Raw genomic sequence first — 144,179 nt, forward strand, 5'->3', positions numbered from 1 at the left:
TACATGTAACAACACACGTAAAGTGGACTTCCAAGTTTTAGCGTCACGTAGACACCACATGTGACATAGCATGCACCAGATGGATGGCAGACACTTGTTCATGTCAATGGTCCACATTTTCTACATCCTATGTCCTACAGTATTGGTAAGAGCTTCCTAGACACTACTTGGTGAATCCCACAGTGAGTCATACACATGCATTGAGGAAGTGGGTACCATGTTGTTTGCACAGAGAGACAAGGGTGAATCTCAAATGTATGATGACACCACAATTGAGGCCATAGAAGTGAGCCCCAACTATCAAGTGGCTGTGGTGGACCAGCATACAAGACAGCACATGCCCATTTATTTTCAGTGATCAATTGCATATAGGTGTCTTGTTCATGTGTGTGGTCCAATGATGATTCTGTATATTTTTGGGGGTGTAATTTGTCACAGTTCGGTCCAGGACTCATCTACTGAGTATCCTTGGTTGATCAATGTGAGTACAGTGGATGTGGACATGTGAACCAACATGTGGATGGTCCCACCCTGTCACTAAAGACGTGTAATGAGACAGTCAACAGGGCAACCTTGGTGTGCTGAGTGAGATAATGTCTCAGGTGTCATGTTCCAGCAGGTGTCATAACAACATTTGTACACAGGTTGGCCTCTGCACTTCCCACTGCATCTGGGAACATCATAGCCTCTGTGCTGATTATTCTCGCAGCTATTCACCACACACGGCCCATCACTATGTTGTGCGCACTGTGATTCTGTGTGTGAACTGTCATGGTCCTGACATTTGTGTATTATTTATCGACATTATCAGAGGTTGCTGGTTGTGCTGAAAGCCCCGTACCCAATCCCTGCCTACGGCCCTGGGACACTGTCACACCTTGTCATTCATGCATAAACGCAACCCAGACAAGGGATGGGCCATGAATTTTGCTTTTCCAAGAGGATGTAACTCAAATGGTACAGTTAAAAGGCAGATGATGCTATACAATGTATTTGTGTATGCATTGAAGAAGCCCATGCCCAATACCCCCTGATGAATGAGAGGTTTGCTAACGCAAGTGTGGTACATATGTAGACACAGGGATACTTTAGTGTGACGCACAGACCGTTGCCGGTCAGGCTGACAGAATGCAAGGTGATTCAGGATCCGGCTACTTGACAAGTTACATGATCAGTGGTCTGACTAAGACTGTTTGGAGGACAAACTAGACAGTTGGCATGTAAAACTGTGTATGTCCTGTGTTTTTGAAGGTGACAAATGAACCCAGTGGCTGTGTTACATGGCTTAATTAGTATCAATGCTTAATGGTGTATTTGACATAATGGCAACTCCTATGCTGTTCCAGGCATCAGCAGGGGCAGTGCTTTTTGAAATGGGTGGTGTGCATGGAGGTGATCACAGGTGTGGGCTGCATCTGTTTCTCACCAGTCCTGTAGGTGAGACTTGCATTCTAAGGGCCAACAGACATTTTCACAGGGGAAGCAATCTACATGTGCTAACAGGGCTTTGAAACTAGAAGACAGTGTATAAATTGACCTGACGTCCTTGCAGTCAGATGTTCTATGACAATGGCATACCATAGGAAAGGGTGTAGCACACTGGTTTGCTAATGTTGGTCTGAGTGTGTAGAGGAGGGAATATCATGGTACACATCTTAGTATTCCAGGGACCTCTTCCAACAGGTGGGTTGTGACCAGGTGCATAGGTGTGTCAGGAGTTAAGAAATGGGCTGACATGTACATGGAATGTCATGTGTGCAATGCTGCTCATATGTGTGGCACTTGTGCTGTCTCTGTTCTGCTTATATGGGACTCTGGTCACAGATATTCCTTGCAAATATTGGATGCAGTTGGACTTACTGCTGTCAAGGGTCTGCTCAGGCATTCCTGTTACTGATGCCAAAGCACATTGACTACCTCATGTATGAGGCTTGTTTTCCCCTTATTGAGTGATGGTGTCTTAGTTGTGTGCCATATGCTGCGTTGGACCTTGATTTCAACATGTATGTGTGAAATAGTTGTGGTCCTCTATTGGCCTTCAAAGGAGAAATGTACATGATATATGTCATTAAGAGTGTGTGTGTATGTGACCATTGTATGTTAGGCATCACATTAGCTCTGGGATGTTCTGTGTCCTACTCAGTATATCAGCAATGCTCCATGAGGCAACACTCTTATTCTGATAAGTAGAGATGAAGGTGTGCAAAAAGGAATAGCCAGACCATGATATGGTGATTAGAATAGGTGTTTATTTAAATTCGTTAACTAAAGTGGTGAAGGTGATCATATTCAAAAGAAATTGTTGACGATCTGATGCCGCCTGCGTATACCAGCGACCGTGTTCTGTAGTTCCCCCTCCTGTTGCAGGCCAGCATCCTCCTCTTCAGGCATGTGTGGCTCTGGTTCCAGGAGGGGAATGTTTCTTTTGATGCAAATGTTGTGCAATATTGCACATGTTAGGATGATCCTACAGACCATCTCCGGGGAATATAGGAGGCTACCACCAGTGATGTCGAGGCACCGGAACCTTGACTTGAGGATGCCGAAGGTCCTCTCGACAATGCTGCGTGTCCTCCTATGGGCGTCGTTGTAGGCACACTCTGCAGCAGTACTTGGGTTGCCAAATTGTGTCATAATCCATGGCTGGATGCCATACCCCTGATCAGCTGCAAGAGAAAATGATTGAGATCATGTTGATGTAGCTGGCACTATTGAAATGACCTTTCATGGCAGTAGTTGCCTTGTGTTGTCTGTGACTCTTTTGTGTAATAATGTGGCATCCTATGCTTGTAGGATGTACCATCTGCATTGTCTTGTTTCCTTGGCTGAACGAGTGTTTGTCTGCTAACCGTTTGTCAGCAGTATGTTTTGGGATTTGCAGTACAGTGTGCCCTGCCTAGCATTGTGACTTGTGATACAGGTGTCCGTGTGTCTTCACTGGGGGTGAGATGATAGTTCCATACACAGTTAAAATTGACAGTGTTGTTAACACGTTCATATCAAGGTACCCTGGACATCCCATACCTTTAGACTTAGGCAATGGATTAATGTAAAGGTCATTGGGACACTTACTTTTTGCAAGGTGACATTTGGGCAACCCACTCCACACGTTGTGATCTTTGACGTCTTAACATTAGGCTGTACAGTAATTTCTGATGTGTGACAGGTTCAATGGTGAGCTAAGAAACATGGCTAGCGATGTCACAACCTCAGTATGTTCCTGTTCACATGTTGCTGTTGTGGTGTATGTGTTGTGTGTCCTAGAGGGTTGCTGTGCAGTGTGTATATAAGTAGGTTTTTGTACTTACCAACAAGTAGTCCATTGCCATACCATCCATCCTGGAAGTGTTCATTGATGGTGCAGTGATGGAAGATGAATGATTTATGTACACTCCCAGGATATTTAGCCACGATGTTGGTGATCAATCCCTGGTGATCGACTATGGCCTGCACGTTGATGGAATGCGTGTGCTTCCTGTTGCGGTAGAGGTGTACAGTTGCAGCAGGTGGCACAAGGCGTACATGTGTGCAGTCGATTGCACCAAGGACGTGTGGGAAGCCAATGATGAGGTAGAACCCCTGGTTTGTTTCCTGCTGCTTCTGCAGTGTGTTAGGGAAGCAGATGTGGCGGGGTGTCAGTCGAATGATGGCATCCAGTACTTTTGGCAAAAAGGCGGAGAATGATGGTTGTGATATTCCACCAACCAGGGCACCAGTTGTTTGGAAAGAGCCACTTGCCAGCATATGAAGTACGGCAAGCAGCTTGGTTTCTGTTGGGATGGTGCGGGGTGTCACCAAAGTGGGGGCCAACTGCGGTTCAATGTTGCGCAGCAGCTGCTGAATGGCCTGCCAGTTCAACCGGTACCTCTGGATGATGTTGTGTTCCCTGACGCCCTGAAGGGTGGTTCTGGGGTGGAATATCCTCTCCTGCCTTTTGCGCTGCCTTTGGGGTCCCTGCTGGTGTTGTAGTTGCTGTTGTTGCTGCTGGGCTCTGCGTCTGCGTGCACGCTTGATTAGAATCACCTCCATGGCTCCCTGTTGCTGCTCTGCTGTTTGTTCTGTGTGTTCTGATTAAATACAGGTGTGTTTGCCCCATTTTAACGCCTGCCCTGACCCAGGCGTTAATTTTTGACGCAAATCGGGCTGTCCATCATTTTCTGGCTCCGCCTCTCGGCCGTGCGTAATTTTTGCCTGAAAGCATAAATACGACACACGGCCGTTTAAGCCATTTTTTGGACGGGAACGCCTACCTTGCATATAATTAACGCAAGGCGGGTTGCCACATACAAAAAATTACGCACATGGCGGAATTTTGTCGTCTGCGGGCTCGGGCGTCAAAGATTAAATACGGGGCAACGTTTGCGCTGATTGTGCGTCAAAATCAGCGCAGATGGAGTATAAATATGCCCCTAAATATTAGCATCTAGGACATTTCTGTGTAAAGGTACATATTTCAGGAACATATAACAGTAAACATGATAGCCATGTCATCTCTAATTTAAAAAGACGGCAGCGTGCCTGGCTATAAAAAATCAATTGAATATTGGCAAACCGATAACTTATCAATAGCAGTTTGAGCCAAATTGGATAGAACCTATTGCTCAGAAATTATAGACAACGGATATGAAAAATATAACAATGTCCTCTGTATATAATTGTTTTGACAGTGAATAGGGAAATGCGAAAGCAAAAATGCTCAAGCCTACTTATCTCTGCAAAATATTCAGACAGGATATAAGATAAAATAGCAGCTCATTGAAATGTACAAGCTCATAAAAGATGTCAATTAATTAAAGCAAGAGCTAGAAGTCAAAATAAACAATCCTAAAAATGTGAAGGCAGAATGTTGAGACTCATTTGAATGTAACATTTTGCAGCTTATGAAAGCAATCACAGAGTTCATTTTGGATAAAAATATGTTAGGAAGAAATCGATCAGTGAGATATCTAATGTTACTTGTGTTTAGAAGAGAAACATATGATGTCTTCACTTTGAGATATAAATATGGATATCAATGTATCTGACTACAGCTGTCCCACAATAATGCATTACCATGCAATCACCTTAATGTTTTGACAGAAAGCCCTACTTTCTCACATTTATAGACAAGGCTTTGCGGAAAAACATATCTTGGAAAAATGTTTTTATTTCTTCAAACCCTTCTAACTTTAAATGTGTGCTGCACTGTACAGCACACATACAAAGAGAGAAAAGCCTTAAGCTATATAAAGCTTAATACCATGCACAAACCATTGCGCTATGATTCAAGGGTGTGTTGGAGCATTACAGCCTAAAGGCACCAGCAAAGAAAGAGAGAGGGCAACAGTGCCATAACATATCTTGGTGCTGCTCTTCTTTCCCTCTTCCACCCACCGTAGCAGAGCACTGGCTGCGTCCCATGGCAAGTTAGTAAATCTGCCCTCCTGTTCCTCCCTGATCAGCTAACTCGGAATGTTTGTCTTTCCTAAATGTAGAAGATGATCTGCACAGGCACCCTATTTGTTATTCACTCCCAACCACAATTAGGGATTTTCCTGATTGTACTACGAAATGAAAGGATTCAAACAGCTATCATGATTATATTTGCTTCCCAGCTTTTAGGTGGAAATTATAGTTGCACTGTTGCAATTTGTGGGCCAAAGTCACAAAATATTTTAATTGCATATGAATGCCTTTCTACAGGCTTAGGTTTGAAATACATATTCCATGGCTCAGGACAGACTTACATAGGAAGAAAAGCTTCGTGATTCACACAACACTTTTCCAATGAGTATTCCTGAGTCCTTGAAATTTATGAGTAAGACACAACTACACATAGATAAAGATGCATCACCTCCCTAAAATACAATGTGAATCAGATCTAGCTCTCAAGGCAAAAATAACATATGTCTGGATAGTGCATCTAACAGGTTATAGTGTGCTTTCCAAATGAAGGGGAGGTAGATATGTCATGTTTGGTACCTACGGGCTCATAATGATAATGGTAAAGTCAAATTTCTCATTGCAATTTTGAAAATACCACTTTTTGGAATTTGTCATTTTCCTGCCTTTAGTCCTTTGGGCCTGCAGCCTGTCTTGAGTCACATGACTGGGTGTAGCTGACAGCTAGGCTTTGTGAACTCCTCTCGGACAGTCACACAATAGTGGGATTAGAATGACCGAAATGGCCCATTAACTAGCTTAATAGTGAGGGGGAGGGAGGGCAGAGCTAAGTACAGCTCCCCTTATACTTAAATAGGCTGTGTCCTGTCTCCTCACAGTAGGCTTAACAACCATGTATTGTAAGTACAGCCACTTTGGAGCCAGGGCAGGGGAGGCAGAAAACATTAAAAACTTCAAAGAGCGTTTCTGGAAACATCTCCCATTTCTAGGAACAGGGCACCAGGGTATGAAAAAGGTACTCTCAGACACACTCTTCAGTTCACTATTTGATCTGCATAAGGATTCTCAGAGCACTGCCTGCTGATGTGACCTGCTGTGCACTCTGCAAGGCTGCTGCTGTGCCTGGAAGGAGTGCTTTGCTGCCTGGAGCCTGCCTCAAACATTCAGAGGCCAGCTCTGATGTTGAGCCCTTCATCTTCACTTGTACCCGAAACTTCCACAAGTGATTTCAAGGGAACACCCCTTCCTCGGTACCGACTCGCAAAATGGGAATGTGCATCGCGATGCGCGTTTTGCATGGCGCAAACAGCGAATTTCGCAGTTTGCGCCATGCAAAACGCTTTGTACATCCGGCCCTTTGGCACTTTCTAGCTTTGGCGTGGATAGCACTGTGCTGATCCAATGATTAAAAACTTTGCTAGATAAACAGACATTTGAGGTGAGCAAATCTAGAGTGTCGCTGTGGTTGCAGGGTGCTCCTTACTAGAGCTGCTCTCCACCTAAACTTGGGAACTACCCAGAGTTCTCTATTCTTTTTTGCATAATTTATGCGTCACTCTAACCCTGAAAGGGATTTGTTTTGACTTATACTGGGTGCTCCCTTGTGTCTGGACAAAGCTAATCCTCTCTGATGAGCTCTAATGAGAGGGAAACACGTGTCAGGGGTTGCTTTTACTCATTCCAGATTGGCTTGGATGGTGTTTTACCAGTCCAAAGCTGTAATACTCTGCCTGGAGTGGTAAATGGCTTTTGCCATTTTACAGCTCGACAAGGTTGACACTGTGTCAAACCTATGCTTAAAAACTTTGCTATACAAATGACAAAAGACTTTGGGCCATATGTACGAAAGCTTTTTCCCATAGACACAGAATGGGTAAAATCCTTTGGTACATCTGGCCCTTTGTCACTATCTAGCTCGGCGTGGATAGCACTGTGCTGATCCAATGCTTAATAACTTTGCTAGATAAACAGACATTTGAGGTGAGCAAATCTAGAGTGTCGCTGGTGTTGCAGAGTGCTCCTTACTAGAGCTGCTCTCCACCTAAACTTGGGAACTACCGAGAGTTCTCTATTCTTATTTGCATATATATATATATACATATATATACTTTGGCCATGAGCGATGATGGTTTGGTTGCAGGCCACCCTATACATAAGGCAGAACTATCATCTTTTTTTCAAAAATGACCAATATTTTTAATCAAACGCATGATTCAATAATGACTTAAAAAAACATTTCTGTGATTCATTTTATATAGCTTTTACTTCATTCTGGGGGGTCAAATGTGTGAAAAGAAAAAATATATTATTTTTTCTTTAAAAAAAAATAAAACAAATATGTCTTGGTTCAACTTTTTCACTTTTCACACCACCTAAAATGCTGTGATAAAGATAACCACATAAAGAGCCTGTTTTTGATGTGGTATATCTTCAACACCTATATTTCAACTGGCCTCTAGGAACCACAGCAAGCCCAGCTATGGAGCTAAAGCTCCCACCTGGGAAATGCTTCAGAAAATATTGAACGTTGTCCAGAGTTCATGGTTTCAATGGCCCAGAGGACTTACTTTTTTTTTTCTACCCCAGGAGGGCAGAAACCTGTCTGAGGGTTGGCATCAGCGGTAGCTGCAGAGAAAACCCCAGAGAGTTAGTTTGGCAGTACCCGGGGTCCATGCTGGAGCCCCGGGGATTCATGGGATTGGCACCCCAATACCAGCATGGTATTGGGGGGACAATTCCATGATCTTAGACATGATACACGGCCATGTTCGTAGTTACCATTGTGAAGTTACACATAGGTATTGACCTATATGTAGTTCACGCGTGTAATGGTGTCCCTGCACTCACAAAGTCCGTGGAAATTGCCCTGAACAATGTGGGGTCATCTTGGCTAGTGCCAGGGTGCCCTCACACTTAGTAACTTTTCACCTAACCTTCACCAAGTGAGGGTTAGGCATATAGGTGACTTCTAAGTTACTTAAGCGCAGGGTAAAATGGCTGTGAAATAACGTGGACGTTATTTCACTCAGGCTGCAGTGGCAGTCCTGTGTAAGAATTGTCTGAGCTCCCTGTGGGTGGTAAAAGAAATGCTTCAGCCCATAGGGATCTCCTGGAACCCCAATACCCTGGGTACCTGGTTACCATATACTAGGGAATTATAAGGGTGTTCCAGTGTGCCAATCAGAATATGTAAAATTAGTCACTAGCCTGCAGTGACAATTTTAAAAGCAGAGAGAGCATAAATACTGAGGTTCTGGTTAGCAGAGCCTCAGTGATACAGTTAGGCACCACACAGGGAACACATACAGGGCACACTTTATGAGCACTGGGGTCCTGGCTAGCAGGATCCCAGTGACACAGGCAAAAACAAACATACCTACAAGTAAAAAATGGGGGTAACATGCCAGGCAAGATGTTACTTTCCTACACCTTCTCATAGGATTGCATTAGAAATGCCCTGCCTTATGTGTAAGGGGTATTGTCTGATTTATGAAGGGTCGCGTGGGCGTGTTTGGTATGGTTGTAATGGTGGGAAGAAATGCTGCTTACTGATGTAAGTGTATTTTTTATTATTATTACAGAAATGCCACTTCTAGAAAGTGAGCATTTCTCTGTGCTCATGACTCTGGTGTTTTGCATCTTGACTCCAATCCACATCTAGGCAGAGTGCCAGCTGGGCTCTGTGCATACTTTTCAGACAGCCTGTACAAAGGGAGGGTGGAGGTGTCACAGAGGTGCATCTGTATACTGAATAGTCTTCCTGGGATGAGAGAAGGGAGAGGCAGGGCACACCTACATTTGTTAAGGTTGTGCCCTGGCCTCACACAATAGAGTAGTTTACTCCAACTGATGTTTGGAGCCTGTGCTGGAGGAGGCGGGGGGGGGGACTCCCAGAACCAGTTGTAACTGGTTGGAACCTCCTCTCCCCTTCCATTGTAAAACACTGTAAAGACTTAGTATAAGTACACAGGAGTTTTCCCCACAATTGGGTGTCATTTTGGAACTGGACACAGAAGGCTAAAGGACTCACCAGGAACCGCCATGGACTGCTGCTGCTGTGCTGACCTGTGACACGCTTGGTTACTGTAAGGAACTGCCACTTGCTTGCATCCTCTTTGTGCTGGCCTGTTGCTCTGCCCTTTCAACTGTGGGCCTTTTCTCTGGACATTGTCCCCCAAGGGCAGGGTGCTGTGGCCCCTGACCCCTGCCTCCATTTACAGCACGAGGAGTGCTTGATTTTCCCCCAGCACTTTGGAAAGCACTTTATGTGGATTGTCTAGCTTCACCTTGGAAGCTAGCACTTTGTAAGTGCTTGTTGCCGGTATTCACCGCAGGGACCCAGGCTTAATATGAGGCCCTAGTGCTTTGAGAAAGCGCGTTGCTGTGCCCCGTGTTCACTGTCACGACCTGGGCTGTGTTTAGTGCAGCGCCGGAGTCGCACTACCCTCCGTGCCCCTGGGGCACCACTGAAGGAATGCAAAGGAGCGCGCGCACTCCTACCATACCCCTGAGGCAAAGCACGGTCTAAGGACTACCCCCTGGGCAAAAGCAGGCACCTACTTTGGTGCCTGCCGTCAGCTGCAGCCCAGGCGGGCCGCAGTGTATAACTTGAAGTCGGGGGGGCTAAGAAAGCCTCATTGGAGGTTCCCCCTGGCCCTAACGAGGCCTTTCTGTGCGTCTGAAGACGGCTGGTGGGGCGAAAGCCTCGCCAGAGGTTCCCCGCACTGCAGGTCTCACTTCCGTGGCCCTGTGTGGGCTAGAAGCATCGTGTTGGCTCCCCACCTCGTGGAGGGCCAGTGAAGGCCCGTAGGGGACCCTGGAGATCGCGGGCCCCAGGAGGGGCCTGTTGCAAACCAGAGGGGATGCGTGACGCTCCCTCCTCCCTAATTGCTTTCTTGACTTTGCCCCTCCTCGTGAGGGTCAGTAGAGGCCCGGGGCCTCAGAGATAGCAGGCCCCAGGAGAGGTCCATTATTACAGCAGAGGGGGTGCGTGGCGCCCCCCTGCTTCATAAATCATTTTACTGACTAAATTAATATAGAGAGGGTGCATGTCGCCCCCCTCAACCCCAGAACTCTTGGGAGGCCCCCATTTGCACAGAGGAGTGCCAGGGCCCCATTTACGTTATGCAGGAACTGGAGGTGCCTTCATCTTAAGCAGGTACTACTCAGAGACAATGTATATAACATAAGTTCTTTTTAGAGACTTTACTGCTGTATATGTTGCCTATCTGTTTCATGTTGTTTTCATTTGTGTATGCAAATGTTTCTTTTATGGACATAACATGCTAATATGCTTTTTCCGACTTGCCATACATTTTATAAGGTTCCTAATATGGGCGTTTATGATATTTCTATGACAAGTGATTTGCTGTAATAACGTGTTTCCTGACTACTGCTTACGTTGCAGAATACTAAATAATATGTGTGTTATATGTGACTACTGCCAGTTTCTCGTGAGTAACTAATTTGTAGTGTTCTGACAAATGATAAGGTAGCAGGATATTAATGATATGTGATGTTTGGTCTAATAATTGCATTGTGTACAATACACTATGTATTCATATAGACTTAGGCCCTCATTACAACATTTGCGGCAAAAGCCATTTACCGCCGTGCAGAAGACCACCAACACACCGCTGCAGCAGCGGAATTCCGCCACGTTCATTATGACCCACTGCTGGGAATCCCCCAAAATTCAGACACCCGCACAAGTCCGCCACACCAAAGGTCAGTGATAAACTGGTGAAAACAAAACCTCCACTGTCACGCCAAAAGAAATACGCCCACACTATCATGACACACGAATCCACGCGGCGGTCTTTCATCCGCGGTATTCCATTGGCGGTATACACCGCCGCGCTCAAAATACACACACATATACAAAACACAACCACATTGGACAATTCGAAATACATACACCTGATACACATACACACACCACTCCCACACACCCATTACAATATAAAACACACACCCACATCACCCACAAACCCCTATGACAAAATTACAGAGAGAAGGCCACTACAAACTACTACTAAGCATCCCCAGGCACACAATACCATCACCCACATAACTTCCATGCACCTCACACAACACACCACTAAATATCACCCCACTTATCACTACACACACCACCCCACATATCACCCACACCACCCCATGGCACGGCAAAAACACCCCAGGTTCTCTGAGGAGGAGCTCAGGGTCATGGTGGTGAAAATCATCCGGGTAGAGCCACAGCTATTCGGTTCACAGGTGCAGCACACCTCCATAGCTAGGAAGATGTAGCTATGGCGCAGAATAGTGGACAGGGATAACGCAGTGGGCCTGCACCCAAGAAATAGGGATGACATCAGGAAGAGGTGGAACAACCTACGGGGGAAGGTGCGTTCCGTGGTCTCAAGACACCACCTTGCGGTTCAGCGGACTGGCGGCGGACCCCCATCTCCTCCCCCACAACTAACAACATGGGAGGAGCAAGTCTTGGCGATTCTGCATCCTGAGGGCCGCGCAGGAGTAGATGGAGGAATGGACTCTGTTAAGTCAACTCTTAACTATTACATCCCCCACCCTACTTGCATGCTATCACATACCCCCACCCTTACCCTCACCCCCATCACTCCAACTCCTCGCCAATGTCCCAACATCACAAACCACACATCCTAACACCAAGCCCTGCATGCAACAACAAAGCATGGATACCCATCACCAAAGCATGGCCACTGCACATACCCATACACCCCCCTAAACCACCATCTCACAAGATCCCACACAGGAATGCAAGCACTACCCATTGCACACCATGGCACACAGAGATGTAATAAACATCCTTTTATACCCCTGCAGGACCCCTACCCAACGTCACCGGACAGGAGGGTCCACACATGTCCACACCACCAACAGAAGAGGCCCACAGTGATGACAGCAGCTCTGTCCAACTGGATCTAGATGACCAGCCGGCCCATCGGGCACCTCTGGACAGTCGGTTCCCCTCACACAGTCACAGGCCACCACAGAGATTCCCCCCTCTGGAAACACCAGCACAGCACCCACCCAGTGGGCCCATACCTTTGTCCCCAGGACACGTCAATCAGCAGTGTGTCCACCACTACAGGGAATGTAGGCTAACCCACCACCCCAACAACAACAGGGACCTGGGGGCAGTGGCAGTGGGCACACGGTCCAGGGGACGGAGGCCCAGGAACACAGGGGAACTGGGAGGGCTGCTGTGCGACAGGGGGCTGACAGGCCAAGGAGACCCACTCTCCACGAGGCCCTCTCCAACATCATGGGAGCCTACCACCATTCTCAGGAGACAATGGCAACGGTACTGGCCAAGTTTCAGGAGACCCAGCGCCTGCAGGAGGAACAGTATTTGGGCTTCAGGGAGGAACTCAGATCCATCAATTCCACCCTGGGCACCATCGTAGGGGTGCTGAAGGAAGTCCTCAACACCAGGAGGGACACTGTGGCACAACAAGGGGCCCCTGACACTAGCCTGGACGATGAACTGCCCACCACCTCCACCTGTGCTAGTGGACAGGAGGCACTGTCACAGGACCACCACACCAGCACCCCACCCGCTGCAGAGGGAGAACCACCCCGCAAATGGTCCCTGAGATCCAGGACAAAGACAGAGAACGATGCCAAGACCCCCGCCAAAGAAATGAGACCAACCTGAATGTCATCTTTCTGTCCCACCTTGTCACCCTGTCCATCCTCAAACTGCCCCAGCTCCACTTTCTATGCCCATTTGGGCAATGCACCTGTGAGACTAATAGACTGGACTCTGCCATGGACATTCCTCCGCCATCACCCCTCACCATTTTACAACCCCCTCCAATATTGAGCACTGAAATAAACACCCTTAAAGCACAAAACAATCAGGAGTCTGTCTGTGATTTCAAAATAGTGTATTAGCAATTACAGTGTCAAAATGCTCTTACAATTGTAATGTCAACATACCTATGTCACACAGCTGAAGTCAATGAGGAAACAAAGCAGATGTCACACAGTGGGACCCACATCTGTGAAATCATAAGGGAAAGTGACAACTCAGTGACCATACACGGGGTGAAAACGACAGACAGTAGAGAGGTAGTAGTGTTAAAGTACATGTAGTAGGCAGGTTGTATTCTTACCTGTGTCTTACTGGAAGTATTGCAGGATAACCGAGTTCCTGTTGTCTATGTCCTCTTCTTCTGCTTCCTCGTCTTCACTGCCCACAGGCTCCACAGGCTCCACAGCTGCCACAACACCTCCATCTAGACCATCATCCTGTAGAAAAGGCACCTGTCATCGCAAAGCCAAGTTGTGAAGCATACAGCAGGCCACTATGATCTGGCACACTGTCTTTGGTGAGTAGAATAGGGAACCACCTATCATATGGAGGCTCCTGAACCTGGCCTTCAGGAGGCCGAAGGTCTGCTCTATAATCCTCCTAGTTCGCCCATGGGCCTCATTGTAGCGTTCCTCAGCCCTTGTCCTGGGATTCCTCACTGGGGTTAGTAGCCATGACAGGTTGGGGTAACCAGAGTCACCTGCAAATGGCGAGGGACAACTGTTAGACACAAACTAACCTGTAGAGATATCCCCAGACCCAGACAACCATTCCCACTGACTTGCTTCCAGGTGCTCTCCTAATAGCCACACACGGTGCCTCTGGAGGCCATAAAGGACCGCCAGCACCAGCCCCGCTGGTACATAAAGGACCGCCAGCACCAGCCCCGCTGAGCCAGACAGGACCACCAGCACCAGCCCCGCTGGGCCATAAAGGACCGCCAGCACCAGCCCCGCTGGGCCAGACAGGACCGCCAGCACCAGCCCGCTGGGCCAGAAAGGACCGCCAGAACCAGCCCTGCTGGGCCATAAAGGACCACCAGCCCCGCTGGGCCAGACAAGACCACCAGCACCAGCCCTGCTGGGCCAGACAGGACCGCCAGCAGCTGAGTCACCGCCAAGGACCCCGCCGCAACACGCACCGCTGAACAGGACACCGCCGCCACAAGCACCGCTGAACAGGACACTGCTACCACAAGCACTGCTGAACAGGACACCGCCCCCACAAGCACCGCTGAACAGGACATTGCCGCCACAAGCACCGCTGCCAAGGACACCGCCGCAACAAGCACCGCTGGCCCATGAGCGCCAAGGGCACTGACGCTACTGAGTCCGTCACGAGCAGGATGAAGCACTCTGGGCACCAGGCCCCCTCCAGAACCAGTGGAGAGATTCATCCACTACCTCAGTCCTTGGCAGGATGAAGCACTCTGGGCACCAGGCCCCCTACAGAACCAGTGGAGATTTACATCCACTACCTCAGTCCTTGGCAGGATGAAGCACTCTGGGCACAAAGCCCCCTCCAGAACCAGTGGAGAGATACATCCACTACCTCAGTCCTTGGCAGGATGAAGCACTCTGGGCAACAGACCCCCTCCAGAACAGTGGAGTAAGGCATCCACTACCTCATTCCTTGGCAGGATGAAGCACTCTAGACACCAGGCCCCCTCCAGAACCAGTGGAGTAAGGCATCTACTACCTCAGTCCTTGGCAGAATGAAGCACTCTGGGCACAAGGCCCCCTCCAGAACCAGTGGAGACTGTTATCCACTTGAGAGACTGTGGCTTTGCACTCTCCAGGATTGAACAGTGGGCAAACCACCCACTGTAAAGACTTGAGAGACTGTGGCTTTGCACTCCCCAGGATGGAACAGTGAGCAAACCACCCACTGTAGAGACTTGAGAGACTGTGGCTTTGCACTCCCCAGGATGGAACAGTGGGCAAACCACCTACTGGAGAGACTTGAGAGACTGTGACTTTGCACTCCCCAGGATTGAACAGTGAGCATGTGGCCTCCTCGTGGATTTGGCGTCGTGCACTCAACTGGCTGAGGTGCCCCCCCCCTTCCCCCTGAAGTGCCTGCTTTATTGCTATCTGATGCCCCTGCAGTGTTCTCTCCGTCATGTTCGGGGATTGAGTGTGGGCCTCGCCCATGCCGTGTGGGCCCAGTGTTCCACGGACTTCAATGGAGAACTACCTGGACTACTATTCTTGGTGTATATATTTGTTTATAGTGTATATCTATTTTTGCGTACTGGATTTTAATATATTACAATGGTTACACTCATTTCCTTTGGAGGGTGTAACTGTAATGTATCATGATGAATTAGTGTGTTTGTTGTAGTGGGTGAGGGTGAGGGTGGGGGTATTGCGTGTGTGTGTCCCTGTTTTTTCCCTCCCCCCTCCCCTGTGTCGTAGGTGCAGTACTCACTGTGGTCTTCGCCGCCGGCGTTCGTGCTCCTGGTAGAGGAGCAAGAAGATAAAGGCTGGCAGGATCTGGAGCTCTGGTTCCATGGCGTCCTGATTCCTCGTGGGGTGTGTAGAGGTGAGCGTTTTCCCTTCAAAGTCCTGTTTCCGCTGTGTTTTTGTTTGCGGTGAATCCGCCCCGGAAAAGGTGGCGGATTGGTAGGTTTTGATACTGTGGGCAGTACATTGTCCTCCGCCTGTCTGTTGGCGGTGACCGCCATGCTGTTTGTTTGTACCGCCGTGGCGGTCTGAGTGTTAAAGTGGCTGTCTATGTTGGCGGTTTTCGCCACGGTCGTGATTCCATTTTTTTTCCACCGGCCTGTTGGCGGTCTTACCGCCGCTTTAACACCGACCGCCAGGGTTGTAATGACCACCTTAGTGTCATGCTTCCTTTGTGGTGGGGATAGTGTGTCACATGTGTCGTGTGTGTTGTGCAAACACTTTACATATTGCCTCTGGGATAGGCCTGACTGCTCTTCTAAGCTACCAAGGGGGTGAGCAGGGATTATCTTGGACGTGTAACTCCTTTGCCCTGACTAGAGTGGGTGGGTTCTGCCTGGCTTAGGTCCATACCATAGCCAACCAGAAACCCGATTTCTAATATGGATATTATTAGTGGATTGAAAATGATATTGTAAATATGTATAAGATGGTGCCTTACTAAAAATGGTGATCAGTTCCGCGGTGGAACTGATTCAACTTGTGATCATAGAAAAGGTACTAGAGGTCTTTGGGACATGTTGCACGGGTTATTTTATGTATATAAACAGACTTAGCAATAAGGTTCAGCGTGCATATGAATGATGAGGAGGTTCCGCGCTCTTCCGTTTTCTTCAGTTACAGAGGATGATGGACATGTGTAATAAATTGTTCCCATAAAAACGATTAAGTGTTTTTTAAATCTGAAACATATATTGCATTAATAATATGTATAGTATGAAACGCTTGTCATACTAAGTGTTTCCACAACAAAACAGAAAAATGAATAGATGGATAACTTTCATATGATCCTTGACTGTTCCAACATGGCCACCGCTTTTACGATTAGTAACATTGAATTTTCCACCGAAGTGAGAACGTATTAACTGTGCCTGATTGGACACTCTGGCTCTCATTATAAATTGGCGATAAATCCTACTTACTGCCATGCTGACTGCTGGCAACATACTACCGCCGCCGTGGATGTCTGCAAACCATATTATGACACACACATAGCAATCCGTCACAATACAGCCACACACACAAGTCCGCCAGCCCAAAGGTCAGTGATAAACTGTCTGTATCAAAACCCACACCATTACGCCATTAGAACAACACCCACATCATTTTGACCCACAAATCACATCAGCAGATATTCAAAAGCGGTTAACTATTGGCGATACATACCACCGTGCTCAAAATACATACAACCTAACTAAACAACACTACATTAGTCACTTCAAACTACACACAACTGACACACACACCACACCCACACCACTATAAAACACACACCCATAGTACCCACAACCCATTACAACTAGAATTAATTGCCAGCAGAGAGACAGCAAGAGCACTCACACAACCAGAGCCACAAACCACCATCACCTATACACCACCCATGCACCTTTCATTACACACCCCAACACATCACCCTACACACCCTCACACACACCTCTCACACCACACTCATGGCACCAAAAGACACCCCTGGTTCTCTGAGAAGCTAAGGGTCATAGTGGAGGAAATCATCTGGGTAGAGCCTCAGCTATTTAGATCACAGGTGCAGCAAATATCCATTGCAAGGAAGATGGAGCTTGGCAGAGAAATCATGGACAGGGTCAACGCCATGGGACAGCACCCCAGAACAAGAGATGACATCAGAAAGAGGAGGAATGACCTACAGGGGAAAGTGCGTTCTGTGGCAGCAAGACACCAACTCACTGTACAGAGGACTGGCGCTGGACCCCCACCTCCTACCCCACAAATAAAAACATAGGAGGAGCAAGTCTTGGAAATACTGCATCCTGAGGGCCTGGCAGGAGTAGCAGGAGGACTGGACTCTGGTAAGTCAATTCCCTATTACTATTACCCCCCCCTACCTGAATGCCATCACATACCCCACCCTCACCCTCACTCCCATCACTCTACCACCTCCCACACACCCCACCATCACAACCCACTCATCCCAATGCCAAGCCCTGCATGAAACACCAATGCATGGACACCCCTCACAGACCTGCATGGACACCTATCACCACAGCATGAACACTAGAGAGAATCATCTAGACTACCAAATAACAACTCACACAAGGCAAAGCTGCCAGGGCAATAACAACCATAGAGGGCAACACAGCCATGCACAACATGACACATGCAGAAACAATAACACTGCATTTACATCCCAAAAGGTAGCCCAGTCAATGCCACCGGTGAAGAGGTGTCAGCAAAATCCAGTCCCCCGACAGAAGAGGCCCACAGTGATGACAGCAGCTCTGGTTGTCTGGATCAAGATGACCAACCTGGCCCATCAGGGGCTTCCAGGCAGTCGGTTACCCATGCACACTCTCTCACCACCACAGAGCCTCCCCTCTCTGGAAACACCACCACAGCACCCACCCAGCGGGCCAATACCTCTGTCCCCAGGACACATCAATGAGCAGTGTGTCCAACACTACAGGGACCTCAGGCCACCCCTCAAACACAGGACAATTAGAGACATCGGGTCAGTGGCAGTGGGTACACAGTCCAGGGGACAGAGGCACAGGACAACAGGGAATCTAGGAGGACTGTTGTGCGACAGAGGGAGGACAGGCAGAGGGATACGACCCTCCAGGAGGCACTCACCACGATCCTGGGAGCATACCAACATTCCCAGGATACGCTGGGACAGATCTTGGACAAGTTGCAGGAGAACATGCGTCTGCAGGAGGGACAGTACCTGGGGATCAGGGAGGACTTGAATGACATCAACAACACCCTGGTCACCATTGCAAGGGTGCTGGCAGACATGGCCAATAGTATGAGGGAGGCAGTGGCACAACAGCGGACCCCTGACGCTAGCCAAACCACTGAACAGCCCTCTACCTCCACTGCCGCTAGTGGACAGGAGGCCCCGCCACAGGACCAACAGGCCACCAGCACTCCTCCCCCTGCAGAAGGAGAACCACCCTGCAAACATTCCCTGTGGTCCAGGCAGAAGACAGAGACTATTGCCAAGACCCCCACCAGGAAATACGACTCTCCTGAATGTCACCCTTGTGTCCCACTCTGTGACTATGTCCACCTTGAACTGCCATTGCTCTCTTTCCTATGCCCACTTGGACAATGCACCTGTGCTACAAACAGACTGGACTCTAACCTGGACTTTCCTCCATCATCACTTCAACCCATTGCACTACCCCTCCTCTTCAGAGCACTGCAATAAACACACTTTGAGCAAATGCAATTATGGTGTATGTCAAATGTTTTCAAAATGTATTCATTTAACCAGGTTCAAAAACTGCAATTCAACTGTACAGTAATGTTTACATAGGAAAGACCTGTAGTTGGCTGCACTGAACACACCAGGAGCAATAGTGGGGCACCAAAATCTGCAAAAAGAGATGCCAAGGGTACAGTGAGTGACCATAGAAGTAGGAATACACAGCCTGCCAATGCCAATGTCACACACTGTCAATTATATGTGTATTAACACTGTCTTACCTGTGTTTCGTTGGAAGTATTGACGATTAATTGCACTTCTGTTGTCCTCATCCTCATCCTCTGCCTCCTCATCTTCACTGTCCACAGGGTCCACTGCTGCCACACAGCCATCTCCAGCCTCCTCCTCCTGCAGAAAAGGTACATGGCGTTGCAAGGAAAGGTTGTGCAACATACAGCATGCCACGATGGTCTGGCAGACCTTCTTGGGTGAGTAGCACAGGGATCCACATGTTAGATGGATGCAACAAACCCTGGCCTTCACGAGGCTGAAGGTCCTTTCTATAATCCTTTTTGTTTGCCCATGTACCTCATCGTAACGTTCCTCTGCCCTTGTCCTGGCATTCCTCACAGTAGCCATGAGAGGTTGGGGTAACCAGAGTCACCTGCAAATATCGATTGATAACTGTTAGCCACACACTTACCCTTAGGGCCCACACCATACCCATACACTAACATTGAATGTCAATATATAACCAGCGCACACCACAAGTAATTCGGCATAGTTCATCCAAGTGGGAAAAAACTGAAAGTCCAAAGCCACGTAGTTGGTGATGATAAAGTTTCATTCTTATCAAGAAGAAATAGGTCCAGTATACAGCTTACAGCCGACACGTGTTTCGTAACATTGACTTTCTCAAAGCTGTAGATTGAAATGAGCAAAGAGAAACGACAATATGCAAAAACAATTCTCATGATATTCAGGAGTCATTATGTAGATGATAGGATTGAGAGCATGAACAAACCACTATAAGTGATCAAACCACCTGGGAAGGAGAATTGCTAGTGTCTTTAGAAAACAAGCCGTGGCAGACAGAGTCTATGGTAAGGTGTAAACTCATTAGAAGAGATAAAACAGAAGAGAACATTCACTGGGTGGGAACCAGGGCTCACCTATTAGCCACACCCTGTACCTCTGGAGTTGGGCCATCACATTTGGGATGCTGCTATTCCTCAGGATAAAGGCATCATGCACAGACCCAGGATACTTTGCATTGACATGGGAGATGTACTGGTCCACCAGGCACACCTTTTTATTTCAGAACACCTGATCATTTCACCGGGGGGGAGGGGCAAATTCAATATGTTTTCCATCGATTGCCCCAATGATGTTGGGGAATGTCCCATTGCATAGAATTCAGCTTTCACTGTGGCCAAATCCTCCACCTGGGGGAAAACGATGTAGCTGCACATGTGTTTAATCAGGGCAGACAACAATCTGGTCAGCACTATTGAGAACATTAACTGTGACATTCCTGCTGCCAAGCCCACTGTCACTTGGAAAGAACCAGTTGCCAGGAAATGGAGCACTGATAGAACTAGCCCAAGAGGGGGGATCCCAGTGGGGTGACGGATAGCCGATATTAGGTCAGGTTCCAATTGGGCACACAGCTCTGTGATTGTGGCCCTTTCAAGTCTATCGGTGAGGATCATGTGCCTGTCATCTACTGTTGCCAAGTCCACCAGGGGTATGTACACAGGGGGATGTCTCCATCTCCTATTCATCCACAGCGGTTGCAATCTACAGGGCAAAAGAGTGAGCAGCTGGTCATTATCTGTACATTCCAACCACTACAGTTCAATGCATGTTGTGATTGTAACATTATTTTGTTGGAGAGGTCCAAATAGTGTATTTGTGTACTGTGACTCAGTTAGGATCCATGGCCCACTCCCCCACCCCCGAAATCACCTCCGCCTGTCCTGTATGGAGGGACAGGTGGAAAAGAAGTAATTCCGCTGAAGTTGTGCGTTGTTGCGGGAGGAGGCCGAGAACTGCAGTGCAATTCCTCATTGGTTATCATTGGCCCTATGGGGTACAGTGGCCAATGGTGATGTACGCCGGTGGTGACGGTACGCACCGCCGCAGACGTGACCGCCATTTTCTATTTGTTCACTCACTTGCTAGTTGACCTTCAACAGGAGAGGACCTACACTGCAAGTGCTGCTGTGACCTGTGTCTGAAACTGACCATGGCTCGTGTTACTGGGGAAAGGGCCCCTGCCTTCACCTCGGTTGAGTTGGAGCGACTGGTGGATGGTGTCCTACCCCAGTACCGACTGCTGTATGGGCATCCAGATGAACAGGTGAGTACACAGTGAGTACGATGCATGGGGCGTGAATGCATGGAGTGCTGTGTGTGAAGGCCTCATGTGGGGGGGGTTGGTGGATGGGCCCTGGGCAGCGTGCAGCATTTATGCTGGGCCATGTCTGTGCTAATGGGCATGGGAAGGGGCATGTTGGGCCATGAGTGTAACAGGCAAGACATATGGACTAATACCTTTCACCTTGTCTATTTCGATACAGGTGCAGCTGCAGGAAGGAAGGGTAATGAGCCAGCCCCAGCTGATGGAAGGAAGGGCAAGGAGGCAGCCGCAGCTGCTGGAAGGAAGAGCAAGGGGTCTAAAACAGCAGGCAGTAGAGATAAGGGGCCTGGTGCTGGGACTCAGTCGGAGCCCCCACCACCAACCATGGTGGTGCAGCTGTCCGAGGCTGTAAGGGATGGGCTGGAGCCTCCCCCCACCACTGCCAGTACTGCCACCAGCACAGCAGCAGCAGCCCCAGTGGGCAGCCGTCCGAGGCTGCAGGGTATGGGCTGGAGCCTCCCCCCACCACTGCCAGTTCCACCACCAGCACTTCCACTAGCAGCAGCAGCCCCAGTGGGCAGCTGTCCGAGGCTGTAAGGGATGGGCTGGAGCCTCCCCCCACCACTGCCAGTACCGCCACCAGCACAGCAGCAGCAGCCCCAGTGGGCAGCCGTCCAAGGCTGCAGGGGATGGGCTGGAGCCTCCCCCCACCACTGCCAGTACCGCCACCAGCACCGCAACCAGCAGCAGCAGCCCCAGTGGGCAGCCGTCCAAGGCTGCAGGGATGAGGTGGAGCCTCTGAGGCTGCAGGGGATAGGCTGGAGCCTCCCCCCCACCACTGCTAGTACCACCACCAGCACTTCCACTAGCAGCAGCAGCCCCAGTGGGCAGCCGTCTGAGGCTGTAAGGGATGGGCTGGATCCTCCCCCCACCACTGCCACTACCGCCACCAGCAGAAGCAGCCCCAGTGAGCAGCCATCCGAGGCTGCAGGGGATTGGCTGTAGTCTCCCATCACCACTGCCAGCTCCACCAGCAGCACCACCACTGCCACCATTGAGCAGCTGTCACTGCCGGTGGACTGTGTGTAGTCCTGCATCCATGGGCTGCTGTGCAGCCTGGCCCCTGCAAATCCTGTGGGTTTGACACTCAGCTGAGTGACTGTGACCTTGCACTCCCCAAGATCTGCATCACAGGGCACAATGCACCTTCCAGAACCAGTGGAGAAGATATCCAACCACCCCATCCTCTCCAGGATGAAGCTCACTGGGCACGATGCCCTCTCCAGAACCAGTGGAGAGGCCATCCACTCACCTCATCCTCTCCAGGAAAAAGAACACAGGGCACGATGCCCCCTCCAGAACTAGTGGAGAAGCCATCCACTCATCCCATCCTCTCCAGGATGAAGCTCACTGGGCACGACGCCCCCTCCAGAACCAGTGGAGAAGCCATCCATTCTCCTCATCCTCCCCAGGATGAAGATCACAGGGCACGGTGCTCACTCGAGAACCAGTGGATAAGACATCCACTCACCCCATCCTCTCCAGGATGAAGCTCACTCGGCATGATAACCCCTCCAGAACCAGTGGGCAAGTCACCCACTTGAGAGACTGTGGCCTTGTACTCCCCAGGACAAGTCAGTGGGCAAGTCACCTACTTGAGAGACTGTGGCCTTGCACTCCCCAGGACCAAGCACAGGGCATGTTGCCCCCTCCAGGACCAGTGGCGATATACCATCTTCCCCCTGAGGTGCCCCCCTATTCCCCGTCCCTTTGAGGTACCCTGCTATTTTCGACCTGATGCCCCTGCAGTGTTCTCTCCGTGTTGTTGCAGGAGTGAGGTGGGGCCTTGGACTTTGTGCTGTGGCCCTGTGGCCCATGGACATTGAGGACTGGGCAGTGTCCCTGGATTTGTGAATATGTATATACTTTTTTATTTGGATGCACTTATTACTACTATATTTATCTTATTACACTCTTTTTACTCTATTGTAGTTGTCCTTGAATTATTCCTGAGGGGTACGCAACTGCTTGTGTGTATGGTGTTGGTGTTGGGGGTGTTGCGTGTGTGTGTCACTCTCTTTTTCCTTCCCCCCTCCCCTAGGTGCTAGGCGGCAGTACTCACCGTGGTCGTCTACGCCTGCATTGGTGTTTGTAGTGGAGCAGCACGTAGAAGAGTATGGGGAAAACATGCAACTCGGGCTCCATGGCGGCGTGGTTCTTTCTTGAGTCTCCAGAGGTGACTCGTTTCCCTTCGGTGCAGTGTTTCCGCCAGGCTTTTGATGTTATTGGTACTGCCCCGGAAAAGGTGGTGGATTGGTTTCTCATAATACAGTGGGTGGAACATTGTTTTCCGCCTGGCTGCAGGTGGTTATTGCAGTGGTGCCTGTTGATTTTGCCCTGGCGGTCGGTGTGTTAAAGTGACTGTCTGTCTGAGCGGTTTCCGCCGTGGTCATAATTTCAAAGTTATTACCGCCGGCCTGTTGGTGGTATTACCGCCACTTTGTCACCGACTGCCGGGGTTGTAATGAGGGCCTCTGTCTCTTAAATGGACGCTCCGTAATTGATTTAGGTTTGCTTATAAGCACGGAGAATGCTGTGTGGGGTCGCAAGTAGAGGCTTGGAGATGTAGGTAGCCATGCCTGAGAGCACTTTTAATTTTTAACTGAAAAGGGTTGGTTAAAGTGCTAGTGTACAAACACGTAGTGTACGAGGTTGTTCTATGCATTATCCATTTATACTGTAATATGAGTATGAACTGACTTTGTCTATGACCATTCCTTGGACCTGTGAGATGGGGTTGATACATTTAACACTCTTTCTCTTTAGCAGAGGTTGGATAGTTGATGTGAGGTTTCGCATACAGACAACGTATTTATTTATGGATATGAATAATGTTGCAGAGATCAAGGGACACTGCAGTTATAGGATGTAGTGGAAATGTAGATCTGACATTGACACGTAAAAACTACCTGAATTTTGTGTCTGGAGATATCAACATTTGATTGGATTAACCTATGTTTGATATATATTGTTTGGTTGATTAAAAATAAATTGATTTGTTAGAGAAATAAATACTGGCATTTTTCAGTATTTTATCTTAATGCAGATTTTAATTCGTTTGCTGTATGCCTTGTCTAGATGCGTGCCAGTAAAACATTTATAGTGCAGATCGCCTTTAAACCTTGGAGACTCCTCTATGGAAATATAGAATTGGATTTGTGCAATTTTGGGATCCTGTTGTAACACATTTTGAGGAAATTTTGAGGTGGATGCATTTGTAGTCCATGGTCACATATTGGACAACATATGTAATTGATAATATGCAATTTTTTGATAAATTTCTTATTCTCTTTCCTAGTGTTGTGCTCTTTGAAAGTATGATGTATTTTAGAATGGAAACAAGGTACATCCAGTTTATAGGACTCTTATTGTATGTGACTTTAGGATCTTTCAACTACTGTATGTGTCACTCTTGTATAATGAATTATGGTCTATGGACTATGGCTATCACAGGGTTTTTTCTTTTGAGCCCTATTTTTATGTTTTTTTACAAATGTTTGAAAAATGATGCTCTGTGGGACACTAGTGGCCATACTTATACTTTTTGATGCAAAACTGCGCCAACGCAGTTTTTCATCAAAAAGTTTAACACCGGCTAACGCCATTTCTTAGCACCACCCGGGTGTCAAATTTATACTTTGACGCTCTGTGGCGCAAACCTCGGGGTAGATTTATTTTCTTTTACTCAAACCATTGCGCCGCGTTGTAAAGAAAAACAACGTTAACGCGGAGAAAATGACTTTAATCCAGTTTACGATGTCGCAAACAGGATACGCACCTTTTTTTTACGCAAAAGCGTCAAAAAGCAGTGCAAACACAGCAAAATGTGCAAAGGAGCCCCAAAGTGGATCCCAGAAGCCATGAGAGACCCCAGGTTAGACTACAACTGACCAGGAGCCAGCCAGGAGGACCCAGACAAGACCCAGGAGAGGGAGAAGAAGAAAGGGACGTGTTGTTTCAGTGCAGAGGAGCACGACGTACTGGTGAAAGAGGTGACAGAACACCAGCATCAAATTTTTGTCACCTCTAAATTGCCAATTGGGAGGAGAGAGGCAATTTGGCAACAAATTGACCATCAGATCAACAGTGTGGCAGAAGTACGGAGAACAGTCACTGAGTGCAAGAAATGCTGGCATGACTGCAAGCGCAGGACCAAGGAAAAGATGGCAAGGAACAGGGAGGCAGCACTGCAGACTGGAGGTGGGAGTCCAGCACCGCAGGAGGCTCTAGAGCACATGGAGGAGATGGTGGCTGCAGTCATCCCTGAGGAGATCGTCACAGGGATTCAAGGACAGGACAGCGCAGATTACCAGGATACAACACAGATGCAGGGTAAGTTGCATGGGGGACAAAAATGCCTAATTGTTAACTGGAAGCAGGGGGGTGGGACATACCTACTACACAATGCATGTCAGCCATGATAATCAGGTAGTGGAAAGGGCAAAGGGGCATGGCACGTGTGCATGGGCTGTGCAGGGGAAACCTGGAGCACAGCACAACACTACACCAACAACCTTTGCATGGGGGTACTCTGCCATGCCAAGGATGTTGGAAAGCCAAAGCCAGTCCAGGAGGGTAGGGTACACCGTAAAACTGGCCTGCTGTCACACGACAGCTAGTATTGTCATAACATGAACTAGGTCTCAATTTCCAGTCTCAGGCCATATCCGCATGTGGTATTTACCATTGACAACAGTTGCCACTACCACCTGTGCTGTGTGTGCAGGTCAAGTAGCCAATGGCTGTTATGTGCCCATGGATCAAACACACCCAAAATATAGGGTTCAGGATGATGACATTATCAATTCACTGTAATTACTAACAATGTGTAAATACTGTCAAATGCTCATGTCTATAGGCGCTATTGACATCAGGTATTGTTATTATCATTATGAGGTACACATCAGTAATGTCATACCCATGCTGCACATGTCAGGGTCTACACTGTGCCTGTGTTACAATAGCTGAAATGCCACAATGCAACATCTCAAGTGTCATAGTGCTAAGACAACAGCACACCCGCACAGTCAGAAGAGGAAATGGAACACTGCTAGGACCATCAGCGCAATCCAATGTAGCACACATTCCCCAACATCAGCAGTACACACTACCAATGCTGACACCTGTATTGTGCTATGCCAATGCTATGCATAGTATATGCTAGGTCTCAGCAAAGTATAGGTGGATGTGAAATATCAGAGACTGGGTCAGTTCCAGATTGTTAGGTGTGGTGCAAGTGACATCAGAACACCCACAGCCAGTGCAAGGCCACACCATGATAATGGAAGTAGACAGAGGGTTGAGTAGTACAATAAGGTGTCAACATACAATTTCGACAGAACCTACACCTGGAGGATGTGACGCAGACAATTCCCCAAACTGTCCACACTACATGTGACATGCAGGTGGGGCATAGGCCTGTGAGAATGCTAATATTAATGACAGGAACAACGAACAGGAACCAAGATCACAATGTTCAACTAATAGGAAGTCAGGAACATCACATTACAAATGCCACAACACAGACACACTAATTGTACAATATCTCATTGCAGAGGATGATGGCTCTTCTGGGGATATGCCTGTCCTGGACTTCCCTGATGACATAGATGACGAGCTGACAAACATTAGCCAGCAGACCCTCCAAGATGTCCTTGGAATCCTCCAGATCCCATCTTCAGTCGCAAGGAGGACCACAGAAGTAGCAGCCATCACAGAAGAACCACCCACCACCCCAATGGTACGACCTGCCAGTTCCAACCCAGCTGAGGACTCTGAGGACACTGGTACCACCTTTGAGAGGACTGTAGTTGGAGTACAGTGGGAGCTGGCCAAGGAGGTGCGGATGGGGATGCAAAATATGGCAGCCAGCCTTGAAGGGATGCATTTGTGCATGATGTCATCTGCAGAACAGGCAGCTGCCATGCAAGCGCTAACATCCATCCTGCAAGGACTACAACAAACTGTAAGGGAATTCACCACTGCAGTAAGGGAGTAGCCACAACACCTGGCACCCCAAACCTTTCACTGTGTGCATGAGTGCAATCATGACCCCCTCAGGGACGACCTGGCTGCCTACCACAGTGATGTAGCTGCTATACTTAAGAACCAGGAGCTCCTCCTTGCTGCAGTAATGCCCTTAATAGCCCCACAGTTGGCAGCTACCGGGATTTCTGACTCCACGTCTTCAAACACTGAAGTATGTGTTGTCCCTTCAAACCCACCACCACCAAGGGCAGAGGAGAAGACACACACATCCGAAGATGAAGACATGGAACAGATCACCTTCACCAGTAGGAGTACCCGGTAGCACAAGTCCATGTCACATGCATATTGATATCCTAGGTCCTGTGCTTGTTACCATGCCAGTCATGCAACAGCTGCTCACATGCACTGTTCTCCAGCACACTGTTTACCTTGACACTATGCTCTGTGATTGTCTCTCACTACCTCATTGGCAAATCATGTTCCTCTGCACTGTATGACACTTCACCCCAGCATGTCCATTGACATGTCCCATTGCACTTGTGTAGCATCACAATAGAAGGCGTCACACTAATGGACTCACAATCTTGGACTATGTTACTATTGCACCACAGCACTTTCAAATAAATAGCACTTACACAACCACTTTGTCTCTGTGTAATGTGACACATCAACTGTGTAGGAGATTAGTGATGTATGTCACAGTTCAATGGCCATAGAATGTCAATACAACTGCATTGAAAGATTGTGGGCTGATAACTATGCACTGGGGTCAGAATTGTATCATCATCTGCGCCTCCTGAGGCTTATTTCTGAAGTAAATAGAAAACTAACAGTATAATGCTGTGCTGGACTGAAAAAGTCAGTTTCAAGGTATGTATAAGCTGAAAATCAATGTGTCCAAAATTCCCTTCAAAACAATCTTTATGTATGTGACATCTGACTATAAACTTTCATCACACACACACACACACACACACCATCTAGCAGGAATGGATGTGTACAAGTGTATGGACAATTATGTAACCTGGAAGTACAATGTAAGAAATTATAGGTGTGAATTATGTATACAATACTACATAAGATTATAACATCACTCAGCTTCTCCGTGGTCTCATGAACATCAGGCTGCAGGCAGATGTACCACAGTGCCCAAGATTCCAAATCAGGTCTCAAACAATTACAAATTTAAAACACACAGCTAAACTTCACAACACAGTGGGAACCATAGTAACCTTGAGTGGTGGGTGCAATGGATGGCAGATGCATTGAGAAGTAGCTTTGGTGTAGCTGCCAATGTGACAGCACAATAGAAATTGTGAATAATCATATCAATAATGTGAAATGTGATTCCGATGCAGGATGGTACACAAATGCAAATACTAAATTGACACTGTTCACCTATGCAAAGGCCCGGATCCCCAAGCATATGACACATACTCTAAAGGAGTACCTAAATATTTAATTAACAGTAAAAAAGGATATGAAAACTAGGAGAAACACCCTAACTAACCTAACCTATCCTTATTACACATTACCCACAACTGGTCCTAATTACCCTAATCTAAACTTACCTGTCACATTTAACTAAACACTCTAAACATCAACCCCCCACCCCTCTTATATGGCGGGACACATGTAGGACAACATATACTAACCTAAACACATACTATCTTATCCTAAACAAATATATATTTGTTGGTATTATTTAATTATTTTTTTATTATTTTTTTTATAGACATAAACCCCAACATCATCCCCCACCCACCCATCCACAAAAAAACACATGTAATAATATAACCCCCTCCACCCCAACTTATACTAACTAAACTAACAGCCTACTCTAACCTAACACTAAGCCCCCTAAACCCACTAAATATAAGAACCAGGAAAGAGGAGGGAGTGGGGGAATCCTGGCTGAGGGTCCAAAAGTCACAAATTTGACCTTTGCAGGACTTTCTTTATACCCCGCAGTCTCCTGCTATTGCTGGACACCTCCTGCTGCAGCCGGTCCATCCTGCGCAACATCCGTTGCATGTCACATCCCATTGCTTGGAATTCGGCATTGTCTATCACTGCAGCAGGGGTTGTCTGTGTGCCACTAGTGAATGGTACTGCTGGGTGCCGGTGTCATGCTTGGAGGAGGAGGTGCAGGAGCTGCTGTCTGTGGACCTGGAGCTGATGAGGTTGACAGACATGCAACAGTGGCTGTCATCCTTTGTGCGACTGTGGTCTGAGCGGTTGTGCTGGTGGTGGTGGTGGTGGCTGTTGTGGGTAACGATGGCCCCCCTTGGGAAATGCCCTCCAGACCCCTGTGACTCTCTCATGGCGATAACGCCGTGCCATATTGAGGAACCCAGACTCTACATCTAGTATATGGCGGTAATGCATCTCCCGCCTCTGGAATTCCCTGATCTCCTGGGCATTCATTTTGGCAGCTGTTAAAATAGGGAAAGCCAAACATTAGTGACATCATTGTGTGATACATCTACAGATTATATTCTAACACTTCTCCAAAATTAGCTTAAACAGTCCAAATGACAGTACAGATCATAGAATGTCCCTGAGGAATGACATGCCAACGCAGCCTATACATCTACTATCTAACAGCACAGCAATGCTCAAAAAGGTGTGTGCCTACTTAAATGATCTGTGCATCATTGTACTGACATTAGTCACATAACAAATGCTGCAAGTACTCCACATGTGACGGGCCAACTAATGACTATCTTCTGGATGACAATCAAGGCCCACAAGATCTGTGATTTGTAAATGGGATGTCCTGGACGGTATGCAGTTGCTAATCATGAGGGGGTATCCTAGGTTGTAACAAATGAATGTTGGAATTACATGTCTGTCATCTACATTGGGATCCTCACACCAATGTACACATATTTCATAACACTAACACGTGCCTCAGGGGATGATGGACATGCAACACATACTTTCAAACATCAAGGACAGCCAAGAAGCTTTGGACAGCTGTCCATGGGTTTAGTCAGTCCACCACAGGTAAGTAGGGCTGCCAACTAGGATTGACTCAAACATTGGACAATCACATCCACATTTATGTTCCTAATTGTGGACAATTGTCAACATCATTTGATGTCACTAATCCCTTTCTAAAAACAAGCACATAGATGCAAGCACCAATCTGGGCATGAGCTGCATGCACACCTATGCCATTCTACTCAAGTGCCACATAAATGTAGCATGGCATGTGGAGCTAGATGCTGCTAGGAAGTCAAACATACTGTCCTGCATGTACATTAGTTAACAGGGAGGCTCAAGTATGTGGGTTATACTTCGGCATCACTGGTCTGTGTGAATCAAGCTATGACTTGCAGACTAAGGGGGTCATTCTGACCCTGGCGGCCAGTGGCCGCCAGGGCCACCAACCACGGGAGCACCGCCAACAGGCTGGCGGTGCTCCCGAGGGCATTCTGACCGCGGCGGTTCAGCCGCGGTCAGAAAGGGTAAACCGGCGGTCTCCCGCCGGTTTACCACTGCCCGTTGGAATCCTCCAAGGCGGCGCAGCTTGCTGTGCCGCCGAGGGGATTCTGACACCCCCTACCGCCATCCTGTTCCTGGCGGTTCGCCCGCCAGGAACAGGATGGCGGTAGGGGGTGTTGCGGGGCCCCTGGGTGCCTGGGAGGCACTGCAGGGGCCCCTGTAAGAGGGCCCCGCTTGTATTTCACTGTCTGCTTAGCAGACAGTGAAATATGCGACGGGTGCAGTAGCACCCGTCGCACCTTCCTACTCCGCCGGCTCGATTACGAGCCGGCTTCATCGTGGGAAGGACGTTTTCCCCTGGGCTGGCGGGCGGCCTTTTGGAGGCCGCCCGCCAGCCCAGGGGAAACCTCAAAATACCCACCGCGGTCTTCCGACCGCGGTACGGTATTTTGGCGGCTCCCGCCGGGCGCGGTCAGAATGACCCCCTAAATCATGAAAATGGCCACCTCCAAATTTATCATTGGTATAAGAGTAGAAACAGATATCACCCTGTTCACCTGCTCATGCCTATAGCGCAGCACTTGAATCCCAAAATATGACTCTCTGCCACTGATTGTCCAACTCAAACATGGAACAAAATGTCAAACTCCAGGCAAGTCACATATCAGATCATGTGCCAGCACATCATACCTTGCAATATGTCCAACACACAGGAGTCAATCACACAACAGCTGCAAACACAACACAGAACTAACATATCAACACTTACTGGATATGTCTGGATCCGCAAATCGAGCACTTCTCCAATTGTGTAGGGGGCTGGTCCAGCTGTAAAACATGGAAGGGTGAAATGTGCTCAATATCTGCTCACAGTACAAAACCTGGAACAACAAATCACTGTGTGTGACATTTTATAAGATAGAGCAGTACCTCAGGCATGTAGACACCCCAACAGACATACTACTGCAAACATGTATTGACCCTGTCACTCCAGTGAGTGATGGACACACATATGCACATATGCACTGGCCCTAACAATCATGTGGTGCCAAACATGATTACTCAGTTTTGTGCAGAATTATTTCTAGAAGGTACTCCATTTCTTCATTTGTTGTTATGAGAGACATGCAAAGCCACATTCCTGGTGCACTGCAATACCAGTCACTCAGGTATTGTGGCTTGTTCTTCAAGGGACAATGAATTACTGTGTGATGCTTATGTGGGTTGAGTTTAGTTCAGGAATTATTGCGCTTTCTATGGTCCAATATGTGTGTGCCTGTGTAGTATGTAGGTTACATATGCCACATTGGCAGTGTACCCAGAGCCGTATATGACCCTTATGAGATCATGATGGCAGGGATCCTGTGTGTTACTTGATGACAATGTTACTCTAAACATGGATTGGCCATTTTTCAAAATCAAAACAAGAAATAAATATATGCTGACAGTGTCTAATTTGATCATTTGTGACAGAATGCATGGGCACAAATGTAGTCATTGCACCTGAAATGTGTTACTCTGGGCCCTATGTACCTATATCAGGTATTGTAGATCACAGTTAGCCACATTGATTATCTTACATTTGCCAAGTTGGGTGATCAGTGGTTATACAATGAACTGACACTGTCCCCTAATTGAAACATGGTTTAGCAAATGTCCTACTGTGTCAATCTTGATGATGTATGTCTCAATTTGTATGCACTTTGGGAATGGCAGCACTCACAGGAATGCTGGTCTGCTGATCTTAGCATACACCTGTGCCTGTGATAGCCTTCATACTGAGAAGTTAACAATTTGACATATGCTGCACTAGATCAGCAGGGATGTACCAAACATAAACTAGCAAACTATTGTGTCACTTTAAATGTATGATGGAAGCAGTCAGGGGACCCTTGCACAACATCATGCAAATAAATAATTTGTGAACATGGATTCACAAAGTTCAGGGATCCCATGATGACCCATTAACTTATGGGAATTGCTTGGCTATAAAGTGACACAGATAGCAAATGCATCAGCTCTGTACCAGCAATTGTGCCCAAGGCAAAATAAAACACACAGGAACAATGAACATAGGGCCAGATCTTTTTTTTTTATGGGTAGCATTTGATTCATGTTTTTAGGCTACAGCTATGGAAAGTAGCACCAAACATGTAGATATTATCAAGTGAGCGACCCTTGACCCTGCTTCTGGCAGACAGGTCGCTCCCTACACTGCTGCCCCTGCCACCTCCACTCAGGTGCCAGTGTTTCTTTTTTCTCTGTTCTCTGAGCTACTGCTGCACACCCACGCCGCTGCGTCCCTGCGTCCCCGCCCCCTCTCTCCTCCTCAAATTTCCTTGTTTTTCCCACCGCTGAGCCCTGCAGCCCTGCCCCCGCTCTCCCATTCGCCGATCCCTCCATCCTCCCAGCTGTCACTCCCTCCCACCTTCCCTCTTAATGCAGCCGTGGCGCGGTGAAAGAAGCGACCCTTGACCCTGCTTCTGACAGGCAGGTCGCTCCCTACACCGCTGCCCCTGCCGCCTCCACTCAGGTGGCATTGTTTCTTTTTTCCCCGTTCTCTGAGCTACGGCTGCACACCCACGCCGTTGCATCCCTGCGGCCCCGCCCGTCACTCCTCCTATAATTTCCATGTTTTTCCCGCCACTGAGCCCTGCGGCCCGCGCCCCCTGCTCTCCGATTTGCCGATCCCTCCCTCCTCCCAGCTGCCACTCCCTCCCACCTCCCCTCTTATGGCAGCCATGGCGTGGACGCGCAGCAAACCCGCGCAGCGGGCACGCCGCTGGCGCGCCGCTGGCGCGCCAAAGGCAAGCCCATCTGCGCCCGTTCGCACCAAGACCGCACCCAGCGCCAGTCCCCCTGGCCCACACGCCCCCGTACACCAGTCACCTCTACACTGCCAATGACCTCCACGCCCTCAATCCAGGACGCTCCTCTATCTGCTTCCAGTCCACTCCGAAGCACACCAAAGGACCCTTCCCCTGCAAAGCCTGCAATTTCACCTGCAACCTAACCTCCAAGCTCCAACTCAAAGCCTCAGACAACCACCTAAGATGCATCTTAGGTGGTTAACACCCGCTCCGTCCACGAGCATGCAATCGAACTCTGTGACCTACTGAACACATCCTCGCTTGACGTCACATTTCTCACCGAAACTCGGATGAATTCAGCCTCGGAACCAGACATAGCCATAGCCATACCAGAAGGCTATATGATCACCAGAAGAGACCGCAGCAACAAACCAGGAGGAGGAATCGCCATAGTCCACAAAAACACCATTAGAGTTTCCACCAGCTCCCACGACACCATCAACTCCGCCGAGCACCTCCATTTCAAAATCCACATCAACGCCAACACCACCCTCAGAGGAACACTGGTCTACGGACCCCCAGACCCCAGACCGCAATTCTGCGATGACATCGCCGACGCCATCAGCTCCCATGGCCTCGCCTCAACGGACAACATTCTCCTCGGCGACCTGAACTTCCACCTAGAAAACAACCACGATATCAACACCACCAACTTAATCGACAACCTCGCCAACCTCGGCCTCAAGCAACTCGTCACGTCGCCCACCCACACCGCAGGACACACACTCGACCCCATCTTCTCAGCCAGCAACCACGTCTCCTTCAGCCACACCACCAAACTCCTCTGGATCGACCATTGCTGCATCCATTTCTCCTTCTAGAAGCCAGTCACTCACCACCCCACCACTAAACCCCCCTGCCACTACTGGAACAGAATCTCAACAGAACAGCACCCTCACCCAGGCACCTCCTCCCGGGACCCCAGCACAGCCGCCACCTACCTGCATAAATGGATAGAAGACTGCACCAACACCTTCGCACCACTCAAACAACCCTCAGACACCCACCACAGACCCAAGGCCAGCTGGTTCATCCCCGACCTGCAGGCCTCCAAACGGGAATGTCAAAGAATGGAGAAGACCTGGCACCTTGCACCCACCGAATCCAACCACACCGCCCTCAAGACTGCCACCCACAAACATCACCAGCTGATCCGCACTACCAAAACAACCTACTACAAAAGCCGAATAGACACCAACGCCCACAACAACAAAGAGCTCTTTGGCATCATCAAAGAACTCTCCAACCCCAGGACCTGCTCCCACAAACCCTCACCATCAAAGGAACTCTGCAACTCCCTTGCCACTCACTTCTGTCGTAAGATCAAAGACATCCACAACAGCTTCAAACCCCAGACCCATCAGCCAACCACAGACAAGCACGAACCCAACGCATCAAACAACACCTACCGTCTATGCTCCTGGACCCACGTCAACAATGAAGACACCATCAACATCATGGCCTCCATCCACTCTGGCTCCCCCTCGGACCCCTGCCCACACCAGATCTTCAACAAAGCCAGCAACATCATCGCACCCCACCTCTGTTCCATCATCAACAGCTCCTTCGAGACAGCCACCTTCCCGGAGAGATGGAAACACGCCAACGTCAACGCCCTGTTGAAGAAACCCAAAGCATTTCCAGATAACCCCCAAAACTATCGACACATCTCCCTCCTCCCCTTCCCAACGAAGGTCATTGAAAAAATCGTGAACAGCCAACTATCCCGCCACCTGGAAGACAGCAAAGCATTCAATACCTCCCAATCCGGATTTTGCAAGAACCACAGCACGGAGACAACACTCATTGCTGCCACAGATGACATCAGGACCATGCTCGACAAAGGCGAAACCGCAGCGCTCATCCTCCTGGACCTTTCCGCAGCTTTCAACACCCTCTGTCACCACACCCTTCGAACATGCCTCCACAACACTGGGATCCGGGCAAGGCCCTTGACTGGATCTCCTCTTTTCTCTCCGGCAGAAGCCAGAGAGTCCGCCTTCCGCCCTACCTGTCCGAATCCTCCAAAACCATCTGTAGCGTCCCACAGGGATCCTCCCTCAGCCCAACACTTTTCAACGTTTACATGGCTCCCCTCGCCAACATCGCACGATCCCACCACATCAACATAGCATCCTACACAGATGACACCAAGCTGATCATCTCCCTCATGAAAGACCCCACTACAGCAAGAAACAACCTCCACAAGGGACTTCACGCCATCGCCAACTGGACGGAGTCAAGCCGCCTCAAGCTAAACACAGACAAAACAGAGGTCCTCATCCTCGGCAGCAACCCCTCCTCCTGGAACGACTCCTGGTGGCCTACCTCCCTCAGAGCCGCCGCCACCCCTACCACCCAAATACGGAACCTGGGCATCATCCTCGACTCAGCACTCAACATGACTCAGCAGGTCAATGCAGTCTCCTCTTCCTGTTACAACACCCTCTGCATGCTCCGCAAGATCTTCAAGTGGATTCCTGTTGAAACCAGAAAAACAGTCACCCATGCCCTAGTCAGCAGCAAACTGGACTTCGACAATGCACTCTATGCAGGAACCAGGGCCAAACTACAAAATAAAATGCAACGTATCCAAAACGCCTCCGCCCAACTCATCCTTGATATCCCATGCCATAACCACATCTCTGCCCACCTCAGAGAACTACACTGGCTACCCGTATCGAAGAGGATTACCTTCAAACTACTCACCCACGCACACAAAGCCCTCCACAGCACAGGTCCGGCCTACCTCAATGACAGACTCACCTTCCACACCCCCGTCCGCCAGCTCCGCTCCTCCAACCTCTCCCTCGTCTCCGTCCGCCGCATTTGCCTCACCACCACAGGAGGAAGATCCTTCTCTCACCTTGCCGCCAAGACCTGGAACTCCCTACCCCTCAAACTACGCCAGACCCAAGACCTCCTGACCTTCAGAAAACACCTCAAGACATGGGTATTCGATCAGTAGCTCCCAACCCCCCAGCACCTTGAGACCCTGACGGGTGAGTAGCGTGCTTTATAAATTGACTAATTATTTGATTGATTGACTTTGACATCCATAATTAATGTAAATGCTGCATAAACCAAGTCAAAATGTCAGCCTAAGATATTACCAGAGGTTAGGAAGATCTTTGTACGTATGGCTATGAATACCGTTCAGACATGTATTCAAAATAATTGAGGACTACATTCATTCCGTGCATTAGCATGTGAAATACATCTCATTCCAGGTACACTCACAGGTCATGAATAATACATTTGTTTTTGCCGCATTAACATAATCTATTGACGTCAAATCAGCACTAATTTACAAGATCAAGTTGTCTTTTGTAAATTTGTGCAGCTTTTGCATCAACAAATGACGGTAATGTGTACCAAATATTGTATAAATCAGGGCCACTGTATGTTCAACTTGCATTCCACATGTCCACAAACATTGCATGCAGCATGTCACGAAATCTGCTACTGTCACTACAGAGCATTTTACTGTAAATATTAGTCTATTAGTCTGATTTGTACTCACCAACAGGGCCACCAATCCACACCCAGGTGGTCCAGCAGGTCTTGCTCCCTGGCCACAAGGTTAGCCCAGCGATGTTTGAGTTGATGGTCATTGCGCTGTCTGTTGAACACTCTCTTTTGGTGGAACAGCTCCTTGGACTACCTGAGCTTCCTTGCCTCGGTGTGATACCCCTTTATCACTCTGCCACCAGCTTCTAACATCAGGGGAAGGAAGTGGCACACCAGCCAAATAAAAGCCACCAGCTCCTCCTCACCCATTCTCCCTATACGTGGCCTTCCAATCATCAAAAAAATAATAGGGATAGGAAAGGGAAAACAGGGAAATACAGGGAAAGGAGGTAAGACAATGAAACTTAAAGAACCCACAAACAACCCAACAATACCCCAACTAACAATACCCACTACACACCCCCAACAGTATAAAGACACAATTACACACAAAAAAATGACAAAAACACACTTACACTGATTTACAGAGACAATTACAAAAACAACAGATGACAATTGAAATGGCACACAGGAGGCAAAAGCACAATTTGGACAGAAACAACTCTCAACACAGCCACACAGTCTAGAAGAATCACAGAGTGCAAAGTGAAAGTGAAAGTACCATTTCTGTAAACAGGCTATCCTATTACATCACTTCCTGTCTCAAATGCGGTGCGTTTTGTATTATGATGCGTGTATTTTTATGACGCTTACGGCCTTTGCGTCAATATTTTTTAACGCATATGCTTAGAAATTCCCCCACATTCAAGGATCAATATATTTTTCATTGATAAAGTATTTCATGGGGTGCAGTGTTGGAATTAACGCTGGGACCAATCAATGTATAATGGCTGTGAGCGTCATTTTTTAACGCATATGTGGCATATTTTGACACATATGCCTCTTTTTTGACACTTTTGCGTCACAATATGTGTCTTTAACTGTGTTTGTGTCACTTTTCACATTTATTACATACATGACGGGTATAACTATACTAAGATAGGCTGCTAGGGCCTGTTGTGTGTGTTCTAGTGTTTGGGCACATCTGGCAGACCACACTGCTATGGACCATAATACTCATATTGTTGTGCCAGATGAGCACTCTTAACTACCGCAAGTGCAACCCAAAAATTTTGAATTAAAATTGGTATTCCCTAGTTTGAGCAGGTGGTGCATCAATAGAGGATAGCAAGGCTACACAACTTAAACAATTCACTCATGGCCTGTGTGTTTATGTCTGTGAATTGGCTATTTCAATTGTTGTTGTGCCTCTGTGTGAACATCACAAGACTTGTATTGCAAATGTGCTGATATGCATGTGTTGTAATTGTGAATAACCATCAGATGCCATTTATTGAGGAACATCAATCATGATATGTGTTTGTCATATCTGTTGCGTCTTTTGCTGTGTGAACTTCCCTGACTTTGGAGACAAAACATCTCCCATGACAAACTATGCACAGGATAGATAGTTAATAATGGCAGTGTTACAAATGTAAGCCATCACGTGTAAAGGAATGTTGGACACCACTTCATGATCACTTGTGTGTATACTACCCATGAGTCAGGCATTTGAACATGCTAGGTAGGTACAGTGTTTGTGACACAGAGTCCCAAATCCAATCCAAAAAAGTTATGGTACCCCACAGTTTGAGTCATGTAAAGGACTTATGTTTCTCCTGTGGCTGTGGAGGACCAGCAGACCATGCTGGATGTGTTCACATATTTCCAGTGGTTCAGGGCACAAAGGTGTCCAGTTCAAGTGTGTGGCCCATGTGTACCATGTGTCAGTATTGGCCTCCATGTTGTTACAGTTACTTGCAGGTCTAGTCATGAGTCTGTGGAGCCATTCCCAGAATTAACAGAGTATCCTTCAAAGCAGATTTGAACTAAAGCCAAAGAACAACTAACGACACACATGGAGATAGTCCAGCTATGGCACTGCTGAACTCTAATAAGGCTGACGACAGGCCAACCTTGGTGTGCTTAAAAAATGTATGGATCAGTAATAGGAAACAGGCAGGTTTCATCACAACATTTGTAAACAGGGTGGCCTCTAAAATTCCCACTGCAACAGGGACCATCAGAGCCTCTGTGCTGATTAATCTAACAGCTAGTCACCACGCATGCACCATCAAAAGGTGGCGGCAGAAGTGAATCTGTGTGTGGACCGTCAGGACACATACATGTTTTATCCTTAAATACACATTGGCAACCCGTGTTTGTTGACCTGGAGGCACCGAGTCCATGTATACAGCCATAGCACACTATCACTGTTTGGCACTAATGCATATATGCAAAACCAGACAAGGGATGGGGGCTGGATTTGGCAATTTAAATACATGTCCCAGAACAGGATACGATAAGGAAACTGATTAAACTATACTATATATTTGAGGATTCATCTTAGACCTACCAGACACAATACCCATGAGGCAGGAGAGGGCATGGCATGGAAAGCAACTATGTGACAAATGTAGCCACAGGGAACATCTATGATTAACGCAAAGACAGGACCAGTCAGGCTAACAGGATGCAGGCTCTGTCAGGAACTAACATGAACATAGCAAATACACAGTAAGCAGACTCTAACTGAGAAAAGCTGGAACAACACTGTGGGAACTAAAAACTGTTTTTATGCTGTGGTCTGCAAGGGCTCTGTTACACAAGTGATTTGTACACCTATGCACAACAAGGAGATTCTGAAAATGGCAGCTACTAAGCAGTTCCAGGTAGCAGCAATGGCAGGGCAGGTTCAAATGGCTGGTCTGCATGGAAGTGCACACAGGTGTGTGTAGCTTCAGTCTCTCACAAGTCTTTGAGTTTGACAATCAAGTTCAAAGGGCCAAGTGGCCCTTTCACATGGGAAGCAATGGACAGCTGATTACAGGTCCTACCAACTACCAGGCAGTGCATTATCGGACCTGAAGTTCATGCAGACTGATAAACTATGACTATGGCATGCCATACTGAATAGGGAAGCATACAGTCAGAATGGGAGTCAGGGTGTGTGTAGCTGAACAATCTCGGGGTACAGATAGTCCTTTTACAGGGCCCCCTAGAGAAGGGTGGGCAGAAACTGAAAACATGGCAGTGGCAGGACTTATTACCTGGGATGGACTGCGCAGGGCATGTTTTGTGAGCAATGCTTGTCATACTTGGGGCACTCATGCTATCCATTTTCTGCTTAGATGGACTCCTTGTCACACATGCTCCTCGCAAAGATAGCTGATGTCACACTTACTGCTGTCAAGGGTCTGGTCATACATCCCTCTTAGCAATGCAATAGCACATCCACTACCTCCTGTTTGAGACACTTTTTTTCATTATGTTTGATGGTGTCTTAGTTGTGTTACATGTGCTGCAATGGACCATGTTGGCAACATGGATGTGTGTCATAGCTGTGGTCCTCTGATATTGCCCTTCACATGTGAAATAGATAGGATATATGTCATTTACACTGTGTGTGTTGTTGGGTGTACATTCATACCCATCAAATGTAATGTGGCTTTTTCTGTATCCTAATCATTATTTCTGATATGCTCCATGAGGCTAAACTCTGATTATGATTCCTAGGGATCATGTGATGAATAAAAATTACCCAGAGCTTGATTGAGTGCTGAAGGTAGGTGTTTAATGACATATGATAACAAAGTGGTGATGGTGACAAGAGTTAAAAGAAGTATTGTACACTGTGTTGTCTCCGACGCAATCCTGCTGCAGTGTTTGGATGCCCCCCCTCATTTTCACGAACACCATCCTCCTCTTCCTCCTCTTCAGGCATTTGTGGGTCTGGTTCATAGAGGGGAATGTTCCTCCTTACACAAATGTTGTGCAGGATGGCACAGGTCATAATGATCTTGCAGACCATTTCAGGTGAATATAGGAGGCTGCCCCAAGTGATATCGAGACACCAGAATCTGGACTTCAGGATTGTTGGAAAATGGGTCATTGGTAAGGGCAGGTAGGTACCTACACTTAGCAATAGGCTACTAACCTCCACTTAGGTCCATTAGGTCTCAATAAATTAAACCCAACTCAACCTCTGGTAGCTTGGCAACGAGCTTCAAGGCTTAACTTAGGAGACCGAGTGTAAAGCATCCAAATATCACAAAACAGTAATTAAATAAAACACAGGAAACAGTTTAAAAATCCAAAACCAATTTATAAAAATAGACTATATTTTTATCTTTAAAATGACACAAAAACGAATAAAATCGGATAAAGGGAACCGGAGATATGAATTTTTAAACAATTATTGTTTTTTAGCGCCTAGAAACAAAAAGCGCCAATCGGGTCATCTGGTTGCACCTCAACCGGGACAAAGTCAAAGTTTAAGGCCGACAGTGATGGAGCCCTGCTCGGCTCTAGCTCGCGGGAGGCCTCCGTCAAAAGTTTACCTTCGCACTTAGTCGTTTTTCTGAAGATTTTCTTCAGCGGGACGAACCTGCCAGTCCAATCCGACCTCCTGGAACTCTTCTCCGGATACGCGTCACGGGAATCCTCGGTGGAGATATTTACCTTCGGAGTTGGTTGTTTTTTCGAGGTGAAAATCCTTCGACCGGGGCAAACCTGGATCTTGATCCGACGTCCCTGGAGCCCTCCTCGGATACGCTGGCTGGGAGGTCCCGGTCAACTTTGTACATTCAGACTTAGGGCCTGATTACAACTTTGGAGGACGGTGTTAAACCGTCCCAAAAGTGGCGGATATACCACCTACCGTATTACGAGTCCATTATATCCTATGGAACTCGTAATACGGTAGGTGGTATATCCGTCACTTTTGGGACGGTTTAACACCGTCCTCCAAAGTTGTAATCAGGCCCTTAGTCTCTTTTTTGGAGATTTTCGTCACCGGGACGAACACCCAAATCAGGTAGGGTCGCGGTTGAGGCAAGCCGGCTAGAGTTGCCGCAGTGGGTCGGTCCCTCTATGGAGCTTTTTTCAAAAGTTCTCCAAACTTCTCCAAACTTCTGGGTCTTCTCCAAGATGTTCTTTTAAGGTTCTTTTGGGGTCCACAGCTCACCCCCAGGGTCCAGAAGCTCTGAGATGATACTTGGGGGTGTGGACTACAACTCCCAGAATGCACCTGGCGCAAACTCCTTTTTGGCCACTGGGCAGTGGTCAGCTGGTTGATTTCTTCAGGAGTTTGTGCTGGGGACTCTGGTTAGCAATTTTTTACCTGTAGCAAACAGGGAGTCCCTCCTTGAACCAGTTGAAGCCAGGCAAAGTCCTTCTTGTGGTGAAGCCCAAGTGTTCAGCTGGTGCAGTCCTTCAGAGTGCAGGTTCCAGGTGCAGACCAGGGGTCCGGAAGGGCAGCCCTTCTTCTTCTGTAGTTCTTCCCGGTAGGGATCTGGTAGGGAACTGAGGTGTGGGTGCAGGTCTGCCAGTTTTATCCCTGCTCCTGGGTGAAAAACAGGGGGGTCCTGGTTCTCCAATCAGGTGCAGGGTCCTTCCCCCTGTGATGACCACTTCCTGGGAAGTGTGGCAAAAATCAATCCCAGGAGGCAACATTCCTCAAAAATCCATCATGGCTGAAAGTGATTTTTGGAGGTTACATCTAGCAGAGCCTACCCACTGGTGTGGCTAAAAATCATAAACACACCCCTCCCCTGCCCTCTCCTAATCTAATCAAGGGGGCATCTAGTTGTCTGGGGTTGCAGGATGTGGGGGTGTTGCTGGGTTGCTCCAAATGTCCTTCTCTGCCTTTGAAGACCAGTTTGGCAGCCCTCCCCCTTCCTGCCTCACCATCTGCTGAGGGGAGATTCCCTCCCACAGGCACATCTCTTTGTGTGAAGCCAGGCCACTTCACACCTCATCAAGGCAGCCTGGCTGCCAGAGGCTGGCCAATCAGAGCACAGCAGCAAAAACAATGCAGGGCTGAAATTGGCAACTTTTCAGGTAAAGTTTAAAATTCTTTACCTGAACAAGTTATATTAAATCCCACAACTGGAAGTTGTGGGATTTATTATAACAATTAATTTGACTCCAAACTCTTTGTATCTGTCACTTAAGGGGACTTTTAAAATTAAAATAAAGTCTCCCCATTCTAGCCTATGGAGGCCATTCACTACAATGAGGGAAAAACAAATGTGGCTGTTTTACCTCACCAGGGCTTATAACACAATTTTTATAAGGTCCCTGCGTATAGTTACATGGCACTCAGCTCTAGGGGCACATAGGGCACACCTTAGGGGTGACTTATATGTAAAAATAAGGTAGTTTAAAACTTTGGAACTATTTTTAATTCCAAAGTCGAATTTGCATATAACTTTCATTTAAAAGTAGCCAGCAAGGCAGGCCTGCCTTTAAAATTACACTGGGCACCTCAGAAGTGCATCTATGGGTGCACTAATAGGGTCATGATCCATGGCTGGATCCCGTTACCCTGATCAGCTGAAAGAGAAAATGAGTGTAAATATTTGGATTTTGGTTGCACCTTGATTATCAATTTGCATGGCAGTTGTTATCTTGTGTCGTCTGTGACTCGTCTGTGTTTGTGTTATTGTGTGGGATCCTAGGCTTCTAGGATGTTCTTTCTGCATTGGGTTGTTTAACTATCAACACTGGTGTTTGGCTGATTGACCTGATATCAGCGGTATATTAGTAAACTTGCAGTTCATTGTGTATCACCCATGCATTATATCATGTGAAAGAAGTGTCCATGTGCCTTCACTGGAGGTGACATGATACTTCCTCACAAAAAAATCAGTTCCACAGTGATGGTAACACGGTTGCACTATATGGCCTGAACATCCCATCCAATTCTACATATGTAATAGCATGTGAAAAACAACAGTGTGGCCCTCTGATTTGGCTAGATAGCAATGTACAACACATCTCCATAAGTTGGCAGCACTGAAATCTTCACAATTGACAATGCACAAATATCCCATGTGTGACAAGTTCTAGGCAAACCTATTTTTGTGCCCTCACCGAGTTGGCTCATGTACAAATGTGTACCTACACTACTGAACCTGCTCCAGGTAAGCTGGCTAACTTGGTTGTGGGAGTGAAGGTTTAAGTGTCAGAAGGTCCATGTGCCTGAACATCGGCTATGTATATGTGTAATTGTCTCAATCCGTATGTGTAGCAGTGTGCACTTTGCATTATTGTCACATCAATATGTGTTCATAGCACAGTCCACTTCCTTATCGCTAGTGGGCAATGTCACCCCAGGAGTGATGTGAGATGTTGGTACAGCCTCAATGATTCCATGTCACCTTCATTAGAGTCATCATGCTATGTGTCTCATGGTGTTTGACCTGCAGCGAAACACATTACACACCCCTTACACAGTACAAATTGCTTGGAAGGGTGTGTGATTGAGTGTTAGTGATGTGATATTGGAAGATTCATCTTCTAAGTTGTACTGCCAGTTAAGGCCATGTCAATGTCACTGTGTGGTTGTAAACTGGTCCATTGTGGCTCTGGAGTGGCATCTGTTGTTATGTGCATCTGTCATTTGTCCATACGTGTGTATCCTATTGGGAAAGGATATCAAACATGACTAGCAGTGTCACAACCTCAGTGTCTTCCTAGCCACATGTCAATGTAGTGGTGTATGTGTTTAGCGTCCTACAGGGTTGCTGTGCAGTGTGTAAATGACTAGGTTTCTGTACTTCCCAACAAGTAGGCCGTTTCCATATCGTCCATCCTGAAAGGGTTGATAGATGGTGCTGTGGCGGAAGATGAATGAATCATGTCCACTCCCAGGATACCTTGCCACAATGTTGGTGATCAATCCCCAGTGATCCACAATATCCTGCACATTGATGGAGTGTGTGTGCTTCCTGTTGTGATATAGATGCTCTGTTGCAGCAGTTGGCACAATCTGTACATTTGTGCAGTCAATGGCACCAAGCACGTGTGGGAAGCCCTCGATTTGATAGAAGCCCTGTTTGGTCTCCTGCTGCTTCAGCTGTGTTGGGGAAGCTGATGTGGCGGGGTGTGAGGGAGATGATGGCATCCAGTACCTTGGGAAGGAAAGCAGAGAATGAGGGCTGTGAGATCCCAGCAACCAGGGCACCAGTGGTTTGAAAAGATCCACTTGCCAACATGTGTAGGACAGCTAGCAGCTTGGTCTCTGGTGGAATGATGTGGAGTGTCTGCAAGCTGGGTGCCAACTGTGGCTCAATGTGGCGCAGCAGCTGCTGTTTGGCTTGCCAGTTTAGTCTGTTCCTCTGGATGATGTCATGTTCCCTGAGGCCCTGAAGGGTTGTCCTGGTCCTGAATATCCTCTCCTGCCTTCTGCGTTGCCTTTGGGGTCCCTGTTGGTATGGTGGAAGCTGCTGCTGTTAGTCCTGTTCTCTACGTCTTTGTGCATGCTGGATGAATAGCACCTCCATGTCTTCCTTTTTGAGCTCTGATGTTGCTTCTGTGGGTTTTCCTTAATTACTGGTGTGTTTGCCCCATTTTAAGGCCTGCCCTGACCCAGGCCTTCATTTTTTACGCAAATTGGGATGTGCGCCATTTTCCGGCTCGGCCTCCCGACCCTGCAGCATTTTTGATCGGTTGGATAAATATGGCGTACGGGTGTTTAAGTCATTTTTTGGACGGGAACGCCAACCTTGCATCTCATTAACGCAAGAGTTTCACGCACCCAGAAAATGACGCACACTGAGATATTTTGACGTTAGCAGGGTCTAGCATCAAAGTATAAATATGGTGTTAGTTTTGCGCCAAATTTGTGTAAAACAAATGACGCAAATCCGGCACAAGCAGAGTGTAAATATGGGCCTAGGTGTTTGTTCCTTAGATCATTTTTGTAGTTTGACTTTTGTACTTAGTGTTTTTAGTATCAGAATTTTAAGTAACTAGCTGTGATTTAATAGATTCATGGAAGAATTTGTATAACATCCTTCTCTCGTATTTCCATTTTATCAGCCTTGAGAAAGCCCTGAGATAGGACAAAACACGTGTCGGCTGAAGTTTACATCCATTGGTTGAGAATTATACAAAGTTTGAACATCTGAGATTTGCAATCACTTCGGAATGAAATTGGATATGAACTGCTATGTGTTTTTTAAAGTGCTTACAGCTTTGTTTCTGCATTAGATTATGTATTTATGAATGCATATTTTTATAAATAGATATGATAGATATGTCATGATTGTGAATATTAACTAGCAAAGATAACAAGCATTTCTAAAATACACACCAAGGTGTTTATGCTATAGATTTCTTATCAATCAATCAATCAATCAATAATTTATAAAGCGCGCTATGTACCCGTTAGGGTTTCGAGGTGCTAGGGGGGGGGGTGCTGCTATCGTTCGAAGAGCCATGTCTTGAGGAGTCTCCTGAAGGTGAGGAGGTCCTGGGTCTGGTGCAGTGAGGTCGGGAGTGAGTTCCAGGTTTTGGCGGCGAGGTAGGAGAAGGATCTGCCGCCAGAGGTCTTGAGCTGGATTCGGGGGACGATGGCGAGGGCAAGGTTGGCAGAGCGTAGTTGACGTGAGGGAACGTAGAAGTTGAGTTTGGTGTTCAGGTAGGCGGGTCCGGTGTCGTGTAGAGCCTTGTGTGCGTGGGTGAGGAGTTTAAAGGTGATCCTCTTGTCCACGGGGAGCCAGTGGAGGTCCTTCAGGTGAGGGGAGATGTGACATCGGCGGGGTATGTCGAGGATCAGGCGGGCGGATGCGTTCTGGATGCGTTGGAGTCGTTTGATGTCTTTTGTTGGGATGCCTGTGTAGAGTGCGTTGCCGTAGTCGAGTCTGCTACTGACGAGGGCTTGGGTCACTGTCTTTCTGGTTCCTGTTGGAATCTACTTGAAGATCCTGCGGAGCATTCGGAGGGTGTTAAAACAGGAGGATGAGACTGCGTTGACCTGTTTGGACATGGTGAGGGTGGAGTCGAGGATGAAGCTGAGATTTCGTGCGTGGCTGGCTGGGGTGGGTGGGGGGCCCAGGGCAATGGGCCACCACGAGTCGTTCCAGCCCGAGGGGGTGTGCCCGAGGATGAGGACTTCCGTCTTGTCGGAGTTGAGTTTCAGGCGGCTGTTGTTCATCCACTCGGCGATGGATTTCAGTCCCTCGTGGAGGTTGGCTTTGGTGGTGAGAGGATCTTTGGTCAGGGAGAGGACGAGTTGGGTGTCGTCGGCGTAGGTGAGGATGCTGAGGTTGTGCTGGCGGGCCAGTTGTGCGAGGGGGGCCATGTAGACGTTGAACAGCGTTGGGCTTAGTGAGGAGCCTTGGGGTACGCCGCAGATGAGGTTGGTGGCATTGGAGCGGAGAGGTGAGAGTCGGACCCTCTGGGTTCTGCCGGAGAGAAAGGAGGAGATCCATTTGAGGGCCTTTTCTTGGATGCCGGCTTCATGTAAGCGGGTTCGTAGGGTGCGGTGGCAGACTGTATCGAAGGCGGCTGATAGGTCTAGGAGGATCAGGGCTGAGGTTTCGCCGTTGTCCATTTGTAGTCTGATGTCATCTGTGGTGGCGAGGAGTGCAGTCTCTGTGCTGTGGTTTCGTCTGAAGCCAGATTGGGAGGGGTCAAGGATGGAGTTGTCTTCTAGGTAGTGGGCGAGCTGTGCGTTGACGATCTTCTCGATGACTTTCGCTGGGAAAGGGAGGAGGGAGATCGGTCGGAAGTTTTTGAGATCGTTGAGGTCAGCCTTAGGTTTCTTGAGGAGGGGTTGGATTTCTGCGTGCTTCCAGCTGTCCGGGAAGGTAGCGGTGTTGAAGGAGAGGTTGATGATCTTTCGGAGTGCGGGGGCGATGGTGACGTCGGCTTTGTTGAACACGTGATGTGGGCAGGGGTCAGAGGGAGACCCTGAGTGGATGGAGTTCATGGTCTTTAGGGTTTCGTCGTCGTCTACTTGGGTCCAGGTGGTGATGTGGTCGGCGTGGGAGGAGTTGTTGGGGGTGGGGTCTGGCGGAGGTGAGGTGTTGAAGCTGTCGTGGACGGCTGCAATTTTCTGGTAGAAGAAGGTGGAGAGATCGTAGCAGAGTTTCTGGGATGGAGGGATGTCGTTGACAATGGCGTTGGGGTTGGCGAGTTCCTTCACGATGCCGAAGAGTTCCTTGCAGTCGTGAGCGTTGTTGTTGAGGCGTTCTGTGAAGTGGGAGCGCTTCGCGAGTTGGATCCGTTGGTGGTGTTCACGGTTGGCTTCCTTGAGGGTAGCGAGGTTCTCGGGTGTGCGCTCGAGGATCCATTTTTTCTTGAGTTTCTTATTGTATTCTCTTCTATATCTGTGCATTTTATACAATGATTTATTTGACCATAACAATTATCTTTTATAGTTAGATGTTCAATAATTGAGTTATGGTGTGCTCCACTATTCTTTTGTTTTGTGATTAACTGGTTTGGCCATTTGATTCCAGTATATACATGTTGACAACGGATGTATTATAGTGTATGAGCACCACAAATACATACAATTTGAACTGAGAATTTGAGGAATGTGCAGTTAAATAGAGTCATTGTTGCCTTCTGTGTTTTTGTGTTACCTGATATCAGTAAGGTTGCTTAATCATTGTAGGCCCGGAGCACAGTAGTGGGTTAGTCTGCAGATGTCTGTAGTCAGGTTCTAGTACTTAGTGGCTTGTGTGTTTTACACTCGGGGAGCATTAACAAGTCAGAAAGTCCTTAGTTTACAGTTACTGGCATATTTATGACTCAACTATTTGTGATAAATCTTGTGATTGTAATCTCTTGATTTGTCTTTTGCATCAAGTCAGGTCAACCGCCATCAGAAAATGGAACTATGGAGAGCCTTTGCGAAGAAGGTGCGGACCCAGAGGGTCTGCAGCCATCAGAGCACCCACTGTTGGATGAGGTAGGAGGACCTGAGATGCTGGACCCAGAAGATCACAGATGACCTTCCAGTGTGGGTGGGGTACCCATTGGACCATGACCCTCCTAATAGCCCACATTCTGGTGGTGGCCTACCTAGATCCTAAAGGGCTTTGAGGACACCACAGTAACGACACGTGGGTGAGTGCAGAACATATTCCTGCCAGTCACACTGCCAAGTGAATGTGTTAGGTTCTGACAGCTCACCCTGACGATTAGGCAATAAGCCATGTGTAACACAGTAGATTAGTGATTGTTTGTGTGGACATGTCATGTGTTGTATACTGATGCGCCTTGCCTGTTGGCCCAAGGACCTAGGACACAACTGTGTACAATCCACAAACAACTTGCTCTCCAGGAACACCATACGGCTGTGTACAGTGATCAATCAAGTACTGTTTGTTGTAGTGGTTGTAAATTATATGCAACAGACCACTACTCCCCAGTGTTACAAGCCAGAAAGTCATGGATCACTGTCCTCAGCCATGTGTCTGATGAAATTAGTATTTTTGCATCTGCCTACTCCAAAGCTAGTTGTGTTCAGTGTATTTCGGGTGCTGGTGTCCACTACAGTCTCTAATGTGAAGATGGCCATCATAAATGTGACAGAACACATATTGTTCTTTGGGTGCAGCTACAGATCAAAACTTTCCCTTGGTGTGTAGGGAGTGTCCACTGACATCATTTATGTGCCATCATTCAGCATGTGTCCCTTTTTCTTTAGCAAAACATTTGTAAGCTGCTGTTTCATGCATCTTTGACCTTTGTAGATGGGATGGTGTCTGTATTTCCTCACATATACATGCATGGCAACCTGTATGTGGAATGAGACATTTACAATGAGGGTACATTTCATTGTGCCACATACAGGAGTGTCAAAAGCAAAAAGAACAGATGATGAATGGAATGCTGAACAATGCAAACATTTACCCCAAGTCACAAAGATCTGGGTTAATTGTTTTTTGCCCACTATGCCACCCAAGTTTGGAGCCAGCCATATGCAAATCAGTCTTGACCCTGTTCCTCATGGGAACAGTCCTGCTGGAACTGCCAAGCCAGGTCCTCCCTGGACCAGAAGCAAGCATCACGGAACTGGTTTCAGGGTATCACTCTTCATCAGCCAAGCTAGCTTGAATCCAGTGGTGCAGTGAGCACGGGACTCATGTCTGGGCATACCCTTCCCACTTAGGGCAGCAAAAGCAAAAGGAACATGTGATGAACAGAATGCTGAAAAATGAAAACATTCACCCCATTCACAAAGATCTTGGTTAAATCCATCTTTTTTTGCCCATCACGCCACCCCAGTTTTGACCCAGCCATATGCAAATCAGTCTTGACCCTGTTCCCCATATGAACAGTCCAATCCGAGCAGCTGAGCCAGGTCCTCTCTGGACTGGAAACAAGCATCCTGGGAGTGGTTTAATTTTATCACCTTTTATCAGCCAGGCTAGCTTGAATCCAGTGGCACAGTGAGCACGGGACCCATGTCTGGGCATACCCTTCCCACTTAGGGCAAAGAAAAATCAAAAAGAACAGATGATGGATGGAAATCTGAACAATGCAAACATTCACCCCCAGTCACAAAGAGCTGAGTTGAATCCATAATTTTTTTTGCCCACCACGCCAAACCAGTTTGGACCCAGACATATGCAAATCAGTCATGGCCCTGTTCCCCATGGGAACATTCCAGCCCGAACCGCTGAGCCAGGTCCTCCCTGGACCAGAAACAGGCATCTTGGGAACGGTTTCAGGGTATCACCCTTCATCAGCCAGGCTAGCTTGAATCTAGTGCTGCAGTGTGAACGGGACCCATGTCTGGGCATACCCTTCCCACTTAGGGCGACAAAATCAAAAATGGGTACATTTCATGTTGTACCACATAGAGGAGTGTGTCACCACTGTTTATTTGCTGACACATACCCTCAGTCCTCATAGCATGCCATTTGGCATGTACAACTGCAGTAGCAATGAGGGACATGTCAGGAAAGTCTAGAGATTTTACTATAATGTGCATTTCTATGCCATTGATGTAGAATCATGTTGCAAAATGCTTTGCATATGTGAAATGGGTATGGTCTGTATTAGAAATGGAGTCTTTGGTTGGCAGTCAAGTTACCCCCTGTCCAAGCAAGGACCCTGACTCTAGTCAGGGTAAGTCACACACAATCCAAATTATCCTGCGTCCACCCTCTGGTAGCTTGGCACTGAGCAGTCAGGCCTAACTTAGAAGGCAATGTGTAAAGTATTTGTGCAATAAATCATGCAATAACACAGTATAAACACCATAAAAATACATCACACAGGTGTAGAAAAACATAGAATATTTATTTGGATAAAATAAGGTCAAAACGATCAAGATTTATTAACTACATGTTGAAATATCACTTTAAAAAAAGATAAAAAGAGTCTTAAGTTCTTAAAAGCAATAAGCCTCTTGCAAGCACAAAGTACTTGGTTCGCGTCTAAATTATCCTCAAGGGACCCCGGAGGAGGAGATGTGTGGAAAGCTGGGAGGTGTGTGTCGGTTTCTCCAGGCGCACACAGACAATGCGTTGTTATTTTCCACACATCACGGACCTTGCGTTGATTTCCGGTGCACGGACTTGGTTCCTCTTTAGGTTGTGGGGTAATTGGACGCCCTGGGGACGATGGGAAGAAATCCTGGCGTGCAGGACGAAGTCACAGGAGCTGTGTCGATCTGGGGAAATTTCTGTTGCACTTCGGGCGCTGCATTGATTCCTTTTCGCAGGAAGTCGGGCTGCGTTGTTCCAGCTCAGCAATGTGTCGATCTAGTGGGTTGTCTGTTGAAGTTCCAGTGGCAACGCTGGTGCTGTGTCGATCTCCACTCGGGGAGTCAGGCTGCGTCATTTCAGTTCGGTGTGTGACGATTTTCTCACCGCGCTGCAGGCTGTGCATCGATTCCGGTAGGCTGTGCATCCATTTTCCTCCGCACAAGGAGTTCTTTGCAGAGATGAAGTCTTTATGGCCCTGAGGCAAGCTCAATCCAAGCCTTTGGAGAGCACTTCTCAGCAGAGCCAGAGGGCAGCAATGCAGCAGTCCTTCTCAGAAAAATAGTCCAGGTGAGTCCTTTGGGCAGCCAGGCAGTTCATCTTGGCAGGTGCAGGTTCTGGTTCAGAGTTTCTTCCCCAGTGATATCTTGTCCAGAAGTCTCTGAGTTGGTAGGGTCAGAGGCCCTTTTTAAATACCCAAATGTGCCTTTGAAGTAGGGGGTTCGGCAGTCCATTGTGTGAGGGCAGGCCACTATCCTTTGACATGGCCCTCCACCCTCCCAGCCCAGAGAGACCCATTCAGTATGCAGATGTGTGCAGGTGTGACTGAGCATCCTGTGTTTGGGGTTGTCTGAGTGAAATGCACAAGGGAGCTATCAAATGACACAGCCAGATGTGGATTATAAGGCTCAGAAGGATTTAAGTGCAGAGAAATGCTCACTTTCTAAAATAGCAATATTAAATCCAATGTCACCAGTCAGCAGGATTTTATATTACCATTCTGGCCTTACTAAATGTGACCTTGTTACTCCTTTCAGATCAGAATCTACCACTCAAACAGTATAGGAGGGTAGCCCTAATGTTAACCTATGAAAGGAGCTTGCCTCACAACAGTGTAAAATGAATATAGGAGTTACACTACCATGACATATAAACTACACAGGTACATGCCATGCCTTTTCTTTGCATTGCATCCTGCCCTATGGGCTATCTAGGGCCTACCTTAGGGGTGACTTATATGTAGAAAAATAGGAGTTCAAGGCTTGGCAAGTACTTTTAAATGCCAAGTCGAATTGGCAGTGAAACTGCACACACAGGCCTTACAATGGCAGGCCTGATACATAGTTAGGGGGCTACTTATGTGCATGGCACAATTAGTGCTGCAGGCCCACTAGTAGCCTCTCATCTACAGGCCATGAGTAGTGTATTTATACTTGGGACTTGTAAGTAAATTAAATAAGCCAGTTGGATATGAGCCAATGCCACCATGTTTTTAAGAGAAAGAGCATTTGCACTTTAGCACTGGTTCGCAGTGGTAAAGTATGCAGAGTCCTAAAACCAGCAAAAACAGTATTAAAACATGGAGGGAGGCAGACAACAAGTTGAGGGTGACCACCCCAAGGCTGTCACGTCTAACAGTCTGTAACCTTAATGTTGGCATGCATCATGGAGTGACTTGCAAGTATGTTGAAATCACATGTGTTTGGCTACAAGCATTCATCCACAGACATCTGTGCTTGCATGGCCATAATGGAGACAATGATGTATCTTCCAATTGGGCAACATGTTGATGACCTTTAAGAAGCACTTAAAAATCTCTAGACCTTTCCCACATCCAAGGGACAAATGGTGTCTACCGATTCCCTCAGAATATGTCATTGTAAGGGATGAGAGACATTAGTGGAGGTTGCTCTAGGGCTTGCTGATTCATTGTGTTGTGGAATTTAGAGACATCTCTCCCTGACATGTTTTGCATGATGTCTACAGTATCCATTTCCATGCCAAATGTGTGGCCTATCTGAGCAACATCAGTACTACCTCCATGGCTCCGTTGGGACAACTATCACTTGGTGAAGTGTGCATGGTGGAACTGCTTCCCATTATAGCCTCCATGTCCCTAAGGAGGATTTTTGTGTGACCTTGACCTTGTCTCCGCCCCATCCCAAACCCAAGAGGCCTCAACCCACTTCTCAACACATCCCTTCTACCTTCAACTCCTCCCCTGTCACATCTGTCCCTCTGCAAGCACCCATACCGTTTCCACCTAAGAGGAATCTCATCCTCCTAAGAAGCAGTCCACCCCTCCCAAATCCAAACCCAAACTCACCCCTCACATATCTGACCCCGACAAAGATGATCCCTGAAGTGCCTGTCTGCCAACTTGATGCCGCTTCCTGTGGAGGTTGCCTGGCATTTAGGAGTCAAATGACAGCACAGTGATGTTCCTGAACCTTTCATAATTCGACTGGCCCATGGCCTTGGACCTTTCCAGTTTTGTTCTAAATCAACCCAAGTTCTTGTATTTTGGGTGTACATATTTGTCCTGCAATTCCTTTTTTGCCTTTATGTTGATCCTGGGTAACTTGTGTTGTCTGCCTCCAGTTGTGTGTGTTTCAGCTTGCTTGCTGATCAATTTACTGTTATTTGCAGTATCTGACTTTGTGGGCAATGTGGTGTCCCCCCAAGACAGGGGTTTATGCTGACTGTATGGTAAATGTGGATGTAAATGCAATGGTGACATCATAGCATTGTGTACTGTTTGGTATGGTAAGTATTTCAACTTGTTTTTTTCCAATTAGAACAGGTATGGTGTTAGACTTATCCCCCTGAACTGGATTATGGATTCATGTAATGTGTGGATGCTTGAGTTTTTTTGTGCAGATATGGAGTGTGTTGAATTGTGCTATCTTGGTTTGCATTTCCCTGTGCATGTGACCATTTAGCTGTGTACCTTACAGCTACTTCCATGCAGTTGGAGTTGTCTGCGTTTTGTTGACTTGCAATTCCACATTGTGAAGATAGGCATGTGACTGGGGGTCTAGTACTGTTTCTCCCTGGGATTCCTGAGTGGCCAGTTTCCGTGCAAATGTCATTTTAGGGGCATGTGCAAAGTGATAGGTGTCCCAATGCAGCCTCCTTCCCGGAATGCTCCTGATGCTGCCATCCCTATTGTGCAGGTATTGTTTGCATAGTGATCTTTGTATATTTGTCTCTTTGACAATTGTGCATCCCATTGTCTATCCATTCTGTGGCAATGTTGGTGATGTGTGTGTCCATTGCAGGATGGTTTATTGTTAGTGGTGTTTGTGTTACATGCCATATCCATACATATGTGTGTTGAATGTGATGACAGTCCTTGGCATGTGTGCAATGTGAGTGTCTAAATTATGTTTGTAAATGTCATGTTGCTATGTTGTTGGTATTATCTGAGACAATGTTGTGTACACTTCACTGTCCATGAGATGAGTAGATGTGTGTTTTTGTGCAGTGCTGTGGTGCAGTGTGAGTGACCTGCCCAAAGAGGGCATATTGTGACTGTGAATGTGTATGATTCCGACCGGGACACAATGACAAGGCTACTTGGTTCCCTTAGAGTGACCCCCATATGATGTGGCTGACAGAGCAGCAATCTATTGTTGAGCTGCATGATGCAGGTATGTGTACTTACAATTGGCTGAGGCACAGCGGCATGGTTGTTGTGCACCTTCCAGGATCATCAGCAGCAGAAAGCCGTGTGTGATGAGCTTCTTGGCGGCACCAGACATGTAAGGTTGCCTGCAGGTGAGTGTCTCACTTTATACTCCCCATCTCTGCATGCTGAGAGGTGGTGGTTGGACCGCCACAATCACATTGGTGGTGTTCAACCTCATAATGTGTCTGCCAGAAACACTGTCTCCGCCGGCCTGCTTGTGCATCGTCGCGACCGCTGCACAGTGGTAGCTGCCTAAGGAAGAATATAAAACCTTGTCCATCTGTAGACATACCTTTCTGTGAGGCAACACCACTCAGCAAAACAAACCGGGGACAGAGTAACACCAACCCACATGGTTACCTGGTGTCCAGCATTCTTCAATCCACAGGCCGCAGCACTGTGGAATATTCCCCAAGGATGAAAGGGAGGTATCCCTCTGCGGCATCACCTGATGCAGAAAAACCGAACAGCAGCAAGATGCCTCACAAGCCCAACATTCCTCCTCACCTGCTGTGCAGGAAGAGGAACAGCTGGAGCACTCCTGACGTTATAGGGAACCAAAAATGGGAGCAGAAAAGGCCATTGCACCACCAAGTAATCATCAGGGGGACTGGGAGGCACAGCAATCCATAAATATAGGGTGGCAGGAACCCTGCATCTGAAAATAAAAGGCTACCATGGCCAGCGCCACTGAGCAGAAAGCCCCCTCCCTGCCTGAGGAAAAAACCCAAGCCACAATGCATCAGGAGAGCATAAAAGGAAAAAGAGGGGTGCCTCACAACCTCTTCAAACCTGAGTGAGACGAGCGCACAATAGGAAAAACAGGAAGTGCTGGGGATGAAGAAGGGGTTTTTGGGATGAGTTTGGAAGGAGAGTAGAAATAGAAAAAAGGCTTGGTTAAGGTGTGGGAAAAGGGAGTAGAGGAGGAAAAACCCAATTTAGTAAGTACTGGGAAGAGGAAGAAAGAATCGGAGTAATGAAGATTATCTGAGCATTATGCGCTCTAAGTCTAATACAAAATAGCTAGAAAAAAAGGAAAGTGGAGCCCCAAACAACGTCCATAAGGATGAGTTGCCTCCTGTCTTCCTGGCACGGATTTTGCCACCACCAAAGCAAGGGGTTGCAAAGGCAGTGCCAGGAGCTGCAGTGGGCAAGCCAGGAGTCGCAAGTGCGACCCCTGGCCACCTCTAAATAATGTCCATGCACATAATGTATTTAAACTATACAAACATATATTGCTGAAACATACACAATAGAGGGGGGCACCATAATGCGATTGGTTACCATGAGCTCGCAGTAGCACAAGCTGACTTGAAGGTTCCAGGAGCCATGACACGAGAGATCTTGTTCTTTTTTTGGAATTAAACTTAACACAGCTTATGAAAAAGGAGCCACATACACTGTTAAGTTAGAGGAAGTCTTGAAAAAGCAACATTAGCTATGGCATAAGACATTTAGAATATGTAGAATAAAATTCTATTGTAAACCTACCAGGGCCTGATGCCTTAACTGTATGGAGTTTAGAAATAGCATTAAAAATCTCATCATCAGGAATATCCCTTTCTAGTGGAGACAATTTCAACTAAGATTCCCAGCTCTTGGGTATGGAACTGAAGAATTCATCCAAGGCAACAGTACTGAAGTCACATTCAGACGTATATAAATTGGTGTGAAATTCAACAAACATTTCAGATTATCAGGATCTTTATAGTGTTTGTGACCATAAGCATTATTAATGACTTCTAATTTTGGCTTTTGTTTTTTAACTTTTAAATAATTGCCTAAGACCTTACCATCTTTATTAGAACCTCTATAATATCTGACATTAATCTTCAGGAGGGAAGCACAAGCAGTCACAATAGACTTTTTTATTAAAGTGAATTGTAGCTTGTGTAAGGTGAGCCAAAGTGTCATTGTTATGTTGTGTGGATTTGTAGAGTGTGGCTAATCACCTGTCAGGTGCTGAGTAGAGTAGGCTCTGGGGGAGGAAAGAGGAGTTAATGCCTGTTTCATCGGCAAGAGCTTTGTCTTGAGGTTTCTTTGGAAATCTGGGAGAGGTTCTGAGGTATTGCAGAAGGTGGCTCCAGGTCTTGGCTGCAAGGTATGAGTGTCTTCTGCTTCTGGCCTTCTTGGTGCCAGGGAGGTGTGCTCTTGCCTGGGGCACCAGCAATATAGTGACTAGCAGAGTAAAATTTGGGTTCCAATTATTTAATAACTTGCAAAAAGTGAAAGATTTCTTTAAGGCTATCTGTTTTCTTCTTCTAATGTATAATGTGACCCCCTTCAGCTGCCTCAAACTAGTCCCAAATAAAATTAAATGTAATATTGATTTTAGTATTAAAATAGAACCATCAATAATAAATTGTTTAAATCTGCTTACAAAGGGGTTGTATTGCATCTGCTCAATCACTCAATCATTTTTTAATAATTTGGGTTTACAAATCAACTAAGACAAGAGCATGATTATAAGTCAATATGGCACCAATTCAGTAATGATAAAGATGATGTAAATTTGTTATCAAGGAATACATAATCAATTCTTGATAATCAATTCTAGACCTAGAGTGATAGGAAGGAGATTAAAAGGAGTATTCTCTTTAATATTTAAGATACGCATCAACTAGTCCCCTGAAATTAGTTTACAAACGTTTTGCATTTTTTTTGGACATTCATTGGAAGCTTCTACCCAAAATGGGAACTTTCAAATAATTACAATCACTCCCCATTGTTTGTGTTAGTCCGAGATAACAGTTTAAGAGGCAGAGATTCCTGAAAGTGTGTGTTAGTACCATTAGGGCATTAAGAAATGAATATGCATTCTCATTAATTCTGATGTCTAGGAACACCCATTCCTATCAAGTTATTTCTTAAGCAACTCAAGATTCAAAGGTTTATGCATAAGACAAACTGGATTCCTAATATTGTGTGAAGAAGAACAGTAAACTTCACCAACTGTTCTTTTATTAAGGAAATTAGGTGGTCATTATGATCCCGGTGGAGTGTGTTAATGTGGCGGCCGCTACATTACGTGAATGGCGGGTTGGCTGCAGCCAACCTGTCACTTCTCCACTCATACTGCCATGGGGGTATCAGCCACTGGGCCGAAGACATCAATCGGCAGCCGGACGGCGACACAGTACCACCGGCCGCATCATGAGCCTGTCTATGTCAGCAACACCACGAAAACCATGGTGGTAGGCCCTACCGGTGACAGGGAATTACTTCCATGGAATTCCTTCCCTGTCACCTGTAGGATGCTCCCCCACCCCCAACACACACCTGACATCCCCACCCCACTCCATCCAAAACCCCCCTCGGATCATCACGCACAGCCCCTACACACGCACACACCCGCAAACACGCACTGTGCATGCACCCAATCACTCACACTAGCATACACACATTCATACACACATACTTCCGGACATGCTCGCACACATTCTTACACACAATCACGCATACAACCACACAAACAACACAACACACACAGAAGCATTCACACACTCACTCACACATTCATACACACGCGCAGAAACAAACACACAACCCACCCCAATCCCCTGTTGGAAGTCCGATGTACCTTGCGCTAGGGAACGGGATGGGGAGCTGCTACCACCAGCAGCGCCCCGCCATCAGAACACCGCCAGGCCGTATTATTTGTCATAATAGGGCTGGCCGCGTTCTACTGCTGTAGCAGTGCCGGTGGTAGCAGCGCCAACTTACCATTGTCCGGCACCATGAACACTGCCCGATTTCCACCCTTCTTGTGGCGGAAGTCCGGCAGTGCTCATAAGGTGGCAGACGGATGGTAGCCAGCGGTGGCAGTATTTTGGCGGCCGTCACCACGGCGGTAGGCAGTTTTTACTGCCAATGTCCAAATGACCACCTTAATTTCTTTCTTTGAGAGTGATAATGCAACATGACATTTAAGTTTAGACAAATGGGTGAGAATGTGTTGCCTTTTTCATTCCATGAAACAATCGGAAGATAACTCATTTAAACCTGAACAAAGAAAACTATACAAAAACAACATCTGAAATATGGTTAACTCAATGAGTAAACACTAAACACTAATAAAATGAATAAATAGAAACAGCATAGAGGAAGACTTGTGGAACGACTCTGCAGGATAGAAAAAAATTAGAAACAGAAAGGAAATTAAAAAATGAGATTCGATAGTTAATCCCAGAATACCAATGGATTAAATATGTCAAGAAGTCTGAAGGATTTTAGCAATGCATTTAGAATTCAGATAAAAGAACACACTGGGTATGATTTGTAAACAGTAAATAGTAAACTGTTACTGAAATGCCAAATAATAGCAACAATGAAAGGTCATTGGTGTTATATAGAAAACTTATACATTTGAGATGGAAAACATGACAAACCACCTATTTGGAGGACAGTAAAACATAGCATAGACTTTATTAGCTCTGAGGAACATATTCTCCTCATATATTAACATGGCCATAATATTCTGCATAGAAACTGTGCATTGAGTGGTTTACTCTGTGTTGTGGTTGTATGACCTTATAATATGACAAGTTCACAAACCTGCATTGGGTTCAGTCAGGGTTGTTAGAAAAACTTGAGTTCAACCCTGGGTAGTTGTGGCTCTGAGCAGTCAGGCTTTATTTAAGGAACAATGATAAGAATCCACTGGAATGTTCAACAGATATACATTTTTAAAGAAACAGCAAATCTCATATTTTCACTTAACACAATAAATTATTGTAATCTACTGCAACATGAAGTTTAGGGTTAGTGGCAATATATAACTCGAGATCAGCAAGAAGCCACTCCCTGGGACCAATAAGGTTAAACAAAACATTTACCTCACAGTCAAAGAAGCCTCCTGGCCAGTTCAAAGATCTATGGGTGACCACCATAGACTTTGATTGTGTAGTCCTAATGCAAGGGATCCTGTTGCGTAGGCTCTCATTATTCTAATGAGACTACTGGATTTTGAGCAGCAATATCGTAAACGGCGTGGGAGACTGAGTCTGACCCACTGTGGGGGACACCTGTCGCTCTAAATCCGGGTTTTGCTCCGGCTAACTAGCAGTGCCTCATCTCTACCAACAGATAGGGATGATTGGGCAGCCGAGCGCATGACATATTAGGCTTCTCGGGGAAGTCGTGGTCACTCAGATCGCATCCGGTTCTCTCATTTACAATTTAGTCTCATATATAAATGACAAACAGAAGCAGTATATCTTTCAATGATTGGTTTAATGAAATGACTGCATCTTAGATAGCATAGCGTGAGCTGCAATAACCAGGACGACATAACATGACAGTATTAAAATGGTGACGAGGAGAGTGAAGCATAAGAATAACGCTATCATATTGTCACTAAGGCCCTGATTCCAAACGCGGCGGTCAATGACCGCCGGGTTGGTGGACCGCGGGAGCACCGCCGACAAGCCGGCGGTGCTCCAATGGGCATTCCGACCGCAGCGGTAAAGCCGCGGTCGGACCGGCAACACTGGCGGTCTCCCGCCAGTGTACCGCCGCCCATTGGAATCCTCCAAGGCGGCGCAGCTAGCTGCGCCGCCGAGGGGATTCCGACCCCCCCTACCGCCATCCAGTTCCCGGCGGTTCTCCCGCCGGGAACCGGATGGCGGTAGGGGGGGTCGCGGGGCCCCTGGGGGCCCCTGCAGTGCCCATGCCAATGGCATGGGCACTGCAGGGGCCCCCGTAAGAGGGCCCCTAAATGTATTTCACTGTCTGCTACGCAGACAGTGAAATACGCGACGGGTGCAACTGCACCCGTCGCACAGCTTCCAATCCGCCGGCTCGATTGCGAGCCGGCTTCATCGTGGAAGCCTCTTTCCCGCTGGGCTGGCGGGCGGCCTGAAGGCGGCCGCCCGCCAGCCCAGCGGGAAAGTCAGAATTACCGCCGCGGTCTTTCGACCGCGGAACGGTATTCTGCCGGCTCCCGCCGGCTGCGCGGTGACCGCGGCGAGCGGGAGTCGGAATGACCCGCTAAGATCGATGGACTATTTCCTATCTAAGTCATAATCTGAGCACAGCATGTTATGCTCTAATTCTGCCTTTCAGGTTCCCCCATGAAGACATCAACCCTCATACCTGAGCAAAGGCCTGTGGTCTGCGTTAGCATCTGTAGCGAAGCATTCAGCAATCAACATACACTTGTGGTTCCCTGGCTGGAATCTCCCTCTTAACGTGTAATGGGACTAGGAAGTGTTTTTATAATAACAAAGCTGATATTCTAAGAAAATGTCCCTATGTAAGGATATGTATTTTCTACGAATGTTGGAGACTAAACTTCTACCACGTTGCCCGGCAATGTACCCAACTGTAGCCTTGAATGAAGCACAGAGTGATCAAGAATGTCTTGTTTGAGAACACAGTGCTGGGCTAAGCAAAAACAGTTAGATAGATAGAAATAAAACAAGACCATAAAACTGGTTATTGTAAAAATAACAATGCGAAGTCAAATAAAATATATCTAGGATAAAGTGCACAGCGGCCTAGTGTGTTAAACTAATATGCATGGAGCTATAACTAAAATGGCTACACAACAATACAGGATGGTGAAGATGTTCAAGGATGCTGAGGATCCTGAGCTAGTGACATGGGTCTTCCTGGCTGAGGGGTTGTGTGTGAAAACTTTGTTTTGTGGGTTCACCCTCTACTTTTTGACAACTTATTGACTAGTAGGTACTGGTGTAAGGACTCCAATGCACTAGGCCCTCCTGACTAGGCCACAGTGCATGTGCTCTGACCCTTAAAAGTGCATGGTTAATTAGCTCATGCCCAAATGACAAAGGTTAAGTTACAAATAAGTCCTTAGTGTATGGTACCAGGGGTAACCAGATCCTGTAAGCTTAAATGTCTCTTGTGGACTGCATCAATTATTGTGCCCCCAAGAGAGTTGCAAGCATGTTTCCCTGCCTGCCAGTGTAGACTGGTAGAGCAGTTTTAAACTGCCAACTCGGTTTTGCTATTTAAAGTAATTGCAAAGCCCGATCCTTCCTTTTTAATAAATATGTCACCTTCAAGGCATGCCTGACAAGCCCTAATACAGGATGTTGTATACTAAAATATAGGACATGTGTTTACATGTCCTGATAGTAAAACACCCACATTGTTATGTTTACTGAGGAAAGCCAGTACAGAGTTACACACTCAGTAATGCTAACTTTTGAATGAAACTTCTAAATATAGTGCTTCTGTATAGTCTATGGTATGTAGTGTGAGGGATTCAGGCACTAACCAGGAGTCCCCTAGGTCGGCAGTGCCAGATCCGCCACATGTTGCAGCTTGACATTGTCAATGGAGACAAAGAGATTTTCTTTAGAACCAGGCAGCGGTGTTTTAATGACAGTTCTAGTACAATGTATTCCCAGGACTCGAAGCAGTGCACGGTAAGAAGGACCAAACTCCTTTTTCACAGCAATTTGTTCAACCACTAGATTCCCAAGTGGTGAAATCCAGCTGGTGGATGTTATTGGTACATCCCCTATTCACAAGGAGGCAGAACTGGCAGATGCATTGTCGTCATGGAACTGTTGTAAGTCCTGCAAGACAGGGACACATTCATTTATGTCAAAAGGTGGATCTATCCCCGCCACAGCAGGACCATCAAGATCTGGAACATACACTTAAGTCCCAAACAGGCATTCGTATGAAGTACGCCCCACAGAGACTTTATGTGCAGCTTGTTAAGTGCCCTCTGGACTTCATACAGGTGTGTAAGCCAACTATGACCCGTGCCTAATACTCTGGCTGCTAAGTAGTGTTTTAAATCTCGTTTTTTCACTCCACAACACTGTTTCCCTCGGGATGAAATGGAGACAAGTAATGAAGTTGGACCCCTAACAAAACCATGGAGTCCCTGAAAGCCCATGAGGCAAAAGCTGGGCCCTGGTCTGAGTGGAAAGCCGCAACAACATATGTGCTGACAAGGACTTGCAAATCTTTAATAACAGTTCGAGCATCAGCCGAGCATTGTGGCCAAACCCATAGAAATCTAGAGCATGAGTCAACATCGACTAAGATGTATTTGTATGCACTATCTGGTGTCAAGGGACCACAATGGTCAAATTACACACATTGTAGTAGTTTATTGGATATAAAGAGGGGTGTCTGCGGTGGGCATTTGACGGTGGATCCTTTAATCTGCTGGCAGATGTCACAACAAAGAACATACTGCTTGTTCTGTTTATAGAGACCTGGCCACCAGTTAAGTGCTTGCAACAATGAAATTGTAGCTGCCACACCAGCATGGGCAGAAGCAACTTCCTCATGCACTGCTTCAATCAATTGTGGTCTTTGGTCTTTATTGGGAATCACCCGATTTCCCACCCCGGGTATCACTTCCAAAGGCTGTATTGAGGCATGATATGGAGTATGAGTACTTAACAGAATATGCTTTTGGTAAAGGCGTGCCATCAGCCGGAGCTTTCACAGCTGCCAGTGTTCCATCATCCAATTTCATTCTAGAAAGAGTTACTGCAGCAACAGAAACCATAGCTACTGCTGATTTGGCTGCTTCATCAGCCAAAGTATTGCCTGCAGCATGCTGTCCAACACGTCGGTGTCCTAGTGTATGTCCAACATGGAGTTTGGGTAGCATTTCCTTCTGATCCGCTACTTTCCCCCACAGAAGTCTGTGTTTAATGGTGTGTCCTTTTGCATTTGTGAACCCACTCTGGGCCCAGTAATGCAGATATTCCTTGAAGGACTGGACACAATAGTATGAATCACAGACAATCAGCGTCATCTGCTCAGGATCCATATGTTCCAGTGCCATCACCAGAGCCTTGAGCTCTGCAAGTTGTGCAGTGAAGACTGCGTGTCTGTATTTTGTGGATGGAGCTTGCTATCCTTCATGTAGCCACTCACGACTGCACAAGCGACGGAATATTGATGTTTTGTGCTTATAATTGATTGGGCTGAACCATCAGTGTACAAAATTATCTGATATTGTTCAATAGGCAATCTATTTGCTGGAACTGGATATTCATGTTCATATTGCAAAAACTCTTGAGTTTTCAATTTTGAGTCAAAAATATAATCAACATCAGTGGAGATCAGAGACGTTGCCCATTGAATACAACGAGGATGTAATGCTTTTGCATTTGGAACGCTAGCTTTGGTAACAGCCTCAGTGTCTGCAATAGGAGATACAACAATAATATGTTTCCCCTGGGCCAGAGGTCTCTCTTTAATGACAGCTATCTGAATGGCAGTGAGAACTTTCTCAGTGGGAGCAAAGCTTTGTTCAGCTGTAGAATACAAATGTGATTGGTGTGCAATTGGGACGGTCTCATCCTCATTGAATGTCACGTAGGTGAAAGCAATGGCACCAGCTATTACTCTGATGACCTGATGTTTTTTTATTGTCCCTTGTATGTAGGTGTTTTGGTTCAAGTAGGACTTTTTGTAATGCTCTGAGAATGCATGTGTGTTCGACTGTCCAGACTTTGCTCGTAAAGTCAGGATGTATTAAGTCATATAATGGTTTAATTTGTTGTGCATAATCTGGTATGTATGTTCTGCCAAAAATCAAAAAGCCCAATAAAGACTAGAGCTTTTTTATTGTATTTGATGATTGTAATTTTGTGCATTTTTCCCAAAATTCGGGCGCAAGGATCTTGCCTTCATCTGACAGTTTGTATCCCAAAAACAGGACACAAAGCTAGTTTTTTGTTTTAATTGAATTTGTAGCCGATTTCAGCAAATCCCACAACAATACGGGCTACCCGTCTATATGTTGCATGAGGTCTTCGTTCGTGAGATAGATGTCATCCATGTATGACAACACCTCAGGGTCAATGTTGTGTAAAATAGATGTAACACGAGCTAAGAACAGACCTGGACTGTTCTTATACACTTATGAGAGTCTGCAGAGTTTTTTCTGAGAGCCTAAAGCACTAAAACTTGTTAAATCTCTACTTTCAGTTGCAATGTTTTGGCAGAAAAACCAGTTGGATATATCCAGGTTTTTTTTCTATTTTTTTACGTACTATATTGTTCATAAGTGCTGTACTATGTGCATTTTGTATCACAAATGTGCGTGTGTGACTGTTAAAATGTCTGTAGTCTAAGACTATTCTATAAGAATGGTTGGGTTTAGAGACCGGAAACAATGGATTGTTCATTAGTGAAACGCAGAGTTCAGTTACACCCTAGTACTCTAAGTGTTTCAGTATTTCCCTCACAGGTGTTTTAGCTTCATGCTCCATTGAATATTGGGGTTGAGGTTGGGATTTAATTGGTATTACATGATAGGGGGAATGTTTATCCCACCCTAAGTGATTGCAGTATAATGCAGGTGCCTGTGCCACTGCGCAATCAATGGCGTGTATTTCAACAAGCTTTCTGAGAACAAGCGGTGGGAAGGAGTTCTCAATAACCTCTTCTCCATAAGGGAGATCGCGGACAAATTCCAGCAGCCAATCTTGTTCGGCCAATAGGATATAATAAATGGTGACGAAGCGGTCCCAAAAGATAGCATTGATCATGCATTCTACGTCTCCCTCTAACTGCATAGTTACTTTATACCCCCAGTCGGGTGTGGAGACACGCATGTCCGCAGTCTCAACTTGTAAGAAGTCATCAGTTGCTCTCACCTCCAGATGCTCTTAAAGATCCTGGTGAACTATTGCGACCTCTGCTGCATTGTCTAGCAGTGCCAGTGCCCACTTCCTGTTCTTCAGAAAAGTGCTCTTCTTGAGTGGCATGTCGTATCGCAATTGCTGCCACCTTTTTCTTTTTAAACTGGGCTTTTTGTTGGGAAAGTTTCTCTTCTTTCTTAACTGAAACTTCAGACGAGTTTGTGAGTCCTTTCTCGGTTTCACCTAATCTGTGTGCTGCTCTGACTGCCCACCTCTCTCACTGAGTTTTTCTGTTGAGTCCTGAAAGGAACAAGATTGGCGTATATCAATATATTGATATCTGCCATGCGTTTTTATATCATCTTTATTTCTAAGATTATATCTATTCTGAGGGGCCTCCGAATGCAGAGATTCTCCCCTTTATTTTTTAGGTGTTTGTTGTTCTTTTTTTCCAGCGTTTTTTCGAACTTAAGATGCTTGCTTAGTAGAATCTTTATTAGATCTACCTTGAAATTGTGGTTTAATTGGTCTGGCCCCCAGACTATCTCAACCAATACTAGAGTATGTCTCAGCGATAATCTTTGGCAGCTCACGCTGTTGGTCCTGTACAGGAATGTCCTAGAGCCGTATGCGCACTGCTAGTGCAACTGCTTCTCCTTTAAGAATGATTAATATAATTGAAGAAACAGTTGCCCATTAATTGCATCCCCAAATCCAGGTCTGGGGCAGCCCCGTATTCATCTTGAATTTGTTTTTATACCTCCGGAAGATTGGCAAGTGTTGGTGTACCGTGTGCAGTAGTGTAGAGCTCAGCAAATACCGTGCCCCATGTTTTGCAGTTATCTATTGTGGGAACCATTCCAAATGGCAAACACATAGTTAGTATTCAGTTTTTATCCTGAGGACCCTTATAGGGAAAGACTGCTTCTAGCACGTTTATATTTTGAGTTAACCAAACTGGAATTTCTTCCTCCTTAGCGGTTGCTTTACCCGTGACCGAGTGTACAGTTGCCAGGTTAATACCTGGCGTAACTGCATGTGGTTGCGCCAGGTCAGCTCGTGCTGGGTTTGTATTTAATGTTTGCATTACAAACTGTACTAACAGTCTGTAAATTCCAGTGAGCTCTAGATTTAAGCTGCGGACTTCAGCTACCGTCAAGGTTGCTGCATCAGGGTGTGGTGTGTATGTGGCCAATAAAGGCCAGGTCGAATCATCATTACTCAGAGGACCTAACATGTAATATTAAATGTGGTAGGGCACCATCAAGCCAATTGTTATGGTCTTGATACGATAAAAGTATTTCTAAGTATGATTAAGCTCTGTATTGTGCATGTATGTTTGCATGTGAATAATGATGAAATGTGCTTGTGTTCCCATCAACTGCTGGAAAGTTAACCCAAGAATAAACAAAAAAACCTGTCCTATAGGCTGGATGAGCCTCAAAAACAAATGTAACTGGATTCCCCTGGGCCGTTAGGCCATTTCCCAATAAGTGCGCAGTAAGGGGCGATCTCAAATTTACTGCAATTACAACCTGTTGTGGGTTTGCCATGTTAATGGTGAGTGTGTGTTCAGAGATAAGGACACCAACTGGGAATTGATCCTTTTAAGGTTCAAGCTTGAACAACCTACAGCTTTAGATGGGTACTACCTATTCAGCTGAAGAGGAAATCCTCAACACCATGGACATCTCCGTATATAGTATCGAGGTGTCTTCAGCCTTTAGTGAGACAGAGATACTTAGGAGGATCCGAAAATGAGTGCCTGACCAAACATTGGTGGCGCCATGTCAGGTAGGTTTTCATAGACTGTGGGATACTAAGTGAAATTCCACTCCCATGTGACGTCTGTCGGCCTAATCTTGGTTTTCTGGCTAACTAACAACACCTCATCTCCACCAAAGAACAGGTATGATTGTGACAATCGGGTGCATGACAAGAAAGACTCCTCAGGGAAATCGTGGTCGGTCAGATCCCATCCCTTTGTCTCAGTTACATTGGTCTCATGCAGGCAAAGACAACAGAGGCAGAATATAGTTCAATTAGGGTTTATTGAAGCAACTGCATCTTAAATAAAATGGCATATATTGAAATAACTACAATGATAAAACACAATAAAAGCAATAAGGTGACGAGGAGAGTGACACACAAAAATAGTCCCACCATATTTAGATATAGTTCTCCTACCTACGCTATGTTAGAGCACAGCATAATAAGTTTAATCAACCCTTCAGGTTCCCCCGGGGAAAACATCATCCCTCATACCTTAGTAAGGAAACCTATAGTCTAGAAAAAACACGGTCCTCATGTAGATCAGAGGTTCGGCAGTCTAAGCAAGCAGCTATAGCGAGGCAATCAGAAATCAGCATGCAGTCGTGGTCATCTGGCTGGAATCTCCCTCTAACGTGTATGGGACAAAGGAGCGTTTTTATAATAAAACAGTTAACATTCTAAGAAATGTTCCCCGTGTATGAGTGTGTATGTTTCTGTGAATGTTAGATACATAGCGTACCACTTTTGCGGGCAACCTATCTGACTGTAGCCTTTCAGAAAGCACAAAGTGAAATGAATGTCCTATTGATAACGTACTGCTTTCCTAGGCGAAAGAACAATTAGATAAAGAGAAATACAACAATACCGCAAATGTGGCTAATGCTAGAAAAATAAAGCGATGCTGAATAAAATATAACTGGGCTAAAGTACATGATGGCAGGCCTTGTTCATTAAAATAACATGACAAAAATATGGCTAAAATAGCTATACAACAAAAGTATCAAAAGAGTCACTGCATGTAATTAGATGTGTTGCTAAAGTTGAATTTAATGTAGAGGTTGCAAGGATGGCAACTTAAGACAGTTGCCAGTTTGTTGCCCAAAGTTTTCATTGAGCGTTTGCGGGTGCTGACCATAAGACAGCCTTCTGACATCCTAGGGGCAGGTGTCAACGACTCTCAGGAATGAACACAAAAGGACCTCTGCCTGGTAGGAAGGCAACACAGGGTTTGAACCAAATAGGTGAGCTTCAAAGAGGAAGCCACCTTTGAAGGGCAATTAATAGTCACACATGAGATGGGCTGCTTTTTAGTTTTTTGCAGACAGGCTGGCAACAAGAAAAGAGAAGGGGAACTGATGGCAAACTATTTTTTCAGTGGGCATGAAGCCCCAGTAGTCACTCCTCTGTAAAGGGCTTGGTATGCCAAGATGCAGGCTCTGCCATGTTGGGAGTAGGCAGGATGGTAGACGCCACACTTAACAGGAAGCCATCACTAGGTGAGATGGGACCCCATAGCCTAACGGCTAGTTATTGCCTCATCCACTGAGAGCAAGAAATGGGCATATATATGGCAACCCTGGCACCAAGACCTCAGATCATGTCTGTACTGGAGAGAGAACTGAAGGACTGCTCTGCTGTTTCTCTGACCCGGCAACAAGAGGCTTCACCAAGACTGGACTACATATTTATCTTTGGGCTAGCAAGATGCAGGGCACCAGGAAGAGGTTCCTGGAATCAAACTCTAGAGCTGCAAGTGAATCAAATATGCTATGCAAAACCTTGTTAGACTGTGTTTGGAGGTGGTGTAAAGCCAGCATTCTTGAGAAGCACATAGCTACACCAACCTTTGCTAAGCATTGTTGCTAAATGGCAGATGACATGACCCACCAGCACTCCTCATCGATGGCTAAGGATGCAACACCACATGAAAATGCAAAGATCATCTGTCTAGGTGGAATGTTTATGTTTGATCATAAAGATGTTTTTGAGCTCTGTATTATTGTTTTTGAGATGTTTTTGAGCTCTGTATTAATGTGCTTCTGAGAGTGATTCTAAGAGTGCACAGAAATGATATCCCCTGTTGGTGGGCCGTCCACATGTGTATAATATAACTTGTTGATTTTGTGTTTGATAGAGTGTTATTTAGGGTATGTTTACAGATAGTTGGGGTGATGAGTGTAGGAGGGACACTAAAAGTTGGAAGGGTCAGTGCTTGGAAGGATGATTAGGCTGGGATGAAGCTTGAGGTTGAAATGAGTTACTTTTTTTATCATTGGCAATACACAATGCCTGATGGCACCTTGGACTTCTGACCATATGCATGCACAGACAAGATTACCAATGTGCACACTGCGGGTCAATGATTTGACCCTCGTGTGGCATAATTTTAAATTCATTGGGATTACATACAAACACAACATCAACATAATTTCATGGAATGTGTTAGAATTGGGGTTTCTGGTCGGCTAGGGCAGGGTTCTGCAAAGTCGGTCCTGGAGAGCCGGGTCCATGCCAGGTTTTTAGCAGATTCACATTTAGAAAAATTTAAATCTCTGAAACATCTTTTTTCTAAATGTGGATATGCTAAAAACCTGGCATGGACCCAGCTCTCCAGGACCGACTGTGCAGAACCCTGGGCTAGGGTATGCACCTAAGCCAGGCAGAACCCACCTACTCTAGTAAGAGCAAGGGAGATACACACCCAAGGTAACCCCTGCTCACCCCCTTGGTACCTTTGCATGAGCAGTCAGGCCTATCCCAGTGGCAAGGTGTAAAGCATTTACACAACACACACAACACACATGACGCACTATCCCCACCACAAAGGAAACACAACTCCAAGTTACATAAAAATAAACTGTGTTGCACACAACATAACTATTAGGCCAAACACAACATGTCAGTAATACCCTGCTACTCAAGCAGTTGTCAGAATGTTACACAATAGTTACTCTGCAGAACCAACAGTAGACCCCATAACACAGGTTACTTATTATTCTGCAACTTGAGCAGTATTCAGGAATCACATTACCAAATAAATGAACTTGTCATAAAAATATCATAAATGCCCATATCAGAAACATTAAAAAACATATGGCAAGTCATGAAAACATATCAGCATAGAATGCCCATAAAATGAACATAGCATACATATATGTCACATCATTAAAAGAAACAGGTTAACATAATAATCCACTATGTCCATACCAGGAACATTTGAAACCATATAGCCTTTAAAAAGTACCTGTTTTTATGAAGAGAATGCACCTTCAGTTCCCTCAAGAGAACAAAGGGGGGCCCCGGGGCACTCCATCGTGCAAAACGGGGGCCTCACGATAATTTGGGGGCCGGGGTGACACATGTCCTCCTGCTTTTATAATGGGCCCCTCCTGTGGTGCGCAATCTGTGGGAGCCCCCCAGGCCGCAATTGACCATCCAGAGGGGGGCAAAGCCAGCAACAATAGTGCAAAAACGGGGGACCTTGCGGTGTGGAGAGCCACCAGTGAGGCTTCCGCCTCTCCCCGCCAACGGACTCACAAGATAAACTGGTGAGGCTTCCTTCCCCCCACCTGTCTTCAGCAAAATCAGTGACTAAGGTGGGGCGGCGGAGTCTCTGATGAGGCTTCCTTTCTCCCACCCGTCCTACAGCAGCAAAGTGGCTCTCAAGGCGCTTGGACTAATTTCTGCAGCATGCTCTCCAGGCGCTCTATATAATCTCTGCAAAGCGCTCTCCAGGCGCTATGTGATGTAATGAAGCACTCATTGTGCTTTAGGCAGTTGCAGAGGTCAGGGGCCACAGCACCCTGCCCCTGGGGGACAAAGTACAAAGGAAGCACAAGGCAGCAGGGCTCAGCAGCAGGCCAGCACAATGAGAATGCAGGCAGTTAGCAGTTCCTCCACATGAGCAAGCAGGTGTCAGGTCAACACAGCAGCAGCTGCCCATGGCAGTTTCCCGGTGAGTCCCTCCAGCAGCATTCTTTGTCCAGTTCCAAAAATGTAACCAAATTGTGGGGGAAAATCCGCTGTACTTATACTTAGTTTTAGCAGTGTTTCACAAAGAAGGGTAGAGGAGGTTCCAACTGGTTACAACTGGTTCTGGAAGTTCCCCTTCTTTCTTCCAGCACAGGCCCCAAACATCAGTTGGGGGTAAACAACCCTTTTGGGTGAGGCCAGGGCACAGCCTTTACAAATGCATGTGTGCATCTCCTCTCCCTCCTCTCAGCCCAGAAAGACTATTCAAAATGCAGATGCACCTCTGTGACACCTCCGCCCTCCCTGTGCACAGGCTGTCTGAAAAATATGCACAAACCCCAACTGTCACTTTACCCAGTCATGGATTGGAGTCAAGCTACAAAACACCAGAGTCATTAGAACAGAGAAATGCTCACTTTCTAGAAGTGGCATTTCTGTAATAGTAATAAAAAATGTACGTAGAATAAACATATACCATTTTATACACATGTTTACATTATAAATAAATATATTACATCACCAAAATATATACAATTAACTCCAATAAAATATTTAATTAAACTCATTATACTTTAACCCAAATAAATATTTGCATTAACTATACACATTTTTACAACCATAATAAAAACAAATATATATTATATTAAAAACTATCAAACATTATAAATAAAACATAAATTAGTATTTTCCATACATGGACATAACCAATAAAATAAGTTCAAACTGAAACTAAATGAACCAATAACTTCAAATTATAAACAACCTTAACTAATAAAATCAGGCAAACAATTAAATCAACAATATAAAAGGTTTACTCATTTAATGAACTAAATACTTCAAAAAACTGAAAACCATGCAAGACAGGTAAACAAGAAAACCCCCTCACAAAACACATTATGGCCTCAGTGAGACCCTGGCGGTGAGTGATAAAGTGGCGGTAATAGCACCAACAGGCTGGCTGTAAGTTTGGGCAAATTATGAGCACGGCGGTGATAACACCCATATACAGCCAATGTACCACACCAAGCACCAGGGCAGAAACAACACTCACCATGGCAGTAGCCACCAAAAGCCAGACGGAGGAGAAAGTAACGGCCACCATATTATGACACTGCAAACCTCCACCTTTTCCAGGGCGGTACCAAATCCATCAAAAGCCTGGCAGAAACAGAGCTCAGAAGTGAAAGGACTCACCAATGGAGACACAGGGAAGAACTACGCCGCCATGGAACCCGAACTGCAAGTCTTCCCGATGATCTTCTACGTAATGCTTCACCTGGAACACCAATGCCAACGAAGATGATGATGGTGAGTGCAGCCCCCTAGCACACAATGGAGGGAGGGAGGAAAACGACAGTGACACACACCCGACACACACACCATATACACAACCAGCTGCATACGTAAACCAATGGCACACAACACACATCATAATGAAACACAGACCAGATTGCTGAAGTACTGACAATGTATTAGCATAGCAAAACCCACCACACAAACCAAATATATTTACAAATGTTCATAAAGGGCCAATGCCCAGTCCAAAGTCTTTAGGGCATACAAGGCCATAGGGTCAACCTGTATCCTGACACATCTGAAGAAAACACTGCAGGGGCATCATTTTGCAAGTGGGAAGGTACCTCAGGGGGATGGTGTGGGGAGGCACCTCAACCGAATATGGGAACTTCCCCACTGGTTCTAGAGGGGACAACATGCCTATTGCTCTGTCCTCGGGAAGTGCAAGGCCACAGTCTCTCAGGTGGGTGACTTCCCAACTGGTTCAGGAGGGGGCAACATGCCCATTCGTCTGTCCTGGGAGTGCAAGGCCACAGCCTCTGGAGTGGGTGATTTCCCCACTGGTTCTGGAGGGGCAACATGCCCATTGCTCTGTCCTGGGGAGTGCAAGGCCACAGTCTCTTGAGTGGGTGACTTCCCCACTTGTCCTGGAGGGGGCAACATGTCCCTTGCTCCATCCTTCAGGAGTGCAAGGCCACAGTCTCTCAGGTGGGTGACTTCCCCACTGGTTCTGGAGGGGGCAACATGCCCATTGCTCTGTCCTGGGGAGTGCAAGGCCATAGTCTCTCAGGTGGGTGACTTCCCCACTGGTTCTGAAGTGGGCAAAATGCCAATTGCTCTGTTCTGGTGAGTGCAAGGGCACGGTCTCTGGAGTGGGTGACTTCCCCACTGGTTCTGGAGGGTGCATCATGCCCATTGATCTGTCCTGGGGAGTGCAAGGCCACAGTCTCTGGAGTGGGTAACTTTCTCACTGGTTCTGGGTGGGCAACATGCCCATTGCTCTGTCCTGGGGAGTGCAAGGCCACAGTCTCTCAGGTGGGTGACTTCTCCACTGCTTCTGGAGGGGGCAACATGCCCATTGCTCTGTCCTGGGGAGTGCAACGCCACAGTCTCTCAGGTGGGTGACTTCCCCACTGCTTCTGGAGGGGGCAACATGCCCATTGCTCTGTCCTGGGGAGTTCAAGGCCACCATCTCTCAAGTGGGTGACTTCCCCACTGGTCCTGGAGGAGGCAACTTGCACATCAGCCCCTGGAGTGTGGCCTATATGGCGTCCATTGGTGGTGACGGCTGCAGTGTGGTGGTGGATGGAGGATCCTCCTGGGCAGCCTCTGCACTGTCTGATGGCTGCAGTGTGGTGGTGGATGGAGAAGCCTACTGGGCAGCCTCTGCACTGTCTGATGGCTGAACTTCCTCAAGCTGGCGGTGGGGGCCCCGTGACAGCTGCAGGTTGTGGAGGTGTCAGCCTGACAGCCTCCGCTGGCGTAGAGCGCTTCGTCTCCTCCAGTACTGGGGCGTGGATCCCTTAGCCTCCCTGGCAGGGGTGGATGGGCTCTTCCCCTCTATGCCTGGTGGTGCAGGCTCTTTCCCCTTCTTTCCTGGTGCTGCTGGCTCCTTCCCCTTCTGTCCAGGTGTTGCAGGCTCTTTGCCCTTCTGTCCAGGTGGTGCAGGCTCCTTCCCCTTCTTTCCAAGTAGTGCAGGCTCCTTCCCCTTCTTTCCAGGTGGTGCATGCCCCTTCCCCTTCTTTCCGGGTGGTGCTGGCTCCTTCCCCTTCTTCGATGGAGGTGTGGTATCCTTACCACCACGAGTAGGTGGTGCTACCACTATCCCAGTGGACTGTTTGGCTGAGGTGCTGGGCTGTGTCCTTGCCACCCTGTCCATACATGCAGGAAGGGGGTGAAGGTGTAGGGAAGAGGTCAAATTGGGAAAAGAAAAGCTTTTCAGGGATGGTGGGGCCAGAGGAGGGAGGAGTAATGGGAGTGGAGGATGAGGGAGAGGTTGTTGGAGGTGTATGTCTGCTGGTCTTGGGTGCAGGTGCATGTGCGGTATTCTGATGTGACGTGCATGGTTGTTGGGTGTGTGAATGCTTGCGTTTTTGTCCTTTAGGAGGGGGACAGTCAAGTGGGAGAGGACAGAGGGGACGAGTACATGGCTGTTGTGGAGGTGTCTGCCAATGAGGTGTGTGTTCTGCTTGGTGTGGTGATGCTAGTATTGGATGTTGATGTAGTATATGCAGGTGTGAGTGTGGATGTGACTGGGAGGGAGGTTGAGGAGGAGGAGGGGGAGACAGTGGAGGCAGTGGATGTTGTTGTGTCTGCAACTTTATGGTGTTTGCATGAGTGCTTGTGTGATGAAGTGTGGTGCTTGTGTTTGCCTGTGCCAGTCTTGGGTGTTGGCTTATGTGCATGCTCGTCTGTATGTGTACCTGGAATGGGTTGGGGTTGAGGAGAATAGGACTGGGAAGTGGTAGTTGGAGGGGGGATGGTAGAAACAGGGAAAATGGCTGCCATCAGAGAGGAGGCCAGAGCCTGATCTCTGTTGGGCTGCCAATCCACCGTGAATGCCCTCCAGGAATGCATTGCATTGCTGCATCTGGGATGCCAGCCCCTGGATGGCATTCACTATGGTTGACTGCCCTACAGAGATGGATCTCAGGAGGTCAATAGCCTCCTCACTCAGGGCAACAAGGCTCACTGGGGCAGGGCCTGAGGTGCCCGGGCGAAGGAAATGCCCAGCCTCCTGGGTGAGCAGGCACGGGCAACTCGCTTAGGGGCTACTGGGAGGACGGTGCTGGTACGGGGGGAGGCGGCTGTACCTGCAGCTGGGGTGGTCACAGAGGTGTCTGCTACCACCAGGGAACTCCCATCGGAGGAGGTATCAGAATCTGCTTCCTGGGTCATGTGGGATGCAGCGCCCTCTGTGGCTGGTGCCCCTGCTCCTCAGCCAAATAATGTTAATGCACACAAGGCACAAGGACAGGATGACAAAACAAGAAAGGGGGGAGACAAAAAATACACTTGGTCGATGACTGCACCAACACCATTGGCATGCACATCACCGTCACACACAGGGAACAGGCTTCAACACTATGAATTGCACTACCAGTGATATGGCGAGTCACCAAGGCAAGATGAGGAGCACACATCACCAACTGCAGCATACCTGGGACCCACGATGCCCTGCCTGAAAGACACTACAAACAAGCTAGGTTACCTGTATTTGCCATCCAACTATTACCTTAGAGATGACCCACAATGCAATGTCTGGCCTGGCCTTAGGGGCACCCACTTACACACATGCACTACCCAGATACCGCCCTGCCAGCCAAAATATGTAATGAAGCCCACTGCACTCAACCCCTTGTGGCTGCTGTGATTCCCTCAAGCGCCTATCCAGCTCAGGGTAGGCCACTGCCAATATGCAGCCATCAGGGGGGTCAGGGTCTGACAGGCACCCCTTCCTCATTGGGAGGCCATCCCCAGCTGGGCCTCCGCTGTCTCCGATGCCCAGCATCTCAGGTCCTCCCACTGTTTCCAACAGTGGGTGTTCTACTTGCCATAGACCCCCTGGGTCCACACGTCCTTGGAACAGTGGCTTCGAAACTAGCTACCGGCCCACAAATTGTACCCCTGGTTAGCAGTTGATTGGGCCCAGAGAGCACTTGTACCTATACCTCCTCCATGGGGACAGAGGAGGCTGATGATTGCCAGGTTCCTTAACTTTAAAGATCAGGAAATCATCATCAAAGCAGCAAGAGTGCAGTTTGACTTTCGGTGGGAAAACTCTAAAATTCTAATTTTTCCTGACTATACACGTGAGGTGCAGAAAAAACACCGCTCATATGTTGCGGTCAAACAAAAGCTCAGAGTGATACAGCTGTCATATATGCTTTTGTTGCCTACATGCCTCAAGGTCCTCCTGGATGGGAAATACTTTTTCTTTGGCTCGCCAGAGACTGCTTGGGACTGGCTCACAGAGGAATACCATGTCAACCAAGGGAAGCCCCCCCCACCCTGCAGATACCCCCGGTCAAAATGAGGCAGCTTGCTGGGGCTGAGGTGCAAATGGGGCCGCACTCGGTCCATCCCGGTCACCTGGGGCAGACCAGCCAGGCCCTCGTCCCTCCCGGGACCAACCCCATCCAATCACACTGAGGGGGAACAGCCTTTTCAATTTTTTGTAGCACGAGTTCAGCATACTCCTCTCAGTAGGAAAATAGAAATGTGGGACAGAGTCAATAATGTAGGCAACACCCTGCACACAACAGAGGACATTATGAAGAGGTGGAACAATCTCAGGGGCAAGGTCTGTTACCCCGGTCTCCAGGCACCAGCTGCAGGCCAGGAAGACTAGTGGTGGACTTCCCTGTTCCCCATTAAGACTCCTTCCCTAGAAGGATGAGGTCTTGGCCATCCTACATCGTGAGGGCTTGACTGTAATACCTGGGGGGGGGGGGGGAGGAGTCTGGTAAGTCACAGCGAAATGTCAAGCATGCTCACAGCTAATCTTTTGCCACTTTTACTGTCACTCCACTCACCAGCTCAGTGTCCACCAATCCAAAGACTTCTATTTGGTAACTCACATTTGAAGTGTACTTACTTTGGGAGATGACATTTGCATAGTGTGTATAATACAGGGACTGACATGACTCCAACTCCCAGCAGGCACTGTTCTACAAGTCCAAACACTAGACCAGTGGTCGCTTTTCCAAACCCCCATGCTTGGTACCTATCCACTTAAGGATACATACCTGGGGAGATAATATTTGTCAAGTGTGTGTAGTTCAGGCACTATTCCTGTAATTACAAACACTAGCACAATGGTCACATGCTACAATACATCTGTTAGTGAACTCTCAAATGAAGTGTAATCACCTAGAGGGAAAACATTGGTCAAGTGTGTCTACTAGAGAGAGTGACCTGACTGTAACTCACAGGAGACACTGTTTCGGCAACTCCACACCCCAGAACAGTATCTGACAACTCAGTAGCCAAGTTTACTCAGCTGGGAGGATGCCATTTGTGAGAATTAGAGGGAGCGACATGACTACTAATGCGAGGAAGGCCCTGTGTTTGTAAAACCAACCAGCAGCCCAGTGTTCTCTTATCCAAATACCATTGTTTGTGATCTCTCAATTGAAGTGGACTCACCTGGGAGGATAACATTTGTATAGTGTGTGCAGTACAGTACGTGACTGCAACTCCGAGCACCCCTTGTGTCTGCAACTTCAAACACCAGCACGAGGTTCACTTGCCCAAATAGACCTGTTTGTAATCTCTCCAGTGCTCTTCACTCACCTGGGAGCATACCATTTGTCAATTGTTGGGAACTAGAGGGAATGCATGACTGCAACTCCCAGCAAGCCCTGTATCTGTAACTCCAAACACCAGACCACTGTTCTCTTGTCCAAATACCCCTGTGTCTTAACCCTGAATTGATGTGTACTCACCTCAACGGATGATGTTTATATAGTGTGTAATACAGGGAGTTACATAACTGCAACACCAGTCCCGTGCCCTCGCCGCCGAAAACTCCTGAATGGTAACTCACACATGAAGTGCACTCACTTGGGGGGATAACATTTTAATAGAGTGTGTAGTAGAGGGACTGATATGACTCCAACTCCCAGCAGGTCCTATTTCTGTAACTCCAAACACCCACACAGTGGCCAGTTGCCCACATACAGCTGTTTGTCAACTCACAAATAAAGTATACTCACCTGGGGAGAACATTAGAAAAGTGTGTAAACTAGATGTAATAACCTGACTGCAACTCACAGGAGGCACTGTTTCAACAACTTAAAACCCAAGAACAGTGTTCATTCACCGAAAGACCCCTGTTTGGCACCCCTCAATGAAAGTCTACTTAGCTGGGAGGATACCATTTATATTGTTTGTGTAGAATAGGGACTGGCATGAATTAGGCCAGGAGGGTCTGTCACTAATACTTCACACATTAGCCCAGTATCTGCAACTCCAAAGACTCCTGTTTGGTAACTCACAAATGAAGTGTATTCACTTGGGTAGATTACATTTGTATGTTGTGTGCAGTACAGGGACTGACATGACTGCCAAGCCAGGAGGACCTGTTTATGTAACTCCAAACACCAGCACAGTGTTCCCTTGTCCAAAGACCCCTGTGTCTTAACTTTCAATTGAAGTGTACTCACCTGGGGGGATACCATTCGTATAGTGTATGTACTAGACAGAGTGACATGACTGCAACTCCCAGCAGGAACTGTTTCTGTTACTCCAGCCACCAGCACAGTGTTCTTTTGTCCAAAGACTCCCTGTGTTTTAACTCTCAATTGAAGTGTACTCACCTGGGAGGATGATATTTGTACATTGTGTGTAGTACAGGTAGTGACATGACTGCTAAGGCCAGGAGGCACAATTTCACTATCAAAACACCAGTCCTGTGTTCAGTTCTCTAAATACCCTTCTTTTCTTTCAAAACTCACCAATGAAGTGTACTCACCTGTGGGGATGACATTTATCAAGTGTATGAAGTAGAGAATGTGCCATGATTGCTAATGCCAGGAGGCTCTGTCTCTCTAAACCAAAACACAAGCTCAGTGTTCTCATGTCCAAATACCCCTTTTCTTAACTCTCAAATGAAGTTTACTCATCTGGAAGGATAACATCTGACTGGTGGTGGGAAGTAGAGGAAGTGACTGAATTCTAAAACCAATTGGACCTATTGGACTAATAGGACCTATTGGAGTTAGAGATCAACAGGTCTATAACTCCAACCACAAAAACAATGTTCACTTGCCGAAGTCTATCAATTTATGAACTCTCAATTGAAGTTTACTCACCCGGGATGATACCGTTTGTCATGTGTGTGTAGTACAGAGAGTGACCTGACTCCAATTCCCAGAAGACACTGTATCAGTGACTCCAAACACCAGACCCATGGTCACTCGTCCAAATATTATTGCCTCCTGACTCTCACTTCAAGTTTACTAACCTGGGATTGACCCAGATACAGATCATGCTCAACTCTGAGATGTGTCTGCTACCTAGCTCCATCTTGATAACCTAATATGAAACTACTGAAGACAGGAAGGACAGCTTACCTAGTGTGCAAAGCAATGATCCCAAAGGTCTCATGATGCTTCACCAGAATGGGATTGGCAGCGAACACATTCACAATGCACTGACAACATGATGACTACAGTCACATATACAACAAAGTCCTGGGTCTGCCTGTATCACAAGTAGCTAGGCCTCAAAATGGCCAAAAACGTATCTCGCCCAGCCACACCAACCTAACCCTTCCCGTGGCGCATCAACACCATCCCCTTTTTCATCAGTGACAGCCACTGGAAGGGAGGTTGCTGCCAGAGGAACAAGCCCCAGACACCTCTGCCTCTGTAGCAGCAGATCCCCCCACGTAAGCAGAGACATTCAGCGAAGAACCCAGTAGGTATGGATGGCAGGACACGCACCACTGACAGCAAGTTAACTCTTCCTAAAGGAACGCCTTTGTGTGCCACACACTTACTCTGTTGAATGATCCTGAACTACCTACCAGTTCCAATGGGAGAAGTACTCTGGACTTTGAACTCCCAATGGTGTGGCATCTACTACAATGATTTCATTCACCATGACTTACACCTTCACTTTATTATTTTTCTTCTATTCCGTCAAAATTGTATTTACTGCATCAGCACTGTAATAAATTCACCTATCACAAACTCATTGTCTGCTTGCTTAATTTCAACAGTTTGCTATGTAGAGATGTAAGACCATGTGAACCATATGATGAAGACATAACTTGTGCAAGGAGGGATATGCTACAGGTACATAGTGTCCTGTTCAGGATTACAACCATTACATACAAGCTCATTAATACAAGTGTCTAGTCACACCAACATTTTATTCCAGTGTACATCACATAGGCTGTCTTTATTTCTGGACCTTTTTTCATAGGAATCTGTGACTCATACTGTGTTAAAGTACATATTCTAGAGTGCAGCCCTCCCAGACCACAGAAGGGAGGGATTTGTTAGACATTGTCCTGTAAAATAGGGAAACATTAGCCTGAGCCTTATCTCATGCCACACCAAAGTAATCCAACATCGCATAATCCAAGGCACAGACAGATGGCAGTACAAAAGTCCCTTATCATAAGGCCATCATAATCCAATGACCATGCATCTGGTAGTATGACACAAACATATGCCCGTGTTGTGGCACAGGCACTGTGGCATGCAATGATGAAACACATCTACAGCTACATTCAAGTCATACAAGTCATACAAGAATAGCGTTTAGCCAATGTGAAGGATGAATAACTTCCTCACAATTGATGACTACCTATTTCATGCCACATTGATGCAATTGGCATGCCACAGCACACAGAACAAGTTGAATGTGCACTTCTGACCTTCTACCTAAACACTATGCAAGCTGCCTTGGCAGAGGTCTTAAACACCCAGAATCTGTGACCTACATCACCTGGAACAATCCATGCCCACTTTGTGTGTCAGAACAGCATCCGATAACTGCCAATGTCACAACTCTGAAATGCCCACATGAGGATGTCATGGTGAAGGTACCTGTACAAAGACAAAACAAGCAGTGTAGGTTTCAAAACATAATTTACACAAATCACATAGCAAGCAACTAGACATGTAATTACCTCACTGAAGCAAACTTCCCCTGGTGTATTTGGATTCCTTAGTGGTGTCAACAACCAAGGATGGTTTGGATATGTTGTGTCTCCTTTCAAGTAATGGGACATATGTGTAACAATGAGTCACTCACTTCATGAATGTAGCTCCAGGCACTGCACACACACAAACAGGACAGGCCCTCTCTGGGTACAGTTGTGGGTACAGTTGTGACATCAGCTGGGGTATGGTGCTGTTCTGCATTATGAAGGAATTAAGGACTGAACCCGGAAAATGGGCACAGGCATGGGAAATGTAAAAATCCACCAAACAGACAACTTTCAAATTGATGGAATGGAAGTTCTTTCTGTTGCAGTAGACTTGTTAGATGGCCTCCGGTGGGACCAAGCCAACATGTGTGCCATCAATGGCCCCCACCATATGTGGGATGCTTGCAAAACCATGAAATTCAGCCTTCACATGGGCTAAATCCTCACGTCAGGGAAACCGGATATAGCTTTCATGGTGATTCAACATTGCTGAGAGGACTGACCATAGGTTGGGACATACTAGCAGATAGAGCCACTGTATGTTGGAAGGACCCTGTGGCTAGAAAGTGAAATACTGACATGACTTGTACAATGGGTGGTATAAAGGTTGAAAAACTAATAGCTGGCATCAGATCTGGCACCAACTGATGACATAAGTCCACTATTATTTGGCTATCCAGGCGGTAATATGTTCTTATGTGCCTTTGCTTCATGGTCTGAAGGTTTGGCAGTGGACGGTAGATGGGAGGTTGTCACATCCTCCCTCTCTCTGGGTACCTATTTATGACAACACATGATTTGTAACATTAGTCAGTGTGTCCACAGCAACATACATGAAGCCTGTCAATGATATCATGTGACAAGTTTTTTCAGAATGAATAGACATGGCAACCAGTACACATCACAGCTGCAAATAACACACAGGCCACATGTGACCCCCATGGTTTTTCACATGTGTCCACAAAATACATATGGATCAAACTCAAAGATGTGAAACAAAATTGCCATTCAAAATGTGACTGTAAATCCCAACCGGCAAAATGACCTTCAGCGATGGTGGACTGTGCTCAACTGTTAAATGCCATCTGTGCCCTACAACATACTAGAATGGTGTTTGAGTAGTAGGACTTACTTGACAAGACAGGATAAGGATGTTTGTGAGGTCAAAATTTTTTTTTTGCAGGTGTGAGACAGTTTCTAAAGCCCAATACAGCATTTCAGGTTGCCAAAATGGTGGCTGCCTGACATACTCCACTGGACATTAGGAACTGCCCACGACCACTGGCAGAAGTCGCCATGTCATTAGGCAGTTGCAGCTGTGGCAGAGGCTGACGATGTTGCCATTGGAGGTCGCAAGCCAATGGCTGTGTCCGCCAGTGGTGATGACCACATATGTGGTAGACGTGACCGCCACGTTGTGCAGATTCACTCACTTGACTCCTGACACTGCTGTCAGCCACACCTCCACAACCTGAGCTGCTGTGTGCTACCTCTGCAAGTAATCATGCCTTGTCCACCAGGTGACAGGGCCCCTGCTTTTTTACCAGAGAAGCTGTAGAGTCTGGTGACTGAGGTCCTACCCCTGTTTGAACAGCTCTATGGCTCACCAGAGAACAGGTAAGTACCTCATGTGCACAATTTACTCTGTACTTCACCATTGTTTCCCTCCTCACAGGCTAGAATGTGCCCATGTGTACCAAATAGAACTCTTGTGTGCCTGCTATGGCTGTCTGTGTGGCATCAATGGGATGGACAATGTGCTGGTATTGGTGGCCAGTGCCATATGTCACATTGTGTTTTGTGAAGTTTTTGGGGTCCTACATCCTCATTGTGTTGGATGCACATAACTAGGCAAAGAGGCATTGCTGCCATCCACTGACATCTTTTTCATCATGATTGTTGTAAATGTCAGACAACATGTATGTGCATGATATCTAAAGCTGTATATGCATGTTGTATGAGTCAGCTGAGAGTCATGTTAGCAATGAATACGGTGCCACCACCTTCAAAGCACATAAACTGTTGTGTGGAAGGCAAATCATGAGTCACTCTGCCCTTTATGTTTCCACACACACCACAACAAATATCTGTTGGCTACATGATGTACTGTCATGCATGAAAGTGATGGGAATGGAGTGTCATGTAGCTCAGCTTGCAGAAATCAGGGCCTGTCAAATTTATCTCCCAGTATGAAACTTAATCTAGGCTATGGTAGAATCACTGTGGCTATGCAATTGTGGTAGTATGTCTACTCCCTGTATCCAAACAAATCCTGTCATGGGGCCAATATGAGGCTCTGGTGGCAAAACATGCCCTGCATGCCTCATTCCTTTGACTAGATTATGAATGGGAACAGAGGTAAATCATTAATTTAGTCCATATGTGCACTTAGCATCATTGCCAATGTGTGTCTTAGACTCATGACATGTCCCTTAGACCCACAGCTCTGTTGTTACCTTCTCAGAGGTCATATTTGTCCTGTACAGTCGAATTGCATAAATTACAGTTCCACAGTGCACATGGTATGTTGATTCCTGAGAGGGCATGGTGTGTGATTCAGTAGCTTAGTCACATAGCATAAACTGTTTAATGCATGCCTTTGTTTGATGGATGTCATCTCTGTAGACTAGACACATATGTCCAAATGAGTTTTCTGTGGTACAGGTGCATAACAGATAACACAACCCCCATAGTGTCATGAGTCTGCATTTTTTAGGTCACATGTTCACAAATTGACAGGGAAGACTCTTTCTATACCCACTGTGCCAGCCCCTTGATCATTACTCAAGTGTTATTTTGAAGTTTATATTCTGGCAGTTGCCTGTAGGGACTGATTGCAGTGAATCATTCTCACAGACTGTGAATGTGTTGGTGTCAGAGTCACCAGATCCTCAGGGTCTGTGCACGTTCCCAACACTTCCACCACAAGACAGCTCCAATACTCTGATTAGATTTATCACAGAGTCTAAGAGAGTCCAAGTGGGGAAAAGGGGATTAGGACGGGAACAGCTAAGAAGGAGACCTGTAGGAAGCAAAAGGTTAAAACACAACATCAAACTTACATCTCATGAATTCAGTACCATGCTACAACTCTAAGCTTTGTCTTTTTTCCGAAAAACATGAACAACCCTAGAATAGTCCTTAAACTGACTAGGCTTTAGATGACCGAATACCTGAGGAGGAAACAGGAAAAGTTAAATAGGACTTTCAGATTCTCCTTTCAAGTAATGGGACATATGTGTAACAATGAGTCACTCACTTCATGAATGTAGCTCCAGGCACTGCACACACACAAACAGGACAGGCCCTCTCTGGGTACAGTTGTGGGTACAGTTGTGACATCAGCTGGGGTATGGTGCTGTTCTGCATTATGAAGGAATTAAGGACTGAACCCGGAAAATGGGCACAGGCATGGGAAATGTAAAAATCCACCAAACAGACAACTTTCAAATTGATGGAATGGAAGTTCTTTCTGTTGCAGTAGACTTGTTAGATGGCCTCCGGTGGGACCAAGCCAACATGTGTGCCATCAATGGCCCCCACCATATGTGGGATGCTTGCAAAACCATGAAATTCAGCCTTCACATGGGCTAAATCCTCACGTCAGGGAAACCGGATATAGCTTTCATGGTGATTCAACATTGCTGAGAGGACTGACCATAGGTTGGGACATACTAGCAGATAGAGCCACTGTATGTTGGAAGGACCCTGTGGCTAGAAAGTGAAATACTGACATGACTTGTACAATGGGTGGTATAAAGGTTGAAAAACTAATAGCTGGCATCAGATCTGGCACCAACTGATGACATAAGTCCACTATTATTTGGCTATCCAGGCGGTAATATGTTCTTATGTGCCTTTGCTTCATGGTCTGAAGGTTTGGCAGTGGACGGTAGATGGGAGGTTGTCACATCCTCCCTCTCTCTGGGTACCTATTTATGACAACACATGATTTGTAACATTAGTCAGTGTGTCCACAGCAACATACATGAAGCCTGTCAATGATATCATGTGACAAGTTTTTTCAGAATGAATAGACATGGCAACCAGTACACATCACAGCTGCAAATAACACACAGGCCACATGTGACCCCCATGGTTTTTCACATGTGTCCACAAAATACATATGGATCAAACTCAAAGATGTGAAACAAAATTGCCATTCAAAATGTGACTGTAAATCCCAACCGGCAAAATGACCTTCAGCGATGGTGGACTGTGCTCAACTGTTAAATGCCATCTGTGCCCTACAACATACTAGAATGGTGTTTGAGTAGTAAGACTTACTTGACAAGACAGGATAAGGATGTTTGTGAGGTCAAAATTTTTTTTTTGCAGGTGTGAGACAGTTTCTAAAGCCCAATACAGCATTTCAGGTTGCCAAAATGGTGGCTGCCTGACATACTCCACTGGACATTAGGAACTGCCCACGACCACTGGCAGAAGTCGCCATGTCATTAGGCAGTTGCAGCTGTGGCAGAGGCTGACGATGTTGCCATTGGAGGTCGCAAGCCAATGGCTGTGTCCGCCAGTGGTGATGACCACATATGTGGTAGACGTGACCGCCACGTTGTGCAGATTCACTCACTTGACTCCTGACACTGCTGTCAGCCACACCTCCACAACCTGAGCTGCTGTGTGCTACCTCTGCAAGTAATCATGCCTTGTCCACCAGGTGACAGGGCCCCTGCTTTTTTACCAGAGAAGCTGTAGAGTCTGGTGACTGAGGTCCTACCCCTGTTTGAACAGCTCTATGGCTCACCAGAGAACAGGTAAGTACCTCATGTGCACAATTTACTCTGTACTTCACCATTGTTTCCCTCCTCACAGGCTAGAATGTGCCCATGTGTACCAAATAGAACTCTTGTGTGCCTGCTATGGCTGTCTGTGTGGCATCAATGGGATGGACAATGTGCTGGTATTGGTGGCCAGTGCCATATGTCACATTGTGTTTTGTGAAGTTTTTGGGGTCCTACATCCTCATTGTGTTGGATGCACATAACTAGGCAAAGAGGCATTGCTGCCATCCACTGACATCTTTTTCATCATGATTGTTGTAAATGTCAGACAACATGTATGTGCATGATATCTAAAGCTGTATATGCATGTTGTATGAGTCAGCTGAGAGTCATGTTAGCAATGAATACGGTGCCACCACCTTCAAAGCACATAAACTGTTGTGTGGAAGGCAAATCATGAGTCACTCTGCCCTTTATGTTTCCACACACACCACAACAAATATCTGTTGGCTACATGATGTACTGTCATGCATGAAAGTGATGGGAATGGAGTGTCATGTAGCTCAGCTTGCAGAAATCAGGGCCTGTCAAATTTATCTCCCAGTATGAAACTTAATCTAGGCTATGGTAGAATCACTGTGGCTATGCAATTGTGGTAGTATGTCTACTCCCTGTATCCAAACAAATCCTGTCATGGGGCCAATATGAGGCTCTGGTGGCAAAACATGCCCTGCATGCCTCATTCCTTTGACTAGATTATGAATGGGAACAGAGGTAAATCATTAATTTAGTCCATATGTGCACTTAGCATCATTGCCAATGTGTGTCTTAGACTCATGACATGTCCCTTAGACCCACAGCTCTGTTGTTACCTTCTCAGAGGTCATATTTGTCCTGTACAGTCGAATTGCATAAATTACAGTTCCACAGTGCACATGGTATGTTGATTCCTGAGAGGGCATGGTGTGTGATTCAGTAGCTTAGTCACATAGCATAAACTGTTTAATGCATGCCTTTGTTTGATGGATGTCATCTCTGTAGACTAGACACATATGTCCAAATGAGTTTTCTGTGGTACAGGTGCATAACAGATAACACAACCCCCATAGTGTCATGAGTCTGCATTTTTTAGGTCACATGTTCACAAATTGACAGGGAAGACTCTTTCTATACCCACTGTGCCAGCCCCTTGATCATTACTCAAGTGTTATTTTGAAGTTTATATTCTGGCAGTTGCCTGTAGGGACTGATTGCAGTGAATCATTCTCACAGACTGTGAATGTGTTGGTGTCAGAGTCACCAGATCCTCAGGGTCTGTGCACGTTCCCAACACTTCCACCACAAGACAGCTCCAATACTCTGATTAGATTTATCACAGAGTCTAAGAGAGTCCAAGTGGGGAAAAGGGGATTAGGACGGGAACAGCTAAGAAGGAGACCTGTAGGAAGCAAAAGGTTAAAACACAACATCAAACTTACATCTCATGAATTCAGTACCATGCTACAACTCTAAGCTTTGTCTTTTTTCCGAAAAACATGAACAACCCTAGAATAGTCCTTAAACTGACTAGGCTTTAGATGACCGAATACCTGAGGAGGAAACAGGAAAAGTTAAATAGGACTTTCAGATTCGAATACTTTCTTTAGCATGAGAATCAGGAAACACTCTGAGCAATTTCTAAACAATCATATGAATCTCCTTTTAAGAATACATATCAGTAACACACAGCATTACATCTAGAACTCTGGTATTGTTGTGTTCTTCTCAGAAAAAACATTGGGAAGTGAATTGCGCACATTGCAGATTTTTATATGAGTATCGAACACCATAAAGGAATGTGCACCATGAAATCACACAACGTAGATTCAAGGAATAAATCACGCAATGTGTCAATTTGAAATGCTACCAAGAAAATGTCTTAGAATAGTAGTGCACAGTAATTTACATTATTTATACACGAGGAAAGAATTGCGCGTCTTGCCGATTCAAATGCCACCATACAAATGCCAAGAAAAGGTAGCGCACAATGAACAACATGAAAAGCACTCAGGGAAAGAATCGCGCGTCTTGCCGATTCAAATGCCACCATGCAAATGCTAAGAAATGGTAGCGCACAATGAATAACATGAAAAAACACTCAAGGAAAGAATCGCGCGTGTTGCCGATTCGCATGCCATCATGTAAATGCCAGAAAATGGTAGCGCACAATGAACAGCATGAATTACACACGAGAAGTGAATTGCGCGTTTCGCCGATTCGAATGCCACCATGTACATGTCAAGAAAAGGTAGCGCGCAATAAACAACAAATTTAAATGCTCATGAAACGAGTTGTACGTCTTGCCAACTTGTAAAACATCATGTAAATGTCAAGAAATATCAGCGCGCAATGAACAACAATGTAATAACGAAGTCAAATCTTTATGGAATAAATTGCGCGTCCTCCCTATTTGCAAACCACCATACAAATGTCAAAAAATGGCAGCGCACAAGTAATCTGTTATTCATTTAAGAATTAAAGTCAAGAATATGAAAATTCTCAATTACGGTGTTGGGAAATGTCCAAACACCGTCTTACCGCCTGGAAACAGTGATCACCAATGAGAGATGAGTGCAGAAGACTGGAAAATCCAAATAGGCCTCCGGGACAGGAGCTCAGGAAGAAGCTGCTGCTCTGCACCGGGACCTCTGAATAGTGAGCACTGGAAGTTGGGCTGACTCTCTTTTATAGAGTCTTGGCCCAGCCTAGAACCACGCCCAGGCATGTTGCAGGGAAAGTCTCTAGAAGGCCCTGGAAAGGGACCAGACCCTAACACACTCTGAATGTTTGCAGCAATACATTGCAAATGTACAGTATTTATAAGCACCTTAAAAATGAATCTTTTGGATGGAATTCTGCAATGCAAAAGGTTAAACAATAACATATCATCACAGTGCATAAATTACATTATCTTGCGAGTGTTGGGTTTTTGCATTCTAGATGCCCGTAGAGCGCGCACTGTCCTGGTGTTGACAGTTGGTCCATTCATGGCTAATAAGTTTTCCCTTCAGAAGCCACATCGGTATGTAGTGTTTCATTGTTCGCTCACATCACAGCACAGGTTGCTAGAGCATGGGATACCTCATGTCTGTAAGCTTTCTGAATCATTGTAGGCCATGTGCAGGGTAGTAGGTTAGTCTGGAGATGCAAATACATATGTTTGTAGTCAGGACCCTGTACTTATTGACTTGTGTGTTTCACACTTGGGTAGTATTAACAAATCAAAAAGTCCTAGCTTGGTGGTACTGACCTCTGTGACTCATTCATGCAGGTCAATGTCCATCAGAAAAAGGAACTATGGAGATCCATTGCCAAGAAGGTGCAGACCCTGGGGGTCCACAGCTGACAAAGTGCCCACAATCGAAAAAGGTGGGAGAACGTGAGACACTGTGCCTGGAATTTTGCAGAGGTCCAGCTTGGAATGTCCCCCAACGTGGGCATTGTGCCCGTCAGTCCATGACCCCCCTAATAGCCTGCATTCTGTTGGTGGCCTACCCTGACCTTGATGGGCATTTGAGGATAGCACTACAGTCACAAGGGGGTGAGATGGTCCTGCCTGTCACAATGCCAAGCGAATGTGTTAGGTTCTGACAGTTCCCCCTAATGACTAGGGATAAGCCATGTGTAACATAGTAGAGAAGGGATTGTTTGTGTAGACATGTCATGTGTTGGATACTGATATGCCTTGCCTGTTGGCCCAGGAACCTAATACACAACTGTGTACAATCCAGAAACAACTTCTGACATATGGCTGTGTATAGTGATCAATCAAGTACTATTTGGTGTTATAGTGGGTGAAAATTCTATGCAACAGAGCACTACACCTTAGTGTTACAGGCCAAAGGTAAGGAAGTGATGGATCATGGTCCTCAGCCATGTGTCTGGTTAAATGAGTATTTTGTATCTGCCACCCAGAGGCTACTTGTCTTCAGTATATGATGGATGCTGGTGCCACACTACAGACTGTAATATGAGGATGGCCATCATACATGTGACATAGCATACATTGTTCGGTGGGTGCAGCCACTGATCAATACTTTCCATTGGTAAGTGGGGAATGTCCATTTACATGATTTATGTGGCATCACCATTGCCAGCATTCCTTGTACCTACACATCAGCATACATCCTTTTCTTATTAGCAAAACAATTGCAAGCTGTTGTCTGTATTCCCTCACATGTATGTGCATGGCAACCTGTGTGTGGAATAAGACATTTACAATGGGGGTACATTTCATCTTGTGCCATATACAGGAGTGTGCAATCATTGTTTATTGGCTGACCAAATCCTTATTTGTCATAGAATGTCATTTGGCATGTACAATTGCATTAGCAATGAGGGACATGACAGGTAGGCCTAGAGTCTTTAGCCACAAAGTGCCTTGTATGCCATTGATGTAGAATCATGTAGCAGAGTGCTTAGCACTTGTGAAATGGGGGAGGTCTATAACCTGACTGTCGGCATGCATCATGGAGTGACTTGCAGTTGTGTTGAAACCACATGTGTTTGGGTACAATCATTAATCCACAGACATCAGGGTCTGCATGACCATAATGGAGACAATGATGTAGCTTCCAATTGGGCAACATGTTGAAGTCCTTCAACAAGTACTTGCAAATCTCTAGGCCTCTCCAACATCCAAGGGGCTAATAGTGTTAACTGATGTACTCAGAGTATGTCATTGTAAGGGGTGCCAGACATTAGTGGTGATTTCCCTGGGGTTGGCTGATCAATTGTGTTGTGGATCTTAGGGATATCTTTTCCTGACATATTACACATGATGTCTATAGTGTCCATTTCCATGCCAAATGTGTGGCCTATCTGAGCAACATGAGTACTACTTCCATGACTCCATTGAGACAAATATCACTTGGCGAAGTGTGCATTGTGGTAATGCTTCCAGTATGACATGAGTATTTCCATGTCACTTTCTCCAGGCTCGTGTACACTTGTCAGCAACATGGCAAGATTTTGGAACATCATTTCTTATTCCTTGGTCATTGTGTATATGACAAATAGATGTGTGCAGGGCCTTGTGTGGGATCTCTGGGAATGCTGTTGGAATTGGCCCACTATTGTATGACAACAGGTAACTGAGGTATCCTACAAGGGGCAAACCTTAGGTGGCGATGAAGTCTCCTACTAGTCCAATGGTTACTGTGATTGGACAACTTCAGTCATGCAATTGTAGTTGTCTGAGATCCTGATTTTCCTGTGGGCATATGTTGACACAAGTATGGGCCACTTAAGTGGGTTTGTTGGTGGGGCCTACTTGACACCATGGTAATGTTTACTAATCAGAGCTGTTGTTCAAGTGTGATCATGGACATGTGAGGACCCTATTTCTCTTTGTATTTGCAGCATCAGCCCAGGGAACTGAAGGAGAAAGGGCACAGCCGAGTGGGAACACATCTGGCAACAGGACCTCTGGTCAAGACACCACTAAAACAGAGGGACCCACTGGCCTTGTGCCTGAAATGAGGAGACATGTGTTTTCTGTAGTGTTGCAGTGCAGTGTGAGTGACCTGCCCAAAGGGGGTGTATTCTGACTGTGAATGTATCCTTCTTTGTGTGTGATTCTGATGTGGGACACAATGACAAGTACACTTTGTGCTCATAGGGTGACCCCCATATGATGTTTCTGATGGTGTTATGATCTATTGCTGAAAGTAATATCACAGGTAGGTGTGTGTACTTACGGTTGGTTGTGTTCACAGCTGTGTGGATTTAGAGCTCCATCGATGATCAGCAGCAGCAACAGGAGGTGTGTGATGGGCTCCATGATGGCTCCAGATGTGGAGGCTGACTGTGGGTGAGTGTCTCCCTTTTTACTTCCTGTTTTTGCCTGCTGAGATGTGGTGGTTGAACTGCCACAGTCACATTGGTGGTGTGCAACCTCATAATGTGTCTGGCGCCAACACAGGCTCCGCTGGCATGTTTGTGCTGCCTTGTGACTGCGGTGGTTTGTTCTGCATGGCGGTGCTGTGGGACTGCAGTGATCTTTGCTCCATAGGCCCACATGACTCGTAATATGGCAGTCCAACTGCCAACACCGCAATGGTGGTCCACGAACAGTCAAACTCATAATGAGGCCCTAAATCTTTCAATGTGATACTATGGGTAGCAATAGTTTAAATTTTTGCGGGGTGTTCTTTTTTCACATTCATTAACTCTGGCTGGTATAGGTATTACTCAGTAAGTCCTTTCATATTAGGACCAAACAATTTTAGGAAGAGAACCAGTGGAAACAACAAGTCACTACTGGATTGAGTGATAAGTCAAGTTTCTTTCTTACAGCTACTGCACTCCTTAACCCTAACAAGGTATTTCACCTGTGCTTCTAACACCGTCCTCTACAGTTTTAAACACTGCTATGTTTGTATATCTGCCTCTCTCCAGTTAATGGCTAGAAGAGAGTTTCCTACTCATTTTTTACCTATAATCTCCTATCATGGCACATGCTACATTTCTCAGATGCTTTCTCCAAATGTTTCAGAAGCCAGAAAGGCCCATGTCATAAGGTTCAGTAAGAGATAGCCTGTCAGCTGTGACTGCAGGAGTTATAGGTGAACTCAGTGACCGTCCACTATCTGGTAGATATAGATTAAGAGTAGGAGGTAGTGGGTAGTGGGTCAGGCATCCTCTGAGATGACTTGTGAACATCTAATCTGCTTTGGGTAACCCAGCAACATGACCACTTCAGCCCTTCCACAGAAGCCAATATCAGTCCCTTCTCCAATATCCATAAAATCCCTCTTCCATAAGATCCTGGATGACATGGAGACCCTGACTAAGGGTCTGGAGTAACTGAACAACAGGATAAACAGACAGAAGGTGTATTTTTAGGAACCGGGGGTAGGCTTCTGCTGAATGTGTGTGGGTGGAATGAGTTGGGGAATGGGTGTCAAGTAGGTGGTTGAAGGACATCTGAGTTGGTCTGTTGCAGAGGTGTATGTGGGATGGGATGGAGGGGGGTGGGTTCACTTTGTGTTTCAGGGCATAGGGGCATAGGGTGATGTGTTCTGTTGGTGGACTGAGTCAGTAAAGGGGTAGGCTAGTTGTTTGTGTTTTTGGTCATCTGGTGGGTCTGTTGTGGGTGATCATGTTCTTATTTTTTAATAAACATTCTCTTTCATTGTTTATTGAGTTGCTTTACTATGTGTTCATTGTTAGAATAGAGAGTTAACCAGGGACATTTCATCTACCCATTGACAAAGACAGAGACCTGGCTCAACACAAACATGGCAAAGACTTTCCATCATCTTCCCTTTAATCCTCTCTACAGGAGGTCTCTTGCCAGCTGTCCTCAATGAAGCACCCACAGCCCCCAGCCCTCCCAATGAGTGGCAGAAATCTGGCGATGCCAATGCCCCCCTTCATGACTTTTGCAACTTGAGCACCTTCCACTAGTAATAGATTAGTAGTGTCCTCTCCTCTGAAGTCATACGTAAGTTCTAGTACTCATAGATTAGATGCCACATTATGCCACCACTCACCTACACCCTGAATTGGCAACTCACAGAGTTCCTCTTAGCAAGCTCAAACTGGGAAGACACAACAAGAAAGGAGTCTTCCTTTTTCAAGTGGAGTACACAAACAACAAAATAATATAGCACCTTGTAGTGCACAAACTGTATTTTACAGTATTTTAGTAGTAGTACAATAGTACTAATCACATACTACAAAATACTAGTCACAAACATATGTGCAGAGACCTATTTTCTCTGTTGCTCCTATCTTTTCTCTACTGTGCCTCCCATGGGTTTACAGCAGTCTAATCACACAGAGGTATACATATGAGCGCTAAAAAAACTTGAAAAAAAAAGAAAATGGCAGCAAAGCCACAACCCACCGTCATTGCATGGCAATGAGTTGGGCACAGGGTCTGGCTGCAACTCTGAGGCCAACGGTTAGAAATGGGGTCTTTGGTTGGCATTCAGGTTACCTCTTGTCCAAACAAGGACCCTCACTCTAGTCAGGGCAAAGGAGAATCACCTTCAGCTAACCCCCGCTCACAACCTTGGTAGCTTGGCACAAGCAGGCAGGCTTAACTTCAAAAGTAATGTATAAAGTATTTGTACCAACCCACACAGTAACTCAGTGGAAACACTGCAAAATGGCACAACACAGGTTTAGAAATATAGAAAATATTTATCTAAACAATTCAAGACCAAAATGACAAAAATCCAACATACACAAGTCAAGTTATGAATTAAAAAAAAAATAAGAGTCTTAGGGCCAGATGTAGGAAAGAAACAAATTGCGACTTGCAATTTGCGAGTCCGTGAGACTCGCAAATTGCAACTCGCAATTTGGTATGCAGAAAGGTGTCTCAGACACCTTCTGCAACTCGCAATGGGGTCGCAAAGACCCACCTCATTAATATTAATGAGGTGGGTCGCATTTTGCGACCCCATTGCGCGTATGGGCACTCACGGGGATGGTGGCCTGCTGGAGTCAGCAGACCACCATGTCCGTGACTGCTTTTTAATAAAGCAGGTTTTTTTTTTTCTATCTGCAGCCCGTTTTCCTTAAAGGAAAACGAGCTGCACTTGGAAAAAAAAAAAAAAACTTATGTTTCGGTATTTTTCAGAGCAGGCAGTGGTCCACAGGACCACTACCTGCTCTGAAAAATTATTTTTGTTTCCATTCACAAAGGGGAAGGGGTCCCATGGGGACCCCTTCCCGTTTGCGACTGGGTTACCATCCACTTCAAGTGTATGGTAACTGCGATTTCATTTGCGACCGCTTTTGCGGTCGCAAATGAAAGTGAATAGCATTGAGAGTCGCAAATAGGAAGGGAACACCCCTTCCTATTTGCGAGTCGCAAATGCATTTTGCGAGTCGGATCCGACTCGCAAAATGCATTTCTGCATAGCAAAGAGGCTTTTGCGCCTCGCAAACGGCGTTTTTCGCTGTTTGCGAGGCGCAAACACTTTGCTAGATCTGGCCCTTAATCCTTGGAGAACAGCAAGAATGCTGTTATTGCAAAAAAGTAACTGGGTAGCGTCAAAATAAAGCTGCACAGGTGAGTGTGCATTGGAAAATGCCAACGATGTGTCAATTTCTCACTCGCAAGCGAGAATGTGCATCATTCCTCCTCCGGTCGGGTTAATGTGTGTTGTTTCTTCTCTCCAGCAAGAGAGCGATGTGTCGATCCGGATTGGCAGGCTTTGCATTGATTTTCCGCACCCAGTGATGTTGCATTGAAATCCAGTTGCACGCTGTCAAGAATCCATGCTGAGTGGGAGCTTGCGTCGTTAACAGCAGCTGCTGTAGGTGTTGCATGTCATTTCTCCAGCTGTGTTGCGTCATTCTCCCAGCGGCGATACAGGTGGAGCGTCGGTTTTAGCTGCAAGGCCAGCTGCGCGTCATTTATCAGAGGCGAGGCGGGTGGTGAATCAGCCGTTTCCCCTCACTGTGGCCTTCGCATGGATTTCTGTTCTTTTCCACCAGCTTCACCTTCCCAGGTGCTGGCAGAGAAAAGTCTTTTATGTCCCTGAGACTTCAACAACAGGGGGCAAGCTCAGTTCAAGCCCTTGGAAATTCTTCACAAGTGGGAAGTGGCACAAAAGTCAGTCTTTGTCCTCTCTCAGGTAGAAGCAGCTACTGCAGGCCAACCCAGCAAAGCACAGTCATAGGCAAAGGGACAGTACTCCTCCTCCAGCTTCTCCAGCTCTTCTCCTTGGCAGAGGTTCCTCTTGGTTCGAGAAGTAACCTGCTTTTCAGGGGTTTTGGGGGCTCTTCTTATACCCCTTTCTGCCTTTGAAGTAGTCCTATTTCAAAGAGAAGTCTCTGTTGTTTTTAAGATCCTGCCTTGCCCAGGCCAGGCCCCAGACACACACCAGGGTGCATTGTGTGAGGGCAGGCACAGCACTTTCAGGTGTAAGTGACCACTCCTCCCCTCTCTTCAGCCCAGATGGTTCATCAGGATATGAAGGCTACACCAAAGCTCCCTTTGTATCACTGTCTAGAGGAGAGGTGCAAACAGCCAAACTTTCAAACTGACCGAGACAGGGAATCCACAAACAAGCAGTCACAGAATTGCTAAAGCAAGAAAATGCCTACTTTCTAAAAGTGCCATTTTCAAACACACTGTCTAAAAACCAACTTCACCAAAAGATGCATTTTTAAATTGTGAGTTCAGAGACCCCAAACTCCACCTGTCTATCTGCTTCCAAAGGAAATATGTGCTTTAATAATATTTAAAGGCAGCCCCCATGTTAATCTATGATAGAGAGAGGCCTTGCAACAGTGAAAAACTAATTTGGCAGTATTTCACTGTCAGGACATATAAAACATGTAAGTACATGTCCCACCTTCACCCTGGCCATGAGGCTACCTAGGGCCTACCTTAGGGGTGCCTTACATGTATAAAAATGGAAGGTTTAGGCCCGGCAAGTGGGTACGCTTGCAAGGTTGAATTGGCAGTTTAAAACTGGACACACAGACACTGCAGTGGCAGCTCTGAGCCAAGTTTACAGGGTTAATATTGTGGGTGGCACAACCAGTGCTGCAGGCTGACTAGTAGCATTTGATGTACAGTCCCTGGGCACCTCTAGTTCACTTCACTAAGGACTTACTAGTAAATCAAATATGGCAATCATGGATAAGCCAATGTACACATACCATTTATACAGGGAACACTTACACTTTAGCACTGGTCAGCAGTGGTAAAGTGTCCAGCGCAAACAAAAACAGCAAAAACAGAGTCCATCACACATAAGCAACCTGGGAAGTAGAGGCAAAAAGTTAGGGGAGGCCATGCCAGTGATGCCAAGTATAACACCAACCCTCTCTCCCTCAGCACTCTGTTTGAGAACTCACACATTACATCACTGATGAGATTTGAAATTTACGCTAATGTAAGTAATATTTATGTCAGTTAAGTATAACTGGTGAATTTCTCTTTTTTTGTTGTAGTAGTGCTTTTTCAGTGAATTTTTAACTCAAGATATAATTTTTTTATAATTTCTCCATGTATAACTCCACGTTAACTCTACTTTAACTCTAGTTTTTTTTTCCATGTAGCTCATGACCTAATGTAATTATAACTAGCGCCCCCTGCCATGCACAGTATTGTCATCAATAACTTCACTGCAAATGTTGCAGTGATATTATCAAAGATGCCATAGATGTCATGAATGATGTAATATGTGGGTTAATTAGCAGTGCATGGCGAGGGAACGAGTTGTAGTTATGTTAGAGCACGAGTTGCAGTTACTTGAGCTAATTATTACTATAGCTGCTGAATTTCTATGGGTTTGTATGTGTAAGTTCTGGACCTAACTATAACATCCGTATAACCTTTGTTTTTTTCAGTTAATTTCTAACTATTCTTTTTCCTAACTATAAAGTCCCTGTAACCTTTGATTTTTCCATTAATTTCTACAGGTTTTAATGCTATTTATCAACTACAATGTCCCTGTAACCTTTGTTTTTTTAGTGAATTTCAACAGTTTTTTAATGTTAAATTGTACCACAATTTGACCCATAAGTTCAATTTACTAATACACATTTTCACAAACTTATTAATACATTTTATTTACACATTCATTCTTATTATATATTTTAAAACGAAAAACATCAACATTAAGGTAAAGTAACTTATGTAGTCTTTCTATAAATTAAATGTACCTAGTCTTTCTTTTTTTAAATTAATTTTATGGATCCACAGACCCATCATGAATCTTCAGACAAATAAGGGGTCTGCATGTTATATTGGACGCATTCAATACTAAATCAACAACACATTTAATACAAACATATGCAATTCCCATAAGTGCATTACTACCTTTGTGTGACTGTCTATGTGAGTGATTGTGTGCGTCTGTGAATGGCTTTATGGGTGTGTGAGTGTCTGTGTGGGTGTGCAAGTTGGTGTAATGGTGGATGTGTGAGTGTGTGTGAGTAGCTGTGTGGGTGTGTGAATAGGATAGGGTACAGTGGATCACCATAGAGTGGGATGGCGCACATTGAAGTAGCATAGCATGCATTCGAGGAAACTGTTATAAATTGGTGTGCGTCTCATACATTAGAGTGGAGTGCAGTGTGTCACCCAGGGTTAGAAATTGTTGTAGAGTAGAGTATAGGGCTGTGCAATAGAGTGTATGCACATTGTGGTGAGTGCAATGTTTGGACAGGGGAGTGTATAGGGATAGAATGGAGTACAGTCTAGAAGAGTGGCACAGAGTATAGTGTAGATAGAGTTATCGAGATCGGAGGAAAGATTAAAGTTGCGTACAGTGTAAAAGTATAGAATGGAGTAATGTAGAGCAAAATACAGAGGAGTGGCATCAAGTAGAATAGCATAGAGTGGAGTGGCATACAGTGGAGTAGTGTACAGTAGAGTTGGGTAGAGTGAAGTAGCATACACTGAATGGCGTAGAGTGGAGTGATATAGAATGTAGTGGTGTATATTGGATTGGTGTAGACTAGAGTGGTGTTGGCCGGAATTGCGTATAGCAGAGTGGCATAGTATAGACTGGAGTGGTGTACGGTTGAGTGGTATAGACTGAAATAGTTTTATAGTGGAACAGTATGGCACAGTAGCATGCAGTGAAGAGGTATAGGTTGGAATGGTGTACACTGGAATGTGGTAGACCGTAACAGCATAAAGTGGAGTGGCATGCAGTGGAGTGACATCCAAAGGAATAGCATGGAACAGAGTGGGATAGAGAGGAGTGGCACACACTGGTAAGGCATGGAGTGGCACAGCATACAGTGGAGGGGCATACAGTGGAATTGTATATGGTGGAGTGGCATACAATGGAATTTGGCAATGTGCAATAGCATATACTGGAGCAGCGCATAGCGAAGTGGCACATAGTGGAGTGGGGTACACTAAAGGGGCATAGAGTGGCGATGCATACAGTGTAATAGCATAGAGTGGATTGGTATAGAGTGGAGTTATGTACAGTGGAATAGCATAGAGTGCCGTGGTGTAGAGTGGAGTGTTGTGCAGTGAAGTGGCGTAGAGTGTAATAGTGTATAGTTAGGCAGCATACAAAAGAGTGGCATATATTGGCAAGGTATAGACTGGAGTTGCATTCAGTAATGTGAGGTAGATTGTAATACCATATAGTGTAGTGGCGTACATTGTTGTGGGGTCCAATTGAATAGCATAGAATGAAGTGGCGTAGAGTGAAGTTCCATACACTGAAGTTGTGTATTGTGGAGTAGCGTACAATGGAATGGCATGCAGTGGAATAGTATACAGTGGAGTGTTGTAGAGTGGAGTGGCATACAGTGAACTAGAATAGATTGCAGTGACATACAGTAGAATGGCATAGAGTGGAATAGCATATAGAGGAGTAGTGTCTAGTGGAGTAGCATACAGTGGAGTGACAAAGACTTAAGTTGTGTACAGTGGCATTTAGTGCAGCATAATAGAATAGAATAGAGAGGAGTGGTGTACAATTGAGTCCCATAGAGTGGAGAGGCATAGAGTGAGTGTCACAGAGTCAATTAGCTTGCAGTGGAGCAGCTACAGTGAAATTTAGCAGCAGTGTAAAATATGTTGAGTAGAGTAACACAAAACAGGGAATTGCACTGTCTTACGTTTCTCCTGATTTACCAATCAATGCAGGTACACACATGGTAGCCTTGTGTTTCTTTTCTGACTTACGTATTGTATTGCCACATGTGACACCATGATTGACACAAGGATACTCAATCCAATAACACAGCTAGATCTTAGTTATATTTTGGGCCAATGTATACCATGATAACTTTGCAGTATACTATGATAGATGGTGCTGATAAGCCAGTATAGAATTGGATAATGGCTGTCTTAGAACATGAAAAGTCAGCCAATTTGATTTACTACACTGGATGCATTCTGTGTCAGGGCCTTAGCTACAGTAGGTTGGAGGTCCCTACCTATTACCACTTTATTAAATGGTAAAAGTTGGGAGACTTATTTATATTCTTTATATAGAGTCCTGGCCCTCTGCTATACCTCTGTAAAAAACTGTTGTCCAGAGATTTTTATTTTTGATTTGTGTTTTTGTATCATTGGAAGAGTAATTTAGCTTGGGTAGACATTGCTAATCGTGCTGATTTTTTTCTGTATGATATTTTTTAAAATGGCGGGTATGTTGCATTCTGCAACATATTTAAGGAAGCATGAGACCTATATACTTCATTTTGGTGTCAACATAGTTTTTGAGGGTCAAGTAGTCTTATAGAGACAGAAAATAATTCTTCAGAGCAACCTTTCTGCCTTTTTCCAAAATGGCAGCTCTATAATGTGTGTTTTAGCCATCATATTGGTAATTTATTTTGATATTGTTTTTGTTTCCGGTTTTCCATTGATTCAAATTCGTAAACATGAGTGAAGTAGGTGGTAGCAGAGGATCTTTACCTCCTGACAGAGTGCTGCTAACTACAAAATCTCAGGACTCGTTCAACAAAGAAAAATGTGTCATAAATCAAGCTAATCCAAAAGAAAAGCTAACATCAACTGTTAGCTGGACAGAACAAAGTTCGAGATGCTGCAGAAATATGGGAAAGGGAAGTTCACAAAAGATGAAAACTGATAGGTGAAGAGGATCAAATACTTTATCATTGTAACAACAAGTGCTGCAATTTACATGCAATGGAAAAAAGCCTGAAAAAAATAATCAAATATTAGCAGAAACCAGTGAGAAACAACATGAATCTGAGTCTTCTGGGAAAGCGACAACAACCAAACCCAGTGCCCATCCACTTAGAAGATCAATGGCTGTCCCTCGCCCACCTCCAGAAACTGATCAGAAAGCAGAGGATCTTCAATGTGTTATCTGTGGCCTAGCCTGAACAAGAGCCAAAGGGATTAACGAAAGACCAAAGTACGGAGAATGTGAGTCTCAAAGGGCATGCATGTTTATACCTGCAGCTAGTTTCTTCCAAGATGAAGTTTTCAGCCGAACAGCTGATCTACATAGTGAGGTGAATGTATTTGCAGTGGATTTGTATGCCCACTCGAAATGCATGTCTGCATATATTTGAAAATATGAATGTACAATAAGCTTTCAGCAGCAATGTAACTTCCAGCCTTCAGTTACGTTTGCACTTTTTGAAAAAACAAATGAAGTTTTAAAGCCACTCTAGAGTGCTGGCTATGGGTTCATACTTAGTGAGATCAGAGAACTAATGTTCAACATTGATGAAACTGTATTGATCCATAATAATGAAATTAAGATTTTTCTGGTGAGGCTGCACAATGACAGAATGTTTTTTTTTCTGTCTAACAAAAATAATAAGCTACTTATGATATTCTCAGCTGATTTGACTCGTAAAGTTCTTGCTGCCATAATAAGATCACAGGATGCAGTAAAATCAGCAGAAACCACTTAAAGAAAATGTTTCCTGAAAAATGTTGATTTTGGACTTAATCCAAATTGTGTGATACCCCAGAACTCTGCAAATCATGGGAGACAACTATTTGACTCCCATGATTTCACATGGGAGTCAATAAGAATGCCTGATGTTGTCTTAATAATTTTACATCATTGTTTAATATCAGCAAAGCAAAACTGTTACAAACTAAAGTTCCTGAGTGTGGAACAGAAACCAACAACATTGATGATTGTTTTGAAGAGATAAGCGAAGAAGTGGAAGACAATCCCATGAACTGACAGGCCTATGCTGTGCAAATATACTGTCTTTTCCAAATAATGTTTTATGAATTTCATGACGACAAAAATAAAACTCTGCTATACATGAAGACCTACCACGCAATCTATGACAAGTGCAAAAGGAGAGAGCTACTTACTTAAATAAATAGGATTGGTGCATCAACAAGTTATAATGACATAGTATGGAGCAGGATCTTGTTAGCAGTTCATGCTGTAAAATCTTGTGAATCCAACAGTACACAGCTTTCAAGTCACTTTACCAGGAAATGATTTACAATTGCTGTTCTTGATCATTTTGATTTTGAAGACAGCTTTTCTTTGTCTGCAACATCAAGCACAAGATACTGTCATTGTGCTTTTTCAAGACTGTATCAATGAAGTTGCTGCTGGAAAACTTGGTGTGTCAGCTGTAGGCATAAACAAAGGAAGCTGCAAACATATAGCCTAACTGCCTTGCCAATGTGTGCAAAATCACTACAAGCCATCAACACGTCCCAGTCTACCAGAAAGTTTCAAAGTGGCTGAGAACATGGATATTCTTCTACCTGATGAGACACTTCGCAAAGCTGATTTAACTGAAATTATCATATTGCATATTCAGTGAGGACTGAAGAATGAAGAAAAGTCAGTTCCTCCATGGGCTAGAATTCATGCTCAGATCTCCCATAATACTATCCCACCGAGGAAGGTTGAGTTTTTACCAGTTATACCATCTCTAGTCACAAAATACGGAACAGTTTACACAGCTCTAAACAATTTCCAAAATGTGCGTGCTCAGCTTGAAGACCAGCCTATCTTACCAATTTTTTGTGAAGTTATTTTTCGTATTGTAACTGATATTTGTATGAAGAATCCAGAAGAATTTGATGATCTTGATCCAATAACGGACATTTTCTGCATGGCAAAATGTGTGTTGCAGTGTGCAGGAAGTTATCTCAGTGGACGTGTCATAGACAAAGCACATATTGATGCTGAAATCTTTGAAAGCAAAACTGTTCAGTCAGCATTGAGCAGAACTCATTATGTTTGTTTGTTTCAAGATATGCTCATCATATCTGAGGCAAAAGAAACAGTGCGTTGGAATGTTTTATGGAACAAGAATGACGAATTAGGTTTTGTATATCTTATCTCAGAGGTAAACAAGACACAGGGTGCACTTCATTCAAAAGAAATAGAGAGTCATTATGACCCCAGCGGTCGGTGTAAATGTGGTGGTAGTACAGCCAACAGGCTGGTGTTACATACCGCCACATTCAGCCAACCCGTCAATGTACCACACTGGTAGCAGCCGCCAGGCTATAGATAACAATCTCCAACCAGGCGGCTGCTACTGTCCTGCTTACGGCATCATGACCCTGCCTACCGCTATGGTTTTCATGGCATTCCTAACGCCACGAAAACCATGGCGGTAGGCCCTACCAGTGACAGGGAATCCCTTCCCTGTCACTGGTAGGAGGCCCATCCCCCAACACTTCCCAGACAACCCCCACCCCTCCTCCATCCACGTACCTCCCCGTCCAATTTCTCCCAATACACGCACACTCGCAGGCACACAGCGCGCATTCACACACTCACTCACACAGGCATACACGCATGCATCCATTCATTCAGACACACATCCGTACACACATACAAACTTACACACAGACCTGCATTCACATTCCCATTCACTCACGCATTCTCACACATGCACACACACATGCAAGCAATACAACACACTCATTCGCATTTACGCACACTCACACATTCATGCACACACTCCAACTCAAACACACACAACGCCCCCCAACTCCCTCCCCTGTCGGAAATCCGACTATATGCAGAACTGAAGCAGGAGAGATTTGTATTGAAAGAGAAAAAGCTGTTTGACATAATCATTAAAACTAAACTTCAACGCTTTAATTGCCATAGTAAGGATTTCGTCCCACCAGCCACAACAAAATAGGTTACAAAAAACAACACTCGCAAGCACATAGGGAGATGGATGTAGCAATGGAAAAGGGTGAATTTAGCAAAGACCTTCTGTTGTATGATCTTCTTCCAAGAAAGGCATTAATTGATGGAGATGCTGCAACAAAACCAGTGAAGCACAAACTTGTACAAAAGCTTGAAAAAAGTTTTTTGCCTGAAGAATTTCAATTCAAAAAGGTGTCTTCATTGAAAACTGCTGTTATTGTGGACTATTTGTCACAGTTGCAAATGGTCAAGATTTCATCCTTGCAAAACTTTGGACAAGTAATTGATGCTGTTCTACAGATGTCAAAGTCAGTGTGCATCTTGCAAGAAATGCACCTTGTCTTTGACAGTTATCTCAAACTATCTGTCAAGGAATGTGAGAAAATCAGACAATGTCTACAAGAGGGACAATTGACCTTGTCTGCATCAATAATTAGACAACCTATACCTTTTCAACTTGATAAATTCTGGTCATCACACATCGACCAAGATGAACTTGGAGATGTTAACTCGCCAAACAATGCTGATGCTTCAGTGAACACTGTATTTCCAATTATTGCAAGTAGAATCATTTTCAATGAGGAGCTGGTGCCTGCAGAGATATGTTCAAAAGGCATAGGCCATGTTGTTCAAGATTTTAACAGCAAGTTGGAGGAAGCTGCCCTTCATGTTGTGCCATATGTTGAGTGGGCTATTCGAAATGGTTCCACTAGAGTCATTGTACTTTCGTTGTATTGTCAAATGACACAAATGTTATTATTGTGCTACTTAGATTTTTTGCAATGTTCATAAGTCAAGGATTGTGAGTTATAGATACATTATAGAACATGAGAGAAAAGACACTTAGGGCCTCATTCTGACCCTGGCGGACGGCGGAGGCCGTCCGCCAGGGTACCGCCGATGAATGACCGCACCGCGGTCAAAAGACCGCTGTGGCCATTCAGACATTTCCTCTGGGCCGGCGGGCACTCTCCAAAAGAGCGCCCGCCGGCCCAGAGGAAATGCCCCTGCAACGAGGACGCCGGCTCAGAATTGAGCCGGCGTAGTTGCAGGGGTTCGACGGGTGCAGTTGCACCCGTCGCGTATTTCAGTGTCTGCTTAGCAGACACTGAAATACTTTTCGGGGCCCTCTTACGGGGGCCCCTGCGGCACCGCCTACCGCCATCCTGTTCCTGGCGGGCGAACCGCCAGGAACAGGATGGCGGTAGTGGGTGTCAGAATCCCCCATGGTGGCGCAGCAAGCTGCGCCGCCATGGGGGATTCTAAGGGCAGCGGTAAACCGGCGGGAGACCGCCGGTTTGCCTCTTCTGACCGCGGCCGAACCGCCGCGGTCAGAATGCCCTGCGGGGCACCGCCGGCCTGGCGGCGGTGCTCCCGCCGACCCTGGCCCCGGCGGTCTTAGACCGCCGGGGTCAGAATGACCCCCTTAATCCCTCTTCCTATTCAGTATAAAAAACATGACACAGAAATGGCCAGTGTTCTTATCAAGGCACATATTCTTATGGGCAATGACACTAGGAGTAAAATTGGAAGAAAGCCTGGAGTTTTAACAGCTGAACCTGTAAAGTTTAATAAAAGTTTTTGCTGAGACAGAAAAAGAATGTGACTTTGAAGACGCAGAAATATACATTGTGCATGTGTGGAAAAAAAGTTGTGACTGTCACACATTTGATGATCTTCTGTAAAGTGAGTACAAGAGATCAGTCCCACTAAGTGACCTACTGATATCATATTCTGTGCGTGGACACATTAAAAAAAGTATAATACTTGATCGGAAGATGTGTAAAGGTTTGGGATCATGCATATGTAGAAAAAGATCTCTGTGCACTTGGTATGCTAAGATATTGATGAGGTACTAAAGCCTACAAAATGTCTAAAGCCTCTACCCACAGAACTTATACATACGTGTACTTGCAAAACCTATGGCACAAAAAGATGTACCTGTCGATGGGCTCTTCTCAAACGTTCAACATTCTGCAAATGTAACATGAGCGATTGCGGAAACAAATAAATATAATGAACTATGAAAATGTGTCCAAGTAGCAGTGCTAAACATTATTTTTTTCATATTCAGATCATAAACATTGTTTGGTGTTTATAAAAAGATTAAAAACCATTATTATTTGTTTCATTTCTATATATGTCTCTTCTTCCTCTATTAGAGCCGCCATTTTGAAAAATGGTGGAAAAATTGCTCTGAGAAGTTATTTTCTGTCTGTAAAAGACTACTTGATCCCCAAACCTATGTTTTGACACCAAAATGAAGTATATAGGTTCCATGTTTCCTGAAATATTACATCATCACTGCAAAACATCCAGCATTTTTATAAATGTCCAGGAAACAATTGGCCAATATTAACAATGTCCACCCAAGCTGAATTACTTCTCTAATGAAAAACACAAATATAAAATGAAATTCTTTGGACAACACTTTTTTACAGAGGAATATCCAGGGGAAAGAACTCTATATAAAGAATATAAATAGGTTTCCAACTTCTACCACTTAATGAAGTGGTAATAGGTAGGGACCTCCTACTTAATTATATCCAGGGTCCCTGGAATTATACAGCAGGAGAGGACCAATTTATGCAGTAGGGTTGAGTAGATTATGCGCCAAGAAAACACAAATTATGCAGCATAATGCAACACATTTTATAATAATATTACTTCATTATTTTGACATTTACAAACTTTGAAACACTGTCTGGGCATTGGTTGATCTCCATTAGTACCAAATTAATATCCAAATATAGCAATAAGCAACAGAAAGGTGACCAGTCCAGTTTTGCAAGGGGCCTTCCAGGGCACGTCAACATGTTTTGCTTCATTTCTAGTAGCTTTTGAACTGTTTGAACTAGAGACACCATTATTTTTGTTAAAATCTGCAGGTTATGCAGCAGATGATGGATTATGTGGCAAATGGGGCAATTCTATAATTATACTAAAATTGCCACGGCCGCTCAATTGCATAATTCCAGTGGCCCTGTCTATATCTAAGGCTCAGGCACTAAATGCATCCAGTGTAGTAAAAACAATACGGCTGTACTTTCATGTTCTAAGACAGCAATTACTCAATTAAAAACTGGCTTGTCCTCACCATGTAACATGGTATACTACAAAGTTATCATGGTATAACCTGACCTAAAGTATAACTAAGGCCTAGCTTTATTATTGGATTGTGTACCCTTGCGTACATCATGGTGTCACATAGGAAATGAAATACTTAAGTCAGATAGGCAAAGCAACACAAGGCTACCATGTATGTACTTGCGTTGATAGTTCAATCTAGAGAAACATAAGGCAGTGCAATTCATTGTTTTGTGTTACTCTGCTCAATATATTCTATATTGCTGCCAAATTTCACATACATCCATAAGCCACACCACTCTAGCCACTCCACTACAATCTATTCCACTCTACGAAACTCACTCTATGCCTCTCCACTCAATGAGATTCCACTGTGTGCCATTTCACTCTACTCTATTACACTGTGCAAAATGCCACCGTCTAACTCTCCTGTTTCTGTCACACCACTGTACACATCTCTACTAGAAACTACTTCACACTATTCCACTGTATGTCACTAGACAGTATGCTACTCCACACTATACCACTTCATTGCATTGCACTTCACTCTACACCGCTTCATTGTATGTTATTCAATTGGAACCCCCAACAATGTACGCCACTCCTATATATCCTATTACATTCTACCCCATTCCACTGAATGCAACTCCAGTCTACACCATGCTATTATATACCACACCACTGTATGCTACTCCACTATACCCTATTACACTCTACACCACACCAGTGCGCAACACTCCAATCTACACCACTCCACTATGTGCTAGTCCACTATACACAACTCCACTCTACACCAGTACACTCTATGCTTCTACATTGTATGCAATTCCACCCTGTGCCTCTTCAGTGTACCCCTCACCACTTTATGCCACTCCGCTATACCCTGCTCCTGTATGTTATTCCACTGTATGTTCCTCCATTATATACGATTCCACTGTATGCCACTCTACTGTATCCTATGCCACTCTGTGCCACTCAAGTATATGCCATTCCACTTTTCTCCACTCTGTTCTATGCTATTTCATTGGATGCCACTCCATTGCATGCCACTTCACTGTATGATGTTACCCTCTACCCCATTCCAGTGTATACCATTTCAATCTACACCATTTCACTGCATGCCAGTGTACTGTATGCTACTCCACTATACACTATTCCAGTGTACACCTCTTAACCGTACACCACTCCACTCTTTGCTATTCCACTGTATGCCACTCCGCTATACACCACTCAATGCCTCTCTGGTGTACACCATTCTACCCTACACCACTGCACTCTACCCCACTCCACTCTACCCCACTCACTGTATGCTACTTCACTCTACCCCACTCCACTGTGTACTACTCCAGTCTACACCAATCTACTGTATACCACTCTACCGTACACAATTCTACTCTATGCCACTCCTCTGTACTCTTCTTTATGCTATTCCATTGTGTGCCACTCCATTCTTTACTTTTATACTGTACACACCTTCAATCTCTCCCCCACTCTAGATATTTCCACTCTATAAAACTCTACTATACTCTGTGCCACTCCATAGGCTGTTCTCCAGTCTATCCCCATAAACGTCACGGTCCAAACATTGCACACACTCTTTGTGCGTACACTCTATTGTGCAGCACTATACTCAACTCTACAATTCCTCACAATGTATGACATAGCACACCACTCTACTGTATAAGAGGCCACTACAATTTATAACAGTTTCCTCAACTGCATGCTATGCTACTCCAATGTATGCCACCCCACTCTCCAGTAATCACTGCACTCTACCCTATTCATACAGCCAATCACACATGTACCCACACAACCACCATTACACCCACACAGATGCTCACACACCCATATAGCCACTCATACACCCACAGAGTCAATCACACAGCCACACACAGGTAGTGATACACTCATAGAAATTGCATTAGGATATGTTTGTATTAAATGTGTTATTGTTTTAGTACTGAATGTATGCTATATTACGGGCAGACCTCTTATTTGTCTAAGGATTCATGATGGGTCTGCAGATCCATCAAATTAATATAAAAAATGAAAAACTTGGTAGGTTGCATTTATAGAAAGACTATATAAGTCACTTACCTTAACATTCATGCTTTTAGTTTTAAATTATATAATAAGTGTGTGAATAAAATATGCCACCTGGCTGCTCCCTACCTGGTGTCCCAAGTACACCACAGACTCCTGCCCTATATGGCACTTACTGGCCTTAACAGTGAGGCCTCCACTCTGCAGGGCCTTCAACACTTCCTGGAGGTGGAGTGAGTGGTCCTCCAAGCTGGAGATGAATACAGCAATGTCATTGAGGTATGCAGCACTGACGTTCTCCAACCCAGCCAGGGCCTGGTTAAACAGCCTATGGAAGGTAGCAGAGGCGTTCGTCAACCCAAAGGGCATAACACAAAACTTGTAGTGCCCCTCTGGTGTTTGAGAACATTGGCCTCTCTTTTTCCCCCTAGGGTAAGGCAATCTGCCATTATCCAGACGTCAGATAAAATGTGCTGAGGGACTTGGCAGCTCCCACCCGGTCAATGAGCTCATAAGCTCTGGTGATGGGGTGTGAGTCAGTTCTGGTGGTGGCATTGAGCCTCTGGTAGTCATCAGGTGTGATACCAGGCGGAGCAGCCTTGGGTACCAGAACCACAGGACTAGACCAAGAGCTGATGGACTGCTCAATTACCCCTAACTCCAGCATCTTAAAGACCTCCTCCTTGATGCTGTCTCTCACTCTGTCAGTCACTGTGTAAGACTTGTGCTTGACAGGCAGACTGTTCCCAGTCTCAATATCATGAGTGCACCCATGGGTGACCCTAGGGGTAAGTGAGAACAGTGAGTTGAACTGACCCAGTAACTGGGGACAGTCGCTCTGCTGTTCTAGGGTCAGAGTAGGGGAGAGGTTTACACCCTCCACTGACCCATCCTGCTCTTTGGTAGAAAGGAGGTCGGGGAGAGGTTCACTCTCCTCTTCCACCCCATCATCTGTGACCAAGAGCTTGGTCCACTCAGACTTCTCAAAGTGTGGTTTGAGGCAGTTCATGTGTAACACTCTTAAAGGGTTTCTAGGAGTCTGCATGTCCTCCAAGTAGGTGGCATTTATTTTGCACTCCTTCACCTCAAATGGCCCAGAACAAAGGTCTTGGAGAGGCTCTACTTGGGACCTAACCTACACCTTCTGGACAGGTTGAAGCTCAACCAGGGTGGTATTCTGGTCATACCATTGTTTCATGTCTTCCAGGCTAGCTTTCATATTCTCTTGGGCGAGTTGCCGGAAGAAGGCTATCTGGTTCCTGAAGGCCAGCATGTAACTGAAAACATCCTGGGGGTAAGGATGGGGGGTTTGGGAGTTTGTTCCCCACCCTCCTTCACCAAACTAAGAGGCCCTCTCACAGGGTGCCCATACAGAAGTTCATAAGGGCTGCAGCCAACCCCCTTCTCTGGAACCTCCCTGTAAGCAAACAACAGGCATGGTAACAAGACATCCCACTTATGCCTCATTGGCTCAGAGATACCCCAAATCTTGCCCTTCAGGGTACGGTTGAATGTATCAATTAACCCATTGTTTTGGGGGTGGTAAGGTATGGTGAACTTGCTAAGTTACACCACATGCCTTCCACATGGCCTTCATGTACAGAAAAATAAATTGGTATGCCGTTCAGATACCACCTCTTGGGGAAACCCACACAGGTAAAGATCTCATCAGTGTCCTGGCCTCTGTGGGTGCAGTCACTGTCATCAGGGCGATAGCTTCTGGGTACCAGGTGGCATGGTTCACCAAGACCAGGATAAACCTGTTGCCCATGGCTGACTTGGGATCCAGAGGTCCCACAATGTCAATGCCCACCCACTCAAAAGGGGTCCTCATGACAGGAAAGGGTTGAAAAGGAGCCTTGCACCTCTTCCCAGTTTTGCCACTCGACTGGCAGGTCTGACAATTCCTACAGAATGCATCTGAGTTCTCCCTCATTTGGGGCCAGTAAAAGTGGGTGACAAGCTTATCAAAGGTCTTGCCCTGCCCCAAAGGACCTGGCAGGGGCACATTACGAGCCAGACCCAGTAGGAAAGCTCTTCAGCAATGGGGTGCTGCTAGCACATGGGCTGCCCCAGGTTCAGTGTCCTTAGGCTCACTATGCAGGAGAACATTGTCTCAGTAAATCAGGTGAGTTCCAGAGGGTTCACTAGCTGCCTGGGCCTCTTCCTGTTTCTGAAGACCCTCAATGGTGGGGCATGCTTTCTTCTCTGCTTAAAACTCATCCCTGGTGGGGCTCTCTTCCTGCTGCCAATCGGTCAGCTCAGGCAAGTCCCCCAGTTCATCCACTTCTTTCCCTGTAGGTTCCGGTGTGTCCCCCTCAGGTTCAGCCTCCTCCTGGACCACGGAAATTTCAGGGGTGGGGTTCCCTCACCCCTAGGCCTATCCTTTCCTGGCAAGCACCTGAGCCACTGTTTAAGGCTCCAGGTTTTCTTTATCACCCTCCCTGTCAGCCATGGACCATGTGGTGATGCATGCCCACTCTGGTAATCTGAACATTTCCACATGGGACTTGACCTCCACCTCCTTCCAGGCAGAATTGTCTAGGTCATTCCTTAGCAGACAGTCAACAGGCATGGATTGGCTCATAGTTACCCTCAAGGGACCAGAGATCCCCCCTCATTCAAAGGGAACCTGAGCTACCAAGAATTGGCGCTCGCTGTTATCTCCTGCTACAACTTGGTGGACCACATTTTGGACTACTTTTTCTTGAGACACCAGATGACAGCGGCTGCTTTCATACTGGCTTCTATGTCTCTAAGAGACTCGACTCACCTCCCATTGATGGTCAGCCACTGCCTGTACTTTTTGATATTATTAGGCATGAGGGTTCTCTGGACTACCTCACCCTCACCCAGGAAGACTAGGGTTAACTCCGCTGGCTTTCCACCACTAACTGGGGCCAACTCCTCCCCAAGCTCCCCACTGGCCACTCAAGTGACTGCCCACAAGTGGGGGGTTGTGCCTTCTTAGGGCACTTGGGACTCCCTCTCATGTGCCCTTCCTGACCACAGGCAAAGCACTTTATGGGTCCCTTTCCTGCAGGCATTCCTGAAGGGAACCAACTTTTCTTCTCAACAGGGGGCTGGGAATCTTTACCCTGGGAATTAGTTTGTCGACCTTTAGAGAACTCCTTACTTTTATCCCTGCCCCCCCTCCTTATTTTGTTGGGGATCCTGCACACCCTTGGCAGAATCTCCCTCAGACAACATTTTGTGGACCCAGGTATGGTCAGCCTCCTGAGCAAGCTTCCAGGGTTCAGTAAGTCTGCTGACAATCCAGTGCTGGTGCAGCTCTGGAAAACACAGACTAGAGAAGTTCTCCCAGCCAAACAAATTGTTCACCCCCTGATAATCTGTCACCTTACTGCCCTTCACCCAACCATCCAGTGCTCTGCAAAATGAATCCACACATTAAAGCCAGGTCTGGGAATCAAGTTTCCTACTCTTTCTGAGCTTCTTCCTGTATGTTTCTAGAGTTAGGCCATACCTAGGGATGAGGGCATCCTTCATGTTAGAGAAGGTGAGCTCACTAGCTGTCCCTAGTGCTAACATGGTGTTCCTCCCCTCTGCTGTGATGTAGTTCCACAGGCCAACTCCTTAATCTCTCTAAGGGATCCCATTCCTCATGGCCCTAAAACCACCTGGATAACATCCTGCTTAGCTTACTCTTTCCCTACGCTCTTGGAAAGGTGCACTCTACTCTTAGACTGCACTGAAGAAACAGTGCCACCCTCTGTGCTGACCCTGCTCCTGCAATCCAGCTTGTTCAAGCTCAGCTCCTGAGCTAACTGCATTTTCTCCTTCTCCATAGTAATTTTCTTTTTTTTCGTAGCAATTTTGTCCCTTCTGATCTTAGCCAGCTCCAGCTGAAGATCTCTTTCATGCTGCAACTTGAGCTTCTCTATTTCCAATTGATGATTTCTGTTTCCCACTTGTCCTCCAGTTCTTCCTGGGTCAGGCCTTTGGAACAAACACTGCTGCCTGCCCTGGAGGCCCTCCCTCCAAGCAGGCCTTGGTTATCCAACAAGACATCATGGACACTCTGCACCTCCATATCTACAGCAACATTCTCCTCCCCTGTGGGACCATCAACCTCCTTTGCTGCCAGTCAGGCCTTCAGCACCTTTTGTAGCTCCTCCTTTTTAGTGGGGTTTTTAATAAGACATTTGAATTCTCTGCAGCTGCAACTTTTTGAGCTGAGGCACTGTATGTGTTTTCAGCCCCGCCTGCTCAAACACTACTTCTGCAGCTCCAACTGATGGCTAACCATACTGAGACATGATTGTGAGTAAGGCTCAGCAAAGGTGCAGAGTTTCGGAAGGCAAGGGAAATCCAAAAAGGAAAAGCAAAAATCCAGGGAATAACAGTATGTGGTTGTGTAACGGTCTACAATAAAACAGCAGTATGCACCAATCACTGTATGTCAAGTACAAATACAAGTTCTATCCTCACCGCTGATCACCAATGTTAGAACTCAGGTCTCTGCTTGGCAGTCAGTTTACACCCAATCCAAGTAGGGACCCTTGGTAGCTTGGTACAAGCAGTCAGGCTTTTCTCAGAGGCAATGTGCAAAGTATATGTACCCACACACAGTGAAAATACCATAAAAGGACTCCACACCAGTTTAGAAAAATAGCTAATATTTATCTAAATCAAACAAAATGGCAAAAATCCAACATACACAAGCAAATATATGAATTTTTAAAGTAAAAAAGGTGCTTAATCTATAGGAATCAATGGATGTGTTGTTTTAACACAAAGTACCGGGTATACGTAAAAAATGGAGCCGCAAGGGCGAGCGTGCAACGGAAAAGCAAGTGATGCACCTATTCCTTACACGCAAGTGAGGCCGTGCATTGATTCTTTCTTCGCCAGGCAAGTGATGTATTGATTCTTTCCTCAGAAGGAAGGTATGCATTGATTTCTGGATAAGCAGCCTCAGGTCCATGCGGTGTTGTGGAAGATTTTGACTCCCAGCGTTGAAAATTCTGATGTGCTGTGCAAATGGTCCATATTCAGGACCGCATTGTGGAAACAGGCACGGCGTCGATTCTCTAGCCACGAGGCAGGCGCTGCGTAAAATTTTCAGCTGAGGGACAGGCACTGCTTCGATTTTTCAGATGCTCACACAGCGGTGCATGGATTTTCCCCTGCAGGTTACCAGCTTCGACTTCTAAGGGCCCAGGGACTGGATATGACACATCTTAGCAAGTCAGGACTCTCAGCAGAAGAGCCAGGCACTTGTCGCTTGGGCTCTCATTATCCTAAATAAGGATGCTAGATTTGGGTGGCAACACCACCTGAATTGTGGGGAACTGAATACAATCCCACACCATGTGACAACTGTCGGACTAATCCGTTACTAGCCAACTAGCAGCGCCTCATCTCTGCCTAAGAGCAGGGATGATTTGTGCCAACCAGGCGCATGACAATATGACATCTCAGGGAATTGTGGTGGATCAGATCTCATCCTTTTCTCTCAGTTAAATTAGTCTCACACATGAAAAGACAAACAGAGGCAGAACATGGCTCAATAATATTGATTGAAACAGCTGCATCTTAGATAAGTTGGCATGGATTGCAATAATTAGAATGATGGAAGACACTAGAAGCAAAATTCTGACAAGGAAAGTGAAACACAGGAAAAGTCCCACCATATTGTCACTGTGCACAATATATACAATTCCTACCTAAGCTATGTTGGAGCACTGCAGGATAAGCCCTAATCTGCCCTTCAGGATTCCCCTCGAGAAGACATCATACCCCATACCTGAGTATAGCAAGGAAGCCTGTAGTCTACAGAAACAGCATCCTCATGTAGGCCAGAGAACCTGTGGTCTCAACAAGCAGCTGTAACAAAGTCAGGCAGCATGCAGCCATTTGACTGGAATCTCCCGCTAACGTGCATGGGACAAGGAAATGTTTTCATAATAAAACAGCCAATGTTCTGAGAAAATGTCCCTATGTAAGATACATATGTTTCAGTGAACGTTAGAAATGCAGTGTACCACTTGTGCCAACAATCCTATCTAGCTGCAGCCTTGAGGAAAGCACAAAGTGAAAAGAATGTTGTGGTAAGAAATATAACACTTTCCTAGGCGAAAGGACAACTAGATAAAGAAAATAAAACACCACCACAAATGTGGCTGATTTCAAAATAATAGAATAAGGCAGAATAAAATATTACTAGGCTAAAGGGCACAAGCAGCAGGCCTAGTTGCAATAATAACGTGCCCAGAGACATCACTAAAATGGCTATACGACACACTGGCAGATGAAGTCTTTGATGTCCTTGAGATTTCAGAACAGGGGGCAAGCTCAGTCCAAGCCCTTGGAGAAACTTCACAAGCAGGTTTTCAGAAAGCAAAGTCCTTTCCCTCTTCAGGCAGAAGCAGCAGCAGGCCAGCACAGCAAAGCGACAGGCAGAGTGGCAGGTCCTCTTCAAGCATCATCTCTTCTCCTTGGCAGAGGTTCCTCTTGATCCAGAAGTAATCTAAAGTTGTTGGGTCAGCAGTTCAATACTTAAACTCATGTCTGCCTTTGAAGCAGCCAAGCTTTAAAGGAAAGTCTTTGTAGTGCACAAGACCCTGTCTCTTTCTTGCCCTGCCGCAGACACACTCTAAGGGGTTGGAGTCTGTGCTGTGTGAGGGCAGGCACAGCCCTATTCAGATGCAAGTGTCTAGCGAAGGAAGACCCATCAGGATATGAAGGGTACACCTCAGCTCCCTTTGTGTCACAGTCCAGAGTGAATTCACAAACAGCCCAACTGTCAGTCTGACCCAGACGTGTATTTAGCAGCCAGGCAGAGGCACAGAATTGTTAAGCAAGAAAATGACCACTTTTTAAAAGTGGCATTTTAAAATAGGCAATCTAAAATTATCCAACTCTACCAAAATTTGTATTTATTATTATGAATTTAGAGACCCTAAACTCCACATCTTGATCTGCTCCCAATGGGAAACTGATTTAAAAATTATTTAAAGGCATTCCCCATGTTGACCTAGGGAAGAGATAGGCCTTGCAATGGTGAAAAACAAATTTGGCTGTATTTCACTATCAGGACATGTAAAACACATTGGTACATGTCTTACCTCTGAACTATACCGCACTCTGTCATGGGGATACATAGGGCCTACCTTAGGAGTGACTTACATGTAGTAACAGGGAAGGTTTGGACCTGGCAAGTGGGTACACTTGCAAGGTCGAATTGGTAGTGCAAAACTGCACACACAGACACTGCAGTGGCAGGTCTGAGATATGTTTACAGGCCTACTTATGTGGGTGGCACAATCAGTGCTGCAGGCCCACTAGTAGCATTTGATTTATAGGCTCTGGGCACACTTAATGCACTTTACTAGGGATCTGCCAGTAAATCAAATGTGCCAATAAGGGAAACCCAATTGCAAATTTCTTTTAGACAGAGAGCACTTGCTCTTTAGCACTGGTTAGCAGGGGTAAAGTGCCCAGAGTATCAAAACCAGCAAAAAGGTATTACAGCACAGGATCCAAAAACAGGGGGTTGGAAGCAAAACAATTACAAGGAAATCACCCCAAGAGTTGCCAGGTCTAGCACAGATTAACAGTGGGACACTTGCATCACCACATAATGCTAAACGTTGTCCTTTTCTCTACTTGAGGTTGACTTCCATTACTGACCTCTACCTTTTCACAACCATTGGAGCCCTATTAAAGGAGAGGTGATGGAATCTTTAGATGCAGCTAAAGAAAGGGACCAGGGCAGTAGGGCTGTTGTCGTGTTTCATAACACAGTGAAGACAAAATGAAAACAAAAACAAAAGTTAACTCTAGAAGCAATATTTGTGGAAAAATAACAAAAGGCAAAAAACTGAAATTGTACTTTATGTTGCTCTTCTAATACATGTGCCAAGTGGATCCTTGTGGAGTCCAATAACATCATTCGGTCCCAGCTTTTCAGCTAACAGCATGTTGTATTCTGGAGCTAGAAGATTTTGCTTTCCACTCTGACATTTTGGTCTCCCTCTCACTTTTTCTCTCAAATCATTTGTTAAAACATTTATGTGCTGTGACGATCATTTTGGTGTTTAGTTTTGTATAATAAACATATCGTCACTGAATTGAATCCACAGTGGCTACTGAGTTGTATGAGCTAAGAGCTACGGAGGAAGGGGATAAGGTTAGTATGATTTTATTACATCTTTTTGTCACATTTGACATACTAGACCACAGGTGTTTTCAGCCTCTAACACATCTGCCTTTTAAGTCAGAGAAAATGTACATCAATTATTGGGTCCACCAAGGATCCTGATCCTTGCTCATATTGTTCAACATAAATAATTAACTTTTGCTCTCCTTGCAGAAGCCCTGTCTCCTACTTTTTGCCTGTTTTTTGATGCAACTTTGAATGGAATACACTGGGATCCTGCTAACTAGGTCCTCAGTGCCAGTGTTCCTTCCCCAATACAAGACACCTGGTCCCTTGATCCTCAAGTGGTCAGGTCCTTTAGCATTTCTGTCAGTCCTTAGTAAATGGTACCCACAATCATGCAGACTGCCACTGCAGGCTGTGTGCCAAGGTGGTCCAAAAAGTGAAAACATGACATGGCACACACTTCTGTGCCATGTCCCTTGACAGTGCCTGTAATATTTATGAGTCACCCCTTAAGCAGGCCATCCAGCACTAAGGAAGGGTGCATTATATTACATGTAAGGGCATATATGCATGAGCAGATTTGCCCCTACTACGTCTTTGTCGATCGTTAAACATGGTAAGTTAACAGAGAAGCCATTTTAAATACATGTGCTGGACATTGGTCAATATGATTTCCCCAGCTGCATGATGGCTTCACTGAAAATAGGGATGGTTCTTATCAAACATATTGTATTAATAAACCCTCACTGATTCCATTGATGAATTTATTAACACATGCACCCAGAGGGCACCCTAGAGGTGCCCCCTGAAAATCTCCCAACTGCTGGTGGGCTAATTGACTTGTTCTAGCCAGCCTGCCACCAACAGATGAGTTTCTGACTCCCAAGGGTGGGAGCCCTTGCTCTCTGGAGGTCAGGAACAAAGCCTGCTCTGGCACGGGGGTTACACATCCCTCCCAACAGGATAACCTACAAAAATGCATTCCAAGGCAGGAAGCTTCAAAGGAGCTTCAGTATGCAGATCTGGCTCTCCTCAGTGGGAGATACTGACCCCCCTTGCCCCAGGGTTCATGTTACACCTGGACTGGTGAGAAAATTAGCTGTTCAGGAGGTATGTTGCACATGCAGGCTGGATACACCTCTAGGGTGATCAGACTGAAGTTAACACAGCCCTAGAAAGTCTACCATCTTGGGGGAGGGTGATGCCCACTCCCCAAAGGAAGTGGTCATCTAGGGGCTGTAGTGGCTCCAGGGGTAAGGAGCCCATTGGCTACTACCCTTCGCTCCTCTTAACACACCCTAAATTGAGTATTTAGTGGACCCCCGATACCAGGAAAACAGATCTTCGCTGGAAACAAAAGAAGGAGTGGACAAGAAACCTGCTGACCTGAGAACCGAGGAGCACATCAAACATGGTGCCAACCCTGCTAACTTGCCTGACCCTTGTGGAGCAACTGACCTGTCCTGCCGCTGCAGAATCCAAGAAACCCGGAGAGCTGCCATTGCTTTACTAATTGCCCCAAAAAAACTCCCTTGGAGGTAAGGAACTGCTTCCCTGCATCTGCAGGCAATCAAAGAAGAACTGTGAGAACTCAGGACTGACAAAACCCGATGCTGGACATCACCACTGCACCCAAGCCGCCTAACTTGAGCTGAAGTGGGCCAACAGTATCATTGTGATTCCCAGGCCATCGGGAGATGACATCCATCTTCAGTTCGCCCACTGTGGACTACTTGAGGGTGATTGCAGTCTCTGTCAACAGGCCCCCCTCAACCGTGACATCCTCTGGTGACAGAGACCCAAAGGTCTATTGTACCTCTGCACCTGGATGCCCCTAATTGAAGAGAAGAGGACCACTGGTGTACTTATGTCCCTCAGGTTCTTGAGACCTGAGCCCACTTACTGATTCGGCCGGACTGGTCCCTCAGTTCACGCCTGCAGCCTTTTTCTGTGGTCACCTTCTACCCCAACCAAGCCCGGTGACGGAAACGTCAATGGTCCAAGATACCTCTGCACTTCCCCGAACAGCGGAGAAGAGGACCACTGGTGTCACTACGTCCCTCAGCATTATAAGAACTGAACCCTGTGGTGGTTCATCCAGACTGGACTTTCAGGGCATCCCTACAGAATCTATGTGACCAGTCAAGACCCACATTGACTTGTACGGGGCAACCAACGCTGAACTGCACTACTGCACCGAGTGTTGCCCAACGTGACCTGTTGGTGTGGCCTAGAACCCTGCTCTGTACTCACCTTCAGTCCATAAGGTTGGTCCTGTAAGTCGCGGTTAAGTACCTGTTTGCCGTGTATGTTTTCTCTCACACAGGGTAACATTGTAGCTACAGAAAAATGCACTGAAACAACTTTTGAAAACTCTACAAATTCTTATCTAGAAAAGTATTGACCTGATTCCAGTGATCTTGGTATCTGAATATATATTAAAGTATGTGTTATTTTTATACATTGTTGTTGAATTTTTTTATTGAATATATTTCTCACATTCTGCCTATGTGTGTGTCTTACATGCTTAGCACTACCCTCTGATATGCCTAACTGCTCACCCAGAGGGTTGCGCTTGTGCCTCAGTAGTTCCTCTGGGGTTCGCTTGGGCTCTTTAAACTGTGTACCTCTCTTTACTCCACTATATAAAGGGCCATCTTTCTACATGAACCGCAGCTATTTTAATCTCGATGTGTCTAATCCCGAACATTTGCTCTCAGGCAACCATCTTGCGCATTGGTGCAAGTGTTTGTTCACTTCCTACACGAGGAAATACCCAATCGTCTACTTCTAGAGCTAAATTGCTGGGACTGACTTTAGATAAGAGCAGGATATGTTTTGGAACATGCAGGTTATTTCTCTGGCTAGCTCACGTTTTGTGTTTTGAGAACAGAACTATCTATTCTACTCAAGTATGTGAATGACTCTATAGTTGTTATTGGTATGTTAACCCGAATCAACTACTGCAAAAATTATATTTAGGTTTGCCTTTTTATTGTCCAACAAGTCCAGAACTCATGAGTCAGACGAGAAAAAGATCTATTTTGATTGTGTGTCAGAAGCTTGCACAGGGCAACATAATTTGGTAGTTGAACAAAGGGTAGTAGGAAGGGATACCTTTAATCACCATATTAAAAGTGACAGTTATCCCGCCCCCCGGAAGTGACGTAATTTCCGGTGGCTGGGACTTCCGGTATCCCTGAAAGCCCTCCCCGGAAGTGACGTGGGTGCATGGGGGTGTCACGTGGTTTGTGACCTCATGGTGTCACGTGTTAGCCCTGTGTCTGGGTTCTAGCCCCTGGGTATTGGCCTATGAGCTGTGTACAAAGTATGACTTAGTGATGTCCAAGTGGTTTCAGAGCTTGAGAGGGACAGGTCTGGACATGTCAGACATTCATGCCCAAGTGGCTGTTAGGGGGCCTCTGCATAGGGCGGCAAAGTGGGTGGTCTGGCCAAACCTCCACACTGCTGGCTAATCCAAAAAAAAAAAAAAGTGGGAATGGTCAAATGTTGCTTTTGTTAGAGCTAGCCTATCAATTTAGAGAGGTAGATCTAAAACAGCTGTGAGCCTATAGGCTAGCCCGCGCTCCGAAGCGATCCGGAATTTGGATGCAAAGCTTAAAAACCAGCCCCTCAAAAGGAAGTCCCCTGCGACTAAGGACGGCCCGCCTATTAAGAAGGGACCCTCAGGCCGAAAAACCCAAGGTGAGTTTTAGAAAATGTAGAGTCTGGTGTATACAGTCCTTAGTGTGTCTAAACGTCTTTCACACCCATAGGTATAGCATCTATAACTAGCCCTAATATGTATTTTGCTATCTTTACATCCTAGAATCATCACACCAGAGCTCTGGAAACGCCGGCCCTCAGCCTAAGCAGCGAATGTCGTCTTTAAAGGTCTGCACTGGGACTGCTCAAAACCCCACAGCGTCATCGGTACTCGTGAACCACCCCGAACCCCAAGATCCACCCTGCAACCTCTCTACACCCACCGATCATGGTACAGGTACAACTCTTAACGACACCGCACCAACCGTCAGAAAGGGAATGCCTAGTACAGCGTGCACTTCTGCAACAACTATCCCGGGGATGGGGCATGGACAAGCGGACATTATCGTTCTTACAGCACCAAATGTCCAACTGTTTGTACCGTGTGAGGCCTCTGGAGGGTCCCCAAAACAGTGCAGCAGTCCTAAAATAAATTGGCTGTCCTTAAAGAGTCGTAGGAAGAAGTTCCAGACCCCTGAGCTACAATCTGGGCCTTTAGACATGTCTTTTAAAAATTCTGTTAAGGTACAGCCGGTTCCACCGTGGTCCCAGAGTTCTAATACCGGGCTATCTGGCCTCGCCCTAGCCCCGCCAGATTGTACAACTAACCCAGACCTGTTACACGACTCGTCATTGGAAAATGATCACCCTGTAGAGGATCCTTATTCCCACTGTATAGGACTTCTTAAGGCTCTAGCTGGTACTCCCCAGAGTTCTGAAGCCCCGGAATCCACTCATGATACTTCTAAGATGATCCCCTCAGGGTTACATTCAGTAGGGTCTCAATCCGCAGCACCCAGCCACGGCCCTGCCTCTACATCAGCGGCCATCCATTATTACGATAAACATTTAACATCCCCATGTCTGAGGTCCCCCGATACACCCCCGGGGGCATACGACCCCACCAGTCCTACACCAAGTGCCTGTGCGCAGTGGTCTTCACCATCCTCATCAATATACCCCAACAGCAGTATAGGGTGTAGCAGAACGCAAAATTAGAGTTTTGGAACACCCTCGAGCGATTATCAGGGTTCTCAAACTCCTGGCTGTTCACCCTGTTTTTACGTCCCGCTCTGATCCATCAACAGTGAGTGGGGGTGATAACGCCAGCCACTGTCCTATAACTGGGGCGGCTCAGGGAGTTGGCAATCATACCTCTAATGTCACAAGTACTGGCCTTGAAACCAACCTTTCAAACCGTACTAGAGTTCTAGACAGCTACATTAAAGAAATACATCAGTCGTTCAGACAATTAAAATGCCAACTCCGTCTAAAAACTTTAAAATTGTGTAAGAGCGACTGTAATACAGGGGCACCCAGAGCTAGCATAAAGGCTTTAAAACAGCTGATGGCACAGTGTAGAAACACAATGGCCCAAACTTGCGCTTCAACAGTTGTAGCCATGGGTAACATACCATCATGACTAGGCGAGCGTACATACACGGGGAATGTTAGAGCTACATTTACCAGTATAATGGGCCGTAGGTCTAAATATGAAAAGAAGCCACAACACCTGCTTAGTAGAGCTCTAAGAGTTTTATGAGCGCTCAAAAGGCAGAGGTCATGTCAACCCCCAAAACCAACGCCCATAAGACCTCAAAATCTAGAGTTAGGAGGTGCTGAGGGTCTTTACAGACCCTCTGGGGGTGATGGGCCGAGCAGTCTCAGCCTTAAACAGTCTGAAGGAGCCCCATCCGAAGTAGGTGTAGTGTCAGTGTCACCATTTGTAAACACCCCAAATATTGTTCAGATCGGTGGTGGTCAGTTACCAAAAACCAGATGGGCCCATAAGAAGTCAAAGTGGCTTGGTAGCTCTAGAAACCGCAAGGTTGTAATAAAAAAGTTAAAGAAAGCCAGACTCTGCGTTACCAGAATGTCTAAAAACACACCTACATCTAACCATACCCCTGTGAGCTCTCCAACAACCTGTAATTCTCAAACTGAGGCTTCAGAACCAGTATTTATGGAAAGTGTGAGACGGTATAGTCGAGTTGTAGAGCGGTTTAACGCTACAGAGCACTATGAGGAGTTTAGATTCGTTAACCTAGATTGACTACACTCCTCAGATCATGGCATTATAGCTATACATCAGGCTGTGCAAACGCTAATCGAACTATTGTTACACGATGTGGGTCCTAATGATTTCTTTCAGATGCGTTTTCAGGGACAGGGTCTCAATAGTCCCCTGTTCACCAGACGGTCATCTCGGGATGTGTTTGACGCTGTAACGTTTTTAGAAAACCTGTCTAAACTTTTACAGAGCAAGGCTGAATTATTGGCGTACGGGTCCTTTAGAATCATCGCCCTCGTTATTAGGGGTCGCGAGGGTGGTGCTTCCAGAGCCTTAAAGAGCGTTATGTACAGTAAAATCATTGGCAAGAAATCTCGGTGGTTGCTCGATTTTAATACCGGAGCTACCAACATGTGTCTGGCCGCAAGCATTGCAGGCTTATTGATGGACCGCTCTACCCCAGACGCCATCATTATGTCGATGGCTGTAGCAGCACATGAGACGCTTCAGATACCGGCTGACAAAATGGTAGGTTTTGGGGACCTGGGACTTTTTGAGAATCACTTTGCCATGACGGTTAAAGTTGTATACCATGCCGGTTCTTGGAAGTACTTCACTACCAATGAAGGTGTGAAAAACAAGACTGTGTATGTGCTGCATCATGAAAACCACTTTTAGGGTGTCTTGAACCTGAAGGGTTTTCTAGGTGCCAAGTATGTGTGCGAGCATTGCGATCACATATACAACAATCGGACCAAACACCAGTGTGAATTACACTGTAAAATGTGTCAGAGGGACGGTTGTGTCAATGACAATGCTCAGAAAGTGAACTGCACAAAGTGCAAGCTGTTTTGTCGGTCGCAAGACTGCTTAAACACGCACATCAGCCTAGCCCAATGTGTTCTTAAAGCCGACTGTGGGACTTGCGGTCACTATAAACCTGTCGACCACAAATGTAAAGGTATGCAATGCCCTAGGTGTACAGAGGCTTTTATAGCCGGAACAACACATGAGTGTTACATGGTCAGAAGTCACCACCAGAAAAAAACAGAAGACTATATCGTATTTGATATAGAGTGTACGCAAGAGACGGGTGTGCACCAGCCAAACTATATTTACGCCCACCATCTAACAGGTGATGGGAGCTGGGAGTTTGAAGGACGGTCATGCGTGAATGATTTCCTCAACACGTTCATGCAACCTCGATACCAGGATTATACATTTCTGGCTCACAACTCCAAAGCATATGACTCATTCTTCATTATCCGTGACCTGATACATGAAAAGCTGCCCGTTAGTCTCATAACCCAAGGTTCCAAACTAATGCTGCTTAAGGTTGTGCCTTTTGACATTAGGTTCATAGACACCTTGAATTTTCTGCCCATGAAGTTGAGCAAACTGCCAAAAGCCTTTGGGTTTGAAGGCTGTAAAGGTTATTTCCCTCACTTTTTTAACACCTGGGCTAATCAGAATTACAGCGGACCTATGCCTCCGCCCGACAGTTATGGTTGCGAGTACATGATGCCTTCTGAAAAAGAGAGTTTTCTACAGTGGTACGATGAAAACCGTGAAAAATGGTTTCATTTTCAAACTGAGTTGAAAGCATACTGTCAGGCGGATGTTATGATATTGCGAAAAGCATGCAACCTTTTCAGAGATGTTGTGGTGGCGATGACGAAGCGGGTCCAGTTTATTCAAACCAAATCCCGCAAGAGTAAAAAAAAAAAATAACAGTATACCTGGACCCATTTCAAAACATTACTCTGGCTTCAATATGCATGTCTATTTATAAACACATGTTTTTATTGTATGGAACTATCGCCTTAGTACCACCTGACCTCTATAACGGCAAGCAGAAACGTTACTCCACCCCCTCTATTCAGTGGCTCATGTACGTCTCTGCGAATGAGAGCATCTTCATTCAGCACGCTTTGCAGGGCGGCGAATACAGTCTGGGACGCTACTATCTAGACGGGTATGCATTCATTAACAGTGTGCCAACTGCCTTTGAGTTCAACGGGTGTTTTTACCATGGCTGCCCTCAGTTTTACAAGCCCCATGAGTTTAATAGACTGCAGGGAACCACGTTTGAACGTCTGCACCGCAGGACTATGGCGAAGGTGCAGTATATTGAGAATTGTGGGTTTGTTCTGAGAACTCTCTGGGAACATGATTGGGTAACTGAGCTATCGAAAGATGGTGAACTGAGCACTTTTATTAAGAGCCAGCAGTTACCTTCACCGCTGGAACCCCGTGACGCCTTATTCGGTGGTCGTACAAACGCCATTCAATTGTACCGTGTAGCTGGCCCTGGTGAGAAAATACATTACTACGACTTCACAAGTCTGTATCCGTTTGTGAACAAGGTGAAGTTGTACCCTGTGGGCCATCCTACAATCATATACCGGAACTTTAAACCTCTCAAAGAGTACTTTGGAATCATTAAGTGTCAGATTCACCCTCCGCGGAAACTTTACTTTCTGGTGCTCCCTTATAGAGTCGACGGTAAGCTAATGTTCCCCCTATGCCGAACCTGCGCTGAAAGTAAACAGCTTAGTGAATGCCTGCATAGTGATGAGCAGAGGCTGCTGGAAGGGACTTGGTGTACCATCGAGGTGCAGACGGCCCTAGAGAAAGGGTATCGCCTAGGTAAAATCCTGGAAGTCTGGCACTTTCCAAACACAACAACCCAGCTCTTTTCTGAGTACATCAACTTGTTTCTCAGAGACAAGCAGGAGGCCTCGGGGTATCCAGAATGGTGTGTCGATGAGCCCTCAAAGAAAAAGTATATCGCTGATTACAAAGCTTGCGAGGGTATTAAACTGAGACCTGCGTTCATTAAGGTTAACCCCGCCCGCCGTCAGCTAGCTAAGCTCTGTCTCAATTCCTTGTGGGGAAAGTTCGCACAGCGTACCAATTTGTCAAACACATCCATCGTCACAGATCCAGATGAGCTTTTTAAGTATATATTCACACCGGTTTATGACATATCAAGTTGTGAATTTATTGACGACGAGACAGCCGTTCTATGCTGGAAATACGCCAAAGAGTACCCCACAACGTGTAACAATATAAACATCTTTATAGCCTGCTTCACAACCGCTCACGCCAGGCTAGAGCTTTACAGGTTGCTGGACAAGCTTCAGGAACGGTGTTTGTACCATGACACTGACTCGGTTATCTTTGTGAGTAAAGAGGGTGATGAAGATCCTCGGCTGGGTGATTATCTAGGGGATTTGACCAGCGAGCTCGAAAAGGGGGAGTATATACAGGAATTTACCTCATCAGGCCCTAAGACGTACAGTTATAAGACCTCAAACAACAAGGTTTGCATGAAAGTCAAAGGTATCACTTTAAACATCAACAATACGATTAAAATAAACTTTGACAGTCTGAAGGGTCTGGTGCACGAATACTCCGCCTCTAGCAATCACAAAAATAGCAAAGCCATTGTTGTAAACCACCCGAGCATAGTCAGGTCCAAGAAAAAATGGGAAATTACAACCCAACCTATGTATAAAACCTTAAGAGTAGTGTTTGACAAACGGGTCCTCACATCGGACTACAAAACACTGCCTTACGGTTACTAAAAGACATTAGAGGCTCGAACTCCACCCAGATATGGACACCAGACTACAACACCCATTCTCCTGCGTTTTAGCTGGTCCCTCCAATAGCGGTAAAAGTTTTTTTATAAAGAAACTGCTAGAAAACGCTCCCGGTGTTTTATCTCAGACCCCTAACAACATCGTGTGGCTTTATTCATGCTGGCAGGATCTTTACACGGAGCTCACCCTAAAGTTCCCCCACATTCGGTTTATAGAGGGTATCCCCGATAATCTCAACGACGATGACTTGCTACCAAAACAACTTGTAAACATGGTCGTGGTGGATGACCTCATGCGTGAAGGTGGGGACCACCCCGAGATTGAACGGGCTTTTAGGCAATATTCACACCACCGTAATCTGAGCATATGCTATATAGTGTAGAACCTGTTTTACAAGGGCAAGAGCAGCCGGTCCATAACTCTCAACGCCTCATACCTGGTCTTATTTAAAAACCCCAGAGACAAACTTCATATCTCAATTATAGCTAAACAAATGTACCCCGGAAACACCCCGTTTTTCATGGAGGCCTTTAACGATGCTACAGCAAAACCCCATGGTTACTTACTGGTGGATTTGAAACCCAACACTCTTGAAGACTACAGACTACGAGCCGGCATACTACCACCTGACTTCCCTGTCGCCTACACGCCTAAAACAATGACCAAAACCTATAAAAAGAACAAGTAAAAAGATGTTTATAACATTTACAGTCTAAACCTTGTAATATAAGGACGCCACAATGTCTGCGAGGTTGCGACGTAATTTAGGCCTTCTAAAAATGTTGATCACAGCCAGCCCCTCTAAAAGAAAAGCAATCCTTTGCGCTGCCTCGGACGATTTAGTGGCCGCCATTTCAGAAATAGCCCTAAACACCCTAAAAGGTAATGTCCCGATATCAACGAGCCAGTTCCGTGTTCTGAAGAAGAAGCGCCACATTATTAAGAAGCTCAGCAATAAGAGGGCATCGCTCCTTTCCAAAAGAAAACTGTTCAAACAGTCAGGAGGCTTTATAGGGTTGCTGTTAGGTATAGCTATACCCCTAATCACAGGGTTACTGTCGCGATCCTGATGGAGCACGCCCACAAAATGTACCTCGTACCACGGCAACAGCTGGAACATCTGGGCCCTTCTAACACGGATGTCTGGGACATACGCAAAAACGAAACGCAACGTCTCGATGCTGAAATCAAAGCCATTTTGAACCGAACTGATTTAAAACCCCATGACAAAGCAGGGCTTTACTCAGGAGCCCTTCAAAACTTTCTACAGTACTACAAGCAACTAACCTCTGAAAAAAACAAACTGATGCTGTATAGCCCCGGTTGCTGAACAGCAGCCAGGACCCTCTACGGCGTCTCAAGACAAAGGCCCCACACCCACAGCTGATGCCTTTGTCTCAGACCTTTTAAAAAATATCAGTCAGAAATATAGAGGGGATGCTCAAATGTTGCTGAGTAAAATGACTACTACTAAAGATTTGACCACCTGAAACGACCGGGGTGAATTCGTTTACAAAGGGCAGCCGGTTGCTGGTTCCCATATGTATGATCTGGTCCGGGGTCTCACACACGGTAAAACCCTTTCGACACAAGACGCTCCTAGAGGCTGGGAGCAGTTCCTAAGTGCTGCTGCGGAACTCAACATTCCCTCCACGATTATCGGAAATGCAGAGAATCGCCGTAAGCTTGAAAGATTAAAAGATCCGGCCCCCGCTGTTTTTACAAGGAGCCCCGCTATATCGGCATCACCTTTCTTTCCACAACTAACACCCGTTCGGAACAGTGCTGCTCTTCCTATGGAGCCTAAAAAGAGACTATTCAAAATGAACACCTGGCTACCACTCTAATTTTGCACATCTGTACAGTTTTTGTTAAAAGTTTTTACGGTTCGAAAAATTGTGCTTCATTTTATATGTTTAACCTTGTAAATGTTAGTGTTGAAACATGCTTGAAATAAACACTTTTAAATTTTCATCAGTAGTCTGCCATCTTTTTGTTTATAAATGGTTTGAAAATGTGCGCAGTGTGAATTAAAAAAAAAAAAAATGCCTAGGATGAAAGCATGTTTAAGATGTTTTTTATTTTAGGCACACATAAGTACAGATAACAGCTTTACAGTACCTTACACTTTTGACAAAGACCATATTCTGCTTTAACAACGTGCGACATTGTCCTGGAGTTTTCGTTCACATATTTCATAATAACACCGTCGTTGTTTACTAGATCATCTGAGTACAGATTTAAAAAAATTCTAAACGTTATACCTTCAGACATTTTACTAATAAAGTATATACAATGTTCCCCACATGTGATGGCCAAAGGATCCTGTACCCGAAGTTTATTATACACAACCGTGGGTGATGCTTTTTTTACATATTTGAATATCGGCTTTGTATAAATACTATACTCAGGGAATTCGGCTAACCTATCAAACACTATAACCTTGTCCACATCCAGAAACAGAGCCGCCCAATGTGCACCACCCTTGTAATGGGGATCGGTGTTAAAGACGAGTGTGCGGGGCCTTTCTGGACCTATCTTTTCAGGTAGTCCATCGCTAGGGTATACCCCTAGAAAGTATTTCTTAGCATATTTATTTCGACTTAAGAAGTCCCGTATCTCAGTAGTGTCCATTTTATATATTTGTTTTTAAAAATTTACATTTTTATTTTTTTTATTTTACACTCTTTCAATGGTAGTCAAACATAAGCTGACGGGCGTGGTTGACCTGGATAACGCTGTCGAATACCGAGAACACAACCATGTTCACATTGGCTGCCAGCGCCTGTGTAAAACGTATTTCCACTTTTAGATTTCCGTTTTTGATCAGGTTGTAATGGTCGCCGTCTTCCATGTCAGGCGTCAGGTCGAACGCAAACAGAGTGTAGCCGGCAGCATACCCTTCTCTTGAAACAACTACTCCAGAGTCCCGCAGCTGTTTCCCCGTTATCGAGACCAGTCCTAGATGTTCCCGGACAAAATTTGATGTTCCAAAATTCGGCGTGAAAGGTTTTGCGGGGATCACGGCGCCCTCGTGAACCAGAGCTGCATAGTTGATATCATAGTGTTTGAAGTTGAAAGGGTTTGAGTTGTAGAGGCCACTAAAAGCGGTATTGTCCACAAACCCTATGATGATGAGTTTCGGTAATTGCCCCAGAAATAGATTCTGCTGCTGCGTTAATCGGGTTCCGGCGGGGATGCTGAATATCTTCAGAGCAACTCTTTCAATGGCATACTTGGCGTTCGATAATTGTAAAGCTTCAGCATGGGCCAGTCTGACACTTGGGGACACTTTCACTCTCTTTACAAACAGGCTCGCTGACAATATAACCAGTTTATACTGCTCTGCATCACCGCTGATGAGACAGAAAGCGTCCTTGTTACGATTGAGTTTGATCTTAAGATCGATACCGTTGACTAACAGTTTGTCTTGGAAGAAAAGGTCTGAATGTACGCGCCCCAGGAGGTCAAACTGCCTACTGCCGGCGACGAAGCTGGCTCTTTTTTTAAATCCCTCGTTGTCTCCGTCCAAAGCCGTGTTCTCCAAATGCGCTTCGGTATCTCGGTAGAAGAGCCCCGCTGAAAGATGTGTGTCTAGGGCATCGCGACTATAATTTAGAATACTCTCTATGTAGGCCCTGTAGGCATACATGTTATCACTCTGTGTGACGAGGCGATCGCCTAGGTTAATGTCCACTTGATTAAGCATTGTTGCGATGGGGTAGGCTATCGGGGCCACTCTAGCATCATCCTCGATGTTGTCACCGTTCGCTTTGGTTATTTTACAGACGAGGTGCAGGAGAGTGTTGTTGAGATCAAGGTACATATCCGTGGACCCCGACACATAAAACTCTATCGGTGCAAGGGGTGTCAGAGCGGCCATCAGCGACACTTCCATGAAAAAACTGTTTTCAATGCTGGTCTGTGTGGGTTTGAGAGAAAACAGATCTAACTCAGATTTGGCGCATTCACCCGATGCACAGTGTACGAAGGCCATGATCGATGTTTAAAAAAATATTCGCACTAGAACGAGTTCTCTTCTTCCTGGTCGATCTCTTCCGTCTTACGGCTCTTCTTTTGTGAGGGCCTTTTGAAGTAGTCCGTCGCTTCTTATAGGGCATTGGTGGACCCCTACGCCTCGAAGCCCTTTGCTTCCTTTTAACACCACCATGCGCTTTATACAGCAACCCCGCTCCTTCTTGGGGCTGTCTATTCATGCGTTCGGCTACCGCAGACGTTACTCTACCCACAACATCCTGGGCGATGTTTGTAGCAGCCGCTTTAACATGAGGTTTTGCAATTTCGAACCCTCTTCTCAAAAAGGGCATGGCTCGCCTAAACATGCTCCGGAAGAAACCCCCCAATCCCGCCCCATACATAACCGGAGCCCCTTGAAAGTAGGGCTGGGGGCCTCCATACCCAGCCTGAACTCTATAATAGTCCCTGTACATAGAGGGATCCCCGTATGTTTTCATGATGACCATTGCAGCTGTCTAATAGTCACCTTCGCGCCGTGGCCTTAAATGAAGCTTAACAATAACTTTCCCGTATTTAAAGGCAACCGGCTCCGACTGATCGTTGTACACCATGATGGTTATAGTGTCACAATGGTTTTTAGAAATTGCAACATAGTCGAGTTTGTGATGTTGTATATTAACCATTGTGTTATTTTCGCCCTGCACAGGGACCCACCTTAACAAAGGTGAATAACTGTCCCCAACCCTCTGCGGCTCTACAATATCGCTATAAACGTAAAGTGTATAAAAGCCGCCGTTAATATCGGGACATGTAGGGTCTGGATCCACCTGAATTTGCAGATGTTGTACGGTCCCTAAAACCCGTTGTAATTTACCACTACATTTAAACACTGTACTGAGCTCTGGGGCTTTAAGAAACACTTTTCTTCTAACGTAATCCAATACCAGATATATATTCGCATACGTCTTGATGCTGCCTATAGATTTGTTGATGGCCTCGATCACCGTCGCTACGGTAGGGTAATAGCCGTGTGGGAAAGACAGGTGATAGGTCAGGGCATCCTGAGGGCGCTTTATATGAAATTTAACATCGGCCTTTGTAAAGGTATTCCAAGTTCTAGGGTACTGTATTTCCGTTAGTGCCACCTCCCACGGGCCTTTCAAATCCACTGGCTTTGCCAATTTCATTGTATAACTTAAAATCTGATTGTCTGGGAACATGTCCTTCGAAGCATTGGATGGCAGCGTGATATAAAAAGGGGAGTTCTCCATCTTGGCGCTTACAGCTTGACCTCACACACCGTGCAACGAGCTGGCCAGAACCCAACTGTTAAATTTCTGGGGCCATCCGCGCCATTGGACCAGCGCCTGTCTCCGGGCACCGCTCCCTTGCCTTTTCAGAACCTTTTCAACCCTGTACACCCTGTTCGGATCGTAGGGCACCTTTTGTAACTCTTCGGTGTAAAAGACACCCGATACCTCTTCCCCAGCGTAGTCTTTTAACCTGTAAATATATACCCCTTCTTTAAGCTGCACACTTTCCACTATGAATATCTCATCGCTGAATGTTTGCTGGTAGCCTTTGGTGAAGAACCCCTTCAACTTTGAAACCCTGACATGATCCCCTTCTTTTAAATCCGGTTTCTTGACCTTCGGCGTGAGACGCCCACCGTACACCGTTCTCCACACCATTAACGAATTATCCCTTGTTACCTTAACAGGGGCCATTTTGATTGTCCTGTGGTAGGTGGCGTTATAAACATCTATAAAAGCCTTTAGAACATCCACGTATCTGTAGGTGTTGTTGGCGGTGAAATATCGCCACATCTTCGACTTTAAAGTACGGTTAAAACGCTCTACAACAGCAGCCTTTACCTCTGTGTGCGTTACAAAATGTTGAACAGCGTGCTGGTCTAATCATTTTTGGAAATGTTTGTTTAAAAATTCCTTTCCGGCGTCTGTTTGTAGTTTCTGGGGCACACGCCCTCTAGCGAAGATGTCTTTAAAAGCAGATGTAACGCTGGTACCACTTTTATCGTTTAATGACTCCGCATAGGCGTACTTGGACAAGACATCTATGACTGTTAATATATACATGGCGCCATCGTTATGTTTTGCTAGATCTTGAAGACTGATTATGTCGGCCTGCCACTGATAATCGAGCTGTGCGTTAACAACGGTGACCCTCCTCTTAAAGCGTCTCCTGGCAGGTTTGTGTAGCGAATAAGCCTCTTCCCCAGCTAACCATGTCTTCACACTGGCACGTTTTACAGATTCATTTTCAGCTCGAGCCCTTCTAAATAGAGCTTCGGAGCCTCCGAAGCTTCCAACCCCCTGTTTATCGTAATAAAGCTTCCTTAAATCCGCATCCGTCATGCTGTCTCCCACCAACACCACGAAATGAAAGACGCCTGTTTTGTGTAAGGTCATTTTATTAAACATAAAAAACATAAAAGTGTGGCTGGGCTACACAACCAGCGTGTATTTGACATTTTGTGCTACATAGCTTATAGATGTCAAAACGCTGGACCGCTGTGGCCTTTTTACAATCGTATACATAGTACAACATCCACTACACATGTTACTCAGAGCATGTCCTTTTACAAACCCTAAGCGTCACAAACTTTGATATTTTTATAGCTATACTCTCAATAGCTCTAGACATGACTTCCCGCTCCCCACGCCTATAACTCTGAACGCTCAGGATACTGACAGAATTCAACAGTTCATACAGTTCTAGGTGGGACAATGCAAAACCTTTATTTGTGAGATAATCTTCAGTCATGTTCTCCAAAGCCCCATGTATCCCCGTCTCAGGTGAAAGTCTTAACTTGCGATTGTGATCTTTGTCCGAGGTCCGGCATTTAACAGAAGCGTTTAGCCGTCCATTGATACACCACTTGGCGATACACACATGACTGCTACATTGCAACAAGGCCGAAGGTTCCGAAATGTTCAGATACCGCAGAGTCACAGGCTGTATTTCAGCTATTCTTTCTTTAACCAGCACAAAAATCAATCTCCCGATACAGATGTAGCCCGGGTGTAACTCATAGACATCTTGCATCTCGATACCCGGATTCCCCGCCTAAAAGTGAGTAAGTATGGAGCGTTAAGTAACACATTTATGGTCTACTTTTTTTTTTTTTTTTTTTTTTTTTTAAAACAGCTTTCGTGGGGCTAAAGACATCATTCTTCTGTTTTTATAATAAATGTCACACATTCGTCTTTCTATAACCCTTTCTGTCATACTTTTGTCAAAGTGGGGACACATCCTGTGCATACGGTCGAGTTTTGAGCAGGGCTCAGCAGCGTATCGGATCTCATTGACAGCCGCAGCCAAGACCTTAATCATATCACAGTGGACACCTTTCTTCACAGTTGAAAGCCCATACACAACCCTTAACAACTTATATACCCGGTAAGGGTCTATCCGGCTACAAATGTGGCGAATTGTTCTTGCAGTGTATGCATCGTATAGACATTCGTGAGCCTCCTGTTGAGGTTCATTAATTTTATGCCCGTAACATAGGTCATAATAATCCCGTTTAACACACACGTTCACAACGGCCGCTGCAAAACCTTTAACTGGCCATATGGTGTCACAGGGTACACCCGGAGCTTCCTTTTCAAAATCGCGGCTAGTGTAGGTGCAAACACATTTCTTACGAGGCTCTTTGTTCTGTCTTGTAATACTTTCAGACTGTCTGGAACAGCATAAGCAGTAATAATTTACGGCGTTAACCTTTGGAGCTGACCCTTCTAGAGGCTCTCTTTCTTCAGCTACGTTCTAGGGTTCAAACAGAAAGCACAAGACACATTATTAGTTAAAAGTATGACATTAGAGTATACAGGCATAAAAAATAAAATTAAAAAAAATGTAGAAACTTTCTTTACTAACCTCAACATTCGCGTCACACTCAGAGGCTCCTCTGAAATCTTGGGAGTCGCAGAGGTCCATTGGGGTAGAAACATCGCCGGAGCTTACAACTGATGGCTGTACAATAACGGCCTCTGACTCGGGGTCCTCCTGGAAGCCCATGTCTTCATAGATGGGCGAATTCGGTGGTGCTACACATTCTTCAATATCTTCAATGTCTATGAAGTTAGATGCAACACTTAATTCATCTTTCGAGGCATCGCTGTCACTGTCGGCCCCCTTAATAGGGGATATCAGGGTCGACACATCCTTGAGGTTGAGCTTTTCAAGCCGATTGCAAAGTTCCTCTTCAAAACCGGTAACATCGGTATCCTGGGCGTCAGGGACACCCTGTTGTACATTCTCATCCATCGTAAGAGGGGCTAGGGTCCGGTAATATCTACCAATAGTGTTCAGGGCCCCTGAGGAGGCGGCTTTTCTGGTGATCGGATTGTATCTCTTCATGGCACCTTGCCAAACTGTTTCAGCCCTGGTTCACGGTTTGACACCCGGTTCTAACCAGCTCCTTGTATGCAACATTTAAAAAAAAAAAAAAGGGGGCTCTACTAGGCAACACCATGCGGGCACGAACCACGTGACACCCCCATGCACCCACGTCACTTCCGGGGAGGGCTTTCAGGGACACCGGAAGTCCCAGCCACCGGAAATTACGTCACTTCTAATATGGTGATTAAAGGTATCCCTTCCTACTACTAAGGGTACAATTTAAGTTCCTCTGCATGGCTCATACAAAAATACACCTCCAGTATTAACAGCAATTGGTACTTATCTGAGAACTTCTAGACCTCAGAAGAAATTCCGACTTTGCTAATTTCTTTATCAGTTGATGTAATATAATTTTGAGTATCATGATGCTTTTAGGTATCTACACGCACTGCAAATAAATTCAATTCGATCCAAATCAGTTATAAAAACGTCACTAAGACATATGATTATACCATCAAGAATGGCAGCAAAGTAAACTTCTCTAAAACAAACTTTTGATTAAAACATGTGGTTGAGCATGAGCAGCAGTGCTTAGTTCTGTCACACTCACGGAACAGAAACTGCAGTGAGGAAACCTCCCTCATGAAAGCATCATCAACCACCCGCCCCTCCAAACATATATCCTTCTGGCAAATACAGAATATTGAGTGCTCTCCCCCCCAACCCACCCCATCCCCGCACAGGAAAGGCAAACTGAGGTGATAGAAATGCAAGCTTACCTCCCATACAGAAGGTTCTCTTACTTGCAGAACAGATACAGCACTGGAGGTACAGTTGGTCGCAGAATCAGTATTTCGGGCATCAGTGGAGAATATCTCTGTTCCATGTATTAAATCCACATGTATTCAATGCACTGTGTGTAGGGCTGGATAAATGAACATCTACAAGTGTTGCCACCTTCATTCAGCTGTCATTACCCGTCACCATGCTGCTTTGTTTTCACTTCTGATTTCAGCTGTAATGCCATCTTGGGTGATTTGGTAACTGAATACTGCAACTTCTGTTCTTGCCACATCGTCTAGCCTTCACTGACTGTAGCTCCTACTGGTAGCATGGCACTGATCCTCCTGCTAAATGTAGCTATCAAGGGTTGTATTGCTGATGGGATGGGCAGTATGTGTTTGCTATATAAACTGTTATATAAATGTTGTCTACTGAGCTCGGATACACTTTCATGACTAAGGCTCAATGAAGTTATCAAGCACAGCATTCTTGTCCGCTTTGAAGACAATGCCCAGGCTTCTTAATAATGCCTCTTTTATTCAGGGGTGGCTGCTCCTTTAGGACGGAGGAGCGTTGCCCTCCCCCTCCCACCAGCAACAGCAGGAGATGGAAACCTTTAGAAATAAAAAGAAAATAAACACTGTTTATTATTGTTTTATTTTTGAAGGGGCGGGTCCATGGGGGTGACGAGCAGTGAGGTGAGTGCACACAGCACACCCCTCAGTGCCATGTATGTTTGGCCATCCTTCTCGGGCTGGCCAAACACACATATGCAAAAGGGCTCTTTCCAACCCAGCACTGTATTGCCGAGTTGGAGAGAGCCAGCCCAGGCTCCCAGTCTGCGCAGTCTGAGCAGCGTCATGATTGGCACAGGGCAGGCTGGGAGCCTGTGGCTGGAGTGCAATGGAAGTGTGCCAGCAGCGCCAAATATGTGAATTTACATTTTTTATGTGGATTATTTTTTTTTTTGCTTCCCCTCACCCCGTCCCGCCACTTTCCCAAGTCGCCAGCCGTCACTGATCATGATAATTTTAAAAGCCACCCCTTCTCATTTCACTTATAGCTCTGCTTCAATGATTGCAAAATTAATTGTGGATATAATGCAATCAACGTGACATGTATGGGGAAAAAAACAGAGTAATAGACAGTTTGATACCTACTCTTGAACAACCTGCCAAATATCACCCTTTTAAGGTCTTACACAGATTCTAGCGCTCCCCCAAAGAAATGGTGAAATAAAGTACTTCTGAAATGAGAACAATACGAGCAAAGCAGGTTCAGCACTTAGGTACGTTGATTTATGTTTATAATTGGGACGAGCAACAGTTTCTAGTTGGCTCAAAGCAACAACAACTAGCCGCCTACCTCCGCTCTGCACGCTTTATCCAGACGGGTGACACGTTGCTGAAGTGTTAATTTTGTATGGCTATAGGACCAGCCTGCACAGACTCAAATATAAGGATTCATTAATACTTTGATGTGCTTAGTAAACTCCGATATAATAAGAAAAGTAAGGTATTTCAACATCCTCTTTATTAATTTTTGAACTGTCAAGCAAATCCACCGACTACTAATTTGAAAACATGTCATAAAAGTGCCAAACGAATACGGTTTTGAAAAGAAAAACATGGAAGACGCTGCTGTTCAGGAACCTAGGGGCCAGATGTAGCAAAGGGTTTTACCCTTTCTGTGTCTATGGGAAAATGTGTTCGTACGTATGGCCCCTAGTTCAGTATGGTTTTCGGCCACTTTCTCCTCCGACCAAGAATGTCACAAATATTATCTTTAAGACTGTGCAGATCCTGCTGGAGACGTCAAGAATGGAGACAGAGATGTATGTTTAAAAGATCAGTAGAGCATCCTGTTCTGTGGTCAAAAGACAGCTTTTATAACATACTTTCTCGGTCAGATGGCTACAAGCTAAGGTCAGTCTCAAGTACACAGATGTACATCACACAAGACGGATTATGGCAGTTCCCAGAGAGGAGATACATTTTTGCTGTCAGGGGGAGAGAGGTTTTAAATCAAGTTTCGTAAAGCACGACATCACAATAGCACAAAAAGCAAGGTTCTCAGCATAGGAGGGTGCAGTGCAAATAACTACATTGCTAACATCATTCAAAATGTCACTTATTGACACATAAACTCAATAGTAAATCGCCCAATGTTTTGAAATTATAATATAATTTAATAAGAAGATGTGTGATAGAACTGTGAAGGAAAATTGCCGCCCTGTTAAATCGTACACCCCGGACTAGAGGTTAGAGTCAGCAAAGTAAGATTCTCCTCACTTTAAATAATTGAAGTTCTATGAATTTTAGTTCTATTATTTCTACGGTTCTCTTCCAGTGTTCGAATGTAGAGGTCCCACAGAGACGTAATTTGTGGCGAGAATCTTCCACCACTAATGAGCATGTTTCAGGAACTAAAATAATGGATATTTCATATGTGCAATGTATATTTCTAAAGTATCACGAAGTTCTAACTTGGGCATTGCTATCACTGTAAGAATTAAAAAGAGGTGATTGGTTTACAATAAGCAAAGTAATAGCATTGCGTAAAGTGGTTCTGAGATCGACTGCTAGTGAATTTTAACGTTTGCATACATCGTTATTGAGAATAATGCCATTGGACAAGCATTGCCTCAGAATGTTAATGCCATATGTGTAACATGGCGCATACTGCATGGGACTCAAATTGCTGTGCGTTAACCACAGCCTGGAAAACTAGTCCATTTCAGCAGTGTCGTTCTGCAGGGTGCACCCGTGTTCATTAAGTTCACAAAAATGTAGAAAATGTATGAGCAACCTTTCGAATACCGTTATGATGGTGAACTGATTGTGAGACACAATAATTGTGTTCCACAAATCTTTGCACTTGGATGTTCCTATTAATGTATCATTCACATCTCTACATAATTGTCATATGCAATTATCACTGTTAAGCACATATAAGACAAGATATACACATTTTATTACACAAGTAGACTTACTATGCTCCAGATGTAGATGTGACTTAGGGCCTCATTATGAGTGGCAGTGGTGGTCAGACTGCTGCAACCTTTGCTGACCAACCTCCACATTAAGATGCTGGTGTTCAGAACACCAGCACACTGCTGCCACTGCCAGGATCAGAGATCCCAGTGGGTTGGTGGCGGTGAAAGTCGTGGTCAGCCACAGCAGTGCTGAGTTCTGCACCACCGTGGTGATCATGACTTTCCTTTCTGCCAGCCTTTTCATGGCCGTGTCACCGCCATGAAAAGGCTGGCAGAAAGGGAGAGTTCGGGCCACAGGAGGGCCCAAGCACTGCGCACAACCATGTTGTGGGCAGCACAGGGACCTCCCTGTCAGCACACTCAGAATGTGCACTGTGCATTCCGAGTGTGCTGTATGCGGCGGCATCAGCCTCAGGTCTCCCTGAGAGCTGAAGCCAACTCTGTTGCAATGTTTTTGCCAGCCAGCCTGGCAGAAACATTGTAATAGGGTTGTGGGTAGGTTGTCGGGTTGTCTGCTGCCTCCCCACAATCGTGATGGCGGACCGGCAAACAAACCGCCAACTTTGTAATGAGGCCCTTACTCTTCAATTTCTCGGAAAATTTCAGGTACTAATGGAAAAAAAAATGTTGTGAATCTAACACAAACACCTTGCAGTGACATACACTTGTAGTACTCCTAAATCCTAAGAGTAAGCTAGGAGCAAACTAAAATATTTTCTGGCATAGCCCTGACATTTATGAGTAAACAGCAAATATAACATGCAAAGTCAGACTTAATCATATCCCAGTGTCTGAGAATCGGGCCTACATTGTTTTTATTGCTTCCTTTTTGTCTTACACTGCATTTTTACCTTGCACTCTACGTAGAAATACTTCTGGATCAGTTACTGGGCACTTGTCTTTGATTTCCTTACCATCTCATTCTGCTTTGCATGTCTAAGGCCCTTACTAAATGATCAGAAAAGGGGAGAGGTATTTACCACATCCAATAAATACTAACACTGTGGCATGCTGTATTTAATATGTGTATTATTCCTAATATTTAGAGGTGACACTTGAGAAAATAGGAATTTACATGCTTTCTACTGGAAACCAATTCACTCCTAATGCACTACTAATATTTTTCTGTAAGTAAAAGAGTAGACTTAGGGCCTGATTTACATGTTGGTGGTAATGATCCTGTTGTAAAGTTTTCAACTGAAAACCTGTCCGCCGCTGTGACGGTCCATCCACCTTATTTAGATACTGGTGATCCCATAGCTGAAGCTCGCATTCGAACCACTGTTTCTGCCAGGGAGCACCTCCTGTGTTGATGGCAGGACAGGGAAAAGTGGATGCCGGCTTGTCTCGAGCCACCCTTTCTGCTGAGCAGATTAGGATGTGCCTTACCTCCAAGCAAAAAGTGGATGTCCGACTTCCACTTCTGAGTTAGGGAGTTGTTTGGGAAGGGGTGAAAACTCATTTTCCTGATTCAACTTCTGTTTTAGGCAGAACCTGCCTGAACATCCCCTGCCATCCCTGCTGCCACAGGCCCACAGAGAAAACACAATCCTCCCTTTTCCAGACTCAAAGGTAGGGATGCTGCATTGCCAGGGTATGATGGATGGGCACTGCACAGGTGGTTGGGACCACTGCAGGTATATACATGTCACAGCAGTCTGGGGAAACACTGACACAACATGCCTATTGCACACATACATTGCCAAATGAATGCTAAAACCACAATGACCGTACACTTATACTGCACAACGGTGTCCATGTTTGTGCATTGCAAGGGGACCTGTACTGCTAGGTTTGTGCTATTTGTTGTGTACATGAGTCAGTCGTGAGTGTGTGTGAGTTGGATTGGCTGGTTGAGGTGGAGGGAGCTGGATTTGGTGATGTGGTTGTTTCTGTATGTGTGGCAATTGTATGTGAAATCGATGTTGTTGTGTATGTTGTGGTGCTGTATGACACAATCGGGCGCTTGTTGTTGTGTGGTGGACTTTGTTGTGATGTGTGTAGTTGTGCTTGTGTGTGAGTTTGTGTAGCTGACTGTGTAGTTCTGTTGGTTGTTGTGGTTGTGTTGTGTGTGGGTGCAGTGTCAATGGTGTGTATATGTAGGGTCATGGATGTGTGTCAATGTGTGTTTTCATCATGTACAAGGTTTTGTTGTGTTAAAATTGTAATGGATGATGGTGTGTTTGTCGTGTGTAGTATGTAGTGCGAGGAGACAATGTTTGTGTGGATGTCACTTACCTCTATTCCATAGCCCCTGCCATTGAAAAAAATCCATTGGGTTCCGTCACTGTCTCCCTCTGTCAGCAATCCATCACCTGTCCACTGCTTGCTTGTAGGAGGCTGGCCTGGCTTATAGTGGGTACCTTGAGGTACTTACACCTTGTGCCAGGTCCAGTTATCCCTTATTAGTAGATTAGAAGTGTTCTAGCAGCTTAGGCTGATAAAGGTAGCTATAGCAGAGCAGCTCAGGCTGAACTAGGAGACATGCAAAGCTCCTACTATACCACTTATGTCACTTAGCACTATATCATAAGAAAACACAATACTCAGAGTTACTACTAATAAAGGTACTTTATTTTAGTGACAAAATGGCAAAAGTATCTCAGAGGAAATACTCCTTTAGGAGGTAAGTAACATACACGAAATCTACACACAAACCAAAATCAGGTAAGTGAACAGTTAGAAAAGTAGTGCAAACAATGTAGAACACAATAGAATGCAATAGGAGACAATAGGCCTAGGGGCAACACAAACCATATACTCCAAAAGTGGAATGTGAACCACGAATGGACCCCAGGCCTAGTGTAGTGTGTAGAGGGTCACTGGGAATGTAAGAAAACACGAAGGGTGTCCAAGATACCCCACCACAAGGCCCTGACAAGTAGGAGTAAAGTTACCCTACTATCCCAGAAAGACAGTAAAGTCGAGATTGGGGATTCTGCAAAGACAACAACTGACTGCAAAGCACTGAAGATGGATTCCTGGACCTGAGGACCTGAGGACCTGTAAAGGAAGGGGACCAAGTCCAAGAGTCACGCAAGTGTCCGGGGGGGCAGGAGCCCCCTAAACCCCGGATCAAGGTGCGAAAGGGTTGCCTCTGGGTGGAAGAAGCCAAAGATTCTGCAACAACGGAAGGTCCCAGTAACTTCTCCTTTGGTCAGAGGATGTCCCACGGCGTGCTGGAGGACGCAGAGTTGTTTCCATGCAAAAAGATGCAAAAAAGCCTTGCTAGCTGCAAAAGTTGTAGTTGAAGGTTTTGGGAGCTGCCAGGGCCCAGGACGGACCAGGAGGTCGCCCCTTGGAGGAGGTGACAGAGGGAGCACTCAGCAAAACGGAGAGCCCACCTCAAAGGAGGCAGCACCCATAGAAGCGCCTGAAAAGGCATTCAGAATATCTGAACATCATAGTCGACTCAGCACAACAAAAGGGAGTCCCACGGAGTCAGAGTCCAACTCAATGAGTTGGGCAATGCAGGACAGAATGCTGGGGACCTGGGCTAGGCTGTGCATGAAGGAAGTCTTGCAAAAGTGCACAGAAGCCCGAGCAGCTGCAGTTCATGCAGTACACAGGATTACTGTCTGGCATGGGCAGGCAAGGACTTACCTCCACCAAATTTGGACAGAAGGGCCACTGAACTGTTGGGAACACTTGGACCCAGCTCTTGTGTTCCAGGGACCATGCTCGTCTGGATGAGAGGGGACCCAGAGGACCAGTGATGCAGAACTTTGGTGCCTGCGTTGGCAGGGGGAAGATTCCGTCGACCCACTGGAGATTTCTTCTAGGCTTCCAGTGCAGGGTGAAGGCAGACAGCCCTCAGAGCATGCACCACCAGGAAACAGTCAAGAAAGCCGGCAGGATGAGGCGCTACAATGTTGCTGGTATTCTTCTTGCTACGTGTAGCAGTTTTGCAGGCGTCCTGGAGCAGTCAGCGGTCGATCCTTGGCAGAAGTCGAAGAGGGAACTGAAGAGGAACTCTGGTGAGCTCTTGCATTCGTTATCTGGTGAGATACCCACAGGAGAGACCCTAAATAGCCGCCAGAGGAGGATTCGCTACAGAGAAAGGTGAGCACCTATCAGGAGGGGTCTCTGACATCACCTGCTGGCACTGGCCACTCAGAGGTGTCTATTGTGCCCTCACACCTCTGCATCTAAGATGGCAGAGGTCTGGGACACACTGGAGGAGCTCTGGCACCTCCCCTTGGGAGGTGATGGTCAGGGGAGTGGTCACTCCCCTTTCCTTTGTCCAGTTTTGCACCAGAGCAGGGCTGGTGGGATCACTCAACCGATGTAGACTCACTTATGCAAGGAGGGCACCATCTGTGCCCTTCAAAGCATTTCCAGAGGCCAGGAGAGGCTACTCCTCTCAGGCGCTTCACACCTATTTCCAAAGGGAGAGGGTGTAACACCCTCTCTCAGAGGAAATCCTTTGTTCTGCCTTCCTGGGACTGGACTGCTCAGGCCCTAGGGGGGCAAAAACCTGTCTGAGGGTTGGCAGCAGCGGTAGCTGCAGAGAAAACCCCGGAAGTTAGTTTGCCAGTACCCGGGCTCTATGCTGGAGCCCCGGGGATGCATGGAATTGTCCCCCCAATGTCAGAATGGTATTGGGGTGACAATTCCATGATCCTAGACATGTTACATGGCCATGTTCGGAGTTACCATTGTGATGCTACATATAGGTATTTACCTATATGTAGTGCATGTGTGTAATGGTGTCCCCGCACTCACAAAGTCCGGGGAAATTGCCCTGAACAATGTGGGGACACCTTGGTTAGTGCCAGGGTGCCCTCACACTAAGTAACTTTGCACCTAACCTTCACTAAGTGAGGGTTAGACATATAGGTGACTCATAATTTACTTAAGTGCAGTGTAAAATGGCTGTGAAATAAGGTGGACGTTATTTCACTCAGGCTGCAGTGGCAGTCCTGTGTAAGAATTGTCGGAGCTCCCTATGGGTGGCAAACGAAATGCTGCAGACCATAGGGATCTCCTGAAACCCCAATACCCTGGGTACCTAGGTACCATAGACTAGGGAATTATAAGGGTGTTCCAGTGTGCCAATTAGAATTGGTAAAATTAGTCACTAGCTTGCAGTGACGATTTTAAAAGCAGAGAGAGCATAAACATTGAGGTTCTGGTTAGCAGATCCTTAGTGATACAGTTAGGCACCACACAGGGAACACATACAGGGCACACGTTATGAGCACTGGGGTCCTGGCTAGCAGGATCCCAGTGACACAGGCAAAAACAAACATACATACAGTAAAAATGGGAGTAACATGCCAGGTAAGATGGTACTTTCCTACAATGCTGAGCTGTAACATCTAAATACGGAGGGCAGTAGACTGTTGACTTGACAGTTTTTTTAGGTCCACTGCCGATACGGCTTGGCGGTAGCACCGTCATATTATAAATCAGGCCCTTACTCATGTAGAACTCCTGGCTTACTCTA

This window comes from Pleurodeles waltl, chromosome 5 (genome assembly GCF_031143425.1).
Source record: "Pleurodeles waltl isolate 20211129_DDA chromosome 5, aPleWal1.hap1.20221129, whole genome shotgun sequence".
Classification (NCBI taxonomy): domain Eukaryota; kingdom Metazoa; phylum Chordata; class Amphibia; order Caudata; family Salamandridae; genus Pleurodeles; species Pleurodeles waltl.